This window comes from Mustela putorius, unplaced genomic scaffold, assembly GCF_011764305.1.
Source record: "Mustela putorius furo isolate JIRA1106 unplaced genomic scaffold, ASM1176430v1.1 tig00000275_pilon_pilon_pilon, whole genome shotgun sequence".
Classification (NCBI taxonomy): Eukaryota; Metazoa; Chordata; class Mammalia; order Carnivora; family Mustelidae; genus Mustela; species Mustela putorius.
Window position 1 is genome coordinate 12248892 of NW_025421341.1, and position 144179 is coordinate 12393070.

A 144179-nucleotide genomic window follows, 5' to 3' on the forward strand; every position below is an offset into this window, starting at 1 on the left:
GTGTGTGTGTGTGTGTGTGTGTGTGAGTGGGAGGTCGGGGTACCAGGTGGTGGGTATTATAGAGGGCACGGGTTGCATGAAGCACTGGGTGTGGTGAAAAAATAATGAATACTGTTATGCTGAAAATAAATAAGTAAATAAATAAATTTTAAAAAAGAAAAAAAGAATTTTAAGGGCTATATCGGAACTCCTAACCCTGGCTGGATGTTATCATCTGATAAGCTTAAGAAAGAAAATCACCCATGTCTGGGTCCACCCGCAGGGCTAGTCTAGAGCAAGAAAAAGAAGCAGTACTGTTTGTTGGCATCATCCTCTCCACACAGAAGTAGCCTCCAGACAGTTGCTATGGTAACCATGAACAAGTTCTTCTTAGACATTAAAAATGAGAAAGCAAAGCATGTTCAGCTGGACAAGAAACAGGTGCCATGTGTAGCATGTTCGAACTAGGGTCAACTAATCAAATTAGGCAACGCAGAGGTTTTCTGTGGCACCTGCCGTAAGTTATCAGCAGTTCCTAATGGCACCTTCAGAAGCAATACAGGGAACGACCTTCATTATGACATTCTCCTGAAGTGGTAGGGTTCATACTTTGTAAACCGCATGGGGTTCAGTCCATTGTGATTCTGGAGTTAAAACCCTTGAAAAGATATGGAACACATGATTGCAAGTTAAGAGACCAGAGTTCAGTTTCCGTCATGAACTAGCTGTGAGACTTGGGCAAATCTAATAAAATAAAGGTTTCAAGAGGTAATTTTAGGGTTAGAAGGGGCCTTAACGGCAATGTATTTCATCCTACCATGGATATCTGTTTTGGGGGGGGCTTCAAAACTCCATTTCCCTTTTATTCTGTAGCTGATTCTTGGCTTTCTTTTGGAAATCAGTCTTCCCTCACTCTAAGGCTTTGTACCAACTCCACTCCTGGCCCCAGAGGAGGACATACTGCCTAGGTCTGACCAGTTGAAACACTGCATTCCCCATTCAGAAGGCAAATGGTTTAGGGATGTGATAAAGTCGATTAAATCCAATGAAATTCAATTCTGGGACTTTTCCTAGAATTACAGTGAAGGACAACACCCCCCCCCTTTTTTTTGTTGGGCTTTAAGATTTTACTGGGCTTTAAGTTTTTAGGAAATAAAGCTGAATATGTGAGTAGCAATTTGGTCATCACAGAAGGAGAATATGTGTGAGGATGAAGCCAACACAATAGAAATTAGAGCTAATACTGAGCTGTACTATCCTGATGACATAACTTAAAGCTATGCTTGAAATTGGCTTACCTTTTTTTAGTTACCTAAATTATTGGAGTCCTTCCTTTTTAAAAATGAAGCCAGTTTGAATTGGATTTCTTTTACTTATGTCCAAAATAGTTTTGGTTACTACAAACTCCTTATTTTAGAGACATAGGAAAATGACACCAAAAGTGGTGGTGACTTGTCCAGACCTAGACAAAGTGAGAGGCAGGACTAGAACCAATTTCTGGGCTTCTTAGTTCAAAGACTTTTAAAAATACATCCAAATCTTGATTTTTTTTTTTTTAAAGTAATGGTACTGACAGCTTTGAAATTTCCATTTAACGGACTCTTCCTTCCTTTTTGGTAGCATCAATCTTCTTGTAATTCTTTTTTTTTTTTAATTTTTTATTTTTTATAAACATATATTTTTATCCCCAGGGGTACAGGTCTGTGAATCACCAGGTTTACACACTTCACAGCACTCACCAAATCACATACCCTCCCCAATGTCCATAATCCCACCCCCTTCTCCCAAACCCCCTCCCCCCGGCAACCCTCAGTTTGTTTTGTGAGATTAAGAGTCACTTATGGTTGTAATTCTTAATAGATTAATTTTCTTGGGACCTTTTGCTGTTTCTGAATTCACTTAGTTTGTAACCTGTGTACTACAAAGTTAGCGAGAAACAAATGAAACAACAATTCGCCACTCAAATCAATACTTTGGTTCAGTGTAGATCAAATAAACAATAGGTTCTCTGTGTTTCTTATTTTTCAAGTTTTTTTTTCTAATAGATTTTTCAATGCATTATAGCATCAAGACCTCAATTTCCAATCAGAGGTAGAAGAGATGGATATCTTAAAAAGGAAAAATGTGAAATTAGAGATTAATATTAAGCTAAAAATTAAGCTTCCCTAACAGCCTTTCTCATTCTGCAGCTAGTGATTTAAAAGCCAAATAATTAAATGTTTTGCTAAATCTGTCAATCCAGCTTAAGCACTTTGTTCTCCTCAAACTATGTCCCCTCATGACCCACTGTCCATCTCTCTATGATAGCACTTATATTGAATGCTTAAGTGTCTGTCCCCCTCACTGGACCTTGAGCCCTTCAATGTCAGGGACCTTGTTTTAATTATCTCTAGGTCACATGGACACTCAATCATTATGCATGCTGTGGAGCAAAAGTTGGAACACATGGCTGTTTCTAGTTACTTAGAGCATTGAATCAATCTGTTTCCTTCGACAATTTCCAGGTTCTCATTGGTCCGTTATTAGAATGTGTGAAAAGAGTTTCTCATATCTTGAAACTGATTTCAGGTTTTGAAAGTTTCCACATGGACCATTTTTAATCGAGCAGAACCTTGTGGGATTATAGACCCTAAAGTGTCATATCTAATTGTTGTGTTTTGTGAAAATATCGATGTCGTCAGTTATCATCTAGAAGTGATATTGCGGACTGGCACTCAGAGGCTGTGTGAACTATGAGAATCTACATTCCAGAATCTTCTCAGATCTTACTTGCTACTCTTCCCATTTGTCTCACATCATCTGGGGGATAGAACGTGTGAACCTTTTTTGTTTTATATACCATGAAGTATTGAATCCAACCAGAGAGAGACTAGGAACATTGTGGAGTTTCATGTTATTATGTCTACATGTAAAAGTAGACATGTCTACATTGTAAACCTCTACTCCATTCAGAATGGATAGGTTGGGGACACTTTTAATCTAGGGAAGGAGTGATATTAAATCTAGCAGTGCATAACTATTTGTCTCTTAAACTAGGGAAAATGGAGAGGAAATGATAGCACTGTTCATTTTGAAGAAAATAATGCATCCAAACAATTTTTATTGGAGATTTCAACGTTCTTTTTCCATTTAAAAGTGAAATATTATTTTTAAATTGGCATATTAATGTAAAAGAAGAGGCCAGCTCTACATATAATACCTCTTTCATTCTTCACAACATCCCTAATAAAGTAAATATTATTGCTCACATTTTAAAAATGTATGATAATCTTTAAGAAGGTTAATTAAATTGTCCACAGTCACCCAGACAGTAACCAGCTGAACTGGATTGGAAGTCAAGTATACTTGGTTCATAGCTTCTCTCCTGACAGCTCTGTTACATGGCTTCTTAAAACACGGTCTCAACAACTTGGTAGTTTCTCCATTTCTTGTGTGTCACCTACCATGCTACCTGCTTTACATTCTTTATCTCTGTTAATGCTCACGACACTTCTGTGACTTGGGTATTATTATCTGCATGTTAGAGATCAAGAAACCAGCTTAGGTAACTTGCCCAAGGTCATAGAACTTATATGGTAGAATCATGCTCTTTACTCCTTCTGCTATCACTTGGTAAACATAGCCTCTGTGTTGGGCATCACAGGACCAGAGTTGGGCCAAGGTGAGAAAAAAAGACAATTTCTTTTCTCAGCTACTTTAAATATTAGTAAAATGTTTTTTTTTAAATGAAGATATTGATTTGTGTAAAAACTGAAAAATAGACATCATCAAAGCATTAGTGGCTCTGAAATTTGACTTTAGACTCTCAAAGGACTTCACACACTCCTGTGCCTCCCTGGACCGTCTTGGAGAATTGCCAAACTGAGTTTAGTCCCTTTGCTTTGGAATCTAGGAAAGACTCCTGTTTTTACCCCGGGGCTTTAAAAACTCATTGGCTTCCGAGGACAGGGAGTGAAAGGATGGGCAGATGGGTAAAGGGGAGTGGGAGGTACAGACTTCCAGTTATGGAATGAATAAGTCACGGGGATGAAAGGTAGAACCTAGCGAATGTAGTCGATAGTACTGCAATAGCTTTGTATGGTGACAGATGACAGCTACACTTGTGGTGAGTAGCCCTTAATGCATAGACTTGTGGAATCACTACGTTGTGCTCCTGAAACTAATGTGACTTTGTGCGGCAGTTATACTTCAGTTTAAAAAAAAAATCCCTGGTTTCCTTTCCAGTCTTCTTTGGCCCCACACCCACTCAGTCTCTCCTATATGGAAAAGACTTGACCCGCTGATGTCCGGATACCTTTATTCTTATTCTGTCTGTCTCCTTTCTTCTGCTGTCCAGCACCTCGATGAGGAGTTTATCTTGTCTGCTTCCATTTCCACATGTCCTGTTTTCTCTTACGTCCCTGCGATCTACGATTATCCTGAAGTCTGAATGCAGGTAAAATTCTCAGAACAGAGAAGGTATTCAGTAAGTGCCAGCTCTCCTAGTTGCTGCCACTGTCACTGCTCAGATGCGTGCCTCACTATCATACCAGATGTATTAGATTCCTAGGGCTGCCATAACAAATTACCATAAACGTGGTGGCTTAAGACAACAGAAATGTATTATCTCACAGTTCTGGAGACCAGAAGTCTGAAGTCAAGATGTCTGCAGGGCTGCATTCCCTCTGGTGGCACTGGGGAAGAATCTGTCCCATGCTTCTTCCAGCTTCTGATACCAGCAGGAATTTCTTGGTGTTCGTTGTCTTGTGGACACATCGCTTGAATCTCTGCCTCTCTCTTCACATTGTCTTCTCTTCTGCCTGCGTGGGTCAGATGTCTGATTCTTATAAGGACATTTTTTATGTTATTTAGGGTCCCTCTGGAGGATCCACGATCATCTACTCATTATTAGATCCTTACCGTTATCCTATCTGCAAAGACCATTTTCCTAAATAAGGTGATATTCACAGGTTCCAAATGGTAGGATTTGGACATGTCCTTGGGAGCTGTTATCAGGCCATCACACGAAATTAGAGGCTTTTTAAGAAGAGTGATCCATTTTCCTCATCTTTGTACCTCCCACAACATCTAGAACTGGTGAAGAGAGGATGATAGATTCATGGGTGTCCGTATGCTATTAAGAAGTAAACAGATGTGTAGATAAGTAAATTACCAGAGACAGCCATGTCTGGATGGATGATGAGGGTGTGCCTAAGGTCCGGTTTAAAAAAAAAAAATCAACACAGGAAGTGTCCAACTGACACCCCCAAATAAAAAGCTTAATATTAAATATTTTATAATTAGTCAGAGGCTTGATATGACTATTAGTTAAATTGTTAGGAAAAGTTAGATTTCCAATGAAAAAAATGTAATGTGTCCTAAGCTATGACCTATGCAGTCCAGCCCTATCCTGAGTGGTTTCACATTTAAAGAAGAATAGCCCCCAGAAGGATTCCAGTGTCCACCTACACTTCTCTCAAACATTTAAAGGTCCATGCACAGATGTACAACAGCTCCTTCAAATCCACTGCTCTCTTCCAGTCTCTAGTTCACTCTGAAACTTTTTGAAACAATTGAACCTCTCATTTTATTAGTCCCAAAGAACACTACCAATTCATGGTGTCCTATTAGATTGCCCCGTTCCATTGGAAACATACCCCCATCCTCTGCGTACCTTACCTACCTCGCCCAGGGAAGCCAGGGGGAGGTATGGACACTCTGTAAGGACATAGGTGGGGGGTACCTTGGAGGGTTTAGAATTGATGGCCACTGTCTGGCTGAGCCAGCTGGCTTTTACTTCTCGCCTCCTTACAGTGTTCACTAATCACAGAAATGTATTAGCTCTCCCCTGGTGATATATACAGTATCTAGAAATCAGATGTTTGGCAAATAGCCCACTTGGGTCCAGTCAGAATAAGATGAGTAATTCTTCAACTGGGCTGAGATTAAAAAGACAGAGTCTGTTTGTGTGTGCAAATCTATTTCCTTTCTTAGAATCTTAGAAATCACAAAACACGCACCACAGTGGGCCCTGCACTTTCTATTGCCAAGGAGAAAATTCAAAATAAAGGCCCACTACTGAATGGATTGCTCGGTCAAAGGAGAGCCATGGCACATTAAATTCAATAAACCACTCAAGCTTCTGATCGAATATATTATGGGAACACTATAGGCTACAGTTTAAAAGATTAGTCCAGGAAGAAACAATATACTCCTGCATTGGCTTTCTTGCTGGCAGTCTCAGCTTCAGGCACAAGACGATGCTACCTGATAGTTGCCATGGTAACCATGCAAGTGTTCAGCTGGAGCGTTTTCAAATGGAAAAATAGAACATCATACATGAGTCTGCTGTTTAAAGAGAAAAAGGATGGGCAGCAGCTTGAAAAATGGGAGTCTGCCAGTATAAATTCTGCAATGTCAGTCTCATGAGTCTTCTAGGTTTTGTGAGGCTAGTTAGGGCTGCTACAGCACACCTACTCATGGGGGTCCAAAACTGCTGGTGTCCTGGGTTAACTTTCAGGGGGAAATGCAGGGTAAGCGCTATATCCGTGATGCTGTGAAGGTTGGAGAGGACCCTGTCTGCTGGGTACTTGGGCTTGCCATCTTCCCCAAACTAGCTCTCTCATGTCTTGCCAGACCCACCAGATCCTATAGTCAGTCACAATGAGTTGCATGTCCACTTCACTTAACGTGCTCTGCCCTGACTCTGCCTTTATGCCCCACACACCAGTTCTCTGGTACTGAAAGATCAAGAAATTCATCCAGTGTCCATTCGAATAGTCCTTTCAGCCTATCTGAACATCGACCTGCACAACAAGGTTCATGCCTCACCTCTGCCTGCAGCTCTCTCCCCCACAAGCACTACTCCCTGCCTTGTGCCTCCTGCCCTTTACCACTTATGTGCCCCATTTACAGCGAGGCTGCTTTATTTCCTATGAGCTGTCTGATTCCTAGGCAGAACTCCCATATGGGCCAGCTCTGACCTTTTGTGGGACCTGCATAATGTTGGAAATCTAAACCGACATTCAGTTGAGTGATTTCATGAACATTCCAGATAGGTTCTGGCAACTCCAAACCCGTGTTCTCGCTTTGGTGGCAGTTGACTAGAGCGGAGAAGTGACTGCCTTTTTAGGGGCACGCTCACTCCCCCTCGGTGGTGGCTATGTCACCACAATACTTACCTCCTGGCTCCTGAAATGTCTGGAAGCACTGAAAGAAGTCCTGTTCTTGAGGATGGAGGCAGCATGCCCTATTCCTCCCTCTATGTTCTTCATCTATTTGTTTCTCCCAGAGCCTAGTTTCTTTCCTTGACAGGTACACAATATTGGTGTATTGATGAAAATCAAAGGTGATGTCATGTATTTGGTGGACGCTGACTGCGTATTCAGGCTCTCCTCTTCATGTACAGTGAATGCGAGTTGCCAGCATGTTTCGTGACATGCACGACCTCATGCCAAGAACATTCTTGAGATGGGGAGGAGATCCTGGTCGATGTGAGGGTCTCACTAGAGATGTGGCCTGAGTCTGGGTATCTTTCTTTGAATGGATTGGAGAGAGAGCTTGGCAAAGCTGGAGACCTATGTTGGGTAACTGTTGCAGGGCTGCTGCGGCGAGCCTCCTTGTGGCAAGCCCCCCACCATCATTCATCATCCATTCAGTCATCAGTCATTCCATCAATGTCTACTGGGGCCATTTTACAATGAGGCTCTATGGAGAGTGAGAAGAGTAAAGGAGACAGTCTCCATCCCTGTCCTCATGGTACTTAAGCAGTCTAGCAGACTTTTTTTTTTTTTTAACCCAAAGGTCTAAAGCAGCTGCTAAATGGACTTTATGAACAATTTCAGAGAGATAAAATTGTGCCAGAGACAAGTCCAGAAAGAGGAGGAGGAGGAAGGAGAGATGTAAGTGACCACAACATAGATGGAAATGGTTGACTTTCTTGACACACAAAGAAATAACATGAAAATAATAATGACATGTCTTTATCAATACTTGATTTGGCAAAGATGATTTAGAAAGAATCACAATGCCAGTTGTGGAGAATGTGTAAAGTAATGAGAACTCTCGTTTCTTTTCAGGAGACCGTAACCTGGCACAGTCTTTCAGGAGGGCAACTTGGCAACAAATGTGAAAAATCTGTAAATATTTTTTTTGATTTAATAATGCAATTTCTAAGGCTTATTCTCAGGAAATAGTTAAGGGTGGGCTCAAAAGATTTTTGTGGAAGAGTTGCTAGTAATAATATACAGTCCAACTAAACAGGAACAAGGAAAGCAACTAACAAGTGTTAAGCACATCCTATAAGGGCTCCCTCCCCTAACTCTCTCCCAACCCTGTGAAAGGTGTGACTGACTTCCGGTTGAGGAAAAGGTGTGGGGAGGTGAGTAGCTTGTCCATGCTGACACAGCTGTAAAGCAACACCACTGGAAGGGGGTGGAGCCCATTCAGTCATCACACCAGGTTTCCTGTTGCTTCTATTAGTGAAAAAAAGTCAAGATCTCATGTTAGGGATCTGATGTAATAAATTACAGAGCAGCCATGCCATAGAATGCTAGTCACCCCTAAAAATAACATAGATGAAGATACATCTGCTTGGAGAGATGTTTGAAATATGCTACCAAGCTAATTATCAGACAGTGTTTATGTGTGGTCCCATGTGTGTGAAGGAGTCAATTTATAGGCACACGTAAGCATAGAAACATCCAGAGGCATAGATACCAAGGTTTAATCAGTGACTGTCTCCGGGTGATAAGGTGATTATGTCATTTCCCCTATCCATTTGTTTTTTATTTATCTATTTAAAAAAATTTGCATCATTTATTTATTTATTTTTAATATATAATTTTTTATTTTTTATAAACATATATTTTTATCCCCAGGGGTACAGGTCTGTGAATCACCAGGTTTACACACTTCACAGCACTCACCAAAGCACATACCCTCCCCAATGTCCATAATCCCACCCCCTTCTCCCAAACCCCCTCAGTTTGTTTTGTGAGATTAAGAGTCACTTATGGTTTGTCTCCCTCCCAATCCCATCTTGTTTCATTGATTCTTCTCCTACCCACTTAAGCCCCCATGTTGCATCACCACTTCCTCATATCAGGGAGATCATATGATAGTTGTCTTTCTCTGCTTGACTTATTTCGCTAAGCATGATACGCTCTAGTTCCATCCATGTTGTCGCAAATCAAAACCACAATGAGATATCACCTCACACCAGTCAGAATGGCTAAAATAAACAAATCAGGAAATGACAGATGCTGGCAAGGATGCGGAGAAAGGGCAAGCCTCCTACACTGTTGGTGGGAATGCAAGCTGGTGCAGCCACTCTGGAAAACAGCATGGAGGTTCCTCAAAATGTTGAAAATAGAACTGCCCTATGACCCAGCAATTGCACTATTATTTATTTTTTTTAAAAAAGATTTTATTTATTTATTTGACAGACAGAGATCACAAGTAGGCAGAGAAGCAGGCAGAGAGAGAGGAGGAAGCAGGCTCCCTGCTGAGCAGAGAGCCCGATACGGGGCTTGATCCCAGGACCCTGAGATCATGACCTGAGCTGAAGGCAGAGGCTTTAACCCACTAAGCCACCCAGGTGCCCCAAATCTGTATTATTTATTTAAAAGTTCTTATATTTACTTTAAAAAATATATTGGGGCATATTGACTTAGTATGAGCCTTCCAAATCATTATATGACACTCTGACTCTGGCTTCTCTGAATTCACACTGCTTCCTCTGGAGTGTTATAAAAGTCATCCTGGACTGAAAATAGGCAAATGTGGGTTCCAGGCTCTGAGCTTATCTACTGATGTACCCAGGATGTGTCCTGAGGCCAGTCCCCAGCTTTCCTGGGTCAGGCTAGCTGAGCTCTGAGGCTCCTTCTGCCCTAACACATATGTGCTTATATGTGTTCAGTTTCTCCTTTACAGACAGCCTGTAACCATTTCCAGTCTGCAGGAGAAAGATCTGAGAATATGAAATCATTTTGGTCTATAAAAAAAGTGTGGATAAACACCTGCCTAACCCATTTTGAGAAATAATAACACGACATTTATAAACCACTTTGCACAGAGCTTATGAATTCCCTCCCTAGAGGCTCTGAGTTTGACTCTACTTATTCTAATTATTTACATGCCTACGTTCCAGAGGAGTTGAGAATTTGCAACTGGTGAGAAGGGGAAATGCTTCCCCTTGAGATTACTGGGGATTCGGTGTTGTCCTCTTCTGTTGCTGATACAAAATGTTTCTCTGATGCAGAAAATGGCCCCACAAAATAAAGTGTGACTCCATTTCAGACCCAACTTTCTTCCCAGCTGTACCCATGGGTGATTGCTGCTCCTGGAGGCAGCTGAACTGGACTGGAATCACATACTAGAATTACTACTTTACCCTGTAGAGGCAGCTCAGTGCAGCAGGATCCATTATGAGGAAGGTCCTTTTCCTCCGGAGATGAAGCATTTGAGGGATGTTGGGTATCCTTGTTTCCTGCAAAATGATTCTAAGGCTGCTGGGCGTAGATGAGTGTTTAAGGGTTCTGACTCTGAAGTTGGACAAACCAAAATTCACATCTTTATTCTGCCTCCTGTTACCATGGAGTTTAGGGGAGAAATTCCTTAACCTAGTCCCAGAAATCTTGTCTGGGAAATGTGGAAACATAATAGTCATTTCATCAGGACATTTGTGAAGATTAAACAAAATCAGTGTGTCAGGAAACTATGCCCCAGCCATAGTAGGTATTCAGTAAATAGAAGCCGTTAACATTACTATGAATAAAAGAAGGTGTTTCTGCCCTTTTATGAGGCACGAGCCAAATGTAGTCTCATAGTGGGAGAAGCAGATAATAGAAGACGAAGGAAGTGGGTCAGAAAACAAATAATATTACAGTGAATGCCACACACCTTGCCTGTAGTTTGCAATGGGAGAACATAGGGCAGCATAAATTATGGTGTCTGCAGATGCTCATAGAAGACAGTGTGAAAAAGGTAAAGGGATAATATCATACTGTATGTTTATAGATTCTTCTCTTTGATGTTTCAACATTTTTTGGTTTGTTTTATGGTGATTCTTTTTTTCAGCTGAACCCCTATTTGGAAAAATCTTATCAGTTGAGTTGGCCCTTAGTTTAACTTGTCCTGTTTTTTTTTTTTTTTTTTAATTTTTAAAAAATTTTCAGCATTCCAAGATTCATTGTTGATGCACCACACCCAGTGCTCCATGCAATACGTGCCCTTCTTAATACCCACCACCAGGCTCACCTAACCCCCAACCCCTCTCCCCTCCAAAACCCTCAGTTTGTTTCTCAGTGTTCACAGTCTCTCATGATTTATCTCCCCCTGATTTCCCCCAAATCTTCACTTAGTTGTTTTCATATTTCTCTCCACTACTAGACTAATTCATTCTGAACCTTATCATGCTCCAACTCCTGTGCGAAACCCTTGGTACAGATGCATTTCCTCCTCTCAAGGAGCAGACAGTCATATGTAGGGAGAAAACGAAGTGTTTACTTCGTTTGCAAACTTTTCCTCTCCTCCAGTCCATCAAGGAGGACCAACTGCAGGATTCTCCTTTGTGAAACAGGCTCCAAGCGTAATGCAACATCAGGGGAGCCATGGTGGAAGATATCTCTGCTAGCGAAGGCAGGGAGAAGTCAGTCCAGGAAGGGAGGTGCAGAAAAGGCTTCATAAGAAGGAGGGATGCCTGGGTGGCTTAGTCAACTAAGCATCTGCGTTCACCTCAGGTCATGATCCCAGGGTCCTGGGATAACTCCTGCATCAGGCTCTTTGCTCAGCAGGCAGCCTGCTTCTTCCTTGCCCTCTGCCTGTGGGCTCCCCCTGCTTGCGCTCTCTCTTTCTCTGTCAAATCTATCTATCTTTCTATCTATCTATCTATCTTTTTTATTTATTTTTTTTTTAGGACTTCATGGGAAGGAAAACTGTTACAAAGGTTTGGAGACATGTCATACTTATATTTGTATTTTTATTCCAAATTCTCTGCTCCCTGTTCTGACATCTGTCATAGTGTCGTCGATGTGCTGTCCACTGGACCTCATCGAGTTCTTCCAGTTCCACAGAGGACAGAGTCTGTTCTCCCAGTGGGTGCTGACTTCTCTCTGGAAGGTCCCATGAGATGAGACCCAGGGCTAGGGTCCAAGGAAGAAAAAAAAAATCCATTAGGACAACTCCATAATAACCAAGGAATGGGAGTTAATAGAGTTAGAGAGCTGGGAGCATGAAGTCTGGGTTTGCCACATCACAGTGGTATGAACCTGAATGAATGACATCATCCCTTTAATTTTAAGTTTATGCACCTTTAAAATGAAAGTAGTGATGCCAATGCCACCATGAGATAAAGTTTATAAAATCAGTTAGCGAACTTTATGGAATTCAGAAGAGTCTCTTTTACATTTTAGTTTCTTTCCATTGATTAGAAGCCAGTCCACAATAGTTTGATGAACCTTTTCTACACCCTCCGCCTGGCTCATGTGTGGGGGCAGATCTGTTTCAGATGGTATCATTTAGAAAATCAGATATTTAAGCCTTGATTAAATGACCCCTTGCTCAGTCAGAGTTCAATATCAATACCCCTTAATGATTGTTGCTTTTATCAGCTGGGATTTTATTTGATCTAAATGTGAAATCCCTAGGACAGCTTTTAGGGTCGCTTTCAGCAAAATACGCCACTTGATTACCTAAGAATGGCACACCTTGTATCCAAGTGTGATAAGAAGTCAGCTTAAGTGTAGAACAGGGAGTAATCTAAAGTCTCAGAAATTCTGAATTTCTATCAACGATGAGTTCTCCGTAGGCCTGTCTGGTCCATCAGCAGAGAACCCGATAAGGGAGAGGAGGAGTAGAGTGGTGACACAGCATTGTCCAGGAATGAGTTAGCATCAGATGCAAAGTGCACTTTGAAGGTGAGAAGGGCAGGGCGGGAAAGGCGTGTTACAGAAGCGGCTCACCCAGCCTTTCTCAGGCTCACGTGAGGAAACTCCGGAGTGTATTAACTTACCGGGCTTCTTTGCAAGGAGGTAATTTAATAGTTCTAATGCTATATGCATCTCGAAATCACTATTTGTTCTGTGTTTAAAACGGGAAATTGAAGTTTGACAAAGTCATTTAGACCAGCCTGGATCTCATGCAAAGCAATTGGTTCAGAGCTATTAGCACAGCAGATTTCCCGGTCCAGTGCGAGTTTGACATAGTAGGGAATCTCTTCGTGATTCTTTCCATATCAAGCTCCGGGCAAACTGCCCTTCCTGCGTCTTTAACTTGTTTCTTTGATTACTTTTTCAGTGTCTCTCAGGAAAGTTCTTCCTCAATTTGGTACTCACTGGTCCAAGCCTGTGGCGCTCTCCCTGCCTGCAGAGACGACGCAACACCAACACGCAACACCCACACACACACACAGGTCGATGCACAAGCTCTTGTTTATTCCCTGGTCAGTCTTTCTCCTCCCTTTCTTTCTCCTCCCTTGCCTTATATAGGGCATAACAGCCAATCACAGAGGTGTTCACGTGAACAGGAGGGACCTGGGGCTCGTAGGCAGTGGTGGCATGCGGTGTTCATGTGACAGCACGAGGTCACGTGTGGCCAGGGCGGGTGTCTTTCAGGCTGTCCGTGCTGCTTGGGCTATGTAGCCGGCGCCATCTTAGGGGCGCGACCCCGACACAAGCCCTTGCTTCCATCCCTTTCTCTTTTGCTCTTTTTCTTTTTCTTCCTTCCTTCCTTCCCTTCTTTCTTTCTTTCTTTCTTTTTTTCTTTCTTTCTCTCCCTTTCTTCCCTTCTTCCTTCCTTTTTTTCTCTCTTTCTCTTTCTTTCTTTTCAAATACACAATCTTCGAGAAACTGTATCAGATGGAGGTCTCCTAAATTTACTGTTCTCCACTCCTCACTTTTTTTCTTGGCTGTCTACTCCAATTTCTCCCTTATACTTTTGCAGTAATATTTCATATAGTCACTCTTTTCCTCTAAATGGTTGCCAAAATATGCAGCTGCTTCCTCCTGAATATTGTGAAGATCCACCCTCTTATCTATCAAAAGGGGAAAAAAGGCTTAAAGGTCCAAACCCCAAATTCCAGTTAAACATATAAGAAATGAAGAGTCTCTAGACAACTACTATCTGGTCGACAGTTATTTATTTATTTATTTATTTTCTGCTTCATTTTACAGTCCCGACTTCACTTGCTTGGGTCAGCCTAGGCCAAGGCAGCCACAAACATCACTTCCCTTGCTTCCATTCCACTATTCACTTGGGTGCCCTGTCCAGGCAGGAGTGCAGCTGAAAGTTGTACACTGCACACAGTAGCCTTTCCCCTCTTGACCAGGGTAACCAGGACCGGGAGGACCTATAGAAAAAACATCCTCTCCATCGATTCTTTTTTTTTTTTTTTTTAAGATTTTCTTTCTTTGATAGACAGAGAGAGATCACAAGTAGGCAGAGAGGCAGGCAGAGAAGGGTGGGGCGCAGGGGAGGCGGGCAGGCTCCCTGCTGAGCAGAGAGCTTGATGTGGGGCTTGATCCCAGGACCCTGAGATCATGACCTGAGCCTAAGGCAAAGGCTTAACCCACTGAGCCACCCAGGCGCCCCCTCTCCCTCTATTCTTATTCTTCCTGGTCAATAAAATAGACATCTCGGGGCGCCTGGGTGGCTCAGTGGGTTAAAGCCTCTGCCTTCAGCTCAGGTCATGATCTCAGGGTCCTGGGATCGAGCCCTACATCGGGCTCTCTGCTCAGCGGGGAGCCTGATTCCATCTCTCTCTCTCTACCTACTTCTCTGCCTGCTTGTGATCTTTGTCAAATAAATAACTCTTTAAAAAATAAATAAAATAGACATCTGCAGCCTGTTTGTGGTAAGAGGAAGAAGTGCTTTTTTTTTTTCTTTTTCTGGCCCACTCCCATAAAAGGAGGGGTGACACCTGTTTGGTGTGATGGTGAGGGTGGGGCATCTAGCTGTCTGCTGTTGGGTGAAGACCTGGAAGGTTGCAGGCTTTGTGGCCTCCTTCCTTTGTCTCTGTTAGTAGGACCCTCATTCAAAAAGGATGAGGCAAGCCAGGATCTTCCAGTACCTCGTGGGGGCAAATGTCTGTTTTGCAGGTCTGAAGTCTCTGAGTGTGCAAAGGGTGAGTGAGGAGTATCCCGAAGCCTACACTGGCCTCAAGTCCAAGCTTTACGCTTCAATATAGTTTTACTAGTACAAATCATATTTTAAAAGCCCCTTTATCTATAATTGGATTTGGGCTCAAAGAAGACAGGAGGAATGATTATTATCTTAACCTCCAATAAGACCAGGTTTTCTATTTCCTTTTATTTCCTGATTATTAAAGTTATAGGTATCTAAAACAATAATCATCTTTAGTTCCACAACTCATTGCTTTTTCCTTAGGTATGTTCATGTCATTCCTAAGAATTAAAAGGCATCTTATGCCCAACATGATTCTAGCAGCAGTTCCATGAGAAGGATGGGGTTGCATGGAGCTAATCACATTCTATAGATGGGGAAACAGACACAGGGAGGCAAGATGAAATGTTGGGGGTGAGACCACTTCTGCAGATAGTAGAGGAGCAACTGATAACATTATCTCATTCCTAATGTAGGAGGTCGGCCCGTCTCTCTTGCTTTGTTCTGCTCTACTATGCACAGTGGACTCTCAGTTCATATTATCTCAAGATATATTGAGAGTTGTTTGTTTGTTTGTTTAGTTTGGGAAAATGTGAGTTGAGTAATTCTACAACTCAAGAAAAGAGGAATTAAGAAAAGACATGGTAGGGCTCTTGAAGAGACTAGAGCTCCCTTATCAAAGCCTAAATGTAAGTAGATAGGTAGGTAGGTAGGTAGCTACATACAAATATACATATGTAATATTCTAACTTTTCTGACTTTATTTCTTTAAATTAAGCTTCCTTGGTCTTATTTTCTTCTCCAGCATTCTATTCATGTGCTTTTGCCTGCCACCGAGTCTCCCTTAGTTTGTGTCTTACCTGGCTTATTCGGAAACTTATTCACAACTCATTAGCCAACCTTGTGCCTCAGGGAAATAATTTCATGTTTCTGGACCTCAGTTTTCTCAAATCTAAATTGACACCATTAAATGAAACCTCTAGAATCCCTCTAGCTTGACCCATGAGCAGAGTCAGGTAACTCATTTGAGAAGGAGCTGAGACCCAGATGCTCTGGCTAGTGAATATGGTCATACCCATTCCATTAAGTATTCCTTCTACCAATTTAAAATGGGGTTATGCAGTCTCCTGGAAAAATATTTAAACAGTACCCAAGGTTTTAATTTTGGAGGTTCACTATTGTAAAGCATGTCTAATAAGCTGGGGAGCTCTGACTAAGGCCATATCATAGAAAAGGTCATTAAGGACCTCCAAAGGAATTCACCATAAATGATAAAAACGTGAAGCACATACAAACTCTAAATATTAAAGGAGGGTCATATTTCTGTCAATGGTTTGGTGAATGGTAGGAAAGTTCATTTGACACTAGTCATCCTTGGCATAAGCTGTATGTTCTGGGAGAAAACAACATATGGGAATGGACAAAGATTTTTCACTATGCTATAATGCTTTAGGATTCACAAAGTCTAACTCTGGGAACTTCTTCCAGTTAAAAACATAAACCTTGCATACTTTTCCATTTCTTAAAATCAGTATGTGAATCTCTGATCTTAAAGAATGGTGGTATTGGGGCGCCTGGGTGGCTCAGTGGGTTAAGCCGCTGCCTTCGGCTCAGGTCATGATCTCAGGGTCCTGGGATTGAGTCCTGCATCGGGCTCTCTGCTCAGCAGGGAGCCTGCTTCCTCCTCTCTCTCTTTCTGCCTGCCTCTCTGCCTACTTGTGATCTCTGTCAAATAAATAAATAAAATCTTCTTTAAAAAAAAAGAGTGGTGGTATTATATCAGCTCTGCTGCATTCTTATCCTATCAGCACCAGGGCATTGCAAAGTTTCAGCTCCAGGGACCTCATGGCACAGCAGGTATGGCCTCTAGAGCAGAGCTGTAGCTTGACCTGAAACCACTGTGAAACAGCTTGGACTGGAGTCCTCGAACTTGTCACCACAGTGACAATGATCCAGATGACTAAATAGTGCATGTAAGCATTCTAGTGGGCATTCTAGAAATTTCTTGAAGAAAGGAACTCTCCAAGACTGGCTTTCCTGTGGTCAAAAATAAGGTAAGCATTAATGTTGATTAGAGAATCTCCAACAGATCCATTCATTCCCCATCCCTTGCTCAGCTCTGTACGACATGCAGTCTCCTGCAAGCTGTACTTCTCAGACATCATCCTCTGGCTTCTGGGGACTTTGGCCAACGAGAGACACTAGAAGGAGATTAGAGGGTGGAAATCGGGAGAAACCAGGGTATTTCTCCCTCCCTCTGTGTTCTTAGGTGGCATCTCTGGCAGTGATTATGTATCTTTGATGGCTTCAGTTGCCATCCAAAAGGCCTATCAAGGTTTCAAAATCCACAGGATGATCCTCAGTCTTCTCTTTTTCCCTCCACTCGAGGGGTAGAAGCAGTTTCTTATTACCAATCTCTGGCTTGCCTCAATGTCCTCTGGTTGACCTCTTAGCCTTTTTGATTGAGTGATAAAACATAATCAATTCTCTGCATTAAATTTCTCTTTATTGAATAATCAAAGTGTTTTTCGTTTCCTGATTAAACCTACTGATACATTGATGAGGCCGAGAAATCTAATGTTTTAGTCAGCTATTGCCACAGTAGTGCTGCATAACAAACTCCAGAGATTGTTATGGTCTTAACATAACAGATTTTCTTCCTATATTGATGGATCTATTGGGCTCCAGGCTTCCAGATGAGTTCAAGTTTGTGCCATATGTCTCTCCTCTTTTTTGGACCAGTGGTTATCCAGAACATATGGTTTGATTCATGTATCTTCTTCTAGAACTGAGGTTGAAAGGGCAGCAGCTGCACTGGGAACATGTTAATCTCACCATAGATCATAGAAGGACAGAAGCTCAGTTGGGCAAGCTCATTTCTGCCCTGGTCACATTACTTAATGTCTCATCGATTAAAGCAAGTCACACGTCAGGGCACAAAATCAAGAGCCAGAAGAGTCCATTCTTCCCACCATAAAGCCAGGCAAGGGGGTGACTATATGATTTTATTATGGGGTGTGGCTATATGATTTTATTATGTAGGAAGAAGCAATTGGAACCAGTAATCAAATCTACCACATTTGGCTGAAAGTAAGATTCATCATCTCTAAGAAAATTGAACAGTATCCTCATTTATTGTAGCTTGTACAAGTGGTGGCTAACTCATAAAAATCTGTTGTACTTATAATCAAGGTTTTATTTTTTCTGTTTCTGGACACTGGTGTTGATGTTCAGAAGTTAGAGTCCATTTTTTTTTTTTTTTACCAAGGGCCTTTTTACAAAAAAAAAAAATAGAAGAATGTCATTTATTATCTCTCAAATTAAACTCACCATTCTATCTGCTTCTTTCTGCAGCTGAGGCTGAGGCTGAGCCTGGGTCTCACTGGACCACGTCTCTGCTTTGCCTGCTGAGTCTGTGCTTGGCTTTGCCAGCAGGGGGTGCTACAATGGACAGCCAGACTAGGGCAGGAAGTGGGTACTTTCTCTTTTTTATTTGCTTCCTGTGGGCTTCCTTTCAGCACTCTCTTCAGGGAATATAACCCAGAAAAACTCTTTATCTCAGCAACAGCAGTTCATTCCAGCGGCTGCTGGAATGATCCAGCTTCCAGTGTTCCCAACACTCCTAGCACTAGCAGAATGGCACCCCGCTCTGGGAAGATTTCCTCCTCCAAGTGTCTACATTTTAATAATTCCAACTTCTTCCCTCTGCTCTTTCTCTCTAAGGAGTGACAGCTGCTTCCAGCAGTTGTTACTTCATCTTATCTTTTGCAGTTAGCAATTCTTTTTATCTAATTAATTATTGTTAATATCAAATGCCTTCTTTTAAAATAACAGGTGAAACCACTGTCTCCTACCAGGAGATACTTTTTCATAGAATCTGTACTTTTACCTGATAAGATTCTGCTTCATCTTTAGGGAAGACACACATTGCCCCTCCACCCCCCCCCCCCAAAATAAAAAGAAGATAGAAATAGTGTAGGAGGGAGAAACAGTCCATGGCTGGGGCCAGACTGGCAGAACTCAGCTGGCTTTTACAGAAGTTCTCCAGGGATACAGATTGCTTTGCACTAGAAAAGCTGAAGACCTTTTAGATGACCCAGGAGACTGGAAATTAGTGTGGGCAAGAGAGCAAAGGGGTAACAGCCTTCTCTTTAACATAATAGAATAACTTTTAATTTCTCCTTTGGGACCTCAAAATTATAAAGTAAATGGATTTTCTGCAAAGTGGGTTTATTGTGACTATCAAGTTCCAATCATCTGTGTATCCAGTGGTTGTATTCTAAATAAGTTGAGGCATGGCCCATCCTGAACTTTAGAGTTTTCCTGGAGGCTTCCTCTTGTAGGCATGATCCACTATTAACTCAATCTCTAGCGCCCTTTTCCTCCCTTGAGGATGGCAAGTGGGGCTGAAAGTTCTAAGCTTCTTGACTAGTCCTTTGGGTGACCAACAACCATCCAGGAGCCTGCTAAGAGTTGCTTTATTAGAAATAAAGATGCTCCTATCACTCAGAAAATTCTAAGGGATTTTGGAGCCCTGTATAAGATGCTCTTATCATTCACATTACTCAGGAAATTCCTGGGGTTTTAAAATCTTTCTGCTATATTGGCATCAAAGACCAAATATTAGCAGGAACTGGGGGCAGAAACCAATATATTCTTATTATTTCACACCCATTCTCACTGTAGTCCTTTATATATGTTATGCCTACTGCCTCAAATGATGTCCCCACTCTTTTTAATTTTGACAGTGCTTTATTTTTTGAATTTTATATTATTTTATTTTATTTTCAGTGTTCAAAAATTCATTGTTTATGCACCACACCTAGTGTTCCATGCAGTACGTGCCCTCCTTAATACCCACCACCAGGCTCACCCATCTCTCTCCCCCATCCCCTCCAAAACCTTCAGTTTGTTTCAGTCCACGGTCTCTCATGGTTTGTCTCCCCCTCCAATTTTCCCCAATTCCCTTCTCCTCTCCATTTCTCAACGTCCTCCATGTTATTCCTTATGCTCCACAAATAAGTGAAACCATATGATAATTGACTCTTTCTGTTTGACTTATTTTACTCAGCATAATCTCCTCCAGTCCTGTCCATGTTGATACAAAAGATGGTTATTCATCCTTTCTGATGGAGGCAAAATACCCCATTGTATATATGGACCATATCTTTTTTATTCCCACTCTTAACTTTAAATCCTTTTCCCCTGGCTAATTCTTCCTTGTCTTTTTTCACAGTCCTCCCTAGACTAGGTTAGATGCCCTAATTATGTCCTGCTATATTGGCATATTCTTATTTTTTTATAGCACTCATCACAAAATACCAAAATGACTACTTTTCACATCTATATTCACCATTAAAATGTAGACTTGGGAAGAGAAATGGTTGTGTTTTCTTCTATTGTGCTTCTAGTTTATGGGGGGTGGTAGTGGCAATCAAACACACATAGATTTGTAACTTGTCTATCATACTTTGCAGTCCGTGTATCTAGATCAGTGCTCCCCAGTGAATTTGATAACATTTGGTAAAGGACTATACTTTGAGAAGCAAAACTATGGCAAATGTATCCAAAATGGAGCCCTGTGGCTAAGGTCCTGAGTAGGAAAGAAGTAAATGAGGCTTACGTGACTCCATTCTACTAGACCTAACTGTTTTTCTCCTCATCCTTTATATCCTGGGCTTTTCAACTTTCCTTAACCAAAATCTATTTCTTGGAAAGCATACATATTCCTAAGCTAAGGAGCAGAAAAGTGTAAACAACCACGAGGCTTGTTTAATATTATTTACACATTTGAATAAGGAACAAAGCCGCTTATTATTTTTTTTTTTAAATGAGAGAATAGAACTCTTATTCTGTAATGTCAGGTTTAAGAAGCTAGTGAGGAAACAGGAGACCACACTCACAGGCAACCACAACCTTGACTCACTTAGGAAGTACAACCCCAAGATTTGGCACCTGGGACAGGTGGGAGCACAGACATGTTTGTTGAATCAATAAAGTCAGACCAGTCTAGCATATCTTTCAGTGAGAAGAAAAAATACATATGAATTGTGTGTGCATAGACTATCTGTGTCATTGTGGGCCTTCGGGATTTGTCCATGAGACCCACTGAAAACAAAACAAAACAAAAAGACCTCCAACACATTTCCTACTTACAAAGCACTTGCTCACTCTCTATAAGAAAAACTGAAAATAAAATATTGTTAAAATAGATGTTGTTCTGGCTGAAAATTTGCACATTTGGTAAATGATTCACTCTATTAGGTGGGCAGAAACAGGCACAGAAAACTCACTTGGGAAGAACCATCAGCTATGGGATGCTTGGAGTTAAAATAGGGAGAAGCATGAATTTCTGTGCCCAATTCTTGGCATTCCCTCACCATTAAGAAAGATTTTATCATTTCAAAGTGAAGAGATTGACAGTCTCTGATTTTTGGGAACTTTTCTTGAAGCTCTGGGTACTTCCAAAAATGGGCGGTCAGTAACACTCTGTAGAGAAGACCTCCATTGTGGAGGGTAAGAGTTGTCATAGGCATTAGAGAGAACAGAAAGGACAACATGCTGTGCTCCTAAGCATTCATTATTTTGGTGAGGATGCCTTCATTCCTTATGGTTACCCTGATGAGCACCAAGCAATGCTGATGGATTGGTAAGTCTCGGACCCTGACTCTAGTATTCCATCAAGGTTAGATATGCTCTACTCTGCTGCCTTTTGGTGGTTTTGTATTTGCTTCGCTCTTTTCCTGTCTTTTATACATGCCTCCATGTGACACTTATTGATATCACTGTGGCTGAGTTTGGGCATGCTTCCAAAGAAGCTTGGATTTGCTCTTACTTTTCCATCCAATAAATTCATCTGTTAAGTATTGGGAGAAGAATTCTGGAAACTCCATCACTAGTTGGCAACTATCACATTTCTTAGGAGAAGAAAAATCTTCAATCTAGTTGGAATCATATTTCTTGTGCTGGAATGGATTTAAGACAAAAAATATATTGCACTTTTGGGCATGGACCTTGATTTTTCAACATATATCTTCCATGTGTTAGGAACTGATGATGCACATTTTTCTCCCCCTTGGGGATCTTCTTTTCCTTAAGGCATTAAATTGCCTGCTCAGATGTATGAAGTATCCACTACCTTGAATGAATGTGCTAATTAGCAAAGCCAAAATTTATGAACATACACTGGGAAGAAAGAGGAGATTAAAATCCTGTTTTATTTAGGTATTTTATGTTTACAAAAAGGAAAACAAATTAAGGTAATGTAATTCTTCGTCTAGCTGACAATTTAGAATCAAAAGACAGTCATGAATTGTGTGGAAGGAGGAGACCAGAACCTGTCTTTTTTTTTTTTTTTTTTATGCCTCTCTGGCAGATACTTCATACCAATAATTCTTAAGACTCTGGCATCCAGGGGTCCCTGAGAGAACCCCTATGTTTAGTCTTGCCCAACCCTCTGTCCATTGCCTAAACTCCTCTGTCCAACTGCAATTCAGTTGATCTTGTACCACCACCAAACAGTTCTTAAACCTAGCCAACTCTAATTACGAATTACTTTTGTGACATTTTGTTCTCTAACTCAATGGTTCTCAAAGTGTGGTCTCTGCCCCAACAGCAGTATCACCTAGTAGCTTGTTAGAAACGCACACTCTAAGGTACAATTCCAGCCTATTACATAATACATTTTGGGTGGTACCCAGCAAGCTGTGTTTTACAGGCACTCCAGGTGATTCTGATGCCTGCCCTAACTGGAAAGATCTTGCTTCCTAATTTGAAAATGAAGATTTAAAAGACTGTTCTTTGGCCTGACTCCAAGGTAGTAAACAAGTAACCACAGAACAAGTATTAAACCCATACTAATCAATTAGTGACAGCCCCATGCTTCTGAAGGTCAGCCAATCAGCAGCAGCATCACTCCAGGAACTGCTTCTGAAAGTCAGCTAATCCCTGAACTTCACAGCTGAAAGTCAGCCAATCTCTAAAAACCCTCACTTTATAACGTCTGCCAATCCTTGAACACCATGGTTCCTAAAACCTTTATGATATCAAGTTTTGCTTTGTACAGACAGATTATGATTTGTAAGAAATAGCTCTTGATTGCTTAGTAAGCAAGAGATTCATCTTCTTTGATTCACCTATATGTGATTGGAAATTTCACCCATAAACAAAGGCATTATTGGTGATTTTGAGAGTCAAGATTTATATAGTCCCTCTTATCCGTGGGTGATACCTTCCAAGACTCACAGAGGATGCCTGAAACTGTGGATACTACAAACCCTGTATATACAATGATTTTTTTTTTATACATACATACATACATACATACCTCTGATGAAATTTAATTTATAAATTAGGTACAGTAAGAGATTAATAATAATAATAACTGATAATGAAATAGAACAATTATACCAGCACACTGTAATAAAAGTTATGTAAATGTGATTTTTCTCTCTCAAAATATCTTACTGTACTGCACTTACCCTTCTTATGATGCTGTGAGTTGATAAAATACCTACGTGAGGAGATGAAGTAAAGTGAATGACAAAGGCATTGTGACATAGTGTTAGGCTACTATTGACCTTCTGATGATGTGTCAGAAGGAGAATCATCTGCTTCCAGAATGCAGTTGCCCCTGGGTAACTAAAATGGTAGAAAGTGAACCTGCAGATAAGGGGACACTACTGTATTGAGAGAAGATTTGCCAGCAATATTGAAATTTTGGTAGTGAGGACAATACATGATGTATCTTGTCCAAGACAAGGAGCAAGTATGAATCAGATAGTAGATTTATTTGATAATCAGAATATGTAAGAAAAAAATAAGAAATGAGATATAATAATTATTCATTACTATACAGGCATTGTTATTATAAATAAGGACTATTCACTTTATAAAAAGTTGTGATATAATAATCAGGAGAATGGAGGGGAGAATAAAGGAAGTCATTAGGGTGGTTTTCGTGCTAAATCATAATTTTCAGTAACAAGAAGTCAAGGGGGGAAAAAAGAAATAAATGGCAAAGTTGAAAGTAGATAAAAATAAATGATGTCACAATGAACATCAAGTAAATTTTAAGGCAACCTGGGAACTTTTGGGTGAACACATGCCTGTCCTCTAAGATGCTGGAGATACAAAGGTCAACTGTCAAAAGAGACAAGCTATAATTAATTTCAGTACAATCCAAAGAATAAATTAATTAATTCTGACAGTAGTGATGTGGTAAGAAAAAGTTACAAGTTGGTGCAGCCACTTTGGAGAACAGTGTGGAGATTCCGCAAGAAATTAAAAATAGAGTTTCCCTACGACCCTGCAATTGCACTAGTGGGTATTTACCCCAAAGATACAGATGTCGTGAAAAGAAGGGCCATCTGTACCCCAATGTTTATAGCAGCGATGGCCACGGTCATCAAACTGTGGAAAAAACCAAGATGCCCTTCAACGGACGAATGGATAAGGAAGATGTGGTCCATATACACTATGGAGTATTATGCCTCCATCAGAAAGGACAAATACCCAACTTTTGTAGCAACATGGATGGGACTGGAAGAGATTATGCTGAGTGAAATAAGTCAAGCAGAGAGAGTCAATTATCATATGGTTTCACTTATTTTGGAATATAACAAATAGCATGGAGGACAAGGGGAGTTAGAGAGGAGAAGGGAGTTGGGGGAAATTGGAAGCGGAGGTGAACCATGAGAGATTATGGACTCTGAAAAACAATCTGAGGGTTTTGAAGTGGTGGGGGGAGGTTGGGGGAACCAGGTGGTGGGTATTATAGAGGGCACGGATTGCATGGAGCACTGGGTGTGGTGCAAAAACAATGAATACTGTTATGCTGAAAAGAAATTTAAAAATTAAAAAAAAAAAGTCACAAGGAGGAAGTCATGTGAGTTAGGCCTTTCAAAGATGAGTAGGCACTTCCTAGGCAGACTGAAAGGAGAAGAACATTCTAGGGTGAGAGAATAATGAGACAAGGGCAGGAGTGTGGAAATAAGAAGGGGATTTGGGAAACAGTGAGTAATTGAGGGAAATGGATGGAAGTAAGTCTTTGGAAAGATGGTTTAAGGCCAGGATATGAAGACCCTATACGCCGTGACTGGGAGTTTAAATTTATCCTGAAGGTACAATTTTCATTTTAACCTGAAGCAATAATGTTAATTTTCATGTTTTGGTATATAACCTTAAGCTGGAACAGACTCATATTTACTGTTCTCAGTAGGGGTGTGGTATACACTGTACTGTGTCCCTCGAAAGGCATATGTTGAAACCCTAACTACCAATGTCATTGTGTCTGTAGTAAGCAAGTAATTTAAGGTTAAATGACATCATAGGGTAGACCCTAATCTGATAGAATTAGTGTCCTTATAAGAAGAGACACCAGAGAGCTTTTCTCTCTCTGTCTTTCCTCCACCCACTCCCTTTATCTCTCTCTCTCTTTCCCACCTGCCCCTCCCCTGACCCCTCTACACCTCTTTATCTCTCTCTTTACTGCAAGAAGGCAGCCATCTGCAAGCCAGGAAGAGAACTCTCACCAGAACCAAACCACACGGATTTCAGACATGCAACTTCTAGAACTATAAAAAAATAAATCCCTGTTGTTTAAGCCACTTACTCTTTGGTATTTTGTTATGACAGCCCAAGCAGACTAAGAGAGGTACTACTGACATTGGTTGGAGCAATACTTTACTGTATAGGACTCTCCTGTATGTTGTACATTATAGAATATTTAGTCTGGTCCCTAGCTATGAAATTCTGGTAGTGCTACACTGTCACCATGACAACCAAAATGTGCTCCTACAGAACTCCAAATACACCTTAGTGGGGGATTGTAATGTTTCTGGTAGAAAACCACAAAAGGAAGCTATAAATAAGAGTACTGTATTCAAATATTAACCATTGACACTTCATGATCTCTTAGCAATTGTAAGGGAGGGCTTTTACTTACAGGAGTAAGACAATGTGATATAACAAAGAACAACCTTGATCATTCTTCCCAAAAATCTGTGGGGTTGGGATGAGGTCTTTAATTTTGAGAAAGCAAAAGTGATCCCTTGTCTTGTTGCCAAATGACTAATATATCATATACTAGTGAAAAACAAACAAACAAACAACAAGCCCTTTGCCTCTTGAGATAAATAAAACCATAACAAAACAGTAAGGGAATATACTGATTAGCACTAATCTCCACAATAAATAAAGTCTTGAGTCTTTCGTATTAAGTTGCTTACCCTTTAGGAAAAAGTTATCCCTAATTTTTGCAATCCTGAATTTGGCAGATACGTGATACTTTGAAGATAGAATAATTGTATGAAGAAATTACTGTTTATCCCACCCCAAAAAAGACTGAATTTAATCTTGGTAAACTTGTGAAGTTTTTCTTTTTTTTTTCCAAAACTGCAGTGTCTTTTATTTGGAGAACCCAAATTTCCTGGACTCCTTTTAAAGCTCTTCAAGTAAAAATACTTTAGAATATTTTAACCACAGCTGAAATTTCATCATGCTCCTTTACAATTAGAGGCAATTATTTTCTGTTTTCTATCACCATAGATTTATTTTTCTCTTCTTGGACTCCATATAAATGGAATCAGTCACTATGATTATTTTGTGTCTGGAGTTTCTCATTCAACATGTTTTTGAAACTTGTCCATATTGATGTGTGTATTGGTAGTTTCTGTTGTTGTTTGTTTTTCGACAAGTGGTATTTCAGTGAATGAACATAACAGAGGTTGTTTACCTGTTCTTCCATTGATGGACATGTGGCTGTTTCCAGGTTTGGCAATCATGAGTAAGTCTGTTAGGAACACTACTGTACAAGTCTTTTTGTGGATATAAACTTTCATTTCTTATCTAGTAGAAATGTTGAGTCATGGAGTAGATGTATATTTAACTTTATAAGAAACTAAAAAAGTTTTTTGGAGTTTCTGTATAATTTTACACTCCACCAACAATGTATGAGAGTTGCAGGTGGTCCCCATCCTTGCCTTATGTGGTCAGTCTTTTAAAATTTTATCCATTTGAAGGTTGTAAACAATATCGCACTGTGGCTTTAATTTGCATTTCCGTGATGGCAATGATGCAAAACATCTTTACATGTGCCTTTCATAAATTTCTTTTTAAGTCTTTTGTCCATTTTTATCAGGTCATTTGTCTTTATATTGTTGATTTATAAAGACTTTTTTTATATTTCTGGATACAAACTATTATTTAGATATTGTATTTTTTTTCCCCAATGTGTTACTTCCTTTTCATTTTCTTGATGGTATTTTTGATTAGCAAGCATTTCTAAACATACAGTTTATTGATGTTTCCCTTTTCTGTATAGTGCATTTTGTGTCCTAAGAAATCTTTGATTACCCCCAAGTCATGAGGATATTCTCCCAGGATTTCTTCTAGAAGTTCTATAAGCTAAGTTTGAGCTTTTACACTTAGCTCTATAATCCAACTCAGATTATTCCTTTTGATGGTGCTTGGGTGGCTCAGTGGGTTAAAGCCTCTGCCTTTGGCTCAGGTCATGATCCCAGGGTACTGGGATCGAGCCCTGCATCGGGCTCTCTGCTTGGTGGGGAGCCTGCTTCCCTTCCTCTCTCTCTCCCTGCCTGCCTCTCTGCCTACTCCTGATCTCTCTCTCTGTCAAATAAATCAAAAAAATCTTTAAAAAAAATATTTCTTTTGGTATAGAGTTAGTAAGGTCAAGTTTGCCAGACACGTATTGAGTTTTCCATGAAACACATTTACATCCCGGAGCTTTATTGGGGAGCACTCACAGGAAAAATACTTCTGACGGGTGAAGGAAACATGATTGGGCAGAGAGAGAAATTAAGCAGTTATGCAAAAGAGGCTCTCGGGATTTAGGATGGCTCTTCAACATTATTACAAATGATGCAAGAGGGCTGGGCCTTTGCATCTCTCTCTACATGAGCCAGTTATTGGATTCCAGCTCTCACCAAAGAGAGGTTGCAACATTGGTTGACAGAACAATTTCTGGAGAGAAAGGGACTCAGCTGTGAGCCATCAGCAGCCAACACTTCAGTGGCAGAGAAACAAGTCTGAAGAGGGAATCTGGAGAGTGCACCATAGCAACTAGCACCATTATAGCACCATTGCATGGGTATTTTTGTTTTATTTTCCATATGGATATTCAATTTTTTTCCCACTATTTGTTAGAAAGACATTTCTTTCTCCCATTAAATTGACTTGGTGCCTTAGTCAAAAATCAATTGTATGGGTAAATGTCTCTATGCTATATTCTCTTTCATTGACCTATTTGTCTCTCTTTATGGTAACATCAAACTGTCTTAGTAACTATGTCTTTATAGTAACTTCTGATATTGGGTAGTGTAAGTCTTCCATACTGTCAAATTTGTTCATTTTCAAAATTGTTTTGGCTCTTCTTGATCATTAGCATTTTCAGAAAAATTTAGGATCAGCTTGAATTTCTTCAAAACATTGCTGAATTTGTTTGAATGTCTCAAACCTATAGATAATTTTGGGGAGAACTACATTGAATCTTCCAATAATGAGTACCATAATTAAACACCTAAATGTGAGACTGGAAACCATACAACTTGTAGAAGAGAGTACAGACAGTAATTTCTTTGACAACCACTGTAAAATATTTTTCTAGATATGTCTAGAGGCAAGGGAAATAAAAGCAAAAATAAACTATTGGGACTACAACAAAACAAAAACTTCTGCACCGCTAAGGAAACAATCAATAAAACTAAAAGGCAACTTACTGAATGGGAGAAGATATTTGCAAGTGACACATCCAATAAAGGGTTAGTATCCAAAATATATAGAGAATTGATATAGGTCAATACCTCAAAAGCAAATAACTTAATTAAAAAATGGCAGAAGACATGGACAGAGATGTCTGTCTATGTCTTCTGTCCATGACATTTCTCCAAAGAAGATATCCAGATTGCCAATAGACACATGGAAAGATGCTCAACATCACTAATCATCAGGAAAGTGCAAATCAAAACTACAATGAGATATCATCTCACACATTTCAGAATGGCTGAAATCAAAAACACAAGAAACAAGTGTTGGTGACAATGTGGAGATAAAGTAATTCTTGTGCAGTATTGGTGAGAATACAAACTGGTGCAGACACTGTGAAATACACTTATGGAAGTTCCTCAGAAAGTTAAAAATAAGACTACCCTATGATCCAGCTATCATATGACTGAGTATTTACCCCCAAACTACAAAAATACAAATGCTTATAGCAGCATTATTTACAATAGTCACATTATGGAAACAGCTCAAGTATCCATTGATAGCTGAATGGATAAAGAAATGGTATATATATACAAGTGAATATTATTCAGTCATAAAAAGTATAAAATATTGCCATTTGCAACAACATGGATGGAGCCAGACAGTACAATGCTAAGCCAAATAAGTCAGTCCGAGAAAGACAAATACCATGCGATTCCGATCATATATGGAATTTAAGAAACAAAACAAATGAAAAAATGAAGAAAGAGAGGGAGAGAGAGGGACACAGAGAAACCAAGAAACAGACTCTTAACTACAGAAAACAAACTGATGGTTACCAGAGGGGAGGTGGGTGAGGGATGGGTGAAATAGGTGATGGGGATTAAAGAGCACACTTACCATGATGAGCGCTGAGTAATGTGTAGAATTGCTGAATCTCTATATTGCACACCTGAAACTGATGTAACACTGTATGTTAACTATAGTGGAAGTAAAATGTAAAAGTTCATAAAAAATGATGAATATCATGCTGTTTTCTTTTTTAAAAAATATTTTCTCCCATTTTATTGTTTATATTCTTAATATTTTCAGTGTTCCAAGATTCATTGTTTATGCACCACACCCAGTGCTCCATGTAGTACATGCCCTCCTGATACCTAACGTTTGTATCATATGTTTCTCTCCCTTTGTATTTTCTTTAATTTCTCTCAGCAATCTTTTGTAGTTTACTATGTGTAGTCTTGCATATCTTTCACTAGCTTAATTTTCAGAGACTTGATTTTTAAGATAATATTACAAATAACATTTTAAATTTAATGTAATTTTCCAATTGTTTATGGCTAGAATGTAGAAATATGATGGATTTGCAAATTGTGTATCATGCTAACTCTAGTTCTAGCAGTTTTTGGCAAATTTCAAAGAGTGTTGTAGCTGTAAGTCATGCTTATAAATAGTGACGATTTTATTTTTTCCTCTTCAATATTTATGCTTTTTATTTCCTTTGTTTTCTTATTGCTCTAGACTAGACTTCAATACAATGTTTAATAGAAGTGGTAACAGTATACACCCTTGCCTTGTTCTGGATCAGAGGAAAAAAAGGTGTTTGTGGTTTCATGATATATGATATTACCTATAGGTTTTCCATATATAACCTTTGTCACATTGAAAAAGTTCATTTTATTCCTTTGTTGAGAATTTCTATTTTAAATAGGCATTGGATTTTGTCAAATGCTTTTTGTATATATTAAGATAATTGTGTTTTTTATTCTTTTTTTCTGTTAGTATCAATCATTGATTTTTCAAATAATAAACTAACTTTATATTCCTGGAATAAAATCCACTTTGGCATGTTTTTATGTATTGCTAGATTGAATCTGCTAATATTTTCTTAAGTTTATCCAAATCTATATTCATGCAAGATATTGGTCTGTAACTTAAAAAAAAAAACATTTTTATCAAATACTGTTGGGGTTATGTTAGCATCATAAAGTGCTAACTTCTATTTTCTGAAAGAGTTTCCCTCTTAAAATCTTCAATAGAAAAACTGATAAAACTTGGAATTTCTTTGTGGAAACATTTCGATTGTAACTTCTATTTATTAGATATAGAGTTATTTAATATTGTATGTCTTTTTGTATCAGTTTTTGCAAGTTGTAATTTTCAAGGAATTTTTCCAAGTTCATCTAGTGTTGGGAGATAATTCTCCATGGATTTGTCAAATTTCTGTATGTTTTGTGAGCTGAAGCACTGACAGCATTTGTCCCAGACTGTCTTTTGAAGATATTTGTATGGCAAGTCACCTTGGAAAATAGAAATGATTTCTCTGTCTGGAATAGAGGGCGGGTTTGTTGGTTGTCTGGTATAATAAAGATAATGTCTTTCTCTGGGGCAAATGTCAGGTGGGTTTGCTTGCAGTTCCTTTTCAAAGACTGGAGTTTTTCAACGTCAGGGTTCCTCAGCCATGACACAAAACAACTATGTGTGCAGCATCCTCGAGAATTACTATGTCTCCTGATGGAACTTAGGATCGAGGGAGAATCTGCTCAAACATGAAGCTCATGAGACTTGCTGTGAGTAATAAAATCCTTTGTCTCTGATCCAGGAGTTTTGTGTCTTCTGCTGGCACACACAAAACTGGCAGGCTAGTTTAGCTTGCAAATATACTGATATCTTTACAGTTCTTGACAATTCAGTATATTTTGTATTTCTTGAAAATTGGCATAAATTACTTATAGTACCCCTTCATTATCATTTGGGTGTAGATTAGTAAAAAGAAAAAAAAAAACAACAAAAAAACCCCCCTGCCTTTTTCACTTAATTTATTGTTCTTTCTCTCTGTTTCTCTGTGTGTGTGTGTGTTTGTGTGCGTGTGTATGGTGTTTATTTTGCTAGGGGCTTATCAATGTTATTAATTTTTTTTTTACCATTTTAGGTACAAAATCTTTTACAATGTTATTAATTTTTAATGATAACTTCTGACTTCATTTATTTGCTCAATTTTGTCTTTTTTATATCATTAATTTCTGCTTTAATATATTACCTTTATTGTACTTATTTTGGGTTTAATTTTCTCTTCTTTTGTTAGTTCCTTATGAGGAAACTTAGATAATCAATTCTTATATCATTTTTATTTTCTAATAAAGGCATTTAATGTAACAAATTGCCTTCTAAGATTGCTTTAATGTACCTCACAAATTTTAATATGTGGTATTTTCATTACCATGCATTTTCAAGTACTTTCTAATTTCTCTTGTGATTTCTTCTTTGACCCATGGGTTATTTAGATGTGTGTAGCTAACTTTCCAAATATTTGAAGATTTTCTAGATGTCTTATTATGATCAATTTCTAATTTAATATTATAGTGGTCAGAGAGCATACTCTGTATGTCTACCTTGGTGAATGCTCCATGTGCATTTGAAAAGAATATTGCAACTATTGGGTATTGTTCTAAAATATCAACTAGCTTTGGGACTGATGGCAGTTTTCACACTTTCTGTATCATTACTGATTTTGTCTATTTGTTTTATCCATTGGATTTTAAAATTTCCTATTTCTACCTTTTCATTTTTTATTATGTATTTTTTAAAGATTTTTAACTTTTATTTATTTGACAGAGATCACAAGTAGGCAGAGAGGCAGCCAGGAGGTGGGGGAGGGAGCAGGTTCCCTGCTGAGTAGAAAACTCAATGCGAGGCTTGATCCCAGGACCCTGAGATCATGACCTGAGCGGAAGGCAGAGGCTTAACCCACTGAGCCACCCAGGCTCCCCTTTTCTACCTTTTTAAAAAAAAGGTAAATTTACATATTTTGCCTTTCCTTCTCTTGGATTTTTGTCCGTGCATTTTGAGATGTTTTTATTAGGAGCACAAATATTTAGATGATTACCATGTTTCCTTGATGACTCAACTTTTTAAAATTACTAAGTATTGTCTCTTTTAAACCCTGGTAATAACCTTGATTTTGACATTGACTTTGTATTATTATAGCTGCACAACCCATCTTAGAGATGGTGTTGCATATTTTGTCTTACAGCACACATTTACTTTTCACCTATCTGTGTCTTTGTACTTAAAGTAGGTTTCTTGCATGGCACCTGGCTGGCTCAGTTGGTAAAGTAGGCAACTGTTGATCTCTGGGTTGTGAGTTTGAGCCCCATGTTGGGTGTAGAGATTACTTAAGGAAATTTTTTTTTAAAAAGTTATTAAAGTGGGTTTCTTGCAAACAGCATAGTTATGTCTTGTATTTTTAATCCAGTCTGACAATCTGTTTTTTAGTAGGAGTATTTAGTTAATTTAAAATTAATATAATATTTGGTATGGTTGGATCTGAGTCTATCATACTGCTATTTGTTCTGATAGTTCCATTTACTCTTTGTTTTTCTGTCATTTTTTGATGACTTCTCTTGGGTAAATTGAATAAGGTTTTTTACTTATACATACCTCCTCGACTGACTTTTTAGCTGTACTTTTTTTAGTGTTTGCTCTAGATATTAACACATGCATCTTTAACGAAATATAGTGTATCTTCAAAAAATATGTAATCATATCACACAGTGGAAAGAATCCTACGATGGTATAAAGAAGCTTATCCCCTCCCTCAATCCTTTGTGTTCTTGTGGTTATAAGATTTACTTATACAAATGCTATAAATCAAAGTATACATTGCTCTTATTTTTGTTTTAGACAATAAATAATTATCTCAACGTACCATTTCTGCTGCTCCTCATTCCTCCTTGCAGATACTCAGAGGTGAATTCTCTCAGTTCTCGTGCCATGCCTCTAGTCTTCTGAGTACTAGCCCCATGAACTTAGTGAAGGACTGTGGGAAAGAGCTGTTGAATACACACTTGCTCTGTGACTGGGGAACCGTGGGGTTCAAATCTGCTGTGCCAGTATACATGTATGAAACCTCCACAAAAACCCGAAAGGACAGTGTTCAGAGAACTTCTGGGTTGGTAAACATGTGACGATGTGGAAAGGTGGCACATCTGGAGAGGGCATGTAAGCTCTGTGCCTTTTTCCCACACCTTGCCCTAGGCATTGCTTCCATCTGGTTGTTCCTGAGCTACATCCTTTTGTATCCTTATGGTAATCTAGTAATTAAAATGTTCCCCTGAGTTCCATGAGCTGCTCTATCTAGCAAATTAGCTGAACCTGAGGAGGGAGTTATTGAGACAGGAGCACAACATCTTGACATTGCAGCTTCCAAGACTTTGAGGATGACAGATCAAGAGCCACAAGTGCAGGTGCAGAGCATGCACTCTCCTCTTCCCTCTCTGCCCCAGGGTATGCACAGACTTATTATAATACATTTGCATTGTGGGTACAGACCCCATGGAGAAAGACTGCCAGGACTATTCAGGTACAAACCTTGTAGGGTCAAAAACTCCCCACCCAACCTGTAGGAGGAGTTCCCGAAATGATTGGAAGCAGCCTCCTTTAGAGACCACCCCACTAGGAGTCCCAGCACTTCCCAGCCCAGAAAGCTGCCGCACATATCCAATCCCAAAACAATCTAGGGCTTGTTCCATCTCATGAAACCTGCTTCTCCCCACCTTGAGCCCCTCCCCCACCATGAGAGTGTACTTCTGCTATAATAAACTGCTTTGGGCTTGCTACTTTCCTTCTGGCTATCTTTAGTCTGAGAGTGGATCCTCCTGTAAATCTTCTCATGGGAATCCAAGGACCAGGATCTCCCACACAGCACAAATAGTCGTACTGATAACAAGGTCTCCAATCTACAGCCTCTCAGTCAGAAGCACAGGTGGTCACCTGGGCTTGCAATTGGCATCTGAAGTGGCAGAGGAGGCAGTCTTTTAGGATTAAATACTTAACCCGTAGAATCTGATCCCATCTCCAGGTAGAGAGTATGAGAATTGAGTTGAATTGTAGGACACCCAGATAGTGTGCAGAAAATTGTTAGATATAAGGGGAAGAAGACCACTCATTAGAAATTGGTCTCAGAACATCCCTTGTAGGCCAATAAAAGTACATTTCAATTTTGTCTTTTTTTTTTTTTTTCCTTCACCCTATCAGATACTATACCAGATTTTCCACTCTGCCAGGGATAAAGGTGACCATGGGTCTTTTCCCCCTTAAGAACGTCTGGTCACTTTATGGAATGTAGTTCATTTAGATATCTTGGGGTTCTTATCTCTCTGACAGATGAAGACAAAAACGCCCACAGCTATGATTTAGTAACTTCTCTGGAGTGCTCTTGCTGCTAGAATAAAAGCAACAGTTTCTCGTGACTTTTTACATCCTTATAGGAAGTGGCAGTCACCCGCTGTCACTTCAGATTTATTTGTGGAACTCCCTCAGTGAAAATTGGTATAAACCTATGACTTTTGTGATCATTTTCAGTTAATAAAAATGTCTTATTTACAGTCAGCAATTCAAACATTTAGTCCAAATTAATAATAAATACTTAAAATTTCATTGAAATTTCCCCTTTCTCGGGTGCAGTTTACTGCAAGCTGGATACCAGTAGTGGAAGAGGGGACATCATTGGCTTTCTCTTACCTGCCCTGTGCTTCTGCCCTTCCTCCTGTCTTTGTAATCTGCTTTTAGACCCCTGCCAGGTGGAGTCAGTGGGAAGAGGGAAGAGTGAGGAAGCAGAAATGCCTCACTTTACCAACACCAATTTCTGGCTGTAGGGGATTTTTTTTTTTTTTTTTTTAACTCAGCTCTTTCTTGAGATCTTTCATGGATTCTTGGAGACCTGTGTCTGTCTCCCTCATTATCAGGGAATCTCTCACCTGACTTATCCTCCATGAAGTTAGATCCATCTCTATTGCAATGGGTCTTTAACACTTTCCTCAGTGCTTAGCACCTTGGCTTCAGTTTGGCTGTGACTTTTGCTTCCAGGTGTTCCTGGTGAACATAACTTGAGACTTTCCATGCTGTCCTTGCCCTGAGGAAACACATTCTTTGACTAGCTTTAGAAGAGGAGCTTCCCCTGTAGCTGTCTTTGTTTCCTAAGCAGCGAATCACACAACACTTACCTTTAGGTTTTCTAGATGGACTGTATGGCCATGTATCAAACTCTCTCGGCAACCATCTTGAAACATCTTTCTTTGTCACAATGTGTAGTAAGGATCCCCAGGACTCCTCCCTTGGGGACTAGGATTCACAGCCCAAGACTACAGTCTCCAAAATACTGGCTAATCTCCAAATCCTAACCTCTTTGGAACCTTTCTGTGGATGAGAAGCTTAATAGTTACAAGCCTGATTTTTCACTTCCCTTAGAAATTATATGATCTTCTACTTCACTTTGGGATTGTGAAAAACTAGATAATAAGCCAACATAGAGTTGCTTATGCTAAGCCCCTTGTTACCAAACCAAGACTTTACTTAATTACAGTCTTGGCTCTCCCACAAATGGAATCTTAAGCCAGCCAGTCAGGAATTGCCTGGTCAGCACTAGTGAGGTAATCTGCCCGACAGACCCCAGTTATCCCCTAAAGGAAAGTAACCTTGTGATAACCAACCTACTTTTGTCTAGAATAACTTCCTTATTCCTGTTCCCTTCTGCCTATAAAAGTCTTTCATTTTGTACAGCTTTTTGGAGCTTCTTTCTGTCTGCTAGATTAGAAGATGCATGATTCATAAATCATTAAATAAAGCCAATAAGATCTTCAAAATTTATTCCACTGAATTTTGTTTTTTAACAAAATATATCGTGGTGCCTCAGTGGAAACTTGCATTTTTTTTTTTTTTAAATCCTGTTCTACTTGAAGTCATGATAAATTGAAAACAACCACAGTCTGGCAATTAAAGGATACTAGGGTATAACTATTCAAAATAATAGTTCTGTAGCATCCTCCAAAAAAGAATCAGGACATTCTTTATTTGTTGATTTGAAATGATCCCTAAAATACAGTGTTAAGCAAAAAAATAAAAAAAGGAACAGTATGTAGATACAGGATGCAATTGCTATTTTTAAAAAAGTGGAAATAGATATGTTTTTGCTTGTGTTTAATAAAATATCTCTGATAGGATACACAGGAAACTGGTTGCCTCTAGGGAGGGATATTTGGTAGCCAGGGATAGCTTTTTTTTGTTGTTGTTCTTTTTGAAATTTAAACCAAGTGAATATATAATTGTGTTTAAAAAGAAGATAATGTTAAATTGAAAAAAATAGAGGAAGTGAAGATTACAACTGATTTCTTTCCAGAGCTTGGGTGTGAAGGAAAGAAAAGAGCAGAAGCCAGAACTGGGTGCAGGGTTAAGGAGTGATGTTTTATTTTTTGTAGCAGAGTCATGGCTATTCCATGACTTGTGTAAGACTGTGACAAGATTTTGGAAACGGCACTCTAAATTATGGCTTCTTGGAATATTGAATATTTTAGGCTAAAAAAGTTTGAGAAAACAGTAGAAACAGGAAGGTTGCTCTGACCTCCCCCAACACTGGTCTGCCCTGCTAGAGGTCATAAGATCCCATATGAAAGGTGCCCTTTCTATATCTGGAGGGAGGGAACATCCTTATCTGCAAAAACAGAGACTAGAATATTCTGCCAAGAAGAATCCTAACAAACAGGTCTTAGTAATTCTCCCCAGTTTATTGTACTTTCTTCAAACTCTCTGACCTATCATAGTTCTACATGACTGCCTACTCTTCAACCCAAGCATAAAAATACTCAGATCCAACTGTTTCCTCAGGTCCTCATTCCTTATGAAGGCTCCATGTCACATAAAACTTGTATGCAAGAAATTTGGATGGTTTTCTTTTGTTAACCTTTCTTTTTGTCAGTTTCATATTCAGATTGAGCCAGGGACCCCAATAGGGTCAAGGAAAACTGGCTCATTCTCTACAGCAATTATATTGACCCATGACATCCTTCTCCCACCCAGGCATTTATTGACACCCACTGATTTACGAGAGACTTAGGGTCCTCCTGAGAAATCTTGAGCTGTATCCACCATGGGGATTCAGACGTATATCGTACGTTCCCCAAATGGTGTTTGATTGGAGAAGTGAGAGCAGAGACTAGAATATTTGATAGGACTAACGTCAAGAGAACTCTAAGCAGCTATGTTCTGAGTTTGTCATTCACAAAGAAAATAGTGTGCAAGGAGTTGTACAAAGTTGCACAAAGCTTCAGGTCTATTAGGGACATGCTTGCCATTAGGCTTCTTAAAAAACATTAGGGCAGAGGTTTGGGAGCCATAACCTTCTCTTCTGTCTGCACACACAGTTGTGCAGGCACCATGCAATGTACTGCTGCTAGTGTCCACATTGAAAACATTGGCAGGCAGAATGGTCAGCAGGACTCTGCACCCTAGCAGCATGGAACCCTAGCTCAGCAGAGGTGAGGCCAGCAATTAGACATATTGCAGATTCAGCTGGAATCTTCAGAGGCTGCTGAGCTGGAGACAAGAGTGCCAATAGCTCTCCAGCAGTGGATGATAGAACCTCAACACAGGGGAAGGGAGAGGGCTAGGAGAGGTAGGTCTCTGACAAGACAGCAGCCACAAACACAGCTTTCTCATGAATATATGTAAGATCTCCCTTTTGGGGATCTCACACATACTGGAGACAGAGGTAGGTGGAGGTTGTGGTTAGACTACTTGGCAAGGTGCAGGAAAACATTTGTAAACTACTTTCTTTTTTAAATCTGGTGCAATTTGAGTTCAATCTGGAAGCTGATGAAACCTGAGAGCATTTGGGTTACATAATATTTTTTATTTATAATTTACTTTTTGTATAATAGAGACTTGTATATGTTCATTAGCTGTGCTTGAGTAATTAAGAGGAAGAGCTTGAACATAAAAGAATATAAGTGAGGGAGGAAATAAACCAATTTGTCAAGGTCCCTGGTCCTAGAATTGGGGCTAATGGTGGAGAGATAGGATCCAAAAAAAGACACCTTTTCTACAGATTCAAAAGGGGAAGTGAGGAGGAGCTGTTGTGGAAATAGATTTTTAAACATGGATTGGATTTCCTCAATGTAGTCAAGAGCTGTCTCATCTGCTGAGAGATGAGTAAGAGAGATGAGTGGACTGGGGGTCTTGAGGAGAGCCATGAAGGTTTATCTACTCCTTTTGGGGAATTATGGTTGACTAGATAACTATAAAATAAGTGGTGAGTGGTGCCAAGGGCCCCACTGGAGTTGAAGACCATGAATTTTAAGTGAGATAGCTTTCCTGAACCCGTAAGTCTCTAGGTTAGGTACATTCCTGTGGGCTTCCACAGGTGCTGACTTTCCATATGATAATTACTTATCCCACTACTGTGTAGTTGTTGAGCTTCCCCCCTCAAGAAGGAGGAGAAGCTCTCTTATTCACTGTTTTATTCTTTTCTGAGTCTAGTATAATTTCTTCTACTGTTTTTAGTGCATAGCAGATGCTCAACAAATACTGGCTGAATAAACATCAACAATATGGCAGTTGTGAGATTTCTCCCATCGTTCTCAGATGCCAGGGTAGAGAAGCAAAAGAGGTGGATGGTGTAAATGGTCCAGAGTGATTAGAAGATTTTCAGGTGGGTGTAGCAGGGGTTGAAGGAGCTGGCAAGAGCCTTGTTGAAACATGCTCCATAAGGATTGGGTTGGACAGGATTTGAGAGGTGGTGCATGCCAAGGCCAGGGAAAGGTCTGAGGCAAGACCATGGGAGTGGTATGTTCATGGGAATCATTAGAGCTGGAGCAGGGCTGGGATGTGACCTTGGCAGGTCCAGACGTGCTCCTGGCCTTAACATTCTGCTTCTCAGTGCATTCCTCCCAACCTAGTAGGAACCTCCCACGACCAAGGATAAGGAGGAGGAAAAAGTTTAAACAACAAATAGTTCCTACTTGAAAAACAGATTTGTGAGTGGGAAATGAAAACAGACATTGGAACTTGATTTTTAAATGACAATCTTGACATTAAATTCTTACAGAGAACTTTTCTTTCAAGTAGTTGACATGAGATTTGCAAAATCATGTCATTATATTTGAAACTCTCCTAGCCTTGGGTCAGTATTATTATATTGGCTTTGAAAGCAGGGACCATACCTGAGTCATCCTTGTAGGCCTTGGGCCTAGCATATGGGGATGTTGTCCAGTATTGACCTAAAGTCTATCCCCGGGTCTTGCACCCAATTACTGTATTAATAATTATAATCTATTTCCACTGATATCCCAATCAGTTAAATTTACATGACTGTTTTTTGAGCTATCCAAGAGTTTCCTCTCTAGCTTACAGATATTCTATTTAAGCAATACAAGTCAGAGCAACAAGACAAGCTTTGTACAGATTTCAGAACTGTATGAGTGAGGAACCCTCACAGGTTCTCAAAGACTGCATTAAGAATAAATGTCTCCTGGATAAGAAATGTCACATCACTCTAACAAATAGGTTCTGGACATCCTCTCTTGGAAAACCCTCAACAAAGGGAAAATATGTACTCTTCCCAGTCTCAAGAAGTTTACAGTCAGGTGGAGAATGGTGAGAATGACACAAATAACTCTAATGGGAGCAGAATTGTGAAGGAGACAGAAGGAAGAAAAAAGGCCGTGGAAATTAACAAAGAGAAACAGCACTCTGCGTACATAAAGGGCCTTCATTAATTGTACTATTATAAACAAACAACTTTTATAAGTTGCATATTACTAATATATTTTATATTGATGAATAATAAAATTGTAATAAAATTATGGTATTAAATTACAAAAAGAAAAGTTAGTTCATAGAATGCCATAGCAATTCCAAGGAATATAACTAATACATTATACGAAATTAATACTTGAAGATCAAGAAGCAATACAGCAGTTGAGAAAGGAGTTATTAAATGATAAAGGATGTCACAATTGAATATTAATGCGGAGGAAAATAATTTAAATCCATGCCTCATCACTAAAATTTCATTAAGTTCCAAATGAGTTAGTGGGTTAAATTGTATCACAATCAGAAGAAAATAAAAGAGTCTATTTCTCCCACCTATGAAGAAGAGATATGTGTCTGTTAAGTTATAAATTTTGTATCATTTAACAGAATAAATCTAGGAAATATGACACCTTTCTCTTAGAATGGGAAAATGATAAGACCAACATATAATACAAACTTACTATTAAAAGTAAAGAAATTTTACATATATATATATATATATATATATCTCCAAAATGTAGCACCTTAAAATGATAACCATTTATTTAGTGCCTGAGTCCATGGGTTGGTAACTTGGACTGACTCTCCGCTGCTCCTGCTGGTCTCTGCTGGCTTATTCAGGCATCTGGGGTCAGTTAGGTGGTCTGGCCACTAAGGGTTGGCTAGCTGTCGGCTGACATGATGGGGCACCTGCTCTCATCATCTAAAAGTCTCATCAAGGTTTGTTCATGTGTGGCAGATGGGTTCCAAGTGCAGCCAGAGGGTAAATCCCAATGTACAAGTGCCTTACGTGTCTCTGCCTGCATCACATTTGTTATTGTTCAATGAGCTAAAACAATCACAAGGTCGGTCCCAGAGTCCATGTGGGAGGCCACTGCCAAAGTGTGTGAAATCAGCAAAGGGGCATATCTGTGGCCGTTTTGTCATCTACCCTACATCATAATTGGCAAAGGAGTCTTGCAGCTGTACCAGAGAGAACAGCAGATCATGGTATGGAAACTTTATAACAGTACTAGTGATTAAGAAATGCACATTAATGTTGGCTTCTAGCTTTTTTTTTTTTTTTTTGTAGAGCTGGAGACTGAGGCCCAAAGCTTTGTTAAGGTGGTGCAGAAGATGACTTCCCAGCCTGCTAACCAAGCAAGGTCTTTGATGCCAAGTCCAGCAATAAAGGGTAAACCTGGGTTCCAACTCAGCTCCAGCATTTTCTAGTGGTATCACTTGTATAATATCACTAAGCCTCAGTTTCATTTCTATAAAATTGGAAAATAATACCTATTACATAGGTTATGAGGCTCAAATGAAATCATGTCATAATACTCTGCAAGTGTCCTGGTACCTGCTCAGTACCTGCCTCCTCCTTCCCTTTTCTATGATGTGATCTTATAAAACCAGCAACAAAGGAAAGTAAAACAAGAAAAATTCAAAGGAAATACATGAGCAAAATAAGTAGATAAGCCATAGGGGCTAAGAAGAAACCAGTAACCCTTTATACAATTATTAATTCATTAATTATTGAGTGCCCTTTCTGGGCTTGGCCCCATGCTAGACAATGGAAATATGTCCCCTGCCCTTATTTGTAATAAACAAATCATTACATCAGTAAGTATGAAATTGTGGCCTTAATTAGTGCTAGAAAGGACTCTTGATTAGTGCTAATAGAACACCATATAATAGGAAGAGATAACCCAGTCAGGAGTGGGAGCTGGGCAGGGAAGATGTTCCTGAGAAAAGAATGGGATGGAGTATGAAAGGGATGGGGAAGGTTATCTAAACTAGGGTAGGGCCATCAGAGGGGTCAAACCGCATGGCCCGAGGAAATGACACGTAATCGTTTTACTCCTTAAAGCAATGTGAAGTCAGGGAAAGATATAGAGAAATTTGGGATTTGAAAAGCTTCTTCTGGAATCAGAGTAGAGAACAGATCAAGGAGAGAATGAGAGGCTGTAGGCAGGTGAATTAGGAAACTATAGACGGAGTCTTGTAATTTCTAATTTAGTTCAATTTTCCATAAAGCATTGCAAACCTATTCATTCTACTTTGATAAGTCCTAAGGAAATATACCCCAAATACTTGTACATTCATCAAAAATGATCAGTGACTAACATTAGACTAATAATGTCTAATGAATAAAGTTAACTAAATGGTTTAGGCACCCAAGTCAGTGTTAAAATCCATATATATTTTTAACGACTAACAGGTCATAATTTTTTTTGTCATTATCAATTTAAAAAAATTTTCTTTCCTAGCTTGGCCAGCTTGATGATAACAACTTTCTAAGAAATATTGCAAGTTTGAACTCCTTATTCATAGTAAAATTTGTACAGACATCTCAAAAGTCTGGGTTACTCCAGATAAAGTTTGGGTTTGGGCTTTACCTTGGCTGCAGTAATATGAAGACACCATGAGCTGAATTAATCTCACACAAATTCCTCATTAAGTGAAGTTTTTCTTCCTGATCTTCAACTAACCTTTCTAACTGCCCCCAAAAGGAATAGACCATAAAAATATGGAGCATTGTCAGGAAAAGTTGTGAAAAGCTATGTAATGGACCACAAAGATTATGGGGCATCTACAATGGTAAAACTAGACACTGTCTAGAGCACTATTTGTGATTACTGGTTTTTCATTGTTTTTGTTTTTACTGTTTTTCATTGTTTCATTGTTTATGATTCTGTTCATCATAAAAAGTAAGTAACAATCCAAATGATTCTTGTTTGTAGAAATACCATTGAATAGTGGTCAGTGAAAAGAAGTGACAAATTTTGCATCTTTCGTAAATTTATTTCAGCATTCCTGCTGCTAATTTATATTTGTCAGACTTTTCCTTTGAATAGGTTCTAACTTCTTATTGACTCTCTCATTAATTCATGCAGTAAATAAAATCTTTGACGTGCATTCATTTTAAATGAAACTCTTGATTTTACATTTTTAAAAAAATTATCCTTTTTCAGTGTCTAGTTTAGAGTGTCCTCAGCATTAAGCTGGGGGCCTGTGAGACTCGCAATTTGACACACATGAAATAGTAGCAAACTACCATGAACGGAGCGGGGCAAGTAAGTTGATTTTATAATGGAGACTTCAGGTTGCCAATGGATTTGAGAAAAGAAGGAGATTAGGTCTTGCGCTCACCAAAAAAAGATTTGAGAGAAAAGGTATGATTTCAGGGCTAGGACTTCAGAAAGCCCAGAAGAGATAGAAGATAGAACCTCCTATGATAAGACAGGGAGGAAATCAAGTATGATCAGTTCAGAGAGATTTGCTCTTTGGCAAGGGCCTGGGTATAAGAAATGCCAAGATTAAGCATCCCACTCTTGATTTTGGCTCAGGTTGTCACTGGGGCTGTGAGATCCAGCCCTGTGGCAGGATCTGTGCCTGGTTTGATTCTCTCTCTCCTTCTGCTCTTCCCCACCTGCTCCCACTTTCTGTCTGTCTTTCAAAAAACAAAAAACAATCAAGGCTAAATTTTATTCGGCATCTACTATGTACAAGGCAATTGGTGCCAGAGATTCTCAAGCCTGACTACCCATTAGAATCACCCGTGGGAATGTAAAAATGCTGCTTCCCTGGGCCCCATTATCAGAAATCCGAATGTAATTGCTCTGGAAAGGGAAGTGCCAGGGGAAATCCTCCAGGTGATTCTAAAATGAAACCAAGTTAATGAACTACTGTGCTATGCAATTTACAAGGGTCCTTTGATTTAATTTTAACTGCTCTAGTGACCCCTCAAGAGAGGTATTTTCATCCTGGTTTTCTAGAGGGGGGAATGAAGGCTCAGAGAGACTTGGTGATCTGCCTCAAGGGGCTGCTAAGAGAATGAGGGAAATCTTGATTACTAGTGGTTGGTTTGTGGAGAACACTCCAGGTGGAGAGAAAAGCAAGAACAGTAGTGACATAACATTCCTCTAGGGTATTAAGGAAATGTTAACAGAAGCAAATAGGTCCCACAATAAACAAATGAATACAGAGGGAACAAAATGGGACTCATTTGGGGAGTCTTACTAAAACAGAGAGTCTGGGATGGAGATTCTGCCTTTCTGATGATGCTGGTGATGTTGGTCCCAGTGTGCATTCTGATTCTTTTTTAAAAGATTTATATATTTATTTTAGAGAGAGAGTGCACAAATGTACAAGTGGGGGAAGGGGCAGAGATAGATAGTCTTCAAGCAGACTACCCACTGAGCTTGGTACTGCATGCAGGGCTCAATCTCATGACCCTGAGATCATGACTTGAGCTGAAACCAAGAGTCTGACGCTCAACAGACTAAGCCACCCAAATGCCCCCACATTCTGCTTTTTTTTTTTTTCTTTTAAGATTTTAATTATTTATTTGAAAGAGAGAGAGAAATCACAAGTGGGCAGACAGGCAGGCAGAGAGAGAGGGGGAAGCAGGCTCCCTGCTGAGCAGAGAGCCTGATGCAGGCCTCGATCCCAGGACCCTGGGACCATGACCTGAGCTGAAGGCAGAGGCTTAACCCACTGAGCCACCCAGGTGCCCCCCCCCCCACATTCTGCTTTTTAATTGTAGGTTTTAGATAACATGGTCAATGCAGATTGACTCAGTTTCTTTTTCTGTAATTGGGGTCAATGGTTGATCCTACTGATGTAGATTTTGGGGTTCAGGGCAAATGATCAAGAAAGACATCTCCAGTCCAAAAAGTGGTTTTATTAAAGCATGGGAACAGGGTCCACGAGCAGAAAAAAGCTGCACTGGGGTTGTGATAGGTGTCTGATTATATACTTTCAAGTTAGGAGGGGTTAGGGACAGCAGAAGCCTACATGGAATCTAGAAACAAGATTTCCAGGTCGCTGAAGGGACTAGCTATTGTTAGGAAAAAGTCATTTATTACTGTTTAGTAATAACTCAGTCATGAGACTCTAAATGTTTATCAGTGGGCCATATATCTTGGTGGGAGAGATAGAGATAAAGAATTTTCCAAAGGAATTTTTATATGTATAAAGTAGACTCACAGGATCCCAGGGAATGGGATAATGTTATTCTAAGATTGCCTTTTGCCTGTAACAATGTCAACACTGAGGCAACTGAGTTCCTAGAGGAAGGTCACTCTAACTGTTTCAAGGACTTGTGGATGGGCTTAAGCAGTAAGGAAATGTAATTTTTCCTTTGCCTCTGTTTCCCACATCACTACTACATGAAGGTTGTTTATGCATTAAAGCACAGTATCTGGGATGTAGTAATCACTCTATAAACTTTAGTGATAACTGTAATTTGCTTTAACTTTTATAAGACTTCCCATCAGAACAATATGGCATCTTTCTGGGGGTTAAGGAAATGCTAATAGAAACAAACAGCACTTCCTCAAATCAGGGAGATCATATGATAGTTGTCTTTCTCCACTTGACTTATTTCGCTAAGCATGATATGCTCTAGTTCCATCCACGTTGTCGCAAATGGCAAGATTTCATTTCTTTTGATGGCTGCATAGTATTCCATTGTGTATATATACCACATCTTCTTGATCCATTCATCTGTTGATGGACATCTAGGTTCTTTCCATAGTTTGGCTATTGTGGACATTGCTGCTATAAACATTCGGGTGCACATGCCCCTTCGGATCACTACGTTTGTATCTTTAGGGTAAATACCCAGTAGTGCAATTGCTGGGTCATAGGGCAGTTCTATTTTCAACATTTTGAGGAACCTCCATGTTGTTTTCCAGAGTGGTTGCACCAGCTTGCATTCCCACCAACAGTGTAGGAGGGTTCCCCTTTCTCCGCATCCTCGCCAGCACCTGTCATTTCCTGACTTGTTAATTTTAGCCATTCTGACTGGTGTGAGGTGATACCTCATTGTGGTTTTGATTTGTATTTCCCTGATGCCGAGTGATATGGAGCACTTTTTCATGTGTCTGTTGGCCATCTGGATATCTTCTTTGCAGAAATGTCTGTTCATGTCCTCTGCCCATTTCTTGATTGGATTATTTGTTCTTTGGGTGTTGAGTTTGCTAAGTTCTTTATAGATTTTGGACACTAGTCCTTTATCTGATATGTTGTTTGCAAATATCTTCTCCCATTTCTGTCAGTTGTCTTTTGGTTTTGTTAACTGTTTCCTTTGCTGTGCAAAAGCTTTGGATCTTGATAAAATCCCAATCGTTCATTTTTTGCCCTTGCTTCCCTTGCCTTTTGCGTTGTTCCTAGGAAGATGTTGCTGCGGCTGAGGTCGAAGAGGTTGCTGCCTGTGTTCTCCTCAAGGATTTTGATGGATTCCTTTCTCACATTAAGGTCATTCATCCATTTAGTCTATTTTCGTGTGTGGTGTAAGGAAGTGGTCCAATTTCATTTTTCTGCATGTGGCTGTCCAATTTTCCCAACACCATTTATTGAAGAGGCGGTCTTTTTTCCATTGGACATTCTTTCCTGCTTTGTCAAAGATTAGTTGACCATAGAGTTGAGAGTCTATCTCTGGGCCCTCTATTCTGTTCCATTGATCTATGTGTCTGTTTTTGTGCCAGTACCATGCTGTCTTTTTTTTTTTTTGGTTCTTTCTTTATTTATTTTTTAATTAATTAATTTATTTTCAGAAAAACAGTATTCATTATTTTTTCACCACACCCAGTGCTCCATGCAATCCGTGCCCTCTATAATACCCACCACCTGGTACCCCAACCTCCCACCCCCCCTTGCCACTTCAAACCCCTCAGATTGTTTTTCAGAGTCCATAGTCTCTCATGATTCACCTCCACTTCCAATTTACCCCAACTCCCTTCTCCTCTAACACCCCTTGTCCTCCATGATATTTGTTATGCTCCACAAATAAGTGAAACCATATGATAGTTGACTCTCTCTGCTTGACTTATTTCTTGATGATGACAGCTTTGTAATAGTGCGTGAAGTCCGGAACTGTGATGCCACCAACTTTGGCTTTCTTTTTCAATATTCCTTTGGCTATTCGAGGTCTTTTCTGGTTCCATATAAATTTTAGGATTATTTGTTCCATTTCTTTGAAAAAGATGGATGGTACTTTGATAGGAATTGCATTAAATGTGTAGATTGCTTTAGGTAGCATAGACATCTTCACAATATTTATTCTTCCAATCCAGGAGCATGGAACATTTTTTCATTTCTTTGTGTCTTCCTCAATTTCTTTCATGAGTACTTTATAGTTTTCTGAGTATAGATTCTTTGGTTAGGTTTATTCCTAGGTATCTTATGGTTTGGGTGCAATTGTAAATGGGATTGACTCCTTAATTTCTCTTTCTTCTGTCTTGTTGTTGGTGTAGAGAAATGCAACTGATTTCTGTGCATTGATTTTATATCCTGACACTTTACTGAATTCTTGTACAAGTTCTAGCAGTTTTGGAGTGGTGATGCAACATGGGGGCTTAAGGGGGTAGGAGAAGAATAAATGAAACAAGATGGGATTGGGAGGGAGACAAACCATAAGTAACTCTTAATCTCACAAAACAAACTGAGGGTTGCTCGGGGGAGGAGGGTTTGGAGAAGGGGCATGGGGTTATAGACATTGGGGAGGGTATGTGCTTTGGTGAGTGCTCTGAAGTGTGTAAACCTGGTGATTCACAGACCTGTACCCCTGGGGATAAAAATACATTATATGTTTATAAAAAATAAAAAATAAAAAATAAAGAAACAAATAGGACATGGGAAAGTTAGGGTAAGGGATATGCAACCCCCCTTTGCTGGAAATAACAAGTACGAGTCTTGTGAAATTTGGTGCTCCCAGTATACAAGTGGGGAGCTGAACTTTTTTAATGTATTTGGGTTGACTAAACCCCATTGTAATTTTAGTAACTACTTTTCTGTATAAACTGAATCTCATGAAATCCAGTAGGAGTCTTGCTTCTATCTTTTTATTTTAGACATATAGTGAAATTTATGGGAATATGAATATAGGAATTATATTGAATTAGGGATATTTTATATTGGAAGTCAACTATGCTGGAATATGTTCTTAGGTCATAATCATCAAGCTAGGATTATATAGATTGTATAAGTTGATTTTGGTAGCTAAGATACAGCTCATTTTCAACAGATGCTCATTTTCAAAAATCTGTTTTTCTGAAGTATGTAAAGCAGAGAAGCCCCTCCATGCTTTGCTCCACCTTTAGAAAAATTCTCTAGAGAACTTTGTGTCAAGAAATTTCATGATAAAGGATAAAACATTCTACATTTTACTGTTTGGCAGTTTGGTTTTTCTCCTCTGTATAGTATGGTCTAGTACTGGAAGACTCTTGTGCAGAACTGTAATCTGGTTATAGATCCTTGTTATTAGTGTCAATGATAATTACACAATATATTTTTGATAGTTTCTACAATGTGCACAGAGTTTTCACATACATTATTTCATTTAATATGTTCCACAGCTCTGAGTAGGAGGGCAGACGGTTACAACTACTTATAAAGGAAAATAGGTGAGATTTGCCCCTAGTCACATGGCTGACACATGAGGGAACAAAAATTAGAACCTAAGGCTTCCAATTTTTAACCCAGTGTTCTGTACATGGCCCATCAAGTATTGCACTGAGATTCAGACAATGAATGTAATAATCTTTAATAATGATTTTGCTAAATATAGTCAATAGAAATGAAAAGGTGTAAGACAATGAACCTTGGGAAAAACCAGAGAAGAGAAGAAAGTCTGTTCTAATTGTGCCTTTCTTTTATATATACCTATATATAGGTATATTTCAATATATATGCACTTATATTTATAGTTTTATTGAGATAAGATGGACATATAACGTTATTTAAGTTTAAGATGTACAACATGTTGACTTGATACACTTCCATATTGCAAACTGATGATCACCAGATCATTAGCTAACATTTTCATTATGTCACATAATTACCTTTTTTTTGGTGATGAGAGCATGTAAGATTTACTCTCAGCAACTTTCAAGTATATAATACAGTATTATTAACTGTAATGACCATGCTGTATATGAGAACCCCAGAATTTATTCATCTTCTGACTGAAATTTGTACCTTTGGACCAACATCTCCCCATTTCTCCCACCTCCCTTCCTCTGGTAACCATCCTTCTCTCTGTTTCTATGAGTTTGGCTTTTGTTTATATTTCATATATAAGTGATATCTTATAGTATTTATTTTTTTCTGACTTATTTCACTTAGCATTATGCCCTCATGGTCCATCCATGTTGCCACAAGTGGCAGAACTTCCTTCTTTTCATAGCTGAATAATACTATGGGATATATATATATATATATATATATATATATATATATTTCTTTTATACATACCTACATATAGGTATATTTATATATGTGGTATACACACACACACACACACACACACACACACACACACACATCTTCTTTATCCATTCGTCTGTTGATGGGTATTCATGTTGTTTCCCTATCTTTTGCCTTTTCTTTATACCTGAGAAATCAATGGAAGTAGATTGAAAAATGATGATCCTCCTTACCAAGATTTCCAGAATGATGATCTAGGGTGATGAATCAAAAGTGTTTTTGTCTTTGTTTTTTAAATTAGTTGATAGTTAATGCTGAATGAGATACTATCCAGTTGGGAAAGAGATGGAGAAGTATCCAAAGATCTAATTCCCAAGATAATTGTCCTTACCATACCTTGGTTCTATGTCCATCCCTCACCCAGGCAGGTATTTGGGGTTTCTGAACAAAATCCAGGCTCTTCTCTGGGATATCTTCTCTCTCCTTGCTCTACCATCTCCACTGTTGGCATTTGAGAGCATAAATTTCTTCCGTTTTCCTCTTCCTTCCCATAATAATCTAAATAGAAGATACTTCAGCATTAGGGAAAGAGCAAAGTTTATCATCTCCACAAAAGGTTGAGGACCCTGCCATATAGTACTGCAAACACATTAGAGCAAGCAAGCAGTGAGATAGAAAATACTTTTTTTTTTTTTTCAGGCCAGCTAGTGTGGTATGCTAAATAGTATGGTATGTGCTAATAGTATGGTATGATAAATAGCTCGCATGTGATTTTCTGTAGTTTCCTGGCTTTCTTTTGGGAGCCTGCTAAGGACTGGTTGTGTACGATTGCCCCTATTCTTCTGAACTGCAGTTTGGCTTCTGTATCTAATTCTCCACCCAATCCAGAAAGATCCCTATGACTCAAGGACTATCATATTCATTTATTTTCATTTGTCTTGGAGTCTGATTGATGTGTTGGCTGGATCATCTGAGAAGCAGGTGCCAAGATGAACTTAGAAGTGGAAGAGATTTACAGGGAGTAATCCTTGAAAGATAAAAGGAAGAGGAAAAAAAGAGAGAAGGAAAGGAGAGCCTTCAGAGAATGATGCAGATCTGACCCCTGTAAAAAGTGAAAGGAAAGAAAGGAGGATTGGGTACAGAGAGCCTCTGAGTGTGGCGCCACTCCAAGAAGATTGCTTCTAGAGGAATGCTGCACGGGTACCGTGGTGAGCCTTTGCACCACTTCTGTGCTCAGTCATTGGCTAGGGGATGTCTCTTAAATAACATTTAGTCTCAGCTTGAATGCTGAGTCAGATTCTAAAAGTACTCACAGCCAGAGATTGGCAGCAGTTTTTCTCTTTAAAGTAGATTTCAACAGGGTGCAACCATAGCTACCTCAGCTAGGTGAAGGGAAGCAGATGGTCACAGAAAACTCAGCCTTGCTGCATAGGTGAGAGACTAGGTCTAGACAATGGACTTATGCCATCTGTCAATAATATGCATTTTAATTCATGTTTCCATCCATCCACTCATGCGTTGCACGCATCCATATATTCACCCATTCACCCATCCACTCATCCACTCCTTTGTTGTCTTAGAAGATAGCAGCAATCTCTTATGCTTCTGTCACAACAAGAATGTACCCTTGGTGCTGTCATAGAAACCAAATCTAGATTTTGCCTTTTCTGCTACTAAGGCTATAATCTCTGAGTGACAATTGGCTTGTGTCTCCACCTAATCTGCCTGCATCTGCTTGTGACCATAAGTCAAACTATTATCCTTCTGAGGCCAATCCCTTAAACACACATGGATGTTTGCCCAGCAGACACACCTCTTTCTTGAGTCCTACTGATATTTTGTTCCAGTGGGTGGCCTATAATTTATGTTCTAGCCCTTTGACTCAGTCATAAAAGTCATATCACCAGGCATAAAAGGTACATGGCAAGTGGGAATTTCATTGTAGTGACCATGGGTTCAGGGTAAGTGAGAAAAAATTAGGAACAGTAGAAATGGTGAGCTGGCTTGGCTGTGTACATTTCAATTTTTAGGTCCTTGAAGCTGTTTACTTTCAAAAATGACCCTAGCCTTTGTTAGTAATATTTTGTAGAGCTTCTTTCCAACTCAAATGGCAACTAGCCATGAGAAATCAGGAGTTTCATTTTGAGAGCACATTATTTTGGAGGATGAAGATGGTGGAAATGTCCAGGGTTTGGCATGGAAGAAAAATGAAGTTGATTTTTTAAACAAACATTACTGCCAATTAGAGTGTAACCTTCCTCTAAATCAGTAGTCTCAACGGTTCTTCCATTTCTTCTATTTTATTACTCATTCTATCAAAGATAGAATAGCAACCAATTCCCACATCTTTCTTAGAACAATGTCTATGTTTTGGCAAGTCTTCTCTCCTGTGGACTTAAAGAACTACATGTGTTTGTAGGCATGCTATCAAATACTTTAAAGGACATGAAGCTTGCAATAATATTTTTGGGAGTAAATTTTATTGCTCTGGCTTTAAAAAACAATCAAATAAAAACAAGAATTCCATTAGTAGTTGAATATTGTAATAATAGAGTTGAGGATAAATTTTACTGTTATAGGAACTATAAAACAGCAATAATAAAAAACAGTATTATTGTGAATAAATTGTTTGAGATGACTAACTAGAAAGCTATAGAACACAACGATAAGGAAAGATGTGTTAATAATTCATCCTTGTTAGTGAGGAGTCCGTGGCTCCAGCTCATCGGCCTTCGGTGCTCTAGCTTACAGCTTTCATTACATAAGGTTGCAGAAAGATGATCTTTGGCCAGTGAGTTGGTAGAGAAACATATATTGCAGTGCAATTGGACATGGGGATTGAGGAAAATCTAATTATCAGTGACTTTAGGAAAACCCTGTGTAGCAATGCCAAATGATCTCACAACATTAAGAAATTTTTTTGCAGGTTTCTACTAACAATTTGTTTGCATTGTTTGTGCATTTTGGTGCATTTCTTATTTTTATTTATGTTCTTTTGCTTCAGAATAACAGCATGGAATTATATATTTGTCAGAGGGGGAAGATTATTCTAATCTTGCCTTTTATTTGGATTACCATGCATCTTTCTGCCCTGAGTCCATCTTGGTCCAATTCCAAAGAGTAGGAGAATGGAAAAAAAATTTAAAAAACACCCACTGTCAGCTCCTTGGTTCCATTCTCCCTCTGTGGAACTCACAGCTCCATTAAAACCTTTGCTTCAGAGTTAGGACGAGGTGACTGCTTTGACCTGCACATGGATGAGGGAAAGAATGTCATGGGGTTGCATTTTACCTCGCATTCTGAACTTCAACAAAACTCAAATTCAAGATTTCTGAATCAACAATATCCTAAAGGGATGACAGAAGATCATAATGATGAAGTTGCCATTATGATGAGAGCCATGTTCTATGCGAACGGAGTTTTCTATACTCACTGCCTCCACTTTCTCACTTGGCTTTCCTTCTTTAACCAACTCCAGTCAGGCTTTTGTTTCTACCACATGTTGACTGTAATTGCTCTTTTCAAGGTCTCTGGGAACCTCTATTCTGCTATATAAGATTGCTAGTTCTCAGTCCTCATCTGACTCCACTTCTGAACAACATTTGGCCCAGCTGGTAACTCCCACTTTCTTAAAATGCTTTTCTCACTTGGCTTCTAGGACACAACAGTCTCGCAGTTTTCCACCTACTTCGCTGGCTGTTCTTTCTCAATTTCCGTTGCTGGATTCCTCTCTTCTACCAAGACCTCTAAATGTTAGACCAGCCCAAGGCTCAGTCTTTGTTTTTGCCTTCTCACTCTGTATTCACACCCTACATGAACTCCTCATGCTGCTTCAAACACCATCTTTTACAAGCTGGAGTCACAAATTTGTTCACCTCACTCCAGCTTCCCTCAGCTCCAGCCTGCCATAGTTGCTACCCACTTGAAAATCCCCTGGATATCTGATAAGCATGTCAAATTTATCAAAGGCAAATACAATTCTTAAGTTTTTTTCTCTTCAAATCTTGTCCTCTCTCAATTTTCCTCATCTCATAAAAACTAACCACTATTCACTTCATTTTGTGACCTCGAAGTCTAGGAATTAATCTTGAGTTTTCTAATTTCTTCACACTTCACAATTATTCCATAAGTAAATTTGCTTCTAAAGTAAATTCCCAGTGTGACCATATTGTACCGTATCACTATGACTGACTGACCTGAGGCCCCATCATCTCTCCCTTGGAATGATATGGTATCCTTCCAGCTGGCTTTTCTGTTTCTATGCAGTCTGTCTCTTGCCTACACTCTATGCAGCAGCCAGACAAATTATTTAAAATACAAAACCAAAACCTTTTCAGTGATTTCTTAGAATAATATTCCAAGTCCTTACTATAGTAAGACTTATAGTCTCCATAAGATCTGCCCTCTTACCTATCTCCTTGACTTCAACTTCCATCACTCTCTCAACACTACTTTACTCAAACCTTGGCTTTCTTCCAATTTCTTATTGGACCTTATTGGGACCAAGTTCATGTCTTCTCTGGGACCCCTACACATGCTGCTTCCTTTACCTAGCACACTTTTCGTACAAGCTTTTTCAAGAACCACATCATTTACAACTTACCTCAAAAATCATCTTAAATAAATCAGGACAGTCCTCTCCATCTCAGTATAGTCTTGGCCTATGATCACCCCCTATCTCCTTAATTTGATTTCCTTTACTTGAAATTGTATTATTTGTTTGTACACTTGTTAATTATTCTCAATTCTGAGTTTCCATAAATCATAGAGATGACCTGTCTCTTTCATCTTTGTCTGTTTTCATCTTAGTACTAATACCTGGCATAAAGTGGGTACTCGTTACATTTTTGTAACATTGTACATTTTGTAGAATGAATGAGTGAATGAATAAATGAAAGAATGAATGAATATAGATCAAAGGATTCAGACTGGGCCCCGAAATGCCAAGGACTCCTTTAAATCCTCTACTTCTCTGCACTAAATCTTGCCTTGCTCAGTTAGACTTTTAGCAATGATCTTAACTTGAGCTTTTACTTTTTAGTGGTCATGTTTGAGATTTAGGCATATCTGGGTTTGTCTGAAAACACGGTGGGGTATCTGACATAGACCTTTTTGTGAGAGGGCTGTGTGAGAAAATCCACTTGAGAAAGGATTTAAAATGTTTTCACTGTTCAGATTTGGAGAGACCTAGATTCGTTTAAGAAGCTGGCGCTGTGATCTTTCAGAACAGGAGAAGGTATATGATCCAAAATACAGCTTTAAGAGAGAAGTGGAAATCCAAATAATAACCACACCTAACACACCCAGGGTGGAAAACATACAACCCATTAGGCCCAGAAACCTGTGGAAGGAAGAAACTTCTTTCTGGATCTAGAGCTTGTATCTGGATCTGGAGTCCAGAGCTTGTATAAATTTGGTTTTCAAGAGAAATGTATAAATTTGGTTATAAAAAAAGAGAATGACACGATAGATTTAATAAAACAACTGCTCACAACTCATAAGTGACTCTTAATCTCACAAAACAAACTGAGGGTTGCCGGGTGGAGGGGGTTTGGGAGAAGGGGGTGGGATTATGGACATTGGGGAGGGTATGTGATTTGGTGTGTGCTGTGAAGTGTGTAAACCTGGTGATTCACAGACCTGTACCCCTGGGGATAAAAATATATGTTTATAAAAAATAAAAAATTAAAATTGGAAAAAAAAAAAAAAAAAACAACTGCTCACTTAGAATTCTGCTGAGACATTCATTAACTGACTTACCTTATCTTGACTGTAAGAGCCTCCGTATTTATGCCTTCTCAGAGATGTTTGATCCATTGACCTACAGGAGAAGTCCAGGATTTTCTAGTTCTCTGCAGAAGAATGAAGCCTCTGCTTGGGACTCTTTACCTCTTGGGGATCCTGGTTCCTGAGGGGCTGGGATATGATGGGTGAGTGTGAAGTGGGAAGAGGGGCTGATTATCTTGACTTAGATTGTCTAAATGGAAAGCTAGATCCATGTAGCTGGACTCTCCCCTCTTCCTACACATACACACCACCATGAGATGAGAATAATAAAGTTTTATCATTCAACATTACTTTAAGTCTTTGAATAAAAATCTAATATTTTCCAGCACAAAATATGATAAATACCAATAGATATGTCATGTTTTATGATTGAAAAAAGGAAATTATAATGAAAATTAATGAAATATAATTATTTATTATATTCATTATATTTTCATTATTATATTCATTATTATAATTAATGAAAAATAATGAAAACTCTTCATTTATAGTTTCACAACTGGTAAATCATACTATTCCAATTTTTTAAAAAAATGCTTAAAGTGTTTAAAATTTCACCAAGAAATAGTTACTCTTAATATTTTTGGATAGATAGATAATTATGTATTCAGTACTAGTGCCAGAAATTTTCAGTTGAACTGTGTTATAGAAATTTTCTTATGACATTAATACATACTGCAACCACAAATAATATTCCATCATTGCTACATTCCATCATTGCTACTCTACAGTTGATTTCTACTTTGTCATTTTTTTCCATTTTATTTTATTTTTAGTTTTCAAAAATTCATTGTTTATGCACCACACCCAGTGCTCCATGCAATACGTACCCTCCATAATTCCCACCATCAGGCTCACCCATCCTTCCATGCCCCCACCTCTGAAACCCTCAGTTTGTTTCTCAGAGCCATAGTCTCTCATGGTTTGTCTCCCCTTCTGATTTCCCCCATCTCACTTCTCCCTCCAACTCCCAATGTCCTCCATATTATTTTTACAAAAAAGCCATGGTGAGTATCCAGCCACATGAAATTTTTTGCAAACCTTTGATTTTTTTTTTCTTAATATAATTTACAGGAAGTAGAATTCCTGGGTCAGAAGCTGAGAAAAATGTGAGAATCTTGCTATACATTGCCAAATTGCCCTCTAGAAAAATTGTATGTTTACATATGAAAATACCCAGTTGGTTTACTTTGCATTTTGTTGATTTCTAAAAAGTTCAAGTGTTTGTCTTGATCATTACTCATTTTATCAGTTTATAAATTGTCCATTCTTATTATTTGCTTTAAACTTACACATTGTTTAAATGAAACTTACATACTGATCCCTGCCTCTGGAAACTTATTTTGAGAAAATAAAGTATGGGAAAAGTTTTATACACTGAGATGTAGCTTTATTTATAACATAAATATTATAATACTTGGAAATAACTTAAATGTCCCACATTAGGTTATGTAAATGTTGATATGTGATATATGACAATGGAATATTATTTATCTATTAGAATAAAGATTACAAAAAATTTAATAGCATGAGAAAAGACATGTATTATGCTAAAAGCAAGACACAGAGTAGAAAATGTAATAAAATAAATAGAATAATAAAAGAAAAAATATGTACCAAAGTGGTCATTGTTATCCTTGGTTGGGTGATTTTTCCTTTTTTTTTTTTTTAAGGATTTTTAAAAAAATTTATTTGTCAGAGAGCGAGCACAAGCAAGGTGGCACAGGCAGAGGGAGAAGCAAGTGCAGGGAGCCTGATGGCGGGGCTCCATCCCAGAACTCTGGGATCACCATCTGAGCCAAAGGCAGACACTTAATGACTGAGCCACTGAGGCACCCTTCATTCTTCATTTTGTGAATATTCTTTAATGAAGATTTGAACAAATATTTTTCAAACCCAGGTTAAATTATGGAAGTGATGTGGCACAGGCAGGGGGACTTAAGAGGACTTCCATTGGATAACTCAAGTGCAGCTTCTGACTGTACTTGAGGACAACATCTTACATCTTCTAGTCCTGGTCCTTAGTGACTGTTTGTATCATCATTATTATTTACTAATAGAAAATAATGTCCACTCTGGTATGGCTCTTACCAATGCAAAACATAGTTTACCTGCCATTTTGATACTCTATTCATTACCTATGGTGTAATAATAGTCTAGAAAACCTATGATTAAGAAAGATTGCAAGATTTGTAATATTTATTTTGAGCATTTAGAGAGGTGGACTCTTCTATATACTGCACACTCCCAATAAAAGTGTAAATCTGCAGAATCACTTGGGATTTAGCAATATGAACCAAATGCCTTGAAAATACTCACACCTTTGACCTACTATTTCTTCTTCCTGGAATGTAGCTCAAGGAAATAACCAGAAATGAGCACAAAGATTTATGCAAAAAGTCGTTAACTCCAGAATTATTTACAAGAGCAAAAAACCAAAAGGGGAAATAGATTTAAGAGCCAGCATAGATGACAATATTTAAATAAATGATGTTATGTAATATATACCTACTGTCAAAATATTATACAGTCATTGAAAATAATATTCATAAAAAGTTTTCATTGGTTAGAGGAAATGCTTCCGGTAGGATATCATGCAAAACAAAGGAGTAGAATACAAAACTATATATAGATATAATCTGCACTGTGTTCAAGAAAAAAATACGCACAGATAAAAGATTGATGAGAAATATGCCAGAATATCAACAGGGGATTCAGGGAAGTGGGATTATTGAAGATTTTTCCTTCTTCTCTTTTTTGTTTTTCTCCTCTCCGTACTTTCTAAATTTTCCACGATAAGTGTATGCTAATTTTGTAAGAAGGAAAAAAAAAGTTTGAAAATACATTACTGTCATGAAATATTCATATAACTGTATCCTTACGAAGTATTGAAAATACAAAATTTGCCTCAGTATTCATTAGATTCTTGCCTTTTTATACATTCCAATCAAAACTCCACTAGACAATCTTAGATCTACAATATTTATTAATAATGTACCCCAAAGGATCACTTTCTTTGTTAAACATTTTATGAATTCCTATTCAAAAAGAATACACACAGTACAATAATCTTTTCGTTTGATTGGTGAGATGAGACTGGTGATAATTTGGGGGATTAGCCAGCTTTTCCTCCCTCTCTACATGCATTATGCATTACCCAAGAAATTGCCTAGAAACAAAGAATTGCCTTTTCTAAGTATATGGTTTCAACATTGCTTGAACTAAGTATTTGGGTTTCTGAGGTTTAAGTATTGTGTTTAATCTCATGTAAAAATGATAAACTTTCCTAGGAACAGAAGTTTTCACTCAGATACCATCCAGTTCTTCTCCTTCTTCGCCCTCTCCTCCTCTTCCTCCCCCCTCCCCTTCCTCCTTCTTGTTCTTTTTCCTTTTTTTGGCATATTACATTGTCCTAGTCTTTCAGTGCTGACGGAGCCTAGGCAACAAGGTACTCACACATTTGGCAGACATTAGCTGGGGGAAAACCAAATGTTGGTTCTTGATGGTGTCCAGTTACCTTTAATTTCTTCCATTCTATATGATGGAATTGCCAGGGAACACCAACCCTACTGAAACAGGAATTCACTGGGACCAGCCCGGCTTTGTGTGTACTCACTTTCCCCATTGAGTAGAAAACTATGATAAATAAGATAAATAAAGACCCAAACATTTGCTGAACTGTGTGAAGGATGGAACCGGGTCACTCTGAAAGTCACCATCTCTGTCCCAAAAGTGTCGTGAAAGCCTCTCTGATGATCTCATTTCTGGATTGGACTGGACGGGCAGGACAGCCAGGGCGAGGATGGATTGAGTGAGGGCTGAAAAGATATCCTTCTCAGTTACTTCATTTCTTCTCCTCTCTCTCTCTTTTTTAATTCTCTTTCTTTCTTTCTCTCTTTCTCTCTTTCTTCCTTCCTTCCTTCCTTCCTTCCTTCCTTTCTTTCTTTTTTAAGATTTTATTTATTATTAGAGAGAGAGAGAGAGATCAAAGTAGGCAGAGAGACAGGCAGAGGGGGGTGGGGGAAGCAGGCTCCCTGCTGAGCAAGTCACTGGGATCATGACCTGAGCTGAAGGCAGAGGCTTAACTCACTGAGCCACCCAGGCACCCTGTCCTCTCTCCTTTCTGAAAAAGTACTGAAATTGTTTTCTAGTTTCTTTATAATGCTTTTTTTTTTAATTTTTTAATTTTTTATTTTTTATAAACATATATTTTTATCCCCAGGGGTACAGGTCTGTGAATCACCAGGTTTACACACTTCACAGCACTCACCAGATCACATACCCTCCCCAATGTCCATAATCCCACCCCCTTCTCCCAAACCCCCTCCCCCCAGCAACCCTCAGTTTGTTTTGTGAGATTAAGAGTCACTTATGGTTTGTCTCCCTCCCAATCCCATCTTGTTTCATTTATTCTTCTTCTACCCACTTAAGCCTCCATGTTGCATCACCACTTCCTCATATCAGGGAGATCATATGATAGTTGTCTTTCTCTGCTTGACTTATTTCGCTAAGCATGATACGCTCTAGTTCCATCCACGTCGTTGCAAATGGCAAGATTTCATTTCTTTTGATGGCTGCATAGTATTCCATTGTGTATATATACCACATCTTCTTGATCCATTCATCTGTTGATGGACATCTAGGTTCTTTCCATAGTTTGGCTATTGTGGACATTGCTGCTATAAACATTCGGGTGCATGTGTCCCTTTGGATCACTACATTTGTATCTTTAGGGTAAATACCCAATAGTGCAATTGCTGGGTCATAGGGCAGTTCTATTTTCAACATTTTGAGGAACCTCCATGCTGTTTTCCAGAGTGGCTGCACCAGCTTGCATTCCCACCAACAGTGTAGGAGGGTTCCCCTTTCTCCGCATCCTCGCCAGCATCTGTCATTTCCTGACTTGTTGATTTTAGCCATTCTGACTGGTGTGAGGTGATATCTCATTGTGGTTTTGATTTGTATTTCCCTGATGCCGAGTGATATGGAGCACTTTTTCATGTGTCTGTTCGCCATCTGGATGTCTTCTTTGCAGAAATGTCTGTTCATGTCTTCTGCCCATTTCTTGATTGGATTATTTGTTCTTTGGGTGTTGAGTTTGCTAAGTTCTTTATAGATTCTGGACACTAGTCCTTTATCTGATATGTCGTTTGCAAAATATCTTCTCCCATTCTGTCAGTTTGTCTTTTGATTTTGTTAACTGTTTCCTTTGCTGTGCAAAAGCTTTTGATCTTGATGAAATCCCAGTAGTTCATTTTTTCCCTTGCTTCCCTTGCCTTTTGCGTTGTTCCTAGGAAGATGTTGCTGCGGCAGAGGTCGAAGAGGTTGCTGCGCCGTGTTCTCCTCAAGGATTTTGATGGATTCCTTTCGTACATTGAGGTCCTTCATCCATTTTGAGTCTATTTTTGTGTGTGGTGTAAGGAAATGGTCCAATTTCATTTTTCTGCATGTGGCTGTCCAATTTTCCCAGCACCATTTATTGAAAAGGCTGTCTTTTTTTCCATTGGACATTCTTTCCTGCTTTGTCAAAGATTAGTTGACCATAGAGTTGAGGGTCTATTTCTGGGCTCTCTATTCTGTTCCATTGATCTATGTGTCTGTTTTTGTGCCAGTACCATGCTGTCTTGATGATGACAGCTTTGTAATAGAGCTTGAAGTCCGGAATTGTGATGCCACCAACGTTGGCTTTCTTTTTCAATATCCCTTTGGCTATTCGAGGTCTTTTCTGGTTCCATATAAATTTTAGAATTATTTGTTCCATTTCTTTGAAAAAGATGGATGGTACTTTGATAGGAATTGCATTAAATGTGTAGATTGCTTTAGGTAGCATAGACATTTTCACAATATTTATTCTTCCAATCCAGGAGCATGGAACATTTTTCCATTTCTGTGTGTCTTCCTCAATTTCTTTCATGAGTACTTTATAGTTTTCTGAGTATAGATTCTGTGTCTCTTTGGTTAGGTTTATTCCTAGGTATCTTATGGTTTTGGATGCAATTGTAAATGGGATTGACTCCTTAATATCTCTTTCTTCTGTCTTGCTGTTGGTGTAGAGAAATGCAACTGATTTCTGTGCATTGATTTTATATCCTGACACTTTACTGAATTCCTGTATAAGTTCTAGCAGTTTTTGGAGTGGAGTCTTTTGGGTTTTCCACATATAGTATCATATCATCTGCGAAGAGTGATAATTTGACTTCTTCTTTGCCGATTTGGATGCCTTTAATTTCCTTTTGTTTGTCTGATTGCTGAGGCTAGGACCTCTAGTACGATGTTGAATAGCAGTGGTGATAATGGACATCCCTGCCGTGTTCCTGACCTTAGCGGAAAAGCTTTCAGTTTTTCTCCATTGAGAATGATATTTGCGGTGGGTTTTTCATAGATGGCTTTGATGATATTGAGGTATGTGCCCTCTATCCCTACACTTTGAAGAGTTTTGATCAGGAAGGGATGTTGTACTTTGTCAAATGCTTTTTCAGCATCTATTGAGAGTATCATATGCATGCCAGCACTGTTCAAAGAACTTGATATATATACACTTATTTAACCCTGACAAAAAAACCTTATGGTAAATTATCCCAGGTTGTTGATTTGTTCTGAAGATTTTGTTACATAGGCTAAATTACGCTTTTATTATACCCTAGAGAATCAGCATAAAATATTTATTAGCCCATTTAAAAAACTGTCTGGTTTTGATTCAGACTATGAAGAAAGCAAAATAAGTATTAGCATTATAAAGAAACTGTTTTCTAGTTTCTTTATAATGCTAATACTTATTTTGCTTTCTTCATAGTCTGAATCAAAACCAGACAGTTTTTTAAATGGGCTAATAAATATTTTATGCTGATTCTCTAGGGTATAATAAAAGCGTAATTTAGCCTATGTAACAAAATCTTCAGAACAAATCAACAACCTGGGATAATTTACCATAAGGTTTTTTTGTCAGGGTTAAATAAGTGTATATATATCAAGTTCTTTGAACAGTGCTGGCATGCATAATTACTAGGACAACACTGGTTGTTATCACTGACTATGCTTGAGTTAGGAATTCTCCATCCCTTGTCGTCAATATACTTAGTGTACCATTTAATTAGTAGTCAGTCAGGCAATTTTCTTATCAGACTTCATGCCTTATTATGTAATGGCTGAATTATTTTGCTTTTCATGTATTTGTTTCTAGTCCATTAAGTGGATTTTAAGGTCTGTAAGAAAGAAATCTACTTTTCTACTGCTATTATCTATTACTGATTTTTTATACAGTACCAAGAGTACCAACCTCTTGGGTTGCTGAATGGGTTAAATAAGATGATAATATAAATGCTTTTATCAGTGCCTAGTATATAGTGCTCAATAAAGGTTAACTGGTATCATAAAATACATATATTTTCTGATTATTTGATAAAGACATTAACTGTGCTTCTGAAAATTTATGTGTAGGTTGAATTTTTATTGAAACACACCAATGGTTATACATATTTTCTTTATAAATGATAATGTGTTTTGTCAGTCAGCTTCAATGTATTGCTTCTACCAGTATATGTATTTTATATTAGAATTGCTCACTCTGAACGAAGCAGTCTTGCTTATTTAAGAAAAAAAAATTAAATGAATGATATGTATTAGAAACAAATCCCTGAATAACATGGAGAAGCATATTGCTCCTCAACTATTATAATTTTAATTACATTTGCTTCTTTTAATCTCCTTCTAAAATTCATTTTCATTATTTTAACTGATTATTTAGGCAATCTTATCTCATGAGATTTTCATTTGAACAAGGTAAATAAGGTAAAATTCATTCAGCAGTGTAATAAAACATTTACAGTTTTGAGGGTAAAGAACTCATTAAGAATAACAATTCTTATTAATATTAGCTATTCTTATATATATTAGTAACAATTAAAAATAATAAATATAGTTCCAAGTTTAAAGTCATAGAATTGTGTAGGGAAATTGATTCTGTTACAGCGGGTAATTGTGGTATATGGTGCTAAATGAACCAGATTAAAAAATTAAAATTTAGTCAATACAGTTCCTGGAGTTATGTAACTATGAATGGACCTTGAGTTTTAATTAATTTTATCAAAATATTTTATGGTTCGGTATTGTTTAAAGACAACACCAGGTAGGTGGATAAATTATTCTCCATACAATTTTCATTTTTGAAACTATTGCACCTAAATAGCATTTTGCTTTGCTTTGTTTTGAACTACTAGTGTGTTAACACTTATTAAGCCTTAACTAGGTGTCAGAGTTGTGCTCACTGTAACATGGATTACATTTAATTTATTAAATTTATTTATTAAATTGATCAAATTTATTTATTAATCTTTATAAGAAACTTTTGGGAAGGTATTCTTATTCCCATTTTACAGATAAAGAAATAAAGTTTTAGGGAAAGAGCAGATATAATACCACAAATGTTCAGGGAGAAAAATGAGAAAATAGATAAAAGTCATTGAAGGGAGTTGGGGGAAATTGGAGGGGGAGATGAACCATGAGGACTGTGGACACTGGAAACAATCTGAAGGTTTTGGAGGGGTGAGGCGTGGGAGGTTGGGTAAGCCTGGTGGTGTGTACTAAGGAGGGCATGTATTGCATGGAGCACTGGGTGTGGTACATAAACAATGAATTGTTTATGTGAAACAATGAATTGTTTCAGTGTTCTGGAACACTGAAAAGAAATTAAAAAAAAAATAAAAAATAAAAAACAGTAAATACACACACACACACACACAAAGTCATTGAAACATTAAATAATTCAATCTCTGACATATATCTTTGCAATGAGAGATCATGATCCAGAAGTTCACACTCCAGCTTCTCAAAGGCTCAGATCCTACTGCTATTAGCATGGTAATCACTCCATACATATTTGTTGGGTAAATGAATTATCAGCTGGTATGTGTTCATAATGAAAATATAATCCTGTTTCTTGCTTAAATAAAGACTTTTAGCTAGGAGACTAAAACATTCATCAAACATTTGTGTGGCTTACAGAGAGGGTCCTCGCTTGTGACTTACTGACTCTGTGACTATTTGCAAGTTACTTTATTGCTCTTGGCCTCAGTTTTCTTATGTATAAAATATGGATGATGACACTTCGCCCGTTGTAATGAGAATAAATTATATAATGTTCACTAAAGTGTTCTTTTAAGTACTGGCACAATATCTGATATAGAGGAGAGGAACTGAATAGTTTTTTTAAACTGTTTGTTGGGGCACCTGGGTGACATAGTCAGTTGAATGTCCAACTCTTTGTTTGGGCTCAGGTCTATCAGTGTTGTGAGATCTCCACACTCAGTGCAGAGTCTGCTTAAGTTTCTCTCTCCCTCTCCCTCCCCCCCTTCCTTCCACTCTAAATAAATAAATAAACAAATAAAATAAACTGTCAAAAGATAAACAATAAGTAGACAATCTGAATAGACCTATATCTATTAAAGAAACTGTATTAATAATTAATAACTTTCCAAAAAAGAAAGCATCAGCCCCAGATGGGGTCTTTGATGAATTCTATCAAACACTTAAAGAAGAAATTACACTAATTCTCTACAATCTCTATCAGAAGATGGAAACAGAAGGAATATTTCCTGACTTATTCTATGAGGTTACCATTATCCTAATAGCAAAATCAGAAAAAAATATGAAAAACAAAACAAAATTACAGACCAATATATCACATATGAACATAGATATAAAAACCCACAACAAAATGTTAGCAAATTGAATCCAACAATACATAAAAATAATTATACAGCACAACCACCAACTGAAATTTATCCCAGATGTGCAAAGCTGGTATCATATTTGATAATCAACCCATGGAATCCACTACATCAATAGGGGAAAAATTTAAAAATCACATGATACAGAATCAATAGATATAGCAAAAGCATTTGACAAATACCAACATCCATTTGTGATAAAAACTCAGTATATTAGGTAGAGAAGGGAACTTCCCCAACATCATAAAGAGCAGCTTAATGGTGAAAAATTAGAAAGTTTTCTGCTAAGACCAGAAACAAGGGAAGGATGTCCACTCTTCAAACTGCTTTTGAACATTGCATGGGAGGTTTAATCCAATACCATCAGACAAGTAATTGAGATAGTAGGTATACAGATTGGAAAGGAAGAAATAAAACTGTCTATGTTCACTGATGACATGACCCTCTATGTAGCAAATCTGAAAGAATGACAAAAATACCCCTCCTGGAATTAATATGTAATTATAGCAGGGCTGTAGGATACAAGGTTAATGTACAAAAGTCAATTGCTTTTCTATATACCAGCAATGAGCAAGAGAAATTTTAAACTAATAATTATATTATCAACCCCCCCCCAAATAAAATACTTGGCTGTAAACCTAAGAAAATATGTACAAGATCTATATGAGAAAAGCTATAAAACTCTAATGAAAGACATCAAAGTCATCAAAGACATCAACTAAACAAATTGAGAGATGTTCCATATAATAGATAGGAAGACTCAATATGGTCAAAAGGTCATTTCTTCCCAACTTGATCTATAGATTCAGTGCAATCCCAATCAGAATCCTAGCAAGTTATTTTGTGGATATTGACAAGCTGGTTCTGAAGCATATATGGAAAGGTAAATGACTCAGAATAGCCAACATAATATTGAAGAACAAAGTTGTAGGACTGACACTACCTGACTTCAAGACTTATTATAAAGCTACAGTAATCAAGACAATGTGGTATTGATGAAAGAAGAGAGAAATAGATCAATGGAACAGAAAAGAACACCCAGAAATAGACCCACATGAATATAATTAATTGATTTTGACAAAAGAACGAAGAACACAATAGAGCAAAATAGTATTTTTAACAAATGATACAGGAACAACTGGACATCCACATGACAAAAAGAAAAAAAGTGAATCTAGACACAGACCTTATACCCTTCATAGAAATTAACTCAAATTGGGTTGTAGACCTAAACGTAAAATGCAAAACTAAAAGACTCCTAGAAGATAATATAGGAGAAAACCAAGCAATGTGATGCCCCAGTTTTGTTTTGTTTTTGTTTTTCTTTTTTTTTAAAGATTTTATTTATTTATTTGACTGACAGAGATCACAAGTGGGCAGAGAGGCAGGCAGAGAGAGAGGAAGGGAAGCAGGTTCCCTGCTGAGCAGAGAGCCCAATGTGGGGCTCAATCCCAGGACCCTGGGATCATGACCGGAGGCAAAGGCAGAGGCTTTAACCCACTGAGCCACCTAGGCGCCCCTTGTTTTTCTTTTCCAACATTTCCTTAGCAATTTGGGGTCTCTTCTGGTTCCATACAAATTTTAAGATTGTTTGTTCCAGCTCTTTGAAAAGTGCCGGTGGAATTTTGATCAGAATGGCATTGAAAGTATAGATTGCTCTAGGCAGTATAAACATTTTAACAATGTTTATTCTTCTGATCCATCAGCATGGAATGCTCTTCCATCTTTTTGTATCTTCTTCAATTTCTTTCATGAGTATTCTGTAGTTCCTTGAGTACAGATACTTTTCCTCTTTGGTTAGGTTTATTCCAAGGTATCTTATGGTTCTTGTGTTTTAGTAAATGGAATCGATTCTCTAATTTCCCTTTCTTTATTTTCATTGTTAGTGTACAAGAAAGCAACTGATTTCTGTACATTGATTTTGTATCCTGTCATATTACTGAATTGCTATATGGGTAGTTTGGGGGTGGAGTCTTTTGGGTTTTCCATGTAAAGTATCATGTCATATGTGAAGAGAGTGAATTTGACTTCTTTGTTACTAATTTGAATATATTTCATTTCTTTTTGTTGTCTGATTGCTGTTGCTAGGACTTCTAGTACTATATTGAATACCAGTGGTGAGAGTGGACATCCTTGTCGTGTCCCTGATCTCAAAGGGAAGGTGGTCAGCTTTTCCCCATTGAGGATGATGGATTTTTCATCATCACTGTGGATTTTTCATAGATTTTATGAAGTTGAGGAATGTTCCCTCTATCACTATACTTTGAAGAGTTTTAATCAGGAACGCATGCTGTATCTTGTTAAATGCTTTTTCTGCATCAATTGAGAGGACCATGTGATTCTTCTCTCTTCTCTTATTGATTTGTTCTATCACATTGATTGATTTGCGAATGTTGAACCTCTTTTGCATACCATGGTTAAATCCCACCTGGTCATGATGGATAATCTTTTTAATGTACTGTTGGACCCTATTATCTAGGATCTTGTTGAGAATCTTAGCATTCATATTCATCAGGGATATTGGTCTGAAATTCTCTTTTTTGGTGAGGTCTTTGCCTTGTTTGGGGATCAGGGTAATTCTGGCTTCATAAAAAGAGTCTGGAAGTTTTCCTTCTATTTCTATTTTTTGAAGCAGCTTCTGGAGAATAGGTGTTATTTCTTTTTTGAGTGTTTGGTAGAACTTTCCAGAGAATCTGTCAGGTCCAAAGCTGTGATCACCAAGACAGCATGGTACTGGTACAAAAACAGACACATAGACTAGTGGAACAGAGTAGAGAGCCCAGATATGGACCCTCAACTCTATGGTCAAATAATCTTTGACAAAGCAGGAAAAAATATATAGTGGAAAAAAAGACAGTGTCTTCAATTAATGGTGCTGGGAAAATTAGACAGCTATGTATAGAAGAATGAAACTTGACCATTCTCTTACAACATACACAAAGATAGACTCCAAATGGATAAAAGACCTCAATGTGAGCCAGGAATCTATCAAAATCCTAGAGAAGAACATAAGCAGTAACCTCTTTGACATTGGCCACAGCAACTTCTTTTAAGATAATGTCTCTAAAGGCAAAGGAAACAAAAGCAAAAATGAACTTTTGGGACTTCATCAAGATCAAAAACTTCTGCACAGCAAAGGAAACAGTGAACAAAACAAAGAGGCAACCCACAGAATGGGAGATGATATTCAAAAATAACACTACAGACAACGGGCTGATATCCAAGATCTGTAAAGAAGTCCTCAAACTCAACACATACAAAATAGATAATCATGTCAAAAAATGGGCAGAAGACATGAACAGACACTTCTCCAAAGAAGACATACAAATGGCTAACAGACACATGAAAAAATCATCATCATTAGCCATCAGGGAGATTCATATCAAAACCACATTTAGATACCACCTTATGCCAGTTAGAATGGCCAAAATTAAGAAGACAGGAAACAACATGTGTTGGGAGATGATGTGGAGAAAGGGGAACCCTCCTACACAGTTGGTGGGAATGCAAGTTGGTGCAGCCACTTTGGAAAACAGTGTGGGGATTCCTTAAGATACTAAAAATAGAGCTACCCTATGACTATACAATTCCACTACTGGGTATTTACCCCAAAGGTAAATACAGATGTAATGAAAAGAAGGGCCATCTGTACCCCAATGTTCATAGCGGCAATGGCTGCAGTTGCCAAACTGTGGAAAAAACCAAGATGCCCTTCAACAGATGAGTGGATCAAGAAGATATGGTCCATATGTACAATGGAGTACTATGCCTCCATCCGAAAGGATGAATACCCAACTTTTGTATCAACATGGACAGGACTGGAAGAGATAATGCTGAGTGAGATAAGTCAAACAGAGAGAGTCAATTATCATATGGTTTCATTTACTTGTGGAACGTAAGGAATAACATGGACTGTGAGTTGGAGAGGAGAAGTGAGTTGGGGAAATTGGAGAGGGAGACAAATCATGAGACACTGTGGACTCAGAAACAAACTGAGAGTTTTGGAGGGGAGGAGAGAAGGGAGATAGGTTAGCCTTATAGTGTGGGCATTAAAAATGCCACATATTGCATGGAGAACTGAGTGGGGTGCATAAACAAATGAATTTTGGAACAATGAAAATAAAATGATAATATAGAAGAAAACCTAGATGATTTTGGATATGGCAATGATTTTTAAATATAACACCACAAATGCAATCCACAAAAGGAATAATTAATAGCTTGGATTTCATTAAAATTAAAAACTTCTGCTCTGCAGAAGATGATGTCAAAAGAATGAGAAGACAAGCCAAAAGCTGGGAGAAAATACTTGCAAAAGATGCATCTGATGGAGGACTGTTGTTTCAAATAAACAAAGAACTCTTAAAATTCAATAGTAGGAAAATAAACAACTTTAGTCAAAAATGGGCAAACTGCCAGAACGTATACCACACCAACAAAGATATGCCAATGGCAAGTATGCCTACAAAAAGATGTTCAACATCATATGTTATTAGGGAACTGCAAGCGAAAACGAGACACCACTATACCCTATTAAATGGCCCAAATCCAAAACAGTGACAACACCAAATTCTGGTAAGGAAGTGGAGCAACAGGAACTCTCATACATTGCTGGTGGGGATACAGAATGGTCCAGCCACTTGGGAAGACAGTTTCTTGGAAGGTAGTTTCTTATAAAACTAAACATACTTTTACCCCATGATCCAGTAGTCAGGTTTCTTGGTCCTTGCCCAAATGAACTGGCTGGCAACTTATACCCACACAAAGCCCTGCGCACAGATGTTTGTAGTATCTTTATTTATAATTGGCAATTAAGCAATTAAGAAAGATGCCCTTTAGTGAATGAAAGGATAAATAAATTGTGGTACTTCCAGATAATGAAATATACAACTCTAAAAAGAAATGAGCTATTAAGCCCTGAAAAGGCATGGAGAGAAGTTAAATGCATGTTACTAAGAAAAGAAGCCAGTCTGAAAGGCTACATACTGTATGATTTCAGCTACTTGACATTCTGGAAAGGGCAAAAACAATGGAGAAAAAAAATTTTCATTGGTTGCCAGTGATTGGGAGGACGCAAGGATAAATAGGAAGAGCATACAGGATTTTTAGGACAGTGAAACTGTGCTCTATGATACTACGATGGTAGATAAATATCATTACACATTTGTTTAAATCCATAGAATGTGCAACACCAAGAGTGAGCCCTAATGTAAAGTTTGGACCTTGGGAAATAAAGATGTGTCTGTCAATGTCAGCTCATTGAATCTAACAAATGTTTGACCATGGTGTGGGATAGTAACAGTAGAAGAATATTCTCTCTCTCTATATTTTCTCTCTCTATATATTCATACAGTATATTACTCGGCCACAATAAAGAATGGGATCTTGCAATTTGCAACAACATGAATGGACTTAGAGGGTATAATGTAAAGTGAAATAGATCAGACAGAGAAAGATAAATACCATGAGATTTCACTCATACAGGATTTAAGAAATAAACCAAATGAGCAAAGAAAAAAAAGAGACAAACACAAAAACAGACTTAATTACAAAGAACAAAGTGGTCCATTTGAATGGTGAAAGGGGAGATGTGTAAAATAGATAAAAGGAATTGAAAGTACACTTGTCATCATGAGCACTAAAAAATGCATAGCATTGTTGAATCTGTATTGTATATCTGTAACTGATATAACATTGTTTAACATACAATGTTATATATATTCATACTTCAATAATGTTTTTAAATTAATTTTAAAAATATTGCAGGCTCTTCAATCAGGTTGTCCATTATTGTCAGTTATTGTCAACCCCAATAACATTTTCCCTGTGACTCGATTTCTTCATCTCTGTAATGGACATAGTAGGAGTACCTATCTCAGAGTTTTCAAGAGAAGTAAATGAGATTTAAATTGTGTGAGTGTCTTGTAACACATTTCAGTTCAATAAGTCTTAGCTATTATTTCTTTTACAAATTTAAAAGTATGTTTATCTACAACATCTTACTGAATTACCCAGCTTCCCTGCAAGATTGGAATGGCTGTCCTCACCTCACTCTATTGATGAAGAAACTACCATTTGGAGCGAAACAATTATTGCCCCAGTTCTCACAGTCAGTAAGTCACAATGAGAAGATTCTTAACACTGGCTTTTCTCCTCCAAAGCCTGTTCACAGTGCTTTCTACCACCTTTTCATCAGCTTTCCAATCCTCATTGTATTCTAGTTTCTTCACTGATTTGAGTCTGACTTTCTTCTGCAGATCCCTAGCACAAACCAGACGAGGGGTTTTGGAAGAGACAGTGAGGCCATGGAGGAGCCTGGACACCTATTCCTATACCAAATATCACCCCATGGAAGAGGTGCGCAAGGACACATGGAGTTTGGTGGTGGCCACAGCCTACTTTAGGATGGGTGAGGGATGGTTCATAGGGATGAGGTTGGAGAATCTCAAAATATGAGGTAGAGATTTGCCTGTGCCCTGAGTTCAAGGGATGGCAGAAAATCATCTTTTGGCTGAAGATATAAATCCTTTCATATGAAATAAAAAGGTAAATAAATAGAAATTAAAGGAAAAGAACCGCCTAGCCAGTTTTGCTCCTGTGAACATGGACTAAAATTAACCCTTACTCTTGTTTGTCAGCTTGTTAGCCAGTTTAAGCAGGGCAAGGCCGACGTGTATATGGCTGTGGGACATGGAATGGAGAAGCCCTGTGAGTCAATCCCATTTACCTGAAAATGTGGTATTTCTTGGAGGGTACAAAGGAAGCAGGCAGTAGTTCTTAAAGGGGGAAAATTTCTCTTAAAGAAATACTCATATTGTTACTAAGATGAATTTGGTTATTGTTGAAACTGGATATTGTAAAAAAAATTAGCTACTATACATGTATATTTGTGAAGTATGCATGTGACTTCATGCAAAGCTTTTTTTGAAGTATAAATTTCTAAACATAGAATCTTTGGGTTAAAGGTTAAGCACGTCTAAATTTTTATATAAATGTTCAAGCTGCTTTCCAAATAGGTTTACCGTTTATTCTCTCAGCATTTGGGAGTATATTATCATTTTCCATAATTTTTTTAAAGAATGAAAGAATGAATTGACACATTCTTTTGTAGCTATCACCCCCAAGTGCTAAAGATTCTAAAAATTTGAACAAGATCCAGGAAGGCCCATGGAAAGCTTAAGTTCCCGTATGGGAGATAGATCACACCTGGCTTGACCACTTGCCCTGTGACCTTGACCAAGACACTTACCTCTTTGGTCTTTGGTTTCCTCACCTGTGAAACAGGAAGTCAGTACTGATCTTGCAGCTTTTCTGTGACTGTAAATAGAATACACTACACTACTTCTGATTAAACAGCAGATAAATAATTGCTACTGTTGTCCTGCTGTTTGTAGCTTTCCCAGGGCTTTTGACACCTTCATCTGAGTCAGCCCATCACGAAGCATGTACAACACCCCTGTGAGAAGTTTTCGTTCTCCTCCTTTGACAGAACTGAATCAAAAATACTCCACTGACATATTATTCCTGTTATATTAATATGCTTAATCTGTTAAGATGAATGCCAATTGAGATACTATAATTTTTAAATAGAATATTTATTATCTCAAGTCAATTTTGGTTATTTACCATAACTTACTGTATAGCTATTTCAACTACACAGAAACTGAGCGTGGGACTATCCTGTCATGTGTTGATGACTATCTTATGTTTGCGAATTCCCTCAGTCTGTTCGTCATTACAGAACCCCACATTATAGACTTCCAGGTGAAGGTATAAGACTCTTCCTTTCCAAGCATGGTGTAAGACTTTTAATTAATTCAACAGCAATTCAGGTCTCCTCAAATGAATCAAAATGACTAATTTGGGATTGATTTAGAAACTTCTATTGGCATGCTCTATGAAGGGCATATCCAACTCTTCTCTAATCTTGGATCCATAGGCATTAGCAATGGATACTGTTGGGATCCAAAAAGATTCACCCAAATCAGTGTGACCTGAAACTGCTGGCATGATTGGGTACCCATTATTGGGTCCAAGTCCAGAGGTGTGTGGCCATTTGAAGGGTATGATGTTTTTGAAGTGTTATCAGTGGATTATTGAAACTATTAATCCTCAATAACTTATTTGTAAAGTTCAACAGAAAATGGGAGAAGGTAGAGCCTCCATCAGCATAGTTCACTGGTTTAGTCCTGTACTTTGTTTAGCACACAGTTGCAATGCAGAGCAAATAGTCCAGAGTTCAGTGTCTTAATGAGAGAAGCAGTTATCTTAATTAGAGGCAAGCAAACTATTTTCTTATTGATAGCCACAGTCCTTCCTGGCTCTTTCAGATCTATCAGTGGATGGTCCAGATAACTGAGAAGTACAGTGGAGTGGTGACACAACATTTCCTAGGAATGACCTATGAGATCCGGCCCATGTATTATTTAAAGGTGAGTGAGAAGGCTGGGAATTCCCTTAATTACTTAGTTCACTCCCCTCTTCCCACTTATTGTGGACATGTTAATTTACAAAACACGTTCCCAAATTTGAGAGTTATCTAGAACTACAACTATTGGCTCTGAAATTGAATTTACCCAGGAGCTGAGTGAATGATTGCCTAATATGTTAAGCATGGGGTGCCTACCTACCTAATTTTCAGTAGGCCATCAAACTCAGAGCTGAGCCAGCCAAAAGAGATATCTAAACATCCTCTGCCTACAGGCACATTTTAAAGAGTAGAATCGGTATATCATCAGGAAGAGTAGAACTGGTATATAATAAGGAAGCAATAAAGGTAGATATATAATCAAATACACATACTTATAAAAAGGGTAATCATAAGAGGGAATGGAGGTAAAAGGTAGATAAGGAAATATGCTGACTGGATTAGGAAAATGGATCAGACTCTAAGGAAAAATCTCCTTGAATATGATGGATCCAGTCTTGTCTTTATCCCAATTTGTAAATTTCTCACTGATAAATAGGTAGAGCCTTCATCAGCCCAGCTTCCATTGGCTTTCAATGAATGTCTGGAGTCCAGGTCATTTACATTCAAAACAGATGTGACTGTGACAAACTTGGAAGTGTTCACGACCTTTTACCCATCAAAGAGAATCCATACTTGCCAGGTTGAAAGAGGAGTGGATCTTTCTCCCTGGAGGGAGCTGAACTGCTGCACAAGAATGGCACAGGGAGAAAGGAAAGATTGGGCTGACCAGGAGTGGATAGTGAAGGGTGTGTCTCCCACCATCCCTGCCTCATTCTGGGAATCACAGAGTGGAGGAAGAAAGGACCTGTAGGGGAATAAAAAAAACTGAAAACTGCTTAAAGATTTAAAGTTTATGATTATAAGCAGTTATTTGGTAATAGAGCATGGATGTCTCCTCCAGATCAGCCAACCGTCCGCTAACCACAAGAAGATCATTTGGATGGACTGTGGAATTCATGCCAGGGAATGGATTGCCCCAGCTTTTTGCCAATGGTTTGTGAAAGAAGTAAGTGTCCTTAGGTTTCTTATAATGGTTAACTGCCCAACAAAATACCTGTCAAATCTTAGCTATTTAGAAAGCACGGTCTGTGTTTTTCAGAGAGTCTTGAGCAAATTTTCTAACTCCAAGACCCCTAGTTTTTCACCTGCAGAAGGAGCTTGGAATGGCCTCTTTAGAGGGTCTGTCCTGTAGATGAAGAGACTCAGCATGTGGAAAATACCTAGCTCAGTGAATTGTTACGTATTAGCTATATCTTATAAGATACTTTTTATGTTAGTTTTTTCAGAAACCACAACAGAAAGAAACCCACAAAGAGCAGTTCTCAAAGTGTGGTTCCTAGACCAATAGCATTGCCATAACAGGGAACTTGTTAGAAATGCAAATTCTGGGGCTTCACCTCACCCACCACATTGACCCAGTGAATCGGGGCGGTGGGGGTTTGGGGGGAGAAGAACCGGAATTTGCATTTTGGACAGCTGAGGCAGGATTGGAGGGCAAGAAGATAAATGTTCTGTGTGCAATCACCTCTTATAATTACCTTGAAATTATTAGAAAATTGAAAAAAGACCTCTCCCAGGAGCATTTCAAATGTTTCTCTCTTAAATTTCCAGATTCTACAAAACTATAAAGACAACCCACGGATAGGAAGACTCCTTAGAAACCTGGACTTTTATGTGCTTCCCGTTCTTAACATCGATGGTTATGTCTATACTTGGACAACTGTGAGTACATCAAGTGTGGTTGTGGGATGAGTCCATGAACTAGATCTTGACTCCGGTTCATTTTTCTGACCTTAGTCACTGTAGAAACAGAAATGTTTGTGGCCAAGTAAAGAAAGAAACCCCATCTGGATTAAAAATTAACTCAGTATTGTTAAGCCAAAAATCTACATCAAGTTTAGGATGGAGAAAGTGGAGGCCCTGCTAGAGTTGAAATCCAGCACATGTTTTTATGTTTGTTTGTTTTTGACATATTCCCAGTTTTGCAGCCAGCCTTAACTTTTCTCCAAGTCCACCTCCTTCAAGTTTGTGGACTGCCTCTCAGATTGGTATGAAATTCATATACTACCCTGTAGCCACCAGTTTTGAAGCACGAGGGGCACAAATGGTGTATAAATTCCAACCCAACTTTCATTTTCCACTGTGATCATTTATACAGGGGGGGAAACATCTCTGAAGTTTTTTAGTTAATAGGAAACTGTCTCTTGGTTTACCTGGGTGGCTCAGTGGTTTAAGGATCTACCTTTGGCTCAGGTCATGATCCCAAGGTCCTGGGATAGAGCCCTGTGCATCTGGCTCCCTGCTCAGAGGCTTGCCTGCTTCTCAGCTGTCCAATTTGTTATGGTAGTGGTTCTCAAGCTTTATTTTGCATCAGAATCACCTGGTGGGGGGGCTTGTTAAAATATGGACTGCCTGGTTCTCCCTCTCCTGCCCCCTCCCCTACTAATGCTTGCTCTCTTTCTCTCTATCTCTCAAACAAACAAACAAACAAACAAAAAAATCTTAAAAAAAAAAAAAAAAAGAAAGAAAATTTCCTCTTTAAAAGTGTCTTGAAAACAGATCACTTCACAAACAAGAACCCCTGGTTCTAGAGAGTATCCATTCCTCCCTTTTCCTTTTTGCTCTCCCAAAAGTGGTTCCTGGGAACCCTTCTCCTGCAGCAGCCTTTTGGCTCGGGTGTGAATCAAATTCTTCCCTCCAAGCTTGTCTGGAGAAACTTGTCCTTATGCTCATCTCCACTCATCAGTCTTCTGCTTCCAGAGATGTGCAGAGGCCATCACTGATACACCTGGAACGGTCTCTTTCCATCTGCCAAGCTATTTACCTTTCATCCTATATCACTTGGACATAAAAAATGACTCTCTGAAGCTTTCCCTGATTAAGCAGATCACGTCCACCATGCACTGCTAATCTGCTCATGAGGAAAAGGCCATACTCCCTCCAGTTCGATGGTGTACATGTAGGTACACTGGGGTTGGACAGATGTTCCTGTTTTGGTGTTGCTGGTCCATCTGTGAGACTAAAAAATATACGCACGAGCTTTGTTATGTGAAAGGCAAGTTTTCCCAGACAATCCTATGGACTATTTTTTTTTATGTTCCAGGGCCATCCACTTATCACCAACACTGTGATTTATAAGACCCTAGAACAGCATCATTTCTATGTTCCTCTGTTGCAGGACCGGCTTTGGAGGAAATCCCGTTCATCCCATAATAACGGCACATGTTTTGGGACAGATCTCAATCGAAATTTCAATGTGGCCTGGTGTAGTAAGTACACATTTAGTTGATGACTTGATGAGCAAGAAATGGGGAAGAGAAGCTAGGACAGAGATGAATTACTAGAGATATAATTTTCAAAAATAAACACCTACTTTTGCACAGCTCTCTGGACTTCCTGACCAGCATTTTCACCCGAAGGGATGACATTATCTATGCAGTAAGAAACAGCAACACTCAAGTGCAGGACCCTTTTCAAGTGGAATTGGCTAAACAAGGGCAAAGAAGACCTAGGTCAAAGGGAATATGTTTGAAATCTATCACTTTATTTTTAAATATATGAATTTTCATAAAGAAAAGAAAAAAAACCAGAGAATTATCCTTGCAGATTATTTTTATAGCAGAGGCAGGAGTAAATAAAGCAAACATTTCCTTCTCCTTAAGGCATGTTCTTGTTTCTGAATCTTAACATGCCCTGTGGATCAGAAGCAAATAAGGAAGTAGAAATGGTTAAGAGCAATCTGATTAAAAACCAGATGGTAAGGGTAAAAATTCAGACTTGACGGCTGTGTGGTCTTGGAAAAATTGCTTCATCTTTCTGCTTTAGGTTTCTCTTATTTAAAATGTGGGCCGTAGTCCTAGCATCCAATCAGTAGGTAGTTGTGGGAATTTGATGAGTTGCCACAGAGGATGGGCTAACCACTGTGCCCAGGTGCCCAGGGGGTGTACGGTGCTCAGCTGGCAGTCCTTATTATCATCACTTAGAACAGACTACTGTGTCCTTGCAAAATAGCTCGAATGACACAGAAGCCAGTAGGACAGTGAGAGAGATTTAGCCTGACCTCGGAACCCAAGAACTGATTTCCAAACATCTATTTCAGTAGGAAAAGATTACTGAAAACACCATTTCATTCTGCATCTTCCTCTGTGAGCCACGGAAGCATGGAGGTCGTCTCTACATCTGAATGTCAGCCCCCCTGCCTGTCCGAGCTGGTCCTTGAATGACTATCCCCGCTCACCAATTTAGCCAGAACTAACTTAGACAAGCCGAGGCAAGCCCCAGTTCCATGCACAGGTTGCTCTGAGCAAGGGTGACTCCTTGCCCTCAGTCCGTTCTAAACTAGGTATCATGTTCACTTCTTTCTGGTTCTCCGTGTATTTCAGGTATCGGTGCCTCGAAAGACTGCCACGATTTAACATTCTGTGGGACAGGACCAGTATCGGAACCAGAGACTAAGGCTGTTTCCAGCTTTGTAGAGAGCAAGAAGGAGAGCATTGTGTGTTTCCTGACCATGCACTCTTACGGGCAGCTCATTCTCACACCTTATGGCTACACTAAAAATAAGTCCAGTAACCATGAAGAGCTGGTAAGACCATAGCACCAGAGGCTTTACAAAAGCCTCCGTGGGACCCTGGCTTTCCTTTCCCTGGTTTCCATTTTCAAGATCTTGGCTCCAGCCCTGCTTTTGTTCTCTCTGCTCTTCCTTATTTTCTTTCTTCTGCTTTTTGCACCTTGCCAGACACCTGCTGGGAAGGCTTCAGGTTAAATGCTGCTTTACCTACATTAATTAACTACCTGTTTCGTAAAGTGTCAAGTTGGGAGACATCTTAGGTATTCGTCTATAATATAAATGAGACGATTATGTTAATAATCTGCAGGAATGTGCTTTCATTTCTGTAAATTCTCTTGAAGCTCCGTTCAGCAATTATAGCTTTTTGAACCGTGCTTTAAAGAACTTGCCAGCTGTTAGTGGAATATGGCATATCTAAAATAACATGGCTAAATAATATCTGCTCTCTTCTCTGCTAAACACAATGCTTTATTTTCTTCTAAACTCTGCTTCTAGTATTTGCTTAGGGATATGTGTAAGGGGAAGTGCCAGCAAAGCCCAAGCCCCGGCAGGGAAAGTGCATTTTGTTACATCCGGGTCCTCTGAAGCTGTGCTTACGCGAGCACCGGGCACAGTTGCTGAAAAGGACTGGTCTCTTTGCCCTTTCTTGCACTTATGGACAGCAGACACAAATCAAAGAAAGGGTAAATTTAGAATTATTGGAATATTTGTTATCTTTTTAAAAACAGTATTTTTCCTATGTTTAATTACTGCAAAATTTGCATAACCTAAATTTTATCATCTTCACCATTTTTAAGTGGACAGTTCAGTAGTGTTACGTACGTTCACATTATTGTGCAACTAATCTCCAAAACTGTTTCATCTTGCACAGTGGACACTCAATACCCACTAAAAGCAACTCTCGGTCCCTGTTGCTTCTGTAGACCACCATTCTACTTTCACTTTCTGTGAGTTTTATGCCTCGTACAAATGGAAACATACAGTATCTATCTTTTTGTGACTGGATTCTTTCATTTAGCATAATGTCCTCAAGGTTCATTCATGTTGTATTATATATCAGAATTCCCTTCCTTTTTATGTCTTAATAATATTTCATCATATGTATGTCTCACATTTTCTTTATCCATTCGTCTGTCCATGTGTATTTGAATTGTTTCCACCTGTGAGCTACTGCAGATAATGCTTCTAAGAACACAGGTATACAAAGATCTCTTTGAGATCCCACTTTCAAATTTGGGAGGATATAACCAGAAGTAGAATTGATGGATCATAGGACAGTTCTGTTTTTAATTTTTGGAGGGAGAATCATAATGTTTTCTATAGTGGCTTCACCATTTTTTATTCTGACTAACAATGCACAAGCATTCCAATTTCCCCCACTTGCTCATCAACACTTGTTATTCTCTGCTCATCTTTTTTATTATTTAGAACAAGCCCCTCGTTACTAACAAATGTTGGGATGGATGGAGGCTAAGCTCACTCTGTTCTTGAGGAGAAAGAGGCTTGTGGACTTTCCGATTCTCTTACCTGTCCTGTCCTTCTCCTGCTGGAACATGACCTGGAGAACACATGTCTGGGCACAAAAAGAAAAACCGGTATCTGTCTTTGCTGAAGGGACCCCATCTCCCAACAATCAAGTACCTCCAGTAGTACCCCAAAATCTTTCTTGCAGTGTTTTCAGACACTTGTACTATGTGACCTTTTTGCAAGGTGTGGCAAGAACTAACATTTGCTTAGCTCTTTGCAATTTATAAAGGGATTTTAGGACCATTATCTCATCTGACCCGATGACAATACAATAAGCTCACTTTGGAGATGTGAACATTGAGACCTTGAGTTAACAATAGAGAGTGATTGTTAGAGCCCAGGTTGGAACTCATGTCTTCAACTCCAGAGGCTACATTCATTCAGTCTCCTCATACTGCCTCTCTGCTCAGAAAGGGCATACTACTTCTTGGAGCACCTATCAACTTTGATGACCAGATCACTATGTTCTATTTCCTCCTATTCCTGAGCTCTAGAAATTTCCTCATTAAAAGAAACTGCAGAAACAGAAATTTGAGTTGAAAAGCCCAGAACCTGTTTTATTTCCCTGTTCCTATGGTATTGTAGATGTCCTACCTTCTGGTCAAAGGGATCTGTGACAAATACAAATGAACCACCATAGAGAAGCCATTGTAGATCTTTAATGGGCCAGGCCTTCCACCAACAGAAAAAAGCAGCCTGTAACCCCTGGTATTATTATTTTTTAAATTCTGTTCTCTTCTTGGCTCAGGAAAACAGATACTATATGACCATTTTGCAAAGTTTGTATTCAAATATGAGAGAATCTTGTGCCATTGGTTTTCTGCTTACAGTACTCTGACCACAACTAAAGGAGGCAAAAGGGCAGGAGAGACCTGTGGTACTAACATTGCCACGACTGGAAGGTAACTCAAAAGGTGGAAATTAATGAGAAACCTTTAGAATCGTATGCAGAAATGGGCACATTGAATTGAGAAAGGGTACTTCAGTTCTGCATTTCTTACAGTCTGAGGTGCTGAAGAGTTAGCATAAACATTCATCTCCAAGACTTTTCAATAAAAAAGACAGTGTGAAAATTTTGCCACCTTGTGTCAATCTCACTGAAGCTAGCTAACAGTGGTTGTAGGTTCTTATGAGTAAGCTTTGATAGAGTGCACAAAAGACACAGAATCAAGCCAACTGTTGAAGGAGATCTCCATTTTTGGTATTATTTACAACTACCAGAGACTAGTAATTAATCTTTATATATTTACAAAACCAAAAATTTGTAGAAATCATGATAAATAGTATACCGCATGATAGACAACTTGGCAATCACTATGTAAGGGAAACATAACTATATATAGCCCTGTTCTAAATTGCTCTGGAAATTAGAATAGCTATAAAATTCCTAATGTTTTAAATGTTGACATTCTTTCCATTTGAACTCTTCCCCTATCAACTTCTCGATCCTATCCCAAGCTCCTTCCTCCTACACACATGCCAGGGTCCTCATCAACCTTTTTGTGTGCCTCCCTGTGAATATATGCCTATAGGAAACTCTCTGGGAGTTATTCAGGAGGCTCAAGGTCTTGAGAAATGTAAATTATGTACTACTGACAAAGGGATTTTTATTATTTTGACTAACATTCCTTTGGGCTGAGAAGAAGGGCAACAGAGAAATTGGCTTTCGATGGCCCTATGGTATAGTGTCAAAAGGAGAGGGAAGAATAATCGGGAGGTCCACCCTTATGGATAGAAGTCAGAGTCTCTGGATTTTGTTTCGTCTTCTTGGAAAGGACCGAGTCTACAAGCTATGGTCACAACTGTATACTTCTTATATACCTGATACTTCCTACTCCTATCAACTTCCCTGTAGTAATTGCTAATGGAATCACTGAAAAAAATCAAAATTTCTTATAACAATAAAGAAGAGGAACCTAGAAGAATGTTTCCCATCCAACAGGATGTGAGGGAAAGGAATTACATAGGATAAAATAAGTAAAGGCTGGCAATCAGAAGAAAGAAAAGAAAGAAAGTTCAGCCCAGTTCTGGGCTAAACTGCAGAAGAGGAAAAAAAATGCAAGAGCCATTTGGAAGGAAATTGCAGGCTGGAGCTGGTGCCTATAACCCAAGTAAAAGTTAAGGTCCCACATGGACCAGCTAGCATGGAGTTTCATTAAGAGAAATTGAGAAACATATGGGAATTAAAAATAATTAAAAGCAATTCATGTCTCTACCAGACTTTGAAAGAACTTCAAAAGGAAGTGTAGCTGGTAAATCCTAGCAACTCTTTGCCCCTCCCCGCCTCACACTCTTCATTTTGCTCATGGATAGCAACTACCCCTGATCTTTTCTCTTCACTCTTCATTTTTATCTCCTTTGCAGAATTTCTCTCTCCAGATATCTTCTTTCTGATTCTCTTCTCCTTCTTACCATCATTTTCTCTTCTATCTACAAACAGCTCGTATACCTTTTTGCAGTGTAAAAGACTCAAGCCAGCTTGATTTCATGCACTCCTCAAGCCCTTCCTACCCATGACGTCATTCTGGACCACATGAGCCCAGGAACTAAGCCAGACTTAGAACCCTTTTTTCAGGAGGAGAGAAGGAAGGCGAATGGCCCATGACAGAATTCTCAATAGTGAGTAAAGAGGAGGCAAAGCTCTTGAAAATATGTTCAGTTGAGTGCTTTTTCTTTCATCTCTGCCACACTCAGAAAGTCCCAAGTGCCCTAAGGATACTGCTCACAGCTACTGTATATGACCTACCATCACTTATACCCTTTTCTACTCTTCCTTTTGAACTTCATCATACCTATCCCTACTCTGCCCAAGCACCACTCTGCTATACCCCAAGATTCAGCTGGACAATGCAGGGCGATGCAGGACAATGCAGGACCAAGAAGCTTTAAAGTTGGACTCATCACTAGTCAGAAGTCAGGGGAGCTGATGCACCTGTAAAAGCAGTCAGACTGCCCTAGGTGTGGAGAAAGCAAAGATGGATCACAGTCCAGGCAGGAAGTGGTCAAGGAGGCTTTGGTGGTGGTTGTGTAAAATTGAAGGGGAAGTAATAGAGAGTCTGGGTTGGGAATATTTAGAAGAGACTATTGAAAGACTGTTGAAAGGATATATGAAAAAATTTATCAGAAGGTTAATAAACACAGCAATACACTTGGATCTCTCCTTGTTAGTGGCTCTGATCTCAGGAAAAGGTTTTCAGAGAGCAAGGCTGAGACATTAGAAATCATTCAGTTCTGAGAAATTTCCAGTGTAGTCAGGTGACATGGTGGTAGATTAGGGAAGGGTGTAGCTTCCGGCTCTGAAATTCTAGAAGCCTATAAGAGATAAGTATTAAATACCTATAAGGAAAAATAAGAAGGGAGTTAGAAGTATGAACAAAGGGCCAAGGTGGGAGGAGCAGGGAGAGAGGGGATTTAGTTGAGGTGATGAGGAAAGGCCCCATGGAAGAGTCTGCATTGGAAAAATTCTTTTGAGGTTGGATAGAATTTCAACATGCAGGGAAAAGAGGTAAGGTATGCCAGGTAGAGGGAATATCTGGAGAAAAGGTCAGAGTCTGAGGAAAGGGGCATGTCTGGGGAACCGTGGGAAAACTTGAGTGTGACTATCATCTAGGGTAGGATATAAAGAATATGGTGTTGGAAAGGTAGGTTAAGGCCATATCGTAAAGGGTCTGTGAATGTGAAACTGAGAGGCTTGGGATTAATTCAGTGGGCAATTAAGAATAAGGCTTTTCAGCAGGATCATGATCATAGTTCTACTCCACCCAAGTTCCCCTGGAATCCAGAGATCGATTGGGATAAGGATTGGTGAGAGGAAGGGAAACTTACTCGAAGATGACAATAGTTCATTTCAGAGGTAATGAGACTAAAATAGGATAATACAACTTGGTAACCATTTGAAAGAAGGAGATTCAAAGGTGACTGCAGGATTTTACGTGTGTTTGGAGGAGCACGATAAGTCAGAAATTGGAAATCAGAATAGCTTTATTAGTGGGGGAATGATGAAATTGGGTGTGAGCTTGTTGAGTTTAAAGTACCAGAAGGCTATCTAGGTATAGAGGTCCAATGGGAAGTTAGAAAGATGGTCTGGAACTCCGGAGATGGATTTGGACAAAATACCCAACCCTCTGGATTGTTGGATTTATTTTTAACACCAGATATCTGTCTCTGCATTTCCCACCTACAGATCCAAGTTGGACAGAAGGCAGCAAATGCATTGAAAAAAAAGCATGGAACCAATTATAGAGTTGGATCGAGTGCAGATATTTTATGTAAGTAGGTTTTTTTTTTTTTTTTTCCCTCTTCAATAGTATCTAAGGCACAAAAGAAGCCAGTGGACTTTGGGGAGTAGAGTGGGCTGGAGAGGGACGGAAGAGTCCCTGGGGTCAACAGGAAGTTATACAAATCAAAATGACCAAGGATAAAAGGGAGTCTGTATAAGTCCAGAATTATGCTCTCTAGGGATAAGGTGTGAGCTAAAAGAAAAAATTAATACCCTGGCTCAGACCAGAACTCCCTCTGGCTTCAGTTAAAAAGAGCTGGCAAGTGAGAAGGCACAGGAGTTAACAGGAAGGACGTTTTCCAGCGACCCTTGGTCAGTTGATTCAGTTCTCAGAGGACCCATCAGGCTGAGAAAGCAAAGCAGGTGGGGCCTGGAGAAAGGATCTAACACAGAAAAGAATTGAGTTAAAAGGATAGTGCACAGCCATCCCCATCCACAGCCACCACCTCCTCCATCCACCTGAGGACCACCTGGATAATATTTGCATAATATTTTCCCTGTTGCTCATTTTCCTTCTGTTCCCTTATATGTCCGTTCACTTGCCTTGTAAAACTAGGTTGTCTAGTCTTTGATTCAGCAGGAAACTTTAACCAAACTTCTGCTATGTGCCAAACATAACGCTAGATACTCAGGGAGGTGGTGAGGGGAGACAGAGAGTCTAAATGAGATATAATTCCTGCCCTGTGGGGCTTCCAATTAATGAGAGGGAGAAGACAGCTACCCCTGAATCCTTCATATGAAAAAATTTACTCATGTTCTTGCATTAGAACTTTATTCCCTGAAATAGCCATAGAAACTTGTCCTTTCCCAGTACAATTTCTACCTCTACCTTCATGCTTTTGGTTGTAGATACCACATCAGGGTCTTCAAGAGACTGGGCTCGGGACATTGGGATCCCCTTCTCATACACGTTTGAGCTGAGGGACAATGGCACATACGGATTTATTCTGCCAGCATCTCAGATACAGGCCACCTGCGAGGAGACCATGGAGGCTGTGCTCTCGGTCCTGGATGATGTCTATGAGAAATATTGGGACTCAAACAGTGCTGTAAAGATGACATCGACTGCTATGGTGCTGGGCCTGCTGGTCTTCTTCATGTCTGTTTTCTGAGTGTATCCTACCCAGGCCTGCTCAGCCCCAGTCATGAGAATGTAGGAAAGGTGTTTGTCTGAAGTTAGAGAGAAATCAGATAATTCAAGTATATTTTCCATTTCAATAAAGATGAATCATGTTTGCATTTTCAGGTGTGTTTTGCTGGTAATTATTATTATTATTATTTTTATTATTATTATTTTTACTTTCAAGGAGTGTACTATTAGTTATTGCTACAACAATGCAACACCAAACCACTCTAAAGTTCAGTGACTCGTGAATCTACAGGTCAGCTGGGAAGTTCTGATGATTTTGGCCCATCCATTTTTATGCATCTGTGGTCAGTTTCAGGGCAGCTACTCTAGGGTCTAGAAATGTTTTTTTCTTATCTAAATTTTTAAAAAATTTGCTCATTTTTTGGAACCAGGTTCACATTTAATTTTATATTACTGAATTAGTAGCAGCATTCAGAAGATGTTACATAATCTTTCTATATAGCCATTCCTGACTTTATTTATTTAATGTTTAATTAATTAATTTCAAAAATCTTTTTTGAGAATCTGCTAGGTACATTTCGCTAGGCCCTAGTGTTAACTGTGGTGAATAAGATAGATATGGTCCCTAACCTCTTGGAATTTCTATTCCAGTAGGTGAGATTGGGGATAGCTATAAATAGTTGGAATGGACACACTGTTGCATAAGGACAACTCTTGGCTCAGGGGAGCCATAATAATCAAGAACACAAATAAATAAACTGAATATTGAAGCTTGTAACAGGTACTATGAGAGAACGAGTAAGTAGAGATGAAAGCAAGGGCCAGACTGTACATACACAGGAATACAGGCATTTAATTGTGCTACCTTGTCTATTAAATTGCAAGTGCTCTTAAGGTAGTGTCTATGACTGTCATTTCCTATGTATCTCCGTGTGACACCTTGAAATGGAGCTAAGCACTTGTCAGGCTTTGAACAAACGTTGTAGCTGTAACCCGCTGACAGAGCATCCTTGGGTGTTCAGTCACCCATTTCTAAATTTCCTTGTTAGTCACAGTCACAATACACTTCTTGGTTGTAACCCTGTTATTGCCTTTCTTTGTCCTCTTTATTTCTTCCTGTTTTGCCAGTGTGAGGCTGATAAGGGTCAGAAAGAAAAAAAATGTCAGGGGCAATAGGGCTTAATGAATCAGAGAACAGCTATTTCCATAAAAATGCCAACCCCACAATTGTGGCATTGTCAGGAGGAAATGGTAGGGTCTCATCAGTAATCAGCCTAAGAAGGAAGAAAACTAGTGTGACCACCAATGCCTTATTCAAGAAGAAAGTGAGGGAACTGTGCCTTGGAACCTGGGTTATCAGCTTTCATCTAGCTTGTGTTTTAGTTTCTATCACTGTCTTTTAACAATTTGGACCCGTAAGTAGTATAGGAACTCTGACCTACAAAGCTTAATTTATGTCGAAGGATTGATCCTATGGGCAATAAAATTGGAAGGGAACAGATGGAGATGCAAGCTACTAGCTCGCCTGAAACCTCTTACATGGATTCTTCTAAGAGTCTAGGACACAATCATAGCCTCTTGGTGGGGGACTTCACATGACTCTGAGGCCATGAAGGTGATGGGAGGTCCAGGATATGTTTTTTACTTCTTCTAAAAGTTTCATACTTCCTGTGCCAGGATCGTAAGAGCAAGGGTGGAAAGGTGATAAACAACCACACAGATCTTTCTTAAGGAAGCTTTAACTTCCTGGTCATAAGTGGCAATAGATTGAGAAAACTTCACAACCGATGCAATTAATGAAATCCTGAGAGTGTCTTGTCCTGTGACTGTTGGATCTGGGATTTGATATTATCCTACTTTAAAGCTAAGAAGTTACCTTGTTACTGTTTCATGGATGTTGAAAGACATGAGACTCCAGAGTCAGGGACACAGGACAGCAGTACTCACAGCACAGTAAGCAGCTTGAGCATCAACATATTCACATTGATTCCTCTTGCTCTCAAGTTTCCAAAGATCCCAGATGACACCTGCTAATGCAGGAGAGAAACACTAAGCTGGAGGATTTCACTGCTTTTATACCAAACAGTAAGCAAGCCTGCTCTTTATTGTAGTAGGAGACACTTCCTCAATACTCACAGTTGCTTGCTTGCTTCAAACACAACTCTGAAATGGGCCAGAGCCTCACATCCTTAGCATAGCTAGCAGGATGTTGTAGGAGCAAGAGAAGCCCATTGATGACTGTCTTCCAATAGGCTTGATGTATTAGATCAAATCATGCGAAATTGCTGTTTTCCGAGGTCAAAAATGTCCAACTCCTGGTGATTTTATATGGTTTAACGTAATTTCTCAGTATTAATAAAGGGGCCTCCATGTACCTTTTAAAAAATTTTTTAGAAAGTTTGAATATTCTGCATTTTATGTTACTATTTCTTTCCTTCCACTAAACTCTGTTGGTGTTTTTTTTTCCATAAATGTTCCTACAAAGGATCTAAATCTTCTTGACTTATAGGTAAATTTAGAGTTTAAAATGATGCAAAATGGTAAATTCAGATGGTATCCAAGCCTCTAACTCCTATTTTTTTCTACATCAGTGTCAAAATGAGTTATATTTTTGTTTCGGCTATGTATGACCAAGCTCCTGTTTCCCTTCCTTTTCTTATGCAGTTTAACCATCTTTTGATATGTTACTAAAAATATATTCTTCTTATCACCCCAGTATTATTCTTATCTCATACATGTAATTTGAATCTGGCCTAAATGTATCATGGCACTAAGAGAAGCCCATTGCCCCAAAATTACAATACTAACTATAAAGGAGTTAAAAAATTAAAATGAATAATTGTTAATTTCTGTTATACTATGAGGTGATTAAAATACTTTATGTATATCACCTTGTGTAATACTCATAAGAATCCCGAGTTAGGTACTTTTATTTATTTGATGACGAAATCGAGACAAAGAGAAGTAGCATGCCAGTTTTCACATGGTTCTTAGTAATTGTTGACTGATCAAATAATTATTGAGAGTTTCATATTTATAAGAATTTCCTGGCTCTGGGATATCAGAAGCACTGTCCAGTGCTCACCATCAATACTTCACAGATACCTTTAGGCCCCTTCTCCTGTATCTCTCTCTGTCCTTGACATGTTTTTAGTCTTTAACATCTCACACATATGTGACTCTTCTTCTGATGTCTACCCTTGGGCTATTGCACATACTTTGCCTGCAGCCACTGAGCGTGAGGCATGTATGGGGTTTTTACCCACCACCAGAAACATCAGCACCTGCCCAGATGGGGACTGACAAATTCACAAGTATAACATCCTATCCCTTTGCAGAGGATTGGGGAAAACTCTGGAGCATAACTCATGTTGCAGAGATTTTGTGGGATGAGTTCGGAGTTATCCTCCAAAGAACTTTCTCAGAGGGCACAACTGTGCAAGGCTTCTTCCCTTCTCCTGTCCTGATGCCCCCACTTCCTTACCAGCTTCTCTTGGGAGCACCTCCTGAGTAAATCAATTGTATATGAATCTTCACTTTTGGGTCTACATCTGGGGAACCCAACATAGGACAACCCTGTTTGGAATTATTACCAAAACAAAATATGTTCTTAATTTCCTAGGATGACCTTTAATAAAAGTCATAGTAGGATTTCATAATCAGAATATGTCTGGGGATTATGAATGTCATATGGACAGAAATATTCTTATTTTGAAGACTTATCATTCCAGAATGTGAGGAATCTTGTTTCAGATAAGACTTTTATTTCAGGAAAACATGAATTTCCCATCTTATCTTTATTGAAAGCAAAGTAAAAAAAGATCACCCTTTATGAACTTGTAAATTTTGAAGTATTTGGTGTTATGATAAAAGTTTATGAGAAAATAATGCCACTTACCACAGTTTCACACTCTGCTGTAATCAAGACTGTACAGTCTTTTCTTAGCTATCCTGAAAAGGAATTTTATTTCTTTCTAAGGAGTCATTCATTTAACATAATAATAATAAAAAGCAAAACTCCAAATAGCTTAAATGGTGAGTGTACTAACTCCTTCCCAAATTGCAAATACCTTTCTCATTGATCTCTTATTATGTTTTTTTTTTTCCTGAGAACTTGTTCTTCTTTAAAAAAAAACAAAAACAAACACACAAAAAAAATTTGAGCAAGTGTAAATCATAGTGCAAATCAAAGGTGAACACTGTCTTTTCTCTTCACACAGATGATGTAAAAGCAGCCACAGAAACGCAGAGGAGGCATAAAATAATGTGTATTCATGTTTGAACTCCCTGAAAACCCAGTTAATTAGGTAGAGGATCCTGAGAATGTGAGGCAGAAAGTCTAAGTGGAATCAGGTGGTTGAAGATCCTGAATGCCAAACAGTTTGGATATTATCCCTATAGGCTGCCTGGAGTCCTAGTGTTTTTGCACAGGGAGGATAAGTAAACACATGTTGTGTAAAGATAGGTCTGGGAGGATGAATTAGAAAGAGACAGTTGGAGTGGAGAAGTCTGAGGCAAAGAGTTCAGAAAATATACTGTGCACATATAAACTGAGTAAGATTCAAGTCAAGTTGGAGGCTGTAAAAATGGAAACTAGAGATAGAAATCAGAGATGTTGTTCAGAAAGATTCAACGTGGGGTCTCTTAGAACACAGAGATGTGGGAAAGGAAGGTGGAAAAATTATGGCATGATAAGATCATGAGAACTTAAGTCAAATTTGTTGCATCCCTACCTAGGAAGGTACAGCAAACCAACACTGAAAGTGGACTTACAGATCCATGGAAACCAGAAGGGAAGGGAAACAGTATGAAAAAAGAGGAACCACTGAGTTTCAGACAGGAAGCAGGAAATGCAAAGTTGCCATGTTAAGGGTGTCAGTTGAAACTCAGGCTTACTTTCTAACTTTAAACCAGGTCTCTAGTCACAGACAACCTTCTTTTCAATCTCCTGTTTCAAAAAATTTCCTTCAATATGGAAACTTGGTAAAAGCTTTAAAAAAAAGTTTAAAAACATAATATCCACCAGCTTCCTCCTGCACATACGCTAATGTACCCTATGACATTTATTTTATAATTAGGTTTGCAAGTCTATCACTTTAAAGGTTGACTATTTTCTCTAACGCAGTTGCTCCAAAGATTTGTTTTGCAGCAGAATTCCTATTTCAAATAAAAATGTACCTTAAAGTATGACATATCAATCAGGCAAAACCAGAATTGCTCTGCTAATCTGGAGAGAGGGGTGGTAGTGGGTCTAGAGATGCCCCTTGCCCCCCTCCCACAAATTCCCCAAAGTCCTGAAGCACTTTCTGTTTTCTCTGTAGGCCCTTGCTTCTCAAATTGTGGTCCATGACCTGGTAGATCTAGTCTCACATGGAAGCTTGTTAGAAATTCAGATCCTTGGCTATCAGAATATGGATTTAACGAGATCCCTAGGTAATTTGATGACCTTGAAATTTTAGGAAGCAGTGTTCTACAGTACACAAGTCACTCAAAAAGCATATTAAAACACAGATTCTTGGGCCACACAAATAGATCTGTGGCAGAGCATAAAATTTCCATGTTTAGCAGGCTCCCCAGTGATGCTATTGGGTGGCAATGTTAGAGCAGTAGTTCTCTAACATTAACGTGTATCAGAATCATCTAGAAGGCTTATTAAACATGGACTGATGGGTCCCATCTCAGTTTCTGATTCAGCAAATGGGGCCTGAGAATTTGCATTCTGCAAGATTCCCTGGTGATGTTGATGCTGCTGGTGCAGGGAACACAGTTGGGAAACACTAAATTAGAGCCCTTGGCTCATAATCAGGGTAAAGCTGTCACTAGGTAGACAGAGAGTACCTGGATTTATTTTTTGAGTAAAAGGAGGTAACATGTGAAAGACAAAATCTCTTCCCTCAAAGATCCTTGAGTCTAGTTCAAAATACAGAAAAGTAAACACTCACTTAAGGATAAGTACTAAAACGGAGGCCAGGTATATGGAGCTAACCAAGAATAAAAGAGCCATTAACTCAGCCTCTGTGTGGGGCGGGGGTGGGGAGGCCAGGAAAACTTGAATCTTGAATCTTGAACACAACTTGGAAATAGTCTGATTGTTTAAATGATCTGTAGTCCATGCAAGACACATTCTTTAATTTGAGGTCCTGATAATAGCCATAGATTTTTCCATCCAATTATGCTTTTGTAATTAAAAGTACTCTCCAAGACTTTTATTAGGCAGAATGCAGTAGGGTAGAATAGGATGGAGTAGTGGGGTTGGGAGTCTGGGGGCGTGCAGGGGAGCAGTGGAGGTGGGGATAAGCCTGAACAAACCCTCTCTTAAGCAGGGAAGAAAAGACTGGAATTAAATCTCAGTGAAGAAACATCTGATTGTTTCTGGATCTTTGCCTCATAAAAAGTCAAGCATCTGATGTCAGCTGTTGTCTCCGATAACAGGAGGAAATTCCCAGGACCCTGCTTCTAAAGGAATGGAGTTCTTAAGCCCTAGGAACCAAGGGGTGCGCCTTCTTTCAACTGCCCGCAGGTGTCCTAGCCAGACTTTTTTTTCTTTTTTTTCTTTGAACACAAGGGATTGGAACCTCAAACAATCTGGCTTCAAACTTAAAAAGGGGAATTTATTGATTTGTATAACAGAAATGTTTAGAGGGAATTCAGGAACAGAAGGATCTGGGAATTCCAAATATGTTTTCAGGATTAGTAATTTTTCATATTTTAATTTTGTATCAGCTTTTTTCCTGTTGATTTTCCTGAAGCAGATTCTTCCTGCTTGGGGCAAGTTATCCCTAACTGATCTAGGACAGTGTCCCAGCCTCTCTGCCACTAGGAAAATGCTTCTCTTTTCTAGTAGTTCCAGTAAGATGCCCAAATAAGGACTGAATGGGGCTCCTTGGGCCCAGAAGTAAGAATACACTGACATCTAGGCCTCTCATAGATCAGCTGTCCTAAACCATGTAGACTGAGACAGAAAATGAAGTCAGGCACTTGTAGATGGAAGAAGAGTGAGTGGACACTGGTCAATCAAAAAGCAAAGTTGACAATTCTATCAGGGAGAAGGCAGAGCCTTGTACAATCTCAGAATTTATCCCAACAGATTCAGAGGATCATATTCTCAAGAAGCAAGTCAAACTTTTTCTTCAACTCTGGGCTGGGCATACATCCAAAATTAGGTTTGAGGTTCCCCAGACCAAAGCCAAAGCCATTCTAATCATAAGGTCTACTTAATTGTCTCCGGGGCTCAAAGTCTGCATGTAACTATTTTCACAGACTATTCCCAGGTTTCATGTGTAGAAGACAATACAGGGCAGTGTTAACGGCAGAAATTCTGAAGCCTGTTGCCCAGGTGAAAAGCTCAGTTCAGTCATTTCTTGTCTGTATATCTTGGAGGGGAGGGAGTTGCTGATCCTGTTTGTGCTTCAACAGTCTTATTGATAAAATGGGAGTAGTCAGAGGATCCACATTACAGAGTTATTGAAACAATTCAATAAGATAATGTTTGTAAAACACTTTGAAGGGTTCTGATTTTCCACAACAAAGTCACTTGTCCACCCTAGTCACTTGTCCACCCAAAGTCACTTGACCACCTCACTGATCAGAGTGAAGTGCTCAATAAATGCAAGGAGTGAAGACTATTATCTCTATCACTCCCAAACTCCAGCTCTCATGGGAAATTCTAAGATACAGGAAGCGAACTCTTACCATAGAGTAACAATAAAAAAGAAAGCACCTTTGAGTCTATCCAGCTGCCAACTGTCCTCCCCCATGATGACTTGCCTAGCGTAGGGTATGTCTGATGTGATTGTCAATGACTACATACTTCCCTCTTTTATCTCCTGGTTTCTCAGCATTTGGTTATTCTGAGATCAGTAAGATGTCTCACAGTGGCATCACGGAAGAGTTTTCCTTTAAGAATGATATCTGGCATGGACGAGTGGGTTGGAGGAGGAAGGCAACATACAGATAAATGACTCCATAATGTACCACGGAGGCCCCCCACATTTGGCTACCTCCTGGGCATCAGCACCTACTCTGGATCTTAAATCTTTCTGGTCACCAGGAGGAGAGAGCTTGTCTTCCTTCTCTTGTAAGAGCCTTCTATTGCTCCTCTCCTTCTTACTTCCTTTTCCCTTGGCTGACCCCAGAGTCACTTCTAGTCCTCTGTGGGCTCTCTCGGCTCTTTTCTCCATGCCTCTGTAAGACAGGTTTCTGTATCACAGCAATGAGGCATGCACATGTCCAGTGAGGAGAAAAGAGCAATTATTAGTAGTTCCTTAAATATGATTTCAAGTTAGGGGAATAAGGAGATGGAGAGTAGAATCATTGTCTAAGGTAATCCAAATAGATCTCTTCCAAAAAGGAGAGGAAAGGGGAATGTCATAAACCCAGGGGGAAAGTGTTAGGTGGCTGAGGGGTCAGTCAGCTCTTTTTGCAATGACCTCTTTCCAGCCTTCACTGGTCTCCTGTTGGGGAGTGGCATTTGGATGCCTGGACCTGACAAAGGTTGATCTCCTGTGAGATTATCTGTAGTTGACACCAGCAATCTAGCTCAAGTTGAGGTTACAAAGTTAAAGAAACTAGGTCATCCATTCCCTGGCAGGCAGAGGTTTTTTTTAACTCTCTATCCATACTTTTATTTTGTTCCAACCTCATAAGTCTTCATAGGTCATTTTAAGCCATTGTCCTATTCCTTCCTATTTGTCTTCATCTGGTTCATCAATGTTGCTTTGCTTTCCTGCTGCTCCTCTTAAGGTCAGACCCTGATGTTTCTGGCCGTGCAGCCTTTCCAGGAGAGCACAGTGTTCCTGACTTATCTAAAGTTAAGCATGATACTACAGGGCACAGCTCTCAAATCACTACTTCCAAGTGACTTTGAGTCTCAAAACTTTTAACCTAAGCCAGGATAGACACTTGGAAGACAAAATGAGACAGTCTCTTCATTTGCTCTGAAATGATGATTTAAAATATGAGCAAAGTATCCTGTAAATAGTGAACACTGGGTAATGGATTATTGTTACAGATTTCTTCTCTGTCCCATTTCTTATTCTTCTATCATTGCTTCTTACTAATAGCTTTTCTTTCTCACTCTCATTTGTTTGTTTATAGTAATTCACTCAATCTATACCGGGGACAAATTGAGTTTTTAAGATAACAACAGTGACCCTTTGTTAAGTCCATGCGATGCAAATATTGGTTAAGAACTTGGGTTTAAAGCCTTGTTCAAATTCCAACCCTGCCCCATAGCTAGCATGGCTTCCAGTTTCATCTTGGGCAGAGTGTGCTTTCCCATTCTTTGAGTTTGGGCTGACCCATGTGACCTGCTTTGGCTAATTTTATGTTAAGAGGAATTAGCCCCATATAGTTCTGAGCCTACAACTTAAGTGGCCTCATGTATTTCCATTTGGTTGCTTTCATCTCTACCAGCACCATTGGAAGAATATGCCCCAGCTAGTCCACTGGCCCAAGAGCATGAAAGACACAGGGAACAGAACCACCCCTGAATTCAGCTTAGCACAGCCAACATCCTGAAAACCCAGAAATGAATGATATCAGTAGCTACTTCCTGTCCCATGCCACTGAGAAGATATAGGTGTTTGTTAAGCAACATTATTGCAGCAACAGCTAACAGAATCTTCTCTCAGTTTCCTAACTTGAAAAAAAAAAAAGGATCATCATTGTACCTTTGTTTAGGGTTGTTGGAGAAGGTAAATGAGACAGTGCATGTGAAATGCTAAACAAACTGCCCCATACCCAAAACCAATTAGTGCTTCCTTGTTATTATCATTACTAGGTGCCAGGAGGCACCTTCATCTAAGAGCGTTTCTGTTTTCCCACCTGTAACTGGGAAGAAAATAGGTTTAAATGGGAGAAATTTCAAAAAAGTTCAAAGTACCATGTAAATATCAAATTCCACCATATCAAACTTCAGAGGGAGAAACAGCAGTGAGTTCCCAGCAACCTGCTGAAGTGGCCGAGGAAGAACAAGACTGGAGAGTGAAAACTTCTTTGAAGGCTCAATCAAGAACCTGCTCATGTGGTCACACAACTTCTGCCAACAGATCAGGAAGGGAAGACACAAGGCTTCCTTCTAGAAATTGATGATAAAGATGAAAACAAGGAGTCAGAGACACAAGTCTTTGGTTAGAAGCCCAAAGCCTGGCATAAATCCTGAATGTCAGGATAAAATAGCGCTAAAAAGCACTATTTTAATGTTGCTTTTACAATCCCTCTCAACCTTTTTGTCATGAGATCTGCTCCTTTCTTCATACATGAGAGTCCCCTGGAAAGGTTGTGCGGTTACTACCATGAGTTTGTTGGGCAAGGTGATGTGTGATCTTCCCATCACATAGAAAGCTGTGTTCCCAGACTGTTCTCATTAGGGTTTCTCTCTGGGAATTGAGGCAAAGGAGGGGCTCAACCAGGTGCCATGGCAGATGCTTGCTTCCTCTTTGTTCCCGGAGACCGGCTAAAGCAAGGAGTTTTCAGAGCTTTTCACATGGGTGCCTTTGCAAGTCCAGGATTTTCAAAAGAGGAAACCTACTTTCAATATGAGGCCAGGGAATGGAAAGGAAAGAGAAATATCCCCAGCCATTCCTTGTAGGTGCCAACCCAGAGGTCAGCTAGTTTGCAAATATTCCTGTAGCCCCTCCTTTTCCCCCTTAAATAACCATGAGACCCAAAACTTAAAACCAGGCTTACAAAGGAGGTCTAGCTGCAAAAGGCATTTTAATTGAGAGCTGTTAAAATCACTTTGGCTTTGATGATGTTGGTAAGGAGCTTTATTAAATCATATGCAGAAAGCGAGTATGAATTTTTCTGGGGGAAAAGACACATACATTTTCAGATTTTTCAAAGGATCTTCAGAAAGATAAGACCTGGGGCACCTGGGTGGCTCAGTGGGTTAAAGCCTCTGCCTTCGGCTCAGATCATGATCTCAGGATTCTGGGATCGAGCCCTACATAGGGCTCTCACAGAGAGCCTGCTTCTTCCCTTCTCTCTCTGCCTGCCTATCTGCCTACTTGTGATCTCTGTCTGTCAAATAAATAATAAATAAAATCTTTAAAAAAAAAAAGAAAGAAAGATAAAACCTACTGATTCAGGGGGTTATTAGTTAAATTTAAGCAATTCAGTTAATTAACTGAAATCAATTCAGCTAATGAGAATATTTTTGTATTTGTCTTTTTACAGATAATCATTTATTTCAAAAGAAAGCTGTAAGTGGAGAAATCCGTTACCCTATCTTGTTCATGATGAAGAGGCTGATATCTTCTCAAATGCATTTTGTTCTCGCCAAAATCTGACAACTAACCAGCTCTAATCATGAAAGCTGTGTCTTAGAAAAATCTACTGTTGTCTCTAAGATACTATTGTGTGCTGGTCTTCATAGGCTGGGAATATCAGTGGAAATTCATAGGTGCTTTTCTGTGTCTTTGGTGCTTTCTGAAAATACCTCATTAGTTATCCCAGTATGTCCGTAAGGTGGAATCTCAATAGGCAACTGACACAGAACGCAGGGCTGACAAACTCAGGGCTTTCTTGTCTCTGATGCTCTGCCTGAGCAGGTGACTTCTGCCCCGAGTCCTCAATACTGTCCTTAATGGTGTAAATAAGGTTGCTGCTTTTTCCTCAAGATCCCGAGGGCAGGATTGTACTGGTGCCAGGCACTCATTTACAGGAAGCAGCGTCTGTTACCAGCCTCGGGAGCAGAAGGCAGGCGGTGGTAATCACAGTCTGGGCACCAGTGGCCTCCCCAACCTAGTTACTTGTTTTTAATTAAGATGACAATAGAACACCTTTTCATTTCCTTCAGGAATTGGTGTGTTCCAATTTGAAGGGACAGAGGAAGAAGGCTCAGTGCACCCAGATCTTTGGTGCTAAAGATAGAGGGCCACGACCGAGGTCTTGGTTTCTGATTCGAGGCATTGGAGGAGAGAGGACAGCAGGCCTCCCGTATAGAGGGTTTTCCAGGAGATGGCAGTGCACTCTAAGGCTGGATCCTGGCTCATGCCTTCTGCATCAACCACAGAATATTCTAATTGAGACATAGCATTATAATGCATTCCAGACCACACAGCTGCTGGAGTGTCACCTCAAAATGCTTCTTACTGGTCTCAAAGTCACTGTAAACAGGGGAGGGAGATGGAAGTGACACGGAGATGGAGGAGAAATGGGAGGGGGCTCTTGGAGGCACCAGACAGCAACAATTGGCATGGTTGTCAGTGGAGTTTCAATACCTCCAGGCCAGGAGCCCCTCGATCCATATTTACAACACTTCCTGGGTTCACCTCCGAAGACCCATAAAAGGAAATTGAAGGACATGTATTGTCTGCATTTTAATTTCCAGGTTTACAAGAAATATTTCATTATTCTAATTCAGGAGGAAATAAAACATCTTTCCTTTTTAAATGAAAGGTCTCCTTGTCCCGGGTGAAGAGCATAGCCAATCAGTCTCTCCCCCGAGAGGCAGAGCTGTTCTCAAGGCTGGCCCCAGATTCCACACAGCTAAGGAAATGCCAGTGTGGGGGCGAGGGGGAGGAGAAGGAAGGAAGGAAAATACTGGCCATTGACCAAAGCTCCACGTGTGATGCGCACATAAGAAATGTATTCACGCTGACTGCATTACTGGGGTGGCAGGCAGTTACTATAATTCCCCAGATCTGACAATGACATCTCAGGACAGACCTGGGGATGGAGAATGAAGTGGAAGAGAGGCAAATATCTACCCCCTGAAAGAGCCTGTTGGCTGAGGTGCTGGTTTACACAGGCACATCTATAGGAATGAATGAGCCTGATAAGGTCAGGGCCAGGAGGACTGCAATGACTCTTCAGTAAGGTCACGTAACTTAACTAGCTATGTTCATAGCTTGAGAGCTGAATCTCTATTTCCAGGGTTCTTATTTGTATTTTCTGTTGTTATTGTTGTTGTTGTTTATAGCTCGTGGCCAGAGACCTCCACATGGATGATAAAACAGTAAAGTCATGGGGCGCCTGGGTGGCTCAGTAGTTAGGTGTCTGCCTTCGGCTCAGGTCAGATCCCACGGTCCTGGGATCGAGCCCCGTATCAGGCTCTCTGCTCGGTGGGGAGCCTGCTTCCTCCTCCCTCTCTGCTTACTTGTGATCTCTCGCTGTCAAATAAATAAATAAAATCTAAACAACAATAACAACAACAAAACCCAGTAAGGTCAGCCAGGTGGTTTGCTTGGGAAATCTGTGCAAAGAAAAATGATACTTAAAGAATCAGCATCCCAAACTTTAAATGTCTTTGAACTCCTCTGGATTCTGTATGTGATTTCCTTTTAATTTTTGTAGAAAACCAGTTGCTGTCTGTCTTCCTCAACCCTCTTCCCATAGAACTCTGTTCTCTATTCCCCACAAATCCTTTTCTTCCATTGAAACTTTTTCTTTATTCCACCCTCTTACTTAATTCTAAGAATAATCCTCACTTAGAGCCTGTAAAGTGTAGACAATAAATGCACGGAAGTAGTGTTCCCATGCTCTGCCGATAGCACTTGAAATATGCCTGCCTGTGCCACAGCCAAGTGATACTTCAAAAGTTAGAAAACAAAGCAAACAAACAAATGAAAATTCACAGAGAAAAGTCAATTTTGAGTGCTGGGTTGGTGTCGTTTCAAGAGGCCAGCTCTTCCTAGGAGAAACCAAGCTGCTTTCTGGGCAAGTAGGAAAAAGTGCGCATTTTGCAGAGAGGGAGAAAAAATTCACTGAGTGCAGAACTGAGCTATTCAGAATGGGTGGTGGCCGTTCAAAGGACACGTGTGAATTATCAAGGGAGGGAGAGAAGTTGGGGGGACTACAAAATGGGCAGACATTCAGGGCGGAGACTCAGCCGAGAACAGGAGTAAAATGAAGACTCCCCGGGGCAGTGCAGGTCAGAATGAATGTTCAGGACACCACAAAAGAATACTTTATGAGAGAAATACAGTGGAGACCGTGAAGGTGATGAAAAAGATCAGGGAAATCTATGCACATTTATAATGAGGCTGCAAGGTCCTCTAACCAAAATAAGTGAACACTGGTCAGATCACAGAGGAAGCACGAGAACTCTCTGCAACCTGTGTGATAACAGAAGGAATGTGCACGTAGTCCTAAGACATGGACCAGCCCCAATGAGACACCAATGACCAATCCTGCTGAGAAGAATGAGTGGTCTATGCTAAGCTCATTCTTGTTTCACTTACCTGAACAGGTTACTTTTGTTTACTTCTTACCGTGTTTATGAATCCTCAGAATTGAATTATTTTCCAAAAATGGCTTTATGATTGAGTCTTAGTCAAAGGAATCAAGCTTTTGCCTGATGCTCAAATATCCGAATCCATGTAACCCCTATTGACCATCTGGCAGGACTGTTATATCAGTAGCCATATTTAAACTCATAAATATCAGCCAGGAAGATTGAGGAGGTAGTGCCAGGATTATACAAATTATTCACCCCAAATGGTGTCTCTATTGTACAGAAATGGTGCAACCCTAAAAAAGCACTTCATTCGTGCATGGGACAATGGTCTCTCTCCTCCATTACAGAGAGAAGTATGGGGTGAGGTTCACAAAGGAAACTCAGATCACACAGCTCCAGAATGTGCAAGCCTGCAGGTTTTGAATGTTTGGACACTGGAAGAGCTAAATTTCACAGTGCCAGTGCAGGAAGATTGGTGGGAAAGATACTGAGGCATCATTTATGCAAGAATATTTTTGACCTAGGTTTCATTGTGGTTCCCGTTGGTGGTAATGTTTGTATTGAGTCAGCTGCCTGATCTGCAATAAACATTATTTTTCTCTGGTGTTGTTTTTTAAACTTAAACACATAGGACTAGGAACCACATCTAAAATTATCTGGCCCAAATTCTAATATTTTAGCAGTGGAACGCTTATGTAAAAAACAAACACACAAAAGCAAAAACTCAATCTTAGTGGAACTTTATCCACTTAGGTTTATTTGGTTGTAGAGCTAACTAAAGCATAAGGGAGTTTACTGGAAATATATTAGTGCTTTCATATGACTGAAGAAAGGATGGAAGCATAAGACTGGGGATATACATAGTAGCAGGAACTGAAGTGGTCTTAAATGAACTCTGACCATTTCCTTTGCCCTTGTAGTCACTGGTCTAAGGGTCAAAATCTAAGGAGCATCTGATTAAGCTTTAGTCACATACTTGACCATCTTTGGATGATGAGAACTGTAAGTAAAAGGAGTCAGTAGTCTCTGGCTCGTGGCTAGGACATCTTAAGGCTGTATGCAATATGGAGGAAGTAATTCTCCAAATGGAAATTAAGGTGTTGGTAGAAAGAAAGAATGCACGCTGAGAAGCAAAATGAATTAAACATACACATACCCCAAATAAAACAGATGAAAATAGTTGAGGAGAGAAAAGGAGGAGAATCCAGAATCTTATCCCTAATCTTTTATAGAGGTTTCTGAGGCATAGAATGAAAGCGACCAATTTGGTTCATTTTAACGGTTTGGTATGATGAGAAAATTTATGGTTTCCCAAATTTTCAGAATGAATTTCATACTAAATTTTCATAATTTCCTCTAGGAATTCTTGATTATCACGATTACCTAATGTCAGTTCTTAATATTTGTTGTTATCAAAACCCCAATGTGGAACTCATTAGCACAATCCTAAATCTATGTCTTTCTATCACCAGTCCTGTGATACAATTACATTTTCTCACCTCTTTTGAAGTTAGTTGTGACCAGATGTTGGCCAAAGAAATGTCAGTGGAAGGGATGCCTGTCACTTCTAGGCAGAAGTTTCAAGAACCAGTGCACAATTCACCATGGTTTTTGCCTGCTGCTGCACTGATGCAAGATCAGCCTGGGTCCCTGACTGGCATAGGAAGAGTAACTCCTGCTGGAGTTACTGGGTAAGTCACTGAGATTTTGAAATTGTTCAGTATTGCAGCCAATTTATACTGATAGAGCAATTATCTTTTATTCTGACCTCAATGAAGTAGAATATTTGTTCTCTTCTCACAGAAGGTCCTACTTAGAATCATGGTACACTTTCTTTGGTAAAGGCTTCAGAGATCATAGACTTTACTGGGCAGAAACTGAGCTCCGGTAAATTCATAAAATTAGTCTGCTAATCCTTCACAGTTGTTTAATCTAACCTTCCTCTGAGGGAAGAATCCACTCAGCAACATCTCTGCTTTGGAATTGAACAGACATGGGTTCAAATCCAGACTCTCTTACTTAAAAGACACAATCTTCAACAAATCACTTAAACCTCTAGCCCTCAAACCACCCACTTCTAAAATGGACTGCTTTTCTGCCTTGCAAGATTATTGTGAGGATTTGAGACAGTGAGTATAAAACACACTGACATGTGGTGGGTATTTAATAAATGGCAGCTAGTATTATCATTGTTAACCTTCAGTCTTTTCCTGGACATTTACAGGGACTTGTAGACTCTTGGCAATAAAACCTATTCCCTCACGTAGGACATCCCTAATCTCTAGCAAGCTCCTTTTTTATTCTGCACAGATCTGCTTCTGCCTTTCTCTACTTACCACTTCATACACATCTTTTACCCTCTTGAACAACAGAAACCAGCCTTACTTCTTTTTCTACATGACAACTTATTGAGTATCTGAATACAGCTATCATGCTATTTCTATTGGGCTTGTCTCCTCTGATGAAATCTTTCTTGGTTCCATTTCTCATAAGATTGTATTTCCAGATAAGCCTTTTTTTTTTTTTAAGATTTTATTTATTTATTTGACAGTGAGAGACACAGCGAGAGAGGGAACACAAGCAAGGGGAGTAGGAAAGAGAGAAGCAGGCTTCCTGCTGAGCAGAGACCCCCAATGCGGGGCTCCATCCCAGGACCCTGGGATCATGACCTGACCTGAAGGCAAACGCTGAATGGCTGAGCCACCCAGGCACCCTTCCAGATAAACCTTCTAACCTGGGAACTGAGTTTTTGAATCTCTTTGTCTGTAGTGTCTATTAAGTAGTCATTGCTAAATAACTTTGCTCCCTCACTACACTTGATTGGTTCAGGGTTTCCTTGGTACAAGTCAGGCAATATTCCTTCTCTTGGAAACAAAGGCAATGTTCCTTCTCTTGGAAACAAACACTGGAATAATGGAGTCCAGTCCAGTCTCCTCGGTGTAAGAGAAATATTCACAGCTCTGGTATGACTCTATTTCCCACCCCCACCCTCCTAAGACCTGGGGTGTAGAGAAGAAAGCAAAGTGCAGGTATAGAGGTGAGAGAGGAGAGGAAAGAAGCAACAGCTGTTGCTGTCCATACTGTGAACAGCCTTCTGCTGAGGCTTGCCGGCAGCCCTTAGGTCCTCTGAAGCACCTAGTTCTCTGTAATACTTCCTCCCTTTTACATTTAAATTACTTTGAGGGTGAGGGCTCCTGCTCCTTGGAAACAGTAAGGTCCAAATTTATTCAAGTACCTTATGATTCTTGAACCGCATTAGCTCACGGAAGCTCTCTTGAACGAGGCTCCTGGCTCCCATTTGCTTGTTAGTTTGTATTTTGATTTTCGTCCTCTATACCAAGTGGCCTCTGTTTTAAGTCAGGTTCTCTAGAACCACAGTCTGAGGCAGAGATTCAGGGGTTGTACTTACTGAGAGGCTGCTCTTCAGGAAGAAGTTGTAAGGAAATCAAAAGGAGGGAGAAAGAGCTGACCCAGGAGGCTGGATCTAGTGTTGGCCTAAGACATAGGGAACTCAGGAAATGAACTGACCACAGACGTGTCTCAGCTTGAGGAAAGGGGGTGGGACTTTTGTATCTCATCAGTCGGTGTTTGACTGGGAGTCAAGGAGGGAGACAGTGGTTAACATTCATCAGCCAATCACAGTTCATCTCTAGAGAACCCAACGACTTTAAGGGGTCATGGGTCCACACTCGTAACAGCTGGAGAAGGGTGCCTGTAACCTGGTGAAAGGGATATAGGCCTACCTATATCCAATGATGTCTAAGACAGCCTTGTTTGATTCTAATTATTAAATCCACCTTCCTGTTTGGGCTTGCTCTTTCAAGGATAGTTCCTATGAGACCCCTCAGAACAAAAAGTACCTCACCTGATGAATAACAGCTCTCCTTTTCTGCCTTGTGTTTTTATACGAGTTCTTTCATTATTCTGCAAAATATACAGAAATTACCATGAGAGTAGCAACTTTCAGTGAAAGGGGTCCACCTAGGGAAAGTTCCTGATGTGGTACTTGTCCTGGCTCTGAACATTGTAGTGGGTAGCTGGGATTTTGCTGCCTGTATCCATTACCCTTCTTTCATGATGATAGTATCCCAGATTTTCCTTGGTTTATTAAAAAAAAAAAAAAGGCCCCACTTTCAATAGGAATGACCCCACTCTCTTCCAGAAATGAGCTCTGATAAACTTAAGCCAATCTATAAAGACGACTTACCCTTCCCAGGCAAAAGCCTTAGTGTTGAGAACCAGTTTGAGCCAATAAGAGGAAAGGAGACTCTCTCTTGGGGTGTCAGGTGAAAATGCTCCTTTGATCTTATTAAAGACTAGCAAAGATGCCGTCTTCTCTTCTGACTGGCGTCGGAAGAGGATGGGATGTTCTAAACTGTGAAACCATTGCTGGAACTTGAACCTGGGACCAACCTGAAGGATCTGACCGAAAAGGTGCACAAAAGGCTTTTGAATCAACAGAGCCCATGCTTCATACCATGAATCTCTGTTTCCAACCACATAGGAAGACATATACCCCTAAATCTGTCTGTATGTGACTATTCCATTAGTTGCTTATGCCAGTTTCAAATGGATTTTTGTTGTTTGAAACATAAACTATCCTAAGTGATAGACTGCAGGGGGTAGGAGGAGAGATGGATCATAGTCAGGGGATTGTCACCACCTACTCGTTTTTGGCAAACTTTCACGTGTAAACCCTCCCCTCCAGTCCTCTCATTTGTTTAGATTTAGAAGCAGAAACAGTTGATTCAGCATCTCTGATAACCTCTCCTACAGCATTCTAACCTGGAAGCTGAGTGCCTACCTGTCCACTGCAGGCATCCAATTTTAGAATTTGGTTTCTGATATGCTAAACCATTGACATAATATCAGTTTCATTTGGAACACCTCCAAGTGTTAGCAGAGTTTTGCAGAAGCATCCCCTGAAATGAGAAGAAAATGACCTCTCTCGTGGAGTTCTGTTCTAAAATTTATTACTAATACATGTGATTGAAACTGTGTGTTAACGAACTGTTGAAACTACTTTGGAAATAGTAAAAATGCTCAAGATAGTTTAGGAGTTACACGTGTCATGTCACACTGTGGCCCACATTGTCCTAGATCTAGTTTCAGGGGTGGGGTGGGTGTAAGAGTCCACTCTTGGCCATTCAGAGAACACCAGAAGTTCTGATCTGGTTCATTTCTCTTCTCTTTCTTCCTCTCCAGAATCCTTCCAGAGCTCTCTAACATGAGGGCTATTGTTTTTTGTCACATGCCTGCAGGTTATAGTACCCCTGGATGAGTTTTTAAAATAATAATCTCAGTTATTATCATGGTTAGATATCTCTTTGTTTCTTTTCTCCATCTATGGTGCCTAATGCTATCTTTGACCAGATGGAGAATGCAATTAAAATAAATATAATGTAATATAAAAATAAAACAGAACATATTGCTTTTGCAGGGCAATCTGGGCCCAAGATTTTGTGCAGTGGAAATTACTGGCTAAATAAACCTATCTCCTCATTGACACAAAGCTGAGGAGAGAGATTGGTTACAACAACAAAAAAAGAAAGAAATGTGATTATTTCCTAAATCAAGGCAAGAGAAGTTTTATCCAAATTCAAAATTATTGAAGTAGAAAGTTTCTTTATTATTTTTTCTTTTTCTTTTTACATAAACACCCTAAGCAAATTCAATAGCATCACAGTCTAAGTGCTACAGAGGATGAAAAGTTGAAGAAGAAGGGTCATCTCCCTAAAGAAGCTTCCAGTTTAGTTGGGGAGAATACAGATACATGAAAGGGTTTTAGAACAACATGGCAGGTGACCTAGAATAAGAGCTTGTTGTAGCTGTGTTCTGGAAGAGGCCTTGCTCCTTTGGACCACTGGATGAGAAACTCATCCTTCCCAACAAGACATTTCCAGTAGAGGGAGGATAGATAATGACCTTTACCACTTAATCATCACCGACACTGTCTCAACAAAGAGATTTTTAATACTGGTAACAAGCAGACTCAAGTATGTGAAAATGAGTATCTGTTAGAAGAACCCATGGGTATCTTACAGAACTCAACAACCCTTGTGTTCCAGGAAAGAAGGAAATAGGGACTGGTCAATCTGTAGGACCAAGGGGGCTATTGACAATCTCTCCATGACTATAGTGCCATTTGTCTCCACTTCCCTCCTAGTACCTAGTTTTTTTTCTCTCTTCACTCCAGCTCCTTTTGCACATGGTGGAACATTACAAGCCTAGCCCTAAAACCACATCCCTTCCTAATATCAAGGCCCATAAGAAATTCTAGGTCTAAACTCCTAGGAAAGAATCTCATTGGCTCGAACTAGGTCCACTGTTCATCTCTGATCTAATCAGCTATAGCCAATAAGATATGTCAGCCAATATAAATACAGCAATGAAAACCCACCCATTTGGGTGGGTAGACTGTTCTTAGAAAAATGAAATAGAGGCTTGGAAGACATAAATCTGGTTACAGTTCAGTATATTAGTTCCTGGTAATTTCCTAAGTACTTTCACTTGTGATCAATTTTGTGTTTATAAGCCCATAAAAGATCTCTTTATCTTAACTAGAGCTTATGATTTATCATTGACATACATAACTCAGCCTCTTAGAACTGTTTCTCGTTTCCAAAACCTGAGAGCAGGACTGCTATATGCATGTGCCAGAGCCTATAACTTTAGAAGAAGGACCCATCCATGGTCTTTATTTTATTTGACTATTCTCTCTTTTAAACACATACTGCCAACATACCCATGAAAACATGTTCATCATCACTTGCCATCAGGGAAATGCAAATCAAAACTATAATGAGTTATCACCGCACACCTGTCAGAATGGCTAAAATAAAAACCGCAAGAAACAACAGGTGTTGGCAAGGATGTGGACAAAAAGGAACACTCATGCACTGTTGGTGGGAATGTAGACTGGTGCAGCCACTGTGGAAACCAGTACGGAATTTCCTCAAAAAGTTAGAAATAGAACAACCCTACATTCCAGCAATTGCCCTACTGAGTATTTACCCAAAGAGTACAAAGACACTAATTCAAAGAGATAATGCACCCTTATGTTTATGGCAGCATTATTTACAATAGCCAAGATATGGAAGCAGTCCAAGTGTCCATCAATAGATGAATGGATAATCACCTCTTCTCTCTCTTTCTCTCTATATGTATATATATACATATGTATATATACATATATATTTTTATATATATAATCACCTCTTCTTTCTCTCTCTATATAGATATTATTCATCCACAAAAAAGAATGAAAGACATGGATGAAGCTAGAGAGTACTATGCTAAGTGAGTTAAGTCAGAGAAAGACAAATGTCACATGATTTCACTCATCTGTGGGATTTAAGAAACAAAACAAACAAGAAAAGGGGAGGAGAGAGAGAGAGAAGCAAACTAAGAAACAGACTCTTAATTAACGAGAACAAACTGATGGTTACCAGGGGGGAGGTGAGTGGGGGGATGGGTGAAATAGGTGATGGGGATTAAGGAGGGCACTTGCTCTGATGAGTACCAGGTGTGTCTGGAAGTGTTGAATCACTGTACTGTATACATCAAACTAATATAACTGCATGTCAACTAAATGGAATTAAAATAAAAACTTGAAAAAATTCCATACACACAGTAATGTAGCATATCAAAGTTAGTAGAGGCAAACTTATACCTGAAGGATTTAAATAGGGACATTTGGGAAAGGCTAACAATCATATTCCCCCTGATTGCATGCCAGTAAAAATATTTGAAAGATCATAAAGAAAGGAGAACAAATAGCTATGCCATGGAGAAGTCTGATCAGAAGTCTTGCTGAAGAGTATATGGGTAAGTATTTCTGGTAGTATCTTGATGATACCTCACCAGTTGGAGATTTTTTTGTTCTTGTCCCTCTTGAATATTTTGACTATTGACAGAGGATATTTGAAGGAACAAGCTCTAATATTTCTTGAAATTTTACTATATGAAAACCATTTTATGTAAGAATAGCCATGTAATCTTTATATTGTCTCATCAAGCAGCTATTATTATTGTTATTTTGTAGAGGAGAAAAATTAAAGCTTAGGCAAGTTGAGTGGCTGGCCACTGTCATGTCCTAGAGAGCTATATTTGTCTACGGGTAGAATGTCCTAGCTCTGTCCACTACTCAGAATTTGCCTCCCAACACTGATGTCTCCCTTAAGTTTATATATATTTGACTTGATGGCTACATACACATACCCAGAAGGAATGACTGAAAATGCAAAGTTTCTAGGTCCTCTGAACTGAATGGATATAAAAAAAACCTTAGGAAAATCAGTTCACCTCTGCAAGCCCATTTTCTTTATTTATGAAAATGGGACCTTACCCATGAAAGAACCCAAGCTGTGGGTACCATGTCAAAGAGTTGAAGCAAATGAGGAGTCGTAGAGACCAGTCAATTTTAATTTTCTTCTTCCTGACACCAATTATGAGAGAATTAACCCAAAAGTAAAACATTATCCTCTGTTTCCCTTTACTTCTAAACTTTTAAAAGACAGCTTGGAAATTTCAATGAAAAAGTTTTGGTGGTAATGGAAGGGAAGCAGTTCTATTTTTAATAACTTGATATTTTGGCTCTTGATTGAATCATCACTGTTATCCCACTGCTACCTCCTTCTTGATGTATATGTCTCTCTCCCTCTGCTCCTATAGCCTGAACGTGGAGTGGAATCACTTTCTGAGCAGACCCTTAAGTCCTGCCCAGCACAGGCACCATAGTAGTGTCTACAAAAAGCACTGTATCAGAAAGCTATGTGGCCTGGGTTCTGGACTCAACTCTACCATCACTGACCTAGTCCCTCGGGAATCAGACCCTGCCTCTGGCCTTCAGTTAACTCATCTATAAAACAAGAGGGTGGGATAAAAATGTCTTTTTAGGCTTCCAACTTTAATGTTCCTTGACCCTGAGTGAGAAGAGAGAACACTCCTAAAGGTTTGCCTTGTCTCCTCGACTAGGTCTTTCCAAGGCTTTTTGCCCTGAGAACACCAACAGGATTTTCTTATGCCCCTGTCTTTCCTGCTTTCTGAGTCAAAGAGCTGTGAGGTCAATACACAGGGATAAGATGCAAAATCAGTGTAGAGCATAGAGAGATACCTCCTATGTTACTTTATTATGACATTTTCCGGGTCATTTCACATGATTTGTTGACTTGTACTCTAAAGGCACATGAAATTTAATGGGTTCCTTTTCATAGCAAATGCTTGAGTCCCCAGTGCCACCATGGAGCACAACTCTAGGTATGAAAGACACCTCTGATTGTGCAACCAGGGACTTGCTAGAGGGGTGAAGGGTGGAGCATCTGCAGCATGACTTTGACACACTTGCTCATAAGCAGTACAAGGAGTCAAAGGGCACAAACTGTTTAGCACTTAGTTCAGGTATTTCATTATCAATTCAGAGATTTCAAATTCCAACTTCATTCCTTACTTGCCACTAGATCTCAGGCAAAGTATTCATGCTCTCTCTGCCTCATACCTCATCTGTACAAAGAAAACATTTATTCTTCCTTCACAGGATCGTTGTTGAAGATAAAATTTCATCTTTCATATAAAATGCATAGCCTAGTACATAGTAAGTATCCAAAGCATCTTAGTTGATATTACTATCCCTCAACACACACACACACACACACACACACACACACACACTAAATTCAAGAAAAAGCAACATTTTGATTATAAAATACAAAGACCATATCCTTATTGCATAAACAAAGCAATTATGATTTTTCATTTCTTTGAATTTTCAAGCAAAACTATGGGTATAAAATTCATAGCAGGGCCAAATTGAATTTTCAGGAAAGTAATATCTGAGGAGCTTTTAAAAGAGAGAGCTTTGTTGGCTGAAAGGCATAAACACATCTTAACCTTGGAATCAGAATGGGAGCAGACAGTGTGACTGGCCCCTGACTATTTATTGATGAACTTCCACCTGCATGAAGACCAGGGTTATGCCAGCCAATTTTAACTCCATTCTATGTCTTTGTTCCCTGTTCTTTTATTTATTTTCCTTAGTGAAGATATTCCCAAGAGGAGTGTGGGAAAACTGAGTGCATTCATAGAATAAAACTATCATGGGACTGTGGCCCTGACGGGGTAGATCACGTTGGATAGGGTGGGCATGCTGCTATGTATAAGATCATCTGCTTTCATGCCAGGGTCACATATACAAACACTACAGGGATCAGACAGACAACACAACTAAGTAAAATGGACTGGCATGGGACTGAGGAAAATCAGAAAACACATACCTTCTCAAAAGAAGGCAAACACTCTGCTCCAGGCTGCTGTTGGCATGTTCACTGAGTGCCACCAGAGCTTTCCACTTAAAAGAAGTTAGAAACTCTGGACTTTTATGTTCAGCTTCTCAAATTCTTAATTGGTGGCAATTCGTTACAAAAAAAAGAAGTATAAAACACCACTGGAGTCAAATTTCTAACCACACAGTCTTAGTCCATTGTAACACCCGACAGTAACTAGAGTTCAGAATTTGCAGATAATTGGTATGTTTGTGTATGTGGTTGGGTGAAGTGATTGCAGTCAGACAGACTTCAGTTTCTTTTCTCTCTCTCTCTTTTTAAAAAGATTTTATTTTTTATTTGACACAGAGAGAGGACACAAGAAAGGGGAGTGGCAGGCAGAAGCAGAGGGAGAAGCAGACTCCCTGCTAAGTGGGTGCTCAATGCGGGTCTGGATCCAAGGACCCTGCTAAATGCAGATGTTCAACTGACTGAACCACCCAGGTGCCCCTAGACTTCAATTTCTACTGCATTGTTTTCACCAAATGCATTTGTACTTAGGCATAGAATATTCACTTAAGGTTACAACTTTCAAAGTTTTGCTCCCAGCCATAAGAGAGCCACTGGTACCAGATTTGCCTTCCCACCATAAACAAGCATAAAGATGGCTAAAGGATATGATGTAATTGTTTTTAAGCATTGAACAACAGACAATGAAGAATTGCAGTCCTTGAGAGAAGAGAAACATACAAGGTGAACCTCCATTACTTTCGTCTGGGGGGCTTTTTCCTGTCACAATGCAGAAATTCAGAGCTGAAATAGAATGGCCATCAAGCTGAGCTGAAAAGGCAGAGATCAGAATTGTAGACAGTAGAAGTACCTAGAATTTTCAGGAGAGGGTACTAGAAAGGAGGAAACTCCAAAATAGGGTGTTCCAGAAGCCTATGTGGCAATTTGCTTTTTAAATAAAAAATGATAAAATTGGATTTTGTTTTATTACTAAGGTACGTGTAAAATGTATGACCACAATAGCACAAAAGAAAGTAATTAAATAGGATTTTATTGTTGAAATTCACACATTTTATGTGAAATAGTAAAGTATTAACTGTAAGAAAATTATGATAAATTAAATATGTATATTTTAACCCTAAAAATGCGGTCCTCAAACTTTGGCTTGCAGACTAATCATATCAGCATCACCTAGGAATTTGGAAAAAATGCAAATTATTGGTCTCTATCCAGATTTACTGAATTCTTGGGAAGGGGGTAATCAGTTTTTGTTTTGCTTTAGATGCCTTGAGAATTACAGCCTTAGAGCAATGAAAAGCAAACCACAAAATTATAAAGTTGTGTCGGGAGGAATAAAGGATTCCTCAGTTCATTTTATGATGCCAGGATATCCCTGATGTGAAAACCTGAAAAAGACATTACAAGTAAAGACAATTACAGACCAATATCTGTTGTGAGCATGGATGCAGAGATCCTAAATAAAATATTAGAAACTTGAATTCAGTGCAATATAAAAAGAATAATATATCATGACCAAGTGAACACAAGGCTGGTTTAATATTTAAAATCATTTAGAATAACTCACCATATTAACAGGTAATAAAAAGAGTAACTATATGATCCTCTTAGTAGAGGCAGGAAAATATTTGACATAATTCAACACTTATTCACAATGAAAACTGAAAATATAAGTGATAGTTCTTAACCTGATTTACATCTGCGTCTACAAAAAGCCTAAAGCTAATAGCATGTTTAACGGTGAATCAATGGATCTACTCCAACATGGGGAGCATGTAAATTCCACCACTTCCATTCAAATTGCACTGTTAGTCTTAAGGCAAGAAAAAGAAATAAAGAGCATAAAGATTGGAAGGGAAAAAGTGAAATAAAGTTTATTTACATATTCACATGATTATCATTTAAAATATTTTAATACACTACCAACAAACAATTGGCAGATGAAATTTTAAAATATTTAAAATAACATCAAAAGATCAAATTGGTGAGAATAAATCTAATAAATGTATGTACATACAAGGAAATAAATGAAACCGAAAAGAAAAAAATAAAGGATGTTTGTGATTAGAAAAGTCACTATAGTTAAGATGTCAATTCTCACCAAACAGATTAAAGGTTCTACACATTCTCAGTCAAAATCTCAATCGACTTTTCTTTGTGAAAATTGACAGAATAATTTTTTTTAAAAATATATGGGAAAAATACAAAGGGTTTAGAATAGCCAAAATAATTTCAATAACCTGGGACCAGATGTACTGCCTGTTTTTAAAACTTACTATAAAGGTATAGTAATCAATAGTGTGGGATTGGTGTCAAGATAGACAAATAGATCACTAGAATATAACAGATCCAGAAATAGACCCATAGTTAAGTCACCTGGTTTTCAACAAAGGCATGAAGGCAATTCAATGGGGAGAGCAAATCTTTTCAATAAATTGTGCTGGGTAGCCATGTTGGGGAAAAAACAAAGCAAAACAAAACTGTGACTTCTACCTCTCACTATACACAAAACTGATTTAAAATGGCTTCTAAACTGAAATACAATGGTGAAAATGTCAAGTTTCTAGGGGAAAACAGAAGAGTATCACTGAATCCTGGGACTGGCAAAGATTTTTTAGGTAAGACACAAAAGGCGCTAACTATAAAAGAAAAACAATGATCTGATAGACTATCAATATTCCAATTTTTTCCTCAAAAAGTATAAGTAGGTGAAATAGCAAAACTAGGAAAACATATTTACATTAGTTTTATTTGATAAAAGTTATCTTCTATATTGATGAAGAACTTCTACAAATGTGTAATTAAAAACAACCAAATTTAAAAATGAGTGAAAAACATAATCAGAAATTTCACAAAAGCAGATGTATGGATGGCTAATAAGCATGTGGAAAAGTCCTCAATATCATTAATCATTGGGAAAGGCAAGAGGAAATTTCCAGTATGATGAAAATGTTCTATATCTTGATTGAGGGGTTGTTTACATAGGTATATATTTTAACAAAACTGATTGAACTTTATACTTAAGATTCATATCTCACTATGTGTATATTTTACATCAACTTAAAGGAGTACAAACAGCTTGTATTTTTTTTTAGCTGATTTGTTGCTATTCTAGCATTTCTACTTAGAGTAGATTTGTTTTTAATTTGTTTTTTGTTTATTTTCTCATTTATTCATTCAGCATTTACTATGTACCAAGCTTTGAGTTTTAGTGAAACCAACTTGTCATCAATTTCTGCATGATTAGGGCAGGGGAGGGCCAGAGAAGAAATGACTGGGGTGTGAACCAAGGAGTTGACACCGGAGATGCAAAAGAAGGAAAAGAAAACTTATCTGAGACATATCTGGAAGGAATACTCAGTAGGACTGAATAGACTGGGGGGCAGAGTTGGCAGGTTCAGTGGGGGAAGAAATCTAGAAATACATTTAGATACCTGTCTTAAGAGACTGAAGAATGAATGTTGGTATCCAGAAATAAAAAAAAAAAAAGAAATATAAGAAAGAATTGGTTGGGGCAGGAAAAGGATATGGGTACTGGGCTAATACAAGATGGTGGGTTTAGTTCTACACAGATTGAGTTCAAGTGCCCAAAAGAAAGCCAAAAGGAGGTGTCAATCAAGGAACTAGTTATAACATCAGACCACTGAATCTTTTTTTTTTTTTTTAAGATTTTATTTATTTATTTGACAGACAGAGATCACAAGTAGGCAGAGAAGCAGGCAGAGAGAGAGAGAGGAGGAAGGAGGCTCCCTGCTGAGCAGAGAGCCTGATGCGGGGCTTGATCCCAGGACCCTGGGATCATGACCTGAGCTGAAGGCAGAGGCTTTAACCCACTGAGCCACCCAGGCGCCCCAGACCACTGAATCTTAATTACCTTCTGCTTTGTAGTGGAAACTTGGTTTGGTCCCACAGTCCTTTTCGGTTTTTTGGTTTGTTTGTTTTTTTTTTAAGATTTTATTTATTTATTTGAGATAGAGAGGGAGAGTACAAAGAGAGGGAGCAGCAGAGGGACAGGGAGGGAGAGAAGCAGGCTCCCTCCTGAGCAGAGAGCCAGACAGCGAGGACTACTCAGTGGCTTGATCCCAGGACCTGCGATCATGACCTGAGCTGAAAGCAGACGCCTAACTGACTGAGCCACCACTGAGCACCTCATCCTTTTCTAGTCTAATGTATAAAATGGACTTAATCCATCTGACTACTGTCACTAAACAATTCCAAGGTTAATGGCAAATTTTGACTTGGATTTAAAAGAAAAAATTCATCTCCAAACTTTAGATCAAGTTCTATCATGTGCTAGCCTGGTGGGAGTAAAAAGTGTATGGTGTTGAGGGATCTGGCTGACCTTGATTTCAATTCCTGCTCTGCCATGGGTGATCTCAGATAAATTAATTTATGCATACCGGCCTCAATTTCTTCTCTCACAAAAGGGGATTAGAAATCGTATTTTGCAGCAATGTTGTAATAATCATGAGAGATTCTTTGTTGGGAAGCACCTCTCTCACAGAACCTAGCGCACAGTAAATGCTTAATACATACCCATATACGAGTAGATTTGCTCTCAGATGATGAAGGGATGATGTTTCACCAAGAAAACAGCCCTAGCTAAAAGTATGCCAAAGTATGCCAAAACGTTGACTCTGTTTCCCTCCCAATCCCCCTTCAAAGCCCAGGTCTTTCTCCCTGTTTTTTCATCATCAGGATCAGCCCTCAGGAGAGAAAGTGACATCAGTCATTGACCTGTCAGTTGTTAATGAGCTTACATCATCTCTTCCCTCACTGGAGACTTCACATTCCAAGCCTTCTATGTAACAATAGAAAGAATGGCTTTGTTTGAGGTTAAAGACTCAGTGTGCTGGTGAGGAAAGAGGTGGTGCAGAGCAGGGGCCCTTTCCTGGGACTCCTAAAATCCGAGCCATGAAAGTAGCAAATTCTCTCTTCTCTGCCTCCCAGTTTATAGGAAAGAGAAGGAGAGCCCTATTTCACCGGAGGTGGTGTGCGGACACCCCCACTCGCCCTCTGCCGCTCTTCTCTCCTCACTGCCTAATCATCTCCCTGGCTTTGTAGTTTTACTTTGGATTTCAATTATTATATTATTAGTAGTTGTAATTCTCTATAAAAGACAAATAGGGGGAAGGGGAGTATTTGTCTGTTATTTGTTACTCTTTAAGCTAAATGTCTACAGGTTAATTAAATTGAGAAGTATTCCCCCTGGGATGTACCAGGTCTCTGGTGGTCCAATAAGGTAATAAAACCATGGTGAAACTGAAAACATTATTGCATATAGTACTTTATTCTCATCAGCAATGGCATCCAAATACAAATTCAGTCAATTATTGGGTGATTCAGAACAGGTTTTCTGGGAATTTAATTATCAGAATGGTCTGTGTGGGCACCGTGGTTGCTGTGGGGCAAATGAGCTGGAGTTGTCCAAGGGCCAGTGGTCTCATGTCCTGACTAAACACATTTGCCCAGAAAGCAAGTACTGAACAAAGAATTCTGCTCTGTTTTTATCAGAGAAAATGTCTACCACAGCAGCAACCTCTGTTAGGGATATGTGTGTGTGTGTGTGTGTGTGTGTGTGTGTATTTAAATCACCTCATTTTCTTTGTTTCTTCAAACTCCCTCTATTAATTCATTAATTTAGTTAAGTCTTTGTAAGCATCCTAAATTCTCCCAAACAATTGGACTGATGTTATCAGATCTAAGCAACAATGAAATCAATAAACACTCTGGAGGGGAGCAAGAAGAAAGGTACAGGGTAATAGCAATTCTTCCTGCAAGCAATCTAACCCATTTTTAATTTAATTTGGAGTGCCATTATTTCAGGATTCCAAATGCTAAGGCCATTTTAATCATGCAGATCCCATGTCTTATTGAGTTGTGGCAGAGAATTACTCTTTTTTGTGACCCTGAGTTAGCAAGGACACGCTGGGCAAACAGCCAAGGTGCTATAAGCTCAATAATAATAATAATCTATATTTAAAGTTAGCATGATGGCTATTAGCCATTGGCTCTCCTGATAGGAGGAGTGTCACCTCTTCAGACCTTATAGCTGTTTGACTTAGCACTTTCTTTAGTGAATGAGAAATATCATCAAATAAGCTATCTTTCTTGCACAAGAGGAAAGAAGTTATAAAACACAGACTATAGAGAAAAGCTATGAAGTAATTAAACATATAAAGGAGAAGTAGCTATGGGGCTGAGGAGGGATTTGGGGGGAAACAATGGAAAGAGACTGACCTTGCAAAGGAGGGCAAAAACCTCCCTTTCCTGGAGAGTTGTCTGAGGGTGTATGATGAGCCAGAGATTTATTTTGAGCCCATCTGCTCTTCACCAAAAGAAAAATAACTTGGTTATCTACTTTCTGTGAAAAAAGCAAACAGATATTAAATCCCACATCATGTTACTCTGCATACCAGGTTTGGATTCTCTTTTCCAATGGCTATCATTTACTGAATCCATATTGTATGTACGGAGTTCACAAGTTCTTTACATGCATTAGCCTTATCTAATTTTCAGTGCCAGACCCACGCTATATATTTTCCACATTTTATAGATGAGGAAATGGAAGTTTTAGGAGAAAATACATAATTTTCCCACAGCTAGCAGGAGACAGAGCTGGAATTTTTATCTGGAATTCCAAGCCTCCTACTTTTTATTCTGCATTACCATGTTTTTTTTCAATAGCCCATAAAGATATTTTGTTGCTGCTATTTGTTTATTTTAATAAAGAGTTCAAACATGGCCTTCTAAAATTTGTGTGTTTTTTTGGCATTAAATAAATATCTAGGCTCACAGATAAATACTGAGATGTCTGACCATTTATTCTGTCCTTTTCAGAGTGCTCCAAATGTTTAAATTCAATTTTAAAGGCACAACTAGTTAAACTTGGCATGCAATCAGTTTGGAAGATAGCCTCTTCTCCACAGTCTTAAAAATTAGCTGCCACAGGAGCGTAGACGTTGAACTAGAAGACACTTAGTATATCTCATGCTGGACCACTTTACTAGAAAGTTCTATAAATATTCTGAAACCCATTTGTTCTCAAAGCTGCGAACTTACCTTCTCTGTGTCTTGCTAGAAAGTGGGATTAGTGCTTTCAGTCACTACCTCATTTTGCAAAAACTGTCAGGGATTAATAAAATAGTATTAGCAAAATACTAATTGTTTTTCTTTAAACTACTTCAAAAACATTAATTCCTTCAATTCACCTTCTAGAGAATGAAGACACAAGACAGTCAATAATTCAAATTCTCCAGTAAAATGGGAAAGTATTATTGACCCTAAAGAGCACAGAGGTTAATTTATTTGCAAAAAATTACCACCTGCCACACGCTCTGGATGGAAAAGAAATGATCTTAAGCCTCATGAGAAAACAATCATCTCTGTCCCTTTACACCTCCTCATTTCTGTTTGTTTTGGGTATGTGTTTATAGGGGTTCCGGTTCCCAGGAAGCCACGCAAGAGAGATGTTCAAGTATGCTTGACTACATCAAAGCTTGTATGTTCTTAGCTTGTCCGAGAGAGAAGCCGTCAGGATCGAGAGGAGAACTGGTAACATGGATGACAGCCAAGCACACTTTGCAGGCTAAGCGGAATTTTTACAGGTCGATTTATTTATTTATTTTTCAATGATTGGCAAGGCTGGCCAAATTGAATTACTCAGTGTTGATTATAAAGTAGGTTAGTAGGCAAGCCCAGAAGGTCAACTTTTCCACCACTACAACTGTTATCCTTTATCTCCACCCGAATTATTCTTCAGGGAAATTACTCCCATCCTTAATCCAATCCACAAAGACAATGGCATTTCCTCAAATAACTTCCAATAATTCAAATAAGAGGACACTAAATGTAAATAATGCCTTGTTGACATTTGAATTATAAATTCATGAACACGTTCATTAAGAACTTTTTGATTTAAAATATTCTTTTTCTAAATTGTATTTTGGAATGATATATAATGGATAATTGTTCTTCTTTGTTTATTGAGAATCCATTTCCCTGTCTTTTGGTGACAAAATCCCAGTTCCCTTTAAGGAAAATTTATCTCCTGCAGGGTGTATAGACTAGGTGAGACTGTAAATGAAGGCTCCTCACCTTCCCCTTAATAAGTGATAGAAATGTCACTAAGGCAGGTCAATCAGGGCCTCTCTCCTAAATATCTTGAGGGTGGCCTGTACCCATCATGGCAGCGTCCCTGATGAGATATCTTGAAATGGAGAATACTAAAGCAATCTGGTTCCTTCTTTTCCCCCTTGGTCTAGTTTCTCAGTTTTCTCTTCAATTCTGTGAGCCTCCCCCAACTGTATCTACCCCAACTTATAAATCCCCATTTTATGTAAATTAGCCAGAATCCATTCCTTCTGTTTGCAACCACATACTCTACTACACCAGCTCAAGATGCTAAAATGAATGGGAAGCAATGATAGTGAGACCAAGGTCTAGTCTCAAGGGGGTGGATTACTTGTTTTCAATAGTTCAATAGTTCTGAATTTGATCTCGTTTTCACCTCACATTGTACTAGAAACATCTGAGGAAGAAAAAATACATTACAGATTTCGCCACCAAATCTTCATTCTCTTGAAGGAAAAGTCAAGACATAATCTTTTCTAATATTTGTCTTTTTGTATTCTGTACCCTGGTTGGTAGTCTCAGTATCCACACCAATTCTAATATAAAATATAAAAAGAAAAAAAACCACTTAACAACAGCAAAAGGACCAGGTTAAACTTCTATCTAACATTTTCTTCAGTGTTCCTTCAAAAGACAACACTGGGAGATTATGAATGATATGGATTTTGAATTCTGTATCAGACTGTGCCAATTCCTTAGATTTGCAGATTCTATAATCTTTCTAAATTAGATATTTCATTAGCTTTAATATATCTCCTAACCTGACTCAGACTCTAGGATGTGTTTTGCAATGTGGGTTCATTTGTAATTGACTTTTTAGGATATTATTGTATGAATAACAGCTGAAGAAAATCATCCTCCCTGTTCTGTTCTAAGAATTGAGATAATAACAACAGGTTAGCACAGGTTTCCTTGGGCACTGAAATAACAAGCTACTTGGGTAATATAGTGGCAGAGACCACAAGAGAAGGAAGGTAAGGGAGGGAACTAATGGATATTGAACACATATATCTTGCCAAGCATTATGATAGGAATTTATTATCCCCATTTTTAAGAGAGGGAAACTGAGGCTTAGTGAAGCTAAGAATATAATCTTTGCATTCTTTGCCCTGGCCACCATGGTATGTGAACCACTGAGGAAACTCAACAAAGAAAGAAAAGACATAGGATCTAAGTAACAGGACTTTCACCACAGGAGAGAAAAAGGAGATCTTCAAGTTAATGGGGAGAAGAGATTCCGGGATGATTATCATGTGGCAGAGTTAGGGAACTGTGTTAGAGAAGGAGATCAGAGAGATCTGGGACAAGTGCCACCAAGAAAGTGAAATTTTAAAATATCTGGTATGTTCTAATGTTGTGAAGACTTACACATGGAAGAAATTTTAGGGGTGAATTGGTGTTTGGTTCCTATAAAACTGTGCAAGTAGGAAACTAATGAATGATTAATGCTAAAGAAAAGAAAAAATGCATAAGAAAGAAAATATACTATGAATATATTACAATGCTTAGTTTTGAATAATCTCTACTTTATATAAATTGTACCCAAAAGTGAGAAAAGGGAAAGCCAGTTATATTAATTTGTTAGGGCTGCCATAATAAAGTGTCACAAACCGGGTGGCTTATACAACAGAAATGTATTGCCTTGAAGTTCTGCAAGATAGAAGTCTAAAAACAAGGTATTGGCAGGTTTAGTTCCTTCTGAAGGCTATGAGAGAAGAATCTATTCCAGGCATCTCTCCTTGGCTTGTAGATGACTGCCTTCCTGTTCACATGGCATTTTCCCTGTATATGTGTCTCTGTGTCTAAATCTCCCCTTTTTATAAAGACATCATTCATACTGGATTAGGGCCCACTCTAATGACCTCACTTAAACTTGATTGCCTCTGTAAAGATCATATCTCCAAACAAAGTCACATTCTGAGGTGCTGAGGGTTAAAACTTCAATATGTGAATTCAATTCAACTCATAACACTGATTAATGTATTTCATGAAGCTAGTATTTCTTTGATATCAAAATTGAAAAAGAGTTTAATTGAATAATCTCCACTTAGTAACATTATAATAAAGACATGTATATATCAGTTTCATTTACAAATATAAATGTAATAAATTCAAATAAGCTAAATGGTAGAGTAATAGAATGTAATAGTATATTAAAAAATAATTCATAATTAAGTCAGGTTTACCCTTGGAATGAAAGAATGAGTGAATCAGAAATTCTATAAATATAATTTGCCACATTAATGGACAAAAATAAAAATTACCTGTCATCCCAGATGCAAAACACTGTTTGATACTGACATTTATAATTTGAGAAAATATTTAAAAATAAGAAAAGTAAATAAGTGAAAACAAATTAACAGAATAAAATGTAAGGTAGTATCTTTGTGACCTAGGGCAGGGAATGACTTCTAAAACAAAACTTCAGAAGTGTATATCAAAAGGCTAAAGAATAAATAAATAAATAAAAATTAAAAAGAACTAAATTAAATTACATCATAATTAAGAATTTTAGCTCAACTGAAAGCACTACAGATAAAGCTCATAGGTAACTATCAAAATAGAAGATATCTGTGGCATCTAAACCAACAAGGTATAATTTGTTTTGAATACACAAAGAACTCCTAAAATTCAACAAGGTAACAGCTCTAATAGATAAATAGCAAGGCAATTTATAGAAGAGGAAACCCAAAAAGTTAATAAGCATCCATCAAGATGCTCAAAATCATTGGTAATCAGTGAAATGCAAATTAAAACAATTACATTGGCAAAAAAAAAAAAAAAAAAAGAGGAAGTTGGATAATACCAAATAAATGCCAAGTGAGGATGTGGGGACAGAGATACTTTCATGAACTGCTGGAGTAAGGGAAGGCAAGAGGGCAATTTGTCACTCCTTAATCTTATTAAGTAGGCATTTGCCAATGAGCAAGCAATTCCACTCAGGCATGTATCCTAAGGAAATGATTCTTTGGGTCTATAAGGGGACATGTAAAGGATTTGGAAGTACCCTGAGTGTTTATCCCTGTGAATGTGCGTAGGAAAAAATAATTAGTACCTATATGGAATATTATGTAGCAGTTAGAATCAAAAGATTAGATTAGATTAGAAATAGAATGACAGGTAAAATACAGTAAGTATTATTTATAAAAATTTTAAAATTATGTACACTCAAAAATACATATATTTCAAGAACACTTTGACCTAAAAAGATACATGTAAAACACATTAACCTGTCTAGGGGGAAATAGTAGTTCTATAAGGATGAAATGGGATACATAAATGGAGGAAGGAAGGAAGGGGAAGGAAAGACCCTATTTGAGTCTGTTTAATGCACCAGAGGTAACTCTTTGCTGCTAGATGTATGTTTAGCATATCGGAAGGAAAATTTAAACAAGGATTTTGTATAGGGGTTGCTAATGAAAATCTGTTAGTAGAAAAAAAAAATTGATGGATTTGACCACATCTAAATCAAATATTTCCATTTTTCCATAAACAAATCAGCAAATTTTAGGGAAAAGATATTTGCAGAAGTGATGTGGAATTGATATTTAGACTATATAAAGAACTTTGCAAGCAAACAAAAAAGAAAAAGGACAGAAATTCAAAAGAAAAAAAATGGGCAATGGACAGGAACAGGCAATTAACAGAAGGGGAAATGAAAACAGCTACTGAGTTATGAAAGATATACATCCTCATTAGTAATCAGAGAAATGCAAATTTTAAAAAGTGAAATACCATTTTACACCCACCAGATTGGCAAAAATTAGAAAGTGCTGGCAAGGATGTGAGGAAATTTTACCCTCACTGTTGGTGAAATTATAAATTGGTGCAAACATTCTGTACAGCAATCTGGAAGTACTTAGTATGTGTATACCCTCACAATTTAGAAATTCTACTCTTGGGAATATACTGCAGAGAATTTCTTGCTCAGAGATCCACACAGAAACATGGTGATGGAAGATTGTAACATTATTTGTGGTGCCAAAAAGTTGGAATCAATCTAACTTTCCACTAGAGAATCTAGGTATCCACTATATGTCCACTAGGGAAATGAATATGTGAAATATGCTACATGCAAGAGTCAGAAATAGTATATGCATGTACTGGCATAATCTCCAGGACTAAGAAGCAATAAACTGGATTTGTATAGAGAAAAATAGATGTCAGAAACACTAAGTTATGTGAAAAGTAAGTAAGAGAATGAGATTTATAGCACACTACCATCTACATAACTAAAAACCATATATAAGTGACACAACACAATCTTCTAGATAAACACTAATAAATTAAATAAACAATGGGAGGTGGATTGGAAGAATCAGTGTAAAACATTTGAGGAGCTGCTGATGGGAGTGCCAGGGTGGATGGAAGACAGAGACCAAGGCAGAAACAGAATAAAACATGATGAAATAAAATAATAAAACAGGAGCCTTGTAAGGTCGATTGTTTCATGAATTGTCTCAATTCTGTAGACCTAAAATAATAAACAGCAACTGGAGTCCCTCAAACAATTCTCTCTACTGTTTTAAAAAGTGCTATGATTAGAAACTATATTTTCAAGTGCTTGAAGAAGTCTAGCAACAGACAGCAAATTAGAATTAAAGCAGGCAATGCCATTTATAGATTCTCTTGGCTAATCATTCATTTATATGCAGCAGTGGGATAGTGCTGATCTAGAGAGATATTCTATTGGTTTTGAACAACTTTGCAGCAGATGAGTGATTGAACAATGGCATTTGCGTAAGTTAAATTATTTTCTCTTTGTTCACATGTGGTGACCAGCATTTGAGGACTAAACACTCTACCAAATAAGTACATTTCTTTTTTTTTTTTTTAAGATTTTTTTTTATTCATTTATTTGACAGATCACAAGTAGGCAGAGAGAAAGAGAGAGAGAGAGAGGAAGCAGGCTCCCCGCTGAGCAGAGAGCCATACGCGGGCCTCGATCCCAGGACCCTGAGATCATGACCTGAGCCGAAGGCAGAGGCTTTAACCCACTGAGCCACCCAGGCGCCCCAAATAACTACATTTCTGACCAAATAATGGATTGCCAGGAAATGCACAGCTGGAAACATTCCTGCACAAGTTGGGTAGCTTCAAATCTGTCTATCATTTTTTAAAGCAAGTAGAGACGCTGAGAAGGGCATGAACTCTAAGCAAATGGAAAGTTTAGACCCACCCAAAGGTGTTACTTCTAATAATTTTAATTGGTCATCTTCCTACTCATAGGGAAAAATTAGTATAATGGGATTGCATTGCCTTTTTTATTTGGAACTTATGAATGGGCTGGTTCTTAATAAAGATAAATGGGACCCAAGCTGCAGACTACTGCCATGATGCCATTCTCTTCCAAGCAGGTTTTCAACATAGGCAGGAATCTCTACAGCTCTGGAGCACTATTAATACAAGTGAAATGAGATTCTTTTACATCTGGCTCCACTCTATTCTGGGCTGCTTAATGTACCAGTGCCAGCTCTTTGCCACTAGACGTATATTTAGCATATTGGAAGGAAAACCAAAAGCAAGGAGTTTACATAGGAGCTAATCTGATAATTACATGGGTATCCAAAAGCCAGACAGTAAGGGATAGTGAAAACAATATAATTAAATAATTTGAGTGAGTCAGGAAGACTAGAGGAGAGGAGCTTGCCTCTGAGACTGGATGCTGAATACATTTTATCAAAGAAGGAAATCGAAGGAAGAATTTGATGCAGAAACGCATTCACTCTCAGAAGATGGATGGTAGTTAATAATCTCCAACCTCCCCTTTGGCCCAGTGTTCAGTTTTCAGTGAGAACTTGAAGTATGATTTTAACTGAAAACAGAAAGGCAAAGAAGATTGGGGGAAGTTAATTTTAACAACATTCCAGGTAAATTCTTCTAATTCCTGAGGTATGAAAATGGGGACCAGGCATGAGAAATGTGGAATCCCCAAGAATGGCATTCTATCAATACCAATTATTTTCAGCTAACGTTTTTGCTGTCAATATAGAATTTCCATTTGCCAAAGTCTTCTAGGTCTTTCTGAAGCTGCCCAAATTATTCCTCCCAGGAGCTGGCTATCATTACCTCCAGGCCCCAGGTGGTACGGCTGAGAAGTTAAGTGAGGTGCCCCAGGCTGCACACTTTATTTCAAGGCATCAGGTGCCAATATAGGATTATCTCTCCAAATTTCTGACTCTTTGTACAACAAATGCTGCTTTCCAGGGTAAAACATATCATATAACATCTGTCTTTAGATAGTGTGAGAAACTCTCCTGAGCAGTGCAGACCTCTTGGGGAATAGCATCTACCTTTAGAGGCACCTAGCACATGTTCATCTACGAGTCCCCTTGATAACATGGGGTGTACATCACGTTTATTCAGCAGCAAGAACAGAAGACTTATTCAAAGAACCAGTGTTGAGTAGGCAACAGAGCTTCTAGGTCACTAGCAAGATTGAGTCATGTCATAAACAAACACATGGGTTCTTAAAAGATATTCAGTATCACTTAAGGAATTAAACTACTTGCTTTCCTAAGAAGGCAGAATAATATGGATAGGAAGAGTATAGACCTTGGCATCAGACTGGGTATGTCCTTGTTCTCCACCAATGAGTAGCTAAGTGAAACTGATCCTCATTTTCCTCATCTGCAAGAAGGAAAAGGGAATACTAGTTGAATAGGGTTGTTGTGCATACCTTCACCACCACCACCCACCTCATCCCCAGAATCTCAGAATGTGACTTTATTTGGAAATGGGGCCTTTGCAGATGCAGTCAAGTTAAGATGAGGTCATTAGATAGGCTCTGATCTAATACAACTGGTATTCTTACAAAAAGGGGAAATTTGGACGCTGAAAAACATGCAGAGGAGGAAGACAATATGAAGAGACACAAAAGGAACACCATGTAAAGAAGGATAGAAGTGGTGGAGCCACACACCAAGGAGGCCAAAGATTGCTGACAAATCACCAGAAGCTAGAAAGAGGCAAGGCGGGATCCTTTTCCTACAGGTGTCAGAGGGAGTACAGTCCTGGTGTCATCTCCATTTTAGACTTCCAGCCTCCAGAGCCAGGAGAGAATAAATTTCCATTGTTCTAAGACACCCAATTTGTTGTCACGGTAGCCTTGGGAAATTAATGCATTGCAAATGTTGAAAGCAATTATTTATGTAAAGTGCATATGTAGGCCTGCAATAAATTCGAGTTCTCTTCTTCAAAGAAAAGTATTTATACAGTAAAATACAAATACTTTTCACTTTCTCTCTTGAACTTCATCATAGTCTGACCCCAGAGCAGATGGATCTTTGCATTTGTTACAGCAGCCTTAAATTCTACAGGTCAATGCCAGAAATTACTTGGTTTCCTAGGGGAATCTCTGGGTTAGGAAGAACTGAGCACTGAGTCAAAATCCCTTGATCTAAACTGGAGGGTAGAAAACTCCTGACTGGAACATAAACTTCCACTTATTGAGAAGATCTGAGATGCTTTTCTCTAAGGGACACTGGGACATAGTGTCAGGGTAAGCCTAACTCCTACACCTTGGGTCCCAGCCAATACGCACCTATAGGCAATACCCTGGCCAAGGTTCTTGAACACCATGAAATTAAAAGAGCATCTGCTTTGAGGGGACATTGGATGCAGTGGATGAGTGTGTATGCTGGATCCAGATAGCTTGGGTTTGATCTCAACTCTGGTACTTACTGTGTGTCCTTGTTATTCTCGATGCCTGAGCTTCCTCCTTTGAAAAATGGGCATGATAACAATACCTAACGCAGAGGCATATTGTGAGGGTTAGTTAGCACAGCTAAAGCATATGGTGGTTGGAGGTATGTAGTCAGTACTATGTGAGTGTGTGCTATTATTGTTATTACTGCTTTCATTAAGATGTAGTTCCCATTTGTTCTCTAATCCTGGCAACTGGTTCCTAACCTCAGGCCTGAAGCTCTTATCTTCATAACTCACCTAGTATTTAGTCTCTAGAACTGGAGCCTAGACCAGACTGTACAATCTCAACCCATTGTTGTGAGAAGAAAACCAGTGTCTGTGTGCCCCTCCCATCTCCCCAAAGACATCCCTGAGGTTGCCCATCTGCCAAGATGTCCAAATGTTTTGAATTCTCTGTCTCTGGGCTCCTCCCTTTCATGCTGTCGCCTAACCATCCCCTAATGTGTTAATCCCTCCTCTGATGGGAAAGGGCTGGGCTACCACCTTTCACCTGCCAGTCAGAATGGACTTTCTTTATATTTCAGCATCTGCGCTGTCCCTGGGAAATCGGAGCGGACATCCACAAGAAGGCTTGGTGAGTCCTATTTGCTCTAACTTCTTGCAGAAAATGGAGTCACATCTAAATGTGAGATTGAATGTTTCCACATCCCACCAAAATGGAGTCTGTTCATTTTGATGACAAAGCTGCTAAAACATGAAAACTACGTGGGGATTATATAGGCACCTGTCAATGCTATCTAATGATGACAAATCCATCAATCATGAGGCGTTCCGTGTGAATGTACCAAATCATGAGATTCAGCAGAATAGGAAAGTCCACATTTGTAAGACTTTAGAAACCTTTCCCTCATTCTGCAGCATTCTCTGTAACCACTTCGGTGGGAGGTATTTAGAAGAAACACATCCCAACAACGAAATATAAAAGTCAGAATTCAAATCCTTCCCTGCTATTGTCTCCTCAGGATGACTGCCTAGAAGGTATTAGTTATGTTCTCTGAGCTGAAGAGCGGAAGGGCAACCGAGACACGGGGACCGCACCATGGAAGGAGTGAGGCTTGTTAAACTAACGTTTGTCAAGTACTCATTGTGTTCCCGACTCTGTGCTAATTGCTTCACACAAATAATATAATTGAATCCTCATAATAAGCTTGTAAATTAGGTACTAATCCTGTTTGTTTTGCTTTGTTTTGTTTTACAGATAAGGAAACTGAGGCACAAAAAAGGTGAAATAACTGGGCCAAGATTCTCAGTCTGCTTTAGCTGAGATTCGAATGTAGGTCCTAGTCCAGACCCTGTGCACTAAAGCTGAAGAAATAACAGGCCTGTGCACTTTTTCTTCCTTTTCTCATTAGTTATGATTCCTATAGCATGACAGTGTCCAAGTAGCATGCTCTTTCCGTACGTATTCGGTGACATTTTCTTATGGGAGTCATAGCCAGCAAACACTACCCTCATTGTCCCCAGCATAATGCAAAGTCACTGTGGCCAGGGTGGCAGAGACAGCCACCTCCTTATCCGTTTCATCAACTAACCTTGGGGAGGCCAGGCAGGAAAAGCACTTAGAACCACCGATCTCCTAGCCAACAGCCAGCCTGGCCCAAAGACGGAGGAGGGATGTAATTGGGACCTGTCTTAGGGGATGGTCCACCTCTGGATGGGGTAGGCTCTGGAAGTCCATTTCAGCGATTTGGAGTGTGTTGATGAAAATGAGTGGAGGAGGGAGCTCGGTGAAAATTTTTAGGAGCACTGGCGGGAAGTTGGTGGCCAAAGCTTCCCCCTCTATAAAAGAAAATGGCTTTAGGAAGTTGAGTCTCTATCCCTGTTCCTGTTTCCTCCTCATAAATCTACGCCTAAGTAATCTTTAGGGAGCTGAAGCATTTGCTTTCTCCCTGGCAGTAATGGGAATTCCAACTACAGACCAATTAGGAGATACCCAGAACTGCCAGTAAAATGTTTCATTGACTTGACTTTATTGGTTTCATAAAACAAGTCAAAATACTCAGAGACAGTCTAGAACCTTGCCAAGGCACAAGTCTCTATACGAATCAGTTGGAAGGCTACCCGGTGGGCTCCTGATCTCTGGTCCTTCCTCTAACACATTACTCTCAGCTACTGACACCTGTGCAGGGGGTCATGAACACCAGCTCAGCACACACCCCTGAACTGGAGTTGTCACTTGCCTGAATCTGTGATCTGGGCCCTCAGAGGACTCTCTTTGTTTTCCTGAGCCTCCAGTTCCTCATTTGTCAGTTTCCGGTGCGAGCCCTTGTGTACCTATCTCAGGCATAGGTATAATGGAAGAGCTTAGGGAATGGCAAACACTTAGAAATGCAAGGGATTGTCTTCATCCTCCCCTCCCCCCCCAACATTACACCTCCTCATTGGCTTTCTCTCAGTATTTCAAGCCCAGGCATAAATTATCCTTGCTCCTGTTGACTGCCTACTGCAAGTGCTGCGCGTGTGCTTGTGAATGCACGAGCCCTGCCTGCCTGTATCCTTGTCAGTCTTTGTCTTTCTCAAGGCTTGAGTTGCAAAGGGAATGGAATGTCCTGGACCAGCCCCTCCCCCTCGCCGGGACGACGCTGGGCTACCTACTACCACTCCCTCTCCACCCCCTTCCTCCCCCACCTCCATCAGTGCAGTCCATGAACTGAAAGCCAAGGAAGAACGATTCGATTCTTTGCCTGACCTTTGCCAGTGCCGGGAAATGTGTAGATCCACATTCTTTCCTCCAATACCCCTTTGGGGCCTTTCTGAACGTGTCCCCAAAGGAGCCCTCCTGGGGCTCTGCCAAATCAGCCTCCCAGGGCTGGCTGTGGTTCAAAGCCTAGTGGACCCTCCTCCCAGCACCCCCACCGCAGCCAGCCTTTATCTCGCATCTTGTTCATCACCAACAACAATTACTGACAGTAATTAGCTGCCCAGAATAACAAGGACGTTATCTTTGCTCAGCTTTACTCCGAAGGAGGGCGCCTGAGCAAACTTTATTTTGCTGAAGCACCATCAAATACATTTTAAAATACTCTTTTAGAATCCTGGAAAACATGACCCTTGCCACATCCTTATAACCTATAGAACTAACTCCCCTCTTTATTAGGCTGGATTTTTCTTTTTGGATAGAGGACAAAGGGGTGGAAAGAAAACTTCCGGCTGAGAAAATTGTCACTTTCTCCATTATTGGGCAATCTCGTTGTTTGATTAAACTTATTTTATCATACGCCCACTCTTTAAGATGCATTTCTAGGATTATAGGGCTTTTGGTCGCCTTGAAGGTGTCCATACTGAAGCAAAAGCAACACTCCAATGTGGAACTAGAGAAGAGAAGTTAAAACTTTATTTAAACCACTGGAGAGGTCAGGAAGCCAACTTACCAAAATAGCAGAATCAAAAAAAAAAAAAAAATCTGAAAAACAAATTCACCACCAAACAGTTTCTACTGCTCCATTTATTTCAACTAGTGTGGTATTAATAGAACGCCTAACAGCAGGGAGTTGGAAAATAAATGTATTCTCACTCACAAGGGAATGACTAAATGACTCACAAATGCAAAAATAAATAAATGGTTCCCTATGAAAATCTGAAACTATATTACCCCGACTGAAACAACTAAGCTTCTTAACTGTAACCTAACATGTTAAATTCAATCAGCTTTATTTGAGGCCATAGATAGATCGAGCGATCAATCTCCATTATCCTGGGCTTTTTTTCATCTTCATAGTGCTATTTTTCTTCCTATGAGACATTTCAGTTCATTTCCTTGAGCCTTCTCCAGTTTAATGGCTGATTTTTAGACCAAAAAAAAGGGAGGAAAAATCCCCCTTCCTCTACAGGGAATGGGGAAAACAGAGGAAGGAAAACATTTTCAGAAGGGCATGTCTTAATTCTGTGTAGTGAAGAGAGGGAAGAGGATACAGTATGAGAAAAAGATAACAGGGAGATAAATAATGTGTGTTATAGCTTGTTTCTAATGTTAAATGTTAACAGGTGCTGCCTCCTGACACTATAAAAAGATCAACTTTTTGTCTCCTTTGTAATTTGTGAACAGGTAGGCCCTGAGGACTTGAATGAGGTCATGCCAATTAACTCACCGATTCCTGCAATCAGAGTGATAATGACATCCTTAGCAACCATCCTATCACTATGGCACCAGCTTGCTGCTATAAAAACCCTTTTTCATCGACACTAGTTTTAGGTTAGGTGGCCAAAGCTGTGATCCTGAAATCCACAGACTGAAAATGCACGTTAACACTCACCCCAGCCCCATCTCACTCAGGGGCGTGAGATCTTTCTTTCTCTAAAGAGGAGCCCTGAGAACGACATTTTCACTGGCTCCAAAAGCTGGAGACTGGGCCTTTCCCCAAACATCATATAAATCATTGGTTGGTTCATTGGAAGCATCTCCTATTAAAAGAAGCTAATGAGCTTTACCTTTCAATTTCATCTTGCCTGATTACACTGTACTTACATATTTGCTACCTAAAAACTGCTTGTTACTCGATTCCCTTTATCAATAAAGACTTTATCCGTTACTTTACAGGGTGAGAACTGATACTCTAAACACAGCTAAGTGAAAATCATTGGCAACATCTAAGGGTTTCTTCCCCAGAACACTTTGAAAATTTTTAGTTCCTTGGTGATTAACTGAATACCTGTAACAAACAGACAACAGATCAGGAAGATAGAGTCAAAAAGATGTATTGGGTGGGCAAATTTATCTGAAGAAGCTTCTCCAACTCCAAGCATTTTAGTTTGAGCCAGCATTTATTATACTGGGCCTATCCTATATGGTCTTTATTAAATTGGATGCTTTGGGAAATCCATAAAAAATCTGATACTTGTGTGTGTCCTTATTTCAAGAAACTTAAAATCTATTTGAAAAGAGAGAGCAGGGCATCTGAAAAAGAACACAGTTCTATTTCAGAAAAGAAGTCTTTACGGTGTGAGGTCTTCATAGGCATTAGACACTCTTAAAAGACCTCTGGGAATATAAATAAGAGATAAGTTTTAACATGAAAGAAGCAAGGATAAAGAAGAGAAAGAAGAAGCAAAGAGTCTGATAAACAATCAGAGACTAAAGAACAACTAAACATAACAGGAGAGTAAAGAGAAGGCAGTTGAATAACCTCAGGGTCTTTGCATTGCTGTCCCTAGGTGGAATACTCTTACTCTTTTCTCAAATCTTCACATGACTCCTTCATTTTTACTTTTAAATGAAAGTGTCTCACTTTATACTTTTTCATGGTTTCCATCTGCCCTTCTCCCCCCTGCAAAAACCCCTAGAACCAGGAACTCTGTCTAATCTAAAGTAGTGTTAGCACAGGGTAAGTTCTCAACAAATCTGCTGAGTGAATGAATGAATGAATGAATGAATTGGAAGAATTAGTTGCAGGGGATGGAAATTGCACATCAGGGAAGACAGTGTTTGATAAGAGCAATGGGAAGCATCACTGAAGTAAGCTATGTTCTCAGACCGATTCCCTCAACATCAGTGACAGTGTGGGGTAGGCCTATGACTTCAGAGATGATCTGCAGAGCGGATGTTATCTGTAATGTCAGCAGTTACCATATATTTCTCATTGGAGGATATCAATTCTCCGTTTTCCTAATTGATTCCAGTAACATAGATACCCTGAGTGCTGTATACAGCTCACTGATTGCTGGGCAAACATTATTGAAGTGTCAATATTTGTTCTTTTTCCTAGAGCATCATTTTCAAAAAGACTGCAATTCATTTGGGGACACTTCTCTTATATTTAATGTACAGGCAAACTAAATCTTCATTTTATTATTCTTTACCCTTGCTCCGGTTACAGGAATGGCTTGACATACCAGCCACCATAGCTGTCCTTAGGCAGTTCCAGAAATGTTCCTATTGGATGCTGCTATTGGCAACTGGTATACAATGATACTTCCACCTCCTCTGACGAGCTTTGCAATTTAGAAAAGGATAATCTGGAGTGGTTTGGGCCACTGATGGTCAAGGCTCTTGATCCTTCTCTTTTAGATAGGTAGTTGACTCTCCTGTGTGACTTCTTGGTTCTCAGCCTTTTAGGTTCACCTGAACAAAGCTTTGGCCCAAAGTTCAGACTGGGACAAACAAAGGAATCATTCTGCCATTGTGCAACTGCATGATTGCAAGGCCTAACACATGCAACACACTTTGGAACATTCTCTTCCATTGTGGCCAGCAAATGTGCAGCCCCTTTTTGGTTTGCTTATTTTGCCTTGAAGAGGGGAGACTTGGCATTGGTAGAGTCAGTGACCTTGAGGCTAGGTTCTTGTAACTCATATGGGGGTGATTTTTCCTGTATTTATTTCCAGATGCAAATAGAGCCATACTCTAGCACTTTCTGTCTTCTGAGAAACTCCAGTAGCATGTTTCTCCTGGAGCATGTGCCCTCCTACCTTGTTAGATTAGGGCGCTCTCTTCTAACCTTGAACAGTCCAATTTTTCAGGGTGACTTTTCCCCCTGCTTCACTGGGTGAGAATTCCAGACTTAGAATCACACTGTACCAAATCATTACTTAGAAAATATTTTGACCCAGGCCTTTGATCTTGATGTCCCTCGACTTGTGTGCTTCCATTCCTTGATACCTAAGTTGAAGATATTAATAATTGCTTCATACATTCCAGCAACATTAATGGTAATCGAGGTGCTCTCAAAAATGAAAACAACCTGTAATGATCCCGAGATATGATCTGGTGTGGTGTGCCAGGCAGTCATATTTCTGATTAGTCATCACTGACCCACCTAGAATTTCAGTTTACTTCTAATTGTGTTTCAGATAATGCTATTCCCAGTTAGGCAGATGATCACTGTAATTTCTGGTAATGAAATGGCTAGGGAGCCCATTCTGTGCTGGGAAGAGAGCCAGAATCTGGCACTTTATAAGAAACAAGTGTTATGGTCTAGAATGGAGAGATGAAGCCAAGGTATTAGTTGAGCATTTAGAGCATGTATGAGATTGAATCTATCTAGTGCCCTCTCTCATTCTTAAGACTAATACATTTTCAAAGGGACATACCTCAGCCTGAAAGCAAGACGCTAACAGTTCTCCAGAAAGCAAAGACACTAAGAGTTTTTTCTTTTCCTTTTGCATCTTTTAATGTGCCAAAGAATCATCATTGGCCTTCTATGAAGGCAAGTCATTTTCTTGCCATGGTCAATAGTGGTTTGATCAATAACATATACAGATGGCATGGGTAAATATAATAGAGCTTTTTTTTTTTTTGATGAAAGTTATTGAAAGATGGTGGATTTTCTAGGGTTTTCTAGATGAGGGAAAAATAAAAAGCAGCTTCCCAAAAGGTGTGGGATTGTCGTCCCCCTCCTTTTCCTGTGTTTCTAACATCTTATGCAACAGGTACACTTGTAACAAAATAATCACCTGGCTTCACATTTCTGGGTCTTTAGTCATTCCAGCTAAATGCTGAGACCCAGAACTGAAATGGCTTCTTTTCAATCTATGAAGCAGTTCCTCAGTCAATCTACCTCATAGGCATGAAGATTTCTTTTTCCTCCGAGGTTGGAATACATCTCTGTTGATGAGTCTGCAAACCTCATTTCCCAGATTGCCTCTTCAACAGGCTTCTGGCCAGGTTCAGTCAGTGGGAGGGTGGAAGAGGGCAGGAGGAACAGAGGACTCAGGGTAGCTCTGTCAGCTTCAGGGGACAGTTGACAACAGTGCTTGAACTCTGTGGTTCAAGCCATCCTCCTCATACCCCCTTTCTCTTATGTCCTACTTTCTAGAAGGCTGTCCCCCGCTTCTGGCCTCTGTAACATCACCTTGGACCTGTGTTTCTTCAATCCTAAGCTTGGCAGCAACTTCCTGCTTTGCTGACCTCTGGGCAGCTCACCATCTCTTGTTTGGCTTCTCATCCCTTCCGCCACCTTCATAATCAATTCTTGTATTAAATTCCTTCCCTCCATTTAAAATACTTAGAAAGGAGTACTGTTTTCCTGACTTGGTCCTGCCTATCAACCCATTCTATTCTTTTCTGAGACACTTTACCAGATACAGATACAGACTACACATTTATTCAGATTTCAGATTATCTTGTCAATAATTAAAATTAGTAATACAATCACAACAATAATAGTAGCATCTCTCACTACTCAACCAGAGAGTGTGGTGTCCGTAGAGGCAAACAGTACCGTACCAAGCACATCATTCACATCATCTCATCCAATTATCTCAAAGCGTTCCGAGGTGAGTAGTAGTTTTATCCCCCCGTTCTCTAGATGAGAAGACTGAGTCCAAGAGAGTATAAGAAACTTCATCAAAGTCACAGAGAAAACAAGAATCAAACATTGATTTGAAAATATGTTCCCTTCAAGCCCTTAGTTTTCCGGCCGTGTGACAGTTTTGATGACCAGCACTACACCAAGAAGACACAGCAATTCCAGAGCATAGTCATTAAGGTTTCCAAGCAGCGTGTCTCTGAATAACACTGTCCATTCCCTATTTTAACCTTTGAGTGTTATTCCTTCTGCTTAGAGGCATTTAAATGAATATTTTCTATACATCAAGGACATAGAAGAAAAAAACAAATGCCCAACACCGAGGATGGAGATTAATGGTCCTCAGGGTGCTTGTGGAGGATGAGGAGACTATCTTCTTCTCAGGGAGGGAAGCCTGGGAGCCTGCTGGATGCCTGCTGGTCTCAGCTGCCGAGTGTGCGCTCTAAGCTCCCTGCAGGCTTGGCTGTCCAGAGTTCTCAGGCTCTGATCTTTCCTTACCTAACGGCTAAGAGATAAGCTGCAGAGAAAAATTAATAAGAGTAAAGGAAGAAACAGGCCTAAGAGGAGGAAGAGAGGCTTTGAAAACAAAGGGGGATTGTCCAGACAGGTGTTACATCTTTCCTGCTGGTTTTCTTTCTCCCTTCCTCCTTCTGTTTGTTTTTTCTAAGCTTTGTTTCCAGACTGATTTGACTAAGCATTCCTTCCCCTTCCATGCCTAAATATGGGGGGGGGGGGGGACAGGAAAAAGAGCCAAATTAGCCAAACATTTTACCTTTGGGACTGAATGATAAAAATCACAGCCCTGTTTCAGCTCTCTGAATCATTTCAATAGCACTGGAAGCATGTGGAGAAACGCCACAGGAGAGGGGCTAGGAGGAGAAGGGTTAAGGCTCTCACCCTGTATTAGAACTTGATTTATTGCAGGGATCAAGTTCGTGTTCCTCTCAGGGTCTGGTTTTGAGTAAAAGCAATGAAAACCTGCCAAGTCTGAAGTCCAAGATGGTCACGCAGCCTATGAACATGCTACATTGGCCTCTGGGAAATAGGCGCTGGTGAGAACCTGCAAGCCCACAAGCTTCTTGTGGTGTGGACAAAACATCTCTGGTCTTTCCGCCCAAGGGTATGTCAAGAAATAAGGGTGGTCAATTTTCTATGATTTGAGGCTGCTTACCCAGTTTGTGATTGGTAAAAATTTCATTTTCCTGTTCTCCCCGCCTAGCTACTTGCTTCAATACTCCTTCCAAAGAGGCAGGCAATGGGAAAAGACTGAGCACACTAGCAGATTGGTCAATGTGATTGCTTGCTTCTAAGCAACACGGGGATTGTTTCTTCAGCTGTCCTCCCCACCTTTCCTTCCTTCCTTCCTCCTTCCTTTCTTCCCCCTTTCTTCCTCTGAATGCACAAACATTTTTTGAATATCAAAAGATCAGGATAACCCTTCCATAAAATCTACTTTAGATCTCACTATCTAACAGACAGCAGATGTTTTTTAAATTTTTTTTTTAATTTTATTTATTTGACAGACAGAGATCACAAGCAGGCAGAGAGACAGACAGAGAGAGGGAGGGAGAAGCAGGCTCCCCGCTGAGCAGAGAGCCCGATGCGGGGCTTGATCCCAGGACCCTGGGATCATGACCTGAGCCGAAGGCAGAGGGTTTAACCCACTGAGCCACCCAGGCGCCCCCAGACAGCAGATTGTTAATGTAACTGTGTGGAGGGGAGAAAAAGGATGATTCTTGCTTACCTTCTTGCCCAAATTGGTACATGGTACACGGTACATGGGTGTTAGTGCTTGAGTGGCTGCATACACACAACATCTTTTTACACCCCAAGCCAACAACTGCCACAATGATTTAACACTGCAGTCAGAAAAGCTATTGAGAATGCAGCTTTTATGAAAGGGGGACACTTTTATATAAATACAAAGATGATGTGAAATGAAAAATGCAAACAAATCCAGAGATACTTCCCATAAAAGATAAGTGTCTGCTATTTTCATTATTATTAAAAAGAAACAGACTCACAGCAGATGGAGTAAGCTGAAGGAACATGCATGTGGATTGAAAAACAAAGGAAAAGGGGAATAAATGATATCTTAACATTGGGATGTTCGCCTCAGCGGCAATTATCACTGGCATATTCTGCCCTGACAAAGGGAGACAGGAGTCGCATAAAAGGGCATTTTCATTTCTACTTCGTGGAGTTTGTGAATAACTGGCTTCCCAGGTGACAATTACTCTGCATCCCCAAACACTTCCCTACCCCCTTTGACCCCTCACAGCCCAAACACTTAAGACATAATGACCCAATGGGTCCTCCGGTGTTCTTCTTTCTTTGAATTGCAAGACTGGCCTTGATGGACCTTGAGTTTGAAGGATAAAAATAGGAAAAGAAGGGCTACCTCTAAGACAAAAATCTCCTTTTCAGCATCGGGTGGACCTCCAACATCAGCTGAAATGAAAACATATTCCCCTGCTCTATGAGCCTGCCAACAAAAGACCCAGACAAAGGGCCACGTGCTATCTTGAGCCACTTCAGACCCGCTGTGGAGTCCGATGGTCATCATTTCAATGTTCCTGAGGCGAGAAGGAGCTCTAGGAAAGTGCTGGTATGCTGGCTTCAGACTCTTCTTGGAAATACTGCCTCTACAGTGGCTTCACCTAAACATATCTCCCCAGAAGCGCCAGAAATTCCATGAAGATTGGCTTGTAGCCCTGGGGTAAACTGACGGGCAATATTTGCAACTTGGAGCATCCTAAGGAGATATGATTTCAGAGAGACTAGGCTAAACATTTCTCCTTCCCCCAAAGAACTCTTTCTCCCTTTTAGGATTCCAACACTGTAGGGGTAGTTGTCATTAGTGACAAACGCCCTAATGTGGATTATTTCAAATTACATTCCTAAAAGCACATTTTTGTGAAATAATATGCAAGGCTCACTTTTCAAAGATGCTAGCAATCTCTTGGGGGAAAGATTGGGGATGAATATAAAGGTTAGAAAAAGTATAGAACAGTGTATTCGTGCTAACTGAATTACATAAATATGAAATTTCACAATCAGGGTAGGGATAAATCAGAAAATTTCAGAGAGGAGGTAGGACTCAAGCTGGAAGGCAGATAAAATAGAAGTGGAAAAATGCAGTAATCATCCTACTTTTCTCAGTGTTCACCATTTGGAGACTTTTCTTTGAGAGAATGGTATTGACTGAATTAAGACTTTGGAAAAATTAACATGAAATGTACTCTTTTGGCTCATGTTACTAGGGTCTGCCCTTAGGTTCTCACAAGTTGTCCTGCCCTCTATGCTGCCCTCCTCCAGTATATTCTATAAAGTGCAGCAGAGGAGGGATCTAAAACTCTAATTGGATCATAATGTGGCTTCATTAGCGAAAAACCTTCACGACTCTGTTGGTTTTAGGAGAAAATCCAAACCCGCACACACAGTTTACAAGGCCATGCTCACACCTCCATCCCTAAGTTCTCACCTTTCCAGCATTGAATTTTAGCCATGCTCTTTCTCTTCTCAGTTAAGAGCAATAACCCCTACTCCACCTTCCTCCCTGCCCCCAGGAAACCTAGTTAACTCCTACACAACCTCTAGGCTTCAACCTAAAGATTATTTCTCTGGGAAACCCAATTTGACCCTTTCCCTTCCCTCCTCCCCCAACTTGGTCCCTTTTAACTGCACTGCATGTCAGCACTTTTCTGAATCCTGTCTCCACACTGGTGACAAATTAGCCATCGTTTCTGTTCTTGGTGGAACATCCATTCTGGTGGGAGAAGACACGAAACCAAAAAATAAACCCCAAAATATACATGATCATTTCAGATGCTGTTAAGGACCGTGATGAAATAAAACAAGATGGTGGGCCAGAGACAAATATGAGCAATGGGGGGGGGGTGCGGAGGGTCAGTGAGTAGGGCACAGTATGTCTTGCTTCAGTGGAGTGGTCAGGGGAGTTGGGGCCCCTCCAACTGTTTCCCTTGAACCTTGCACTTCCATATCACAGGTACTAATTGGCTAACATGTGAAGAGCCATTTATTCATCTATATTACTTACGAGATTGTAAATGTAGGGGCAAGGTCTATTCATTTCCTCATTCTCCCCTAATTACTTAACATGGTGTATAATACATATTTGTTGAATACATGAGAGATTGGAAGGGGAAAGACTTGAGGTAAATCATTAGAGTCACCCAGTTAGTTTATAAGGGCCTGAGGTAAGATCATGGTTCTGAGGACAAAAAAGAGAGGCTGGATGTGTTCAGCAGCATTATAGAGGAAATATTAACAGGAGTTCAGGACTAACTGGACAAGGGAAGGCAGTCAGAAGAAGAAGACATAAGGGATACACCTCCTGCAAGGCTTTGGAATCAGGTTATAAGAAGAATAGGAGACAGCTAACTACTCACTAAAACCCATCTCCTTCTGGGCTCATGGCTAGATAAACCTACCCAGCCTCCTTGGCAACTAGGCCACGTGACCAAGTTCTAGCCAAGGGAATGTGAACAAAATGATGCATGCCACTTCCAGAGTTGGCCAATGTAGACTTCTCATCCAGATCTTTTCACTGGCCTTCCTCATCTTGCCATCTGTGTGTCAGCCCCTGAGAATTCCTTGGAAGCCATGCACTGAAGGTGGCAAAGCCTCTATCTGCTTGAGTCCTGAATGACTGAACAGAGCCCACTCTTCCTCCCTCTCTGCCCATCTTGGGGTGGGGGGGTGGGTATGTTTCTACCTTGATCTTGCTAGATCAAGAAATGGTCTTAGATTAAAAAAAAATTAATAGAAATACGTAAGTTAGAAGAAAAAGATGGTTTGGGTTTGATGTGAAGAAAATGGATAGATTTGATTTTAGGAATGTGGAGTGTCAAGTTTCAGAAAAGTTTCAGTTGAAGATGTCTCAAATGATGCCGGAAAGAGATTTGACCTCAGGAGGATCCTTCAGGCTGCATAGCTGTGAGCTCACTGCCATCACTCTCTTATTCTTGTTTCTTTTGGAGGCTCTTATTTGTATATTTAGTCTTACCTCATCTGCTCTGTGTGTTTCTTAATCACTAAGTCATAAGATTGTGTCCAATGTCATGGGCTTGGACCCTCAATGGTCCTCGAGCATCCTAAACAGAGATGATAATTATGTGAAAGCCAATACACTGGCTGGAAGTGTAGGAAACAACTGTATATCACACTTGTAATATGATTAAGGCGACTATTCTGGAAAATAGTCTGCTTCTCTTGAATTGTAAACTCTCAGAGACCTGGATTCCTGGGATAGAAAAGAAAATCAGTTCTCTGCCCCTTGCATGGAGCCCGAAACATAGTAAGAGCTCAGCAGACGTTAGCTGTTCATCATTAACCACTCTCCTCTGGGGGGCGGGGTAAAATAGTCAGCCTAGAGCATTATGACCAACATTCTACCGAGGGGCCATTGATCATTACAGCTAAAGCCCAGGATTTTCATGGTAGGACTTTCACTGTTGGGGGAGGGAGGAAGTGGAGGCAGAACAACTGTGGGCCTGGGCTCCCTGCTAATGAAGAGGGTCAAATTTATACTTTAATCATTTCACCAAATGAGATGGTATCTTCAGTGGCAGAGTTCCTCCGACAGGACTGAAAGAAGCTATTCATCATACAACCTCAAACTTGTGTTCCATTTTTGGATCAGACTGCCTATGGTTCCCTAAGAATAACTATTTTTCATAAATCTTTAATTATCTTGTGAGATTAAATTGCAATGCAATCCTATATTAAGTGTTATTAGGTTAAATGTAAACACAAATTATGGGTTCAAAATATGCTATTTGAACAATTTTTAAGCTTCACTTGATTTTTCTATTACAGAGAAGCCCCCAAAAGTCAAATATGAGTCTGATAATTCCTAGCTAGAAATTCCCTTAGTGGTTTTTAACCAGAGGAACATATCTAAACCACCAGCGGTATTTCTTGAAAAACAATGCCACCTCACTCCCCAAGAGTTTGCTTCAAGTGGTTTGGATATGTCCAGTCCTGCCTCTATTCCGAAACTCTCTGGTATTCTGACCTACAGTTCTGATTAAGATCCACTGATGGAGCCCAGTTGTCTCCCTTGACTCCCCGTCCAGGGCTCCTCCCACGGGTTCACAGCCTTCATGTCATTTACAAACATATGTCCTGACCTAGAGGTCCTGGGGCAGGTGTGTTTGCCCTCTTTCAATATTAGCAAGTGAGTCGTTTGTTTCTTGCAATTCTTATTAAATCAGCGCCCTGAAGCAGGACACGATGTGGTGCCTCTTAAAAGCCATGGGTATCTGGCTTCAGAAACAATGAAAGAAAAGAGCTCCCCCTCCCCCTTTTACTCTCATGAAATTTGGTTTGGGAGACATATGTCCCTAAACTTGAATTACTGATTAACTAAGAAGCTTGCTTTATGAATGGGACTTTAGTCCCTATGCCACTGGGCATGGAAATGTGCATTTTCACTTTCCTAGCATAGCAGCTTGAGTCCCATGCTCTTAGGATCCTGGAACTCTGTATCTTGCCCTTGAGGCACCCCTCCTGAAGAGGGGCTGAATTCAAATGGTTTGGCTCCTCCCTTCAGGACACACAGGATACTGGGACAGCTGGCCTCTGGTGCTCCAGGAAAAGACTGAGCATTTGTCGATGTGCCTTAGCCTCCTGGGGGACGGTAGGGGACACAGATGCTGCCTAGAAAAGGATCGACCATGTGTCATCTCTGTGCTTCCCGAGGGTCATGGCACATTAACATTGGTCTTGGTGTCTCGCAGAGGGACAGAGCATTCTGTCTCCAGATTTCATTCAAATTCTGGACTTCATATCTGCACATTTGACACTAAATCATATCCCATCTCATGAAATCGATTATCTTATCTTCTGTTGTTCTATAACTTTATATGAATGTATCTCATCTCCCCTATTAGACTGTAGGTTCTTTGGGCAGGAAACTGTAAGCTGTTCATCTTTGTGTCCCCACAGCCTAGGGCACAGTGTGGGTTCACTGATTTCAGATCAAATGAACAGAAGAGCTCAGGAAAGTAGCCTCAGTATAATTCCTAGTTCCCGGTATTATTAACATGAAGTCACATCCAAATTTGTGATCCTTAGGCCTTGTCCCTAATTGGCATAAGATGAAAAGTAATCAAGCTGATCACTGAAAATACCCCTGCTGTTAAGGGTGGCTCTCTGCAGCTAAGTAGATTGGGCCTTTGTCTGTTACTGGGAAATCATCTGTGGACATCACCATTTTGAGTTCCTGAAGTTTTTAAAATATTAGGCACACCAAGAAGAAAGATAAGAGTGACAGTGGGTGGCAAATGAGGTGCACAGTTTGGATTCTTCTTAGTTGAGGTCCAGGCGAGGTTTCGGTAGATGATATATCAATACTGAGGAAGTGAGCGCTCGGAGACACAATCGCTGAGAGTGTAAATCAGTATCACCTGGTGTAAACAGGATTCACACTCTTACTTAATCCACCAATCCTGCTTCCAGGAATTCACCTAGAGGAAGTAATATGACAAGTGGATAGAGATAGACATCAAGTTCACAGAAATTGGAAAATATTGGTAACAATACAAATGTCTACTCATGAAAGATTTGTTGAGTAATTTATGATATGGCTATAATAATGCAATATTCTGGAGCCATCAAAAGGTTAAAGTAATTTTTTAATACCCTCTTTCATCATTTATAAACTGCCCTTTTAATATTTAGCACGTCTGAAATTAGGGTATGTCTTAACGTCTACAGAGCCTGCCGATTATAATCTGCAGCTTTTTTTTTTTTTTTTTTGCAGATATATAACCTTACAAGTGTCTTTCATTCGTGGAAGCATGACATATTGACATGGAAATATGGCCATGATACCTGAAATTTAAAAAGAATCCTACAGAACACTGCATAGAGAAGATCCTACCATGTTATATACATGTTGATTTCTGGAAACATGCATCAAATTCCTGATAATGATAATTGGATAGGGTTATAAGATTATCTGGATAGGTTTTAACTTTCTCTCTTTTTTTTTTTTTTTTTTGGAAAAATTTACAATATTTCTGTGTTATTAGGAAAAAGTAAAGATATTTTCAAATGAAGCAGTTGCTTTGTTTTTTTTCCTTTTAACACACTCTGAGGACATTACTCTAATTGAGACGCTCAGGACTTGTTCCCACAAAGGAGCCTGGTAGAGCAAATGTGGCCTTTCTCTCCAGCCTCAGTCAACAAGTTGGTCATGGCCACAAGTTCATGGTTCTTAGCTTTCGATGACACCATCCAGATAGCTTCCTGTGGAAACAACTCGCATGGATGAGCTCCTATTTGGCCAGATTCTGTTTAGCCGACTGGCTCGGAAACCACACTTTCTTATGATGAAGGAAGGGAAGAGACTGTCAGGGAACCTGCTTGGCAAGGAGAGGACAGAGAAGAAAAAAGTGTTTGAGGAGAGGAGCTGCCTGTCCTGATAATGGAAAATAAGGGACAAAGGAGAAAAAACAAACAAACCCAAAAAACAAAAAAAAAAACAAGGCATTTAGAACCTGTCTTCCACTTGTCTTCTTCTTACCTGACAGCGATCTACACTTGCCAGAAGTGTGGCCATCAGCGTAATACCTCCACCAGGACTGCAGGATTGAACAGAAACTGCTCAAAAGGAGGACTCAGAACTCAAGAGGGATCACTGAAAATAATCAGGGCTTTTTCATTTTTTTAACATTTAATTGTATTACATTACTTAAACCACCACCGTAATTAGATGATAACCAGAATCATTTAAATTTATTTGATGTGTGATTTTTAAATTCTTCAGCATTGCGTTAAGTATGTTATTATCAGTGAAATTAGCATCCTCACCACTTTTGCTCTCAATAACTTTCAGCTGCTATTATCTGGAATTTTAGTAGCATCTCATCAGTAAAGGCTCATTGTGGCTGTCCCGTCTGTTCCATTAATAATTTCTTAATTAAACGAGATGACAGCTGTCCCTCCTTGTCCTCACTACCTTGTCACTCTCTTTCTTTCCAAAGTAATTTTTTTCCCCCTGGTCTTCCTCATTTTTGCTCCTTATTTTTCTCCCCCCACAGACAGCTCCTGGTGTCGTTCACAAATGGATCTGGAATTTCTTCTCTGATCCTCACCCCGCCCACCCCCATCTGTTCCCTCTCTGTCTTCTTGATTTCAGTTCCATATTCATTTCTCTGCTTCAAAAGCTTTTCTCACTTCTTGCCATCCCCTATCTCTGGTCCTTTACTGTTGTCTTGGATTTCTTTTCTGCTGAGCTCTCATTTTTGCCGGAAACAATTCAATCATGATACCTTCCTTTCCTGTCCCTTCCTCTCCGTATTTCGCCTTATGTTCTAAATATCCAGTAACGGAAACACAGCCCTTACGCGAAGAGACAGACCTAGTGTCGGCTTCAACAAGGAAACCCCTGATGACCGCACCACTCTCAGCTTCACAAAAACAATCCCACTGCAGCCATCCGTGTGCTTTTTTCAATTCCAGAAAGTTTCTCCCTGGCGATTTTTTCTTAATGAAAAATGGGGAACACGAACTGTGGAATAAGTAGTCTAGTTAATATCAAAATATAACTTCTGGGAGAATGTGTTTCGAAAGTAGCTCATCTTCCAGAATTGTCTTTTCCTGGAGACTCTATTGTCGTCCGTTCGAAGTCTTCCCTCTTGTTGATAAATTAATCAACTATGAACTTTAAAAAAATAGATTAAGGATTATCTTCAACTCAAGAATAAGAAAAGTGACTCAGGATTCAGCCCTTATTTTATTCAAATTGGCTTATCTATTTCCGAATTGTGTATGGAGAATCACAGAGAGAACTAAAACAGACCTCGCTTGATAGGTGAGGGCCCTGGGAAAGAAGAGCTTTTGGCTTTGTCCTGTTCAATACCCACTATTTAAATTTAAATTAACGCAAATTAAAAAAATTAAATGTGGCATTCCTTTATCATATCATTCCTTTATCATATTCCTTTATCACCACATTTCAAGGGCTCACGAGCTGCCGTGGCCGTGGGTCATCATACAGGACAGTACAGATCCCCATTTTCATGTCAACAGCAAGCTCTATTGACAGCACTGGTTTGGACTATATGAGGCAGAGGTTTAAGAGTCTGGGACTCAAGTCTTCTTTGAAGCTGAAGACCCCAGTGCTCTATAATAAAATTTATTTTGTAATGTTGCCTTATAGTGTAAGACCCGGGAGGTCATGTACAAAGGGAAAATGAATTAAATATAATTTCATATAGTTGATCGCTCATGAAGAGATGCTTTTCAGCTTACAAAGCATTTTCACATTTGAAACTCACAACAGTCCTGTAGGATAGAAAAGACAGGTGTTTACATCGTTGCTTCCCAAAAGGGGGAAACAGCTTTTCAGGGAAATGAGGACTTGTCCAAAGCCACACTTCTTTGAAACAAAGTCTCCTGCTCCAAACCCCTTGATCTTTTCATCCTGTTGCAGAGCACAAGGAGAATGGATGCTATTTAAAAAAAAAAAAAAAAAAAAAAAAAATCACGTGTAGTAAGAACATTCTAGAAGCCAGGTACTGTGCCAAGTGTTTATGTGCGTTATCTCATGTAAGCTCAGCCTGACCTTTA

General features: G+C 39.3%; 1 protein-coding gene across 6 annotated transcripts; it reads left to right on the forward strand.

Moving 5' to 3' along the window:
* The first annotated feature begins 25016 nt into the window (after positions 1-25016).
* Positions 25017-85179, forward strand: CPO (carboxypeptidase O). Of its 6 annotated transcripts, XM_004764245.3 has the most exons (12): positions 31194-31370; positions 39136-39283; positions 41459-41560; positions 55406-55508; positions 71348-71447; positions 73421-73522; positions 74462-74566; positions 75172-75282; positions 76739-76829; positions 77943-78145; positions 83841-83925; positions 84786-85179. In XM_004764245.3, exons 3-12 carry the CDS (start codon positions 41503-41505, stop codon positions 85046-85048), a joined length of 1221 nt encoding a protein of 406 aa, XP_004764302.1. In that variant the 5' UTR covers positions 31194-31370; positions 39136-39283; positions 41459-41502; the 3' UTR covers positions 85049-85179. The 6 variants fall into 6 exon arrangements, with proteins under 6 accessions (XP_004764301.1, XP_004764302.1, XP_004764303.1 ...); XM_004764244.2 differs by lacking the exons at positions 31194-31370; positions 39136-39283 and adding an exon at positions 25017-25199; XM_004764246.3 differs by lacking the exon at positions 39136-39283.
* The last annotated feature ends 59000 nt before the right edge of the window (positions 85180-144179 follow it).

What these genes read in the sequence shown, in the direction of transcription:
- CPO (XM_004764244.2), top strand. Translation starts at nt 41,503, where the DNA reads ATGACTTCCCAGCCTGCTAACCAAGCAAGGTCTTTGATGCCAAGTCCA. An exon ending in TTTCAATGTGGCCTGGTGTA is followed by an intron (nt 76,830 to 77,942) that starts GTAAGTACACAT and finishes CGTGTATTTCAG; the next exon opens with GTATCGGTGCCTCGAAAGAC. An exon ending in ATCGAGTGCAGATATTTTAT is followed by an intron (nt 83,926 to 84,785) that starts GTAAGTAGGTTT and finishes TTTTGGTTGTAG; the next exon opens with ATACCACATCAGGGTCTTCA.